The 118,497-nt window shown below is 43.5% G+C and overlaps 1 protein-coding gene, 1 long non-coding RNA gene and 2 pseudogenes across 4 annotated transcripts; 3 read left to right on the top strand and 1 right to left on the bottom strand.

Annotated features, from left to right (window-relative positions):
* Positions 1 to 11,566: 11,566 nt before the first annotated feature.
* On the top strand, positions 11,567 to 52,261 carry LOC129655437 (uncharacterized). Of its 2 annotated transcripts, none has more exons than XR_008716005.1 (4): positions 11,567 to 12,120; positions 44,007 to 44,159; positions 48,574 to 48,662; positions 49,294 to 52,261. It is a non-coding gene; the product is annotated as an uncharacterized LOC129655437 (long non-coding RNA). The 2 variants fall into 2 exon arrangements; XR_008716006.1 differs by lacking the exon at positions 11,567 to 12,120 and adding an exon at positions 42,151 to 42,309.
* On the bottom strand, positions 21,249 to 21,915 carry LOC129655436 (60S ribosomal protein L10a-like; annotated as a pseudogene).
* A 700-nt stretch (positions 52,262 to 52,961) lies between the features above and the next one.
* On the top strand, positions 52,962 to 80,703 carry LOC129656481 (sterol carrier protein 2-like; annotated as a pseudogene).
* Positions 80,704 to 93,372: 12,669 nt separating this feature from the next.
* On the top strand, positions 93,373 to 116,409 carry PODN (podocan). 2 transcript variants are annotated; one of them, XM_055585850.1, is made up of 12 exons: positions 93,373 to 93,465; positions 93,875 to 93,968; positions 100,876 to 101,186; positions 102,543 to 102,636; positions 104,160 to 104,224; positions 105,779 to 105,888; positions 106,862 to 107,018; positions 107,314 to 107,429; positions 107,978 to 108,635; positions 111,651 to 111,799; positions 112,886 to 113,093; positions 115,556 to 116,409. In XM_055585850.1, exons 3-11 carry the CDS (start codon positions 100,881 to 100,883, stop codon positions 113,064 to 113,066), a joined length of 1,836 nt encoding a protein of 611 aa, XP_055441825.1. In that variant the 5' UTR covers positions 93,373 to 93,465; positions 93,875 to 93,968; positions 100,876 to 100,880; the 3' UTR covers positions 113,067 to 113,093; positions 115,556 to 116,409. The 2 variants fall into 2 exon arrangements, with proteins under 2 accessions (XP_055441825.1, XP_055441824.1); XM_055585849.1 differs by lacking the exon at positions 93,875 to 93,968.
* Positions 116,410 to 118,497: the final 2,088 nt, after the last annotated feature.

The raw sequence follows: 118,497 nt of genomic DNA, 5'->3' as shown, positions 1-118,497 counted from the left end.
AGCATACATGTATCCCCTCCCTTGGGAGCCTCCCTCCCACTGCACCCCCACCGCTCTAGGTCATCGCTGAACATTGAGCTGAGCTCCCTGTGCATCTTCCCGGTGGCTGGCTGTTTACACGTGGTGCTGTATGTGTGCTAGTCCCACCCTCTCCTTTGCCCCTCTGTCCACATGTCTCTGTTCTGTATCTGTGTCTCTATTCCTGCCCTGCAAATAGGTTCATCTGTACTATTGTTCTATGGCCAGATATTGTAAAGTAATTAGCCTCCAATTAAAAAAAAAAAAAACACAAGAGCCACTCCAGAGATTTCTTTCAGAAAAATAGTCACCACTGGCAGCACATTTTAGTGACACAGAATGGGTTGCAAAACCTGCTTACTTGTGTGACATATTCAACCTTCTTAACACACTGTATCTGTCACTTCAGGGGAGAACAACAATTGTGTTCAAGTCAGCAAATACAATGGCTGCATTCAAAGCCAAACTGAAATTATAGGGGCAAGTGAATGAATATTGGGGTTTTTTGACATGTTTAAAACATTAGGAGAGATTTTGAAAGAGACTAAGCTAGGGCCATCTTTCTCCCAGCTGGTGCATGGTCACCTATCTTAGCTTTCAAGAGAGTTTGAGCATGACTTCAAAACCACAAAACACCCTCAAACTGGGAAGGAATGGATCTGTGGCCCATTTGTGAATAAGCCAGGTTAATTGACTTTGTCCGTGCTAAAAGAGGATCAACTGGTTGAGATCGAAAATAATGGTGGCCATAAAGTATGTTTGAGATAACTTCAGATCTCCACACTTTCTGGATTAAAGTCAAGGCACAATATCCTGAGATAGCCACAAAAGCACTGAAAAGCCTGCTCGCATTTCCATCTTGTCTTTGTGAAGCAGGGTTTTCTGCAGTGACAGCAGTTAAAATGATATTATGGAGTAGATTGTGTGTGGTAAGTCGCTTCAGTAGTGTCCGACTCTGTGCGACCCTATGGACTGTAGCCCGCCAGGCTCTTCTGTCCATGGGATTCTCCAGGCAAGAATACTGGAGTGGGTTCATGCCCTCCTTCAGGGTGTCTTCTTGACCCAGGGATAGAACCCAGGTCTCCCACGTTGCAGGCAGATTCTTTACCGTCTGAGCCACCAGGGAAGCCACAGAGTAGACTGGATGTAAGCAACACATTTCGGGTGTTACTGTCTCCCGTCACCCAGAGATGGGACCATCTAGTTGCAGGAAAGCAAGTTGAGGGGTCTCACAGATTCTGCATTATGGTGAGTTGACTAGATTTTTGTGTTGTTAGCTAACCAGACTCTGGAATGCTATATATATATATTTTTTTTTTTGAGTCACCCCATCCTGTCTGACTCTTTGTTACCCCATGGACTATATAGAATTCCCCTGGAATTCTCCAGGCCAGAATACTGGAGTGGGTAGCTGTTCCCTTCTCCAGGGGATCTTGGGTTGGCTAAAAGGTTTGTCTGGGTTTTTTAATTCTCCTCATTTAACAGATGAGGGTAAGAAGTTCAGCAAGGTGGTTACTGTCCTGAGTAGGCAGATAACTGCTTACTGTGGTTGGTACTGATTCCTAAGATTTGGGCTCTTCTGTGTTACTCTCCCAGGAAATGAGCAAAACTATGGGGCACATTTGTATTTAGCAGTGGGTTGACAATGTTACTGGTCTGTGTCCATGCCCATAGCTTAGTGACTCCTGAACCTGGCTGGGCATAGACTTAGGAAGCTCAGATCAGTTAGAGTGACCACATGGGGACTTCCATGATAGTCCTGTGGTTAAGAATCTGCCTTGCAATGCAGGGGACATGGATTCAATTTCTGGTCAGGGAACCAAGATCCCACATGCTGCAGAACAGCTGAGCCCTCACACCGAAACTACTTAAGCCTGCCCACTCCAGAACCTGTGTGCCACAACAGGACAGTCTGTGTGGAGCAACGAAAGATCCTGCATGACACAATGGAGATCCTGCGTGCCCCAACCGAGACCCGATGCAGCCAAAAAAAAGAGTGGCAGCATGGCTGTGTCTTGCCCTGCCTTGGTACAGGACGGGGGCTGCTGATGTGCATATCAGCCCCACTTTATTTCCAAGTGTTGTCATCTTGCTCACTTTTGCTCATGCTGTTCACTTCAGGCTTCCTCTTCTTTGCCTCCAATGCCTATTGATCCTTCAGCCTTCAACTCCAGTGTTACCTGTCCATTTCTTAACCCTCCATGTTATCCATCTGAGTTAATTGTTCCCTTCTCAGGGCTTCTGAAAGCTAGTTAATGCACCATCAAATATTTGCCTGCCAACCTACAGTTTACAAAAGGTTTTTCACAGCAGTGATTTCACCTGGTTCTTAACACTGTGCTTGAATAATAACTCATGTTTATGGAACATCAGGTATTTTATTATTATTTTTTTTAATCCTCACAACAGGTTCATTGTAGTTGAGGAGGCTGAGGCAAACAGTGAGTAACTGGCAGAGAGCTGGGTCTATTCAACCACAACCAGGGTTTCTTTATTATCTCTCTTGTACTGAGGAAGAAACGGCTATTGCAGGGTGGTTCTTACACCCTCTTGCCATCTCTGGTGAGCACCTAATAACCGAGACACAGTGATCAGACTTGAGTGCCAGCACTATAAAGGCCCAGAGGGGTCTGTTTTATCCTTAGTTTATTGTTCTATTAGAGAGAGACAGGTATGCTCCAAAGCAAACCCAACTCCAGTGATGAGCTCGCCTGGGTGAGGAGTAACGAGGGGAGCAGTAGGTGGCATAGTCAGCACCCTAGTACCAGGCACCGTGCCTGTCGTTTCCTATCCATCACTGTCCTTGTGAGGCAACTGGAACCCAGAGAGGTGAAATGATGAGGGCAGAGGTGAAATGATGAGGGCAGAGGTGCTGTACTTCCTTCTGGATCCTGCCCTGTAAGGTGTCCATCTCCCTTGCTTCAGGTTAAATGGAGGTCACTCGCCAACAAATCGGCAGGGAGGGTGGGGAGCGGTGCTTCTCTCTGAAGACAGTCATGCCTTCCAGCCCATCCCAGGTTGGGATGTTCTGAAACAACACACAGAGTATCAGTTTGCAGGGGCAGGACCAGCGGCCAGTAAAGACTCACTCAAGCTTGTTCATCCCATGATGAGTCTAGAACCCAAGTTTTTCACTGCCTCTGAACTCTGGGGTTGGGCCATGCAAATGTGTGGGCCGTGGTGGCACCTTGGTTTCCTCATGCCAGCCTCTATTTGTGCACAGTGTGCATGCCTCTGAGAGCTCACAGTCTCATGCAGCAGTCTGAAATGAGGCTACTCAGTAGAAAACAAAGACTACGCTTTGCAGTAAGAACTCTGGTGTGTAGTTGGTTCATATCAGGTCCTACAAGTCCCTAAACCCCTGTTTAGGAGGATTTTCATTATTTATTAACCAGGAGATTAGTATTTTTGACTCACCTGGGAGTAAAGAATAGGTCAGCTCCAGTTTATGGTGCCACCATTGAGCATATACAGTCTATAGGCAATAATCAAGGCCTTGTCATCCCACTCCAGCCTGGCCTCTACAGTAGCCCCTGGTACAGAGATCTCAGAAGTTGCTATTCTCTGTCTGTCTGGTTTCTCTGTGGTTCTCTGGAGACCAAAGTAGGGCAGGATCAGTTCAGTTCAGTTCAGTCATTCAGTCATGTCCAACTCTTTGTGACTCCATGGACTGCAGCACGCCAAGCCTGCCTGTCCATCACCAGTTTCCGAAGTTTACTCAAACTCATGTCCATTGAGTCAGTGATGCTATCCAACCATCTCATCCTCTGTCAGCCCCTTCTCCTCCTGCCTTCAATCTTTCCCAGCATCAGGGTCTTTTCAAATGAGTCAGTTCTTCGAATCAGGTGGCCAAAATATTGGAGTTTCAGCTTCAGCATCAGTCCTTCCAATGAATATTCAGGACTGGTTTTCTTTAGGATAGACTTGTTGAATCTCCTTGCTGTCCAAGGGACTCTCAAGAGTCTTCTCCAACACCACAGTTCAAAAGCTTCGATTCTTCAGTGTTGAGCTTTCTTTATGGTCCAACTCTCACATCCACACATGACTACTGGAAAAACCATAGCTTTGACTAGATGGGCCTTTGTCAGTAAAGTAATGTCTCTGCTTTTCTATATGCTGTCTAGGTTGGTCATAGCTTTTCTTTAAAGGAGCAACCATCTTTTAATATCATGGCTGCAGTCACCATCTGCAATGATTTTGAAGCCCAAGAAAATAAAGTCTGTCACTGTTTCCATTGTTTCCCCATCTATTTCCCATGAAGTGATGGGACTGGATGCCATGATCTTCGTTTTTTGAATGCTGAGTTTTAAGCCAACTTGTTCACTCTCCTCTTTCACTTTCATCAAGAGACTCTTTAGTTCTCCACTTTCTGCATAAGAGTGGTATCATCTTCGTATCTGAGGTTATTGATATTTCTCCCAGCGATCTTGGTTCCAGCTTGTGTTGCAACCAACCCAGCATTTCGCATGGTGTACTCTGCATATAAGTTAAATAAACAAAGTGACATTATACAGCCTTGACATATTCCTTTCCTGATTTGGAACCAGTCTGTTGTTCCATGTCCGGTTCTAACTTTTGCTTCTTGACCTGCATAGAGATTTCTCAGGAGGTGGGTAAGATGGTCTGATACTCTGACCTCTTGAAGAATTTCCCATAGTTTGTTGTGAACTACACAGTCAAAGGCTTTGGTGTAGTCAGTAAAGCAGAAGTAGATGTTTTACTGGAACTCTCTTGCTTTTTCTATGATCTAACGTATATAACAATTTGATCTCTGGTTCCTACCTTTTCTAAAACCAGCTTGAACATCTGGAAGTTCTCCGTTCACATACTGTTGAAGCCTGGCTTGGAGAATTTTGAGCGTTACTTTGCTAGGATGTGAGATGAGTGCAACTGTGCAGTAGTTTGAACATTCTTTAGTATTTCCTTTCTTTGGGATTGGAATGAAAACCGGTTCCATCATTTCATGGCAGATAGAAGGGGAAAAGGTGGAAGCAGTCACAGATTTCCTCTTGGGCTCTAAAATCACCACAGTGGTGACAGTAGCCATGAAATTAAAAGACATTTGCTTCTTGGCAGGAAAGCTATGACAAACGTAGACACTGAGTTAAAAAGCAAAAGCATCACTTTGCCAACAAAAGTCCATAAAGTCAAGGCTATGATCTTTTCAGTATTCTTGTATGAATGTGGGAGCAGGACAGTAAAGAAGGCAGAGCACCAAAGAACTGATGTTTTCAAACTGAGGTGCTAGAGAAGACTCTTGAGAGTCCCTTGGACAGCAAGGAGATCAGGCCAGTCAACCTTAAATCAACCCTGAATACTCTTTGGAAGGACTAATGCTGAAGCTGAAGCTCCAATACTTAGACCACCTGATATGAACAGCTGGCTCATTGGAAAAGATCCTGATGCTAGTAAAGGTTGAAGGCAGAAAGAGAAGAGGGTGACAGAGGTTGAGGTTGGATGGCATCACCAGTTAAATGTCCATGAACTTGGGCAAACTCCTGGAGATGGTGAGGGACAAGGAAGCCTGGTGTGCTGCAGTCCATGGGATTGCAAAGAATTGGACATGACTTGGCAACTGAACAACAATAGCAATAACCCAATAACTTAAATGGAAGGGAAAGATTTCTTTTTCCGGGTGCATCAGAATGTCCCAGCATTTGCATTAGTGATTCTAGTACTAGTTTTTGATATTCTGGTGTTTTGGTATAAAAAGCTACTTTCAAATACTGAAATACTAGTAACTACATTAGTAGACTACTATTATTTCAAGTATTGAAAAATCTAAAGCCTAAATCATCTTGAGATCAAGTTCAAAGACCCGGTATTTATTTTATGCAAAAAGCGAAGCCCTAGAGTCTACAAGTCTTGCTGGATAGGCCCCTCTGTGGAAGTGCAATCAACTACTACCTTGGATCCCTCAAATATTAGAGAAACATTAAAATTAACAGCATTAGGTTCTTCGTTTATGTGGAATGAAACTAAAAGGAAGAAATGAAAACAAAACAAATGCTTTCTTTTAAACCAAATTCACTATCAGTTTTTTACAGTCCTTGACCTCAAAGAAGGCCTCAAAGTTATAAAAAGAGTAGGATTATTTAAAGGAGATAGGATTTTTCTTTCCAAAGTAAAATACTTCTTTTTTACTTTACTTTTCATTATTAATTCAAATACTTTTATCTGTTAATGATATTAAAATGATAGCGTGTGGTTAACATTTTTATAGGCTTATATTTTAACTTAGTTTTGTAACATGTCTGTATTTTTTGTATTTGAAATTCATTAAATATTGTTTATATTTAAAAAAAAGGTCTTAATGACCCAGATAACCATGATGGTGTGGTCACTCACCTAGAGCCAGACATCCTGAAGTGTGAAGTAAAGTGGGCCTTAGGAAGCATACTACCAATAATGCTAGTGGAGTTGATGGAATTCCAGCTGAGCTGTTTCAAATCCTAAAAGATGATGCTGTTAAAGTGCAGTACTCATGTCAGCAAATTTGGAAAACTCACCAATGGCCACAGGGCTGGAAAAGGTTAGCTTTTACTCCAATCTCAAAGAAGGCCAATGCCAAAGAATGTTCAAACTACCGCACAGTTGTGCTCATTTCACATGCTAGCAAGGTAATGCTCAAAATCCTTCAAGCTAGACTTCAACAGTACATGAACTAAGAACTTCCAGATGTACAAGCTGGTTTTAGAAAAGGCAGAGGAACCAGAGATCAAATTGCCAACATCTGTTGAATCATCAAATAAGCAAGAGAGTTCCAGAAAAACATCTACTTCTGCTTTATTGACTAAGCCAAAGCCTTTGATTGTGTGAATCACAAAAAACTATGGAAAATTCTTCAAGAGATGGGAATACCAGACCACCTGACCTGCCTCTTGAGAAACCTGTATGCAGGTCAAGAAGCAACAGTTAGAACTGGACATAGAACAACAGGCAGGTTCCAAATTGGGAAAGGAGTACGTCAAGCCTCTATGTTGTCACCCTACTTATTTAACTTATATGCAGAATGCATTATGAGAAACGCTGGGCTGGATGAAGCACAATCTAGAATTAAGACTTCCGGGAGAACTATCAATAACCTTAGATATGCAGATGACACCACCCTTATGGCAAAAAGCAAAGATGAACTAAAGAGCCTTTTGATGAAAGTGAAAGAGGAGAGTGAAAAAGTTGGCTTAAAACTCAACATTCAGAAAATCAAGATCATGGCATCCGGTCCCATCAGTTCAGTTCAGTCGCTCAGTCGTGTCCAGTTCTTTGCGACCCCATGAATCGCAGCACGCCAAACCTCCCTGTCCATCACCAACTCCCGGAGTTCACTCAAACTCACGTCCATCGAGTCAGTGATGCCATCCAGCCATCTCATCCTCTGTCGTCCCCTTCTCCTCCTGCCCCCAATCCCTCCCAGCATCAGAGTCTTTTCCAAGGAGTCAACTCTTCGCATGAGGTGGCCAAAGTACTGGAGTTTCAACTTCAGCATCATTCCTTCCAAAGAAATCCCAGGGCTGATCTCCTTCAGAATGGACTGGTTGGATCTCCTTGCAGTCCGAGGGACTCTCAAGAGTCTTCTCCAACACCACAGTTCAAAAGCATCAATTCTTTGGTGCTCAACCTTCTTCACAGTCCAACTCTCACATCCATACATGACCACAGGAAAAACCATAGCCTTGACTAGATGGACCTTTGTTGGCAAAGTAACGTCTCTGCTTTTCAGTATGCTATCTAGGTTGGTCATAACTTTCCTTCCAAGGAGTGAGTGTCTTTTAATTTCATGGCTGCAGTCACCATCTGCAGTGATTTTGGAGCCCAAAAATATAAAGTCTGACACTGTTTCCACTGTTTCCCCATCTATTTCCCATGAAGTGATGGGACCAGATGCCATGATCTTCATTTTCTGAATGCTGAGCTTTAAGCCAATTTTTTCACTCTCCTCTTTCACCTTCATCAAGAGGCTTTTTCGTTCCTCTTCACTTTCTGCCATAAGGGTGGTGTCATCTGCATATCTAAGGTTATTGATATTTCTCCCGGCAATCTTGATTCCAGCTTGTGCTTCTTCCAGCCCAGCGTTTCTCATGATGTACTCTGCATAGAAGTTAAATAAGCAGGGGGGCAATATACAGCCTTGACGTACTCCTTTTCCTATTTGGAACCAGTCTGTTGTTCCATGTCCAGTTCTAACTGTTGCTTCCTGACCTGCATACAAATTTCTCAATAGGCGAGTCAGATGGTCTGGTATTCCCATCTCTTTAAGAATTTTCCACAGTTTATTGTGATCCACACAGTCAAAGGCTTTGGCATAGTCAATAAAGCAGAAATAAATGTTTTTCTGGGACTCTCTTGCTTTTTCGATGATCCAGCATGTTGGCAATTTGGTCTCTGGTTCCTCTGCCTTTTCTAAAACCAGCTTGAACAACTGGAAGTTCACAGTTCACATATTGCTGAACCCTGGCCCATCAGTTCATGGCAAATAGATGGGTAAACATTGGAAATAGTGATAGACTTTATTTTGGGGGGCTTCAAAATCACTGCAGATGGTGACTGCAACCATGAAATTTAAAGATTCTTGCTCCTGGGAAGAAAAGTTATGACCAACCTAGACAGCATATTAAAAGGCAGAGACATTACTTTCAACAAAGGTCCATCTAGTGAAAGCTATGGTTTTTCCATGTATGGATGGATGTGAGAGTTGGACTATAAAGAAAGCTGAATGCTGAAGAATTGATGCTTTTGAACTGTGGTGTTGGAGAAGACTCTTGAGAGTCCCTTGGATAGCAAGGAGATCCAACCAGTCTATCCTAAAGGAAATCAGTCCTGAATATTCATTGGAAAGACTGATGCTGAAGTGAAACTCCATCACTTTGGCGACCTGATGCGAAGAACTGACTCACTGGAAAAGACTGATGCTGGGAAAGATTGAAGGCAGGAAGAGAAGGAGACGACAGGGGATGAGATGGTTGGATGGTATCACTGACTCGATGGACACATGTGTTTGATTAATCTCGGGGAATTGGTGATGGAGAGGGAAGCCTGGCATGCTGCAGTGCATGGGGTCGCAAAGAGTTGCACACGACTGAGTGACTGAACTGAACTGAACTGAACTGCCTCCATTCTTGCTCCATTCATTCATTTCTCAACATTGCATTTAGAATGATCTAACCATCTAACCTGCAAGTCTTCTCAGCCCAGTCTCTATCTCTTCTTAAAGTGAAAGTGAAGTCTCTCAGTCATGTCCGACTCTTTGTGACCCCGTGGATTGTAGCCTACCAGGCTCCCTCCCTCCATGGGATTCTCACCAGGCAAGAATACTGGAGTGGGTTGCCATTTCCTTCTCCAGGGGATCTTCCCAACCTAGGGATCAAACCCAGGTCTCCTGAATTGTAGGGAGACGCTTTAACCTCTGAGCCACCAGGGAAGCCCATCTCTTCTTAAAGTAAGGTTTTAGTTTTCAAAGCAGTTTTACATTAATAGCAAAATTGAGTATAAAGTACAGAGAGTTTCTACATGCTCTGTCTTCCCTCCCTCCTTCCACCAACAGGCACAACCTTGTCCACTATCCACCTCAGAGTGGCACATATGTTACAGTCAATGAACTTGCACTGATAACATCATTATCACACAAAACCCATAGTTTACATTAGGGTTCACTCTTGATGTTGTATAGTCTATGGATTTGGACCAATATATGATAACACGTATACATTATATTTTCAAACAGAGTAGTTTCACTGACCAGAAAGTCCTCTGTACTCTGCCTCTTCATCCTTCCCTCCCCTCAGCCCCTGACAACTACAAAACAATTTTTTTTTAACTATCTCCATAGTTTTGCCTTTTCCAGAATGTCATGTAGTTGGAGTAATACAGTACATAGCCTTTTAAAGATTGGCTTATTCCTTTAGTAATAAACACTTAAAATTCCTCCATGTTTTTCTGTGGTTTTGAGAGAGTCAATTCCTAGGCAGGTTGATAAGAAGTCTGGGGTCTCCGAGAAGGAGAAAGGGGTCTGGGACTCTCAAGGAGAAAATAGGGGTCTGGAATTCTCAAAGAGGAGGAAAGGACAAATTTTTTTTTCCTTTGTATTCCTTAGTCTTAGTCACATAAAATGTTTTTTTTTTTTTTTTTTTTTTCTTTAAGCCTCAAACTGATGATTACACAACAAACAACTCAGTTTAAACTCTGTACTAGGAATTATATAATGACAGTGTATCCTGCTTGAGGACAGTTTCTCCTTCCTGAAAACCTTCTGACTAATCCTAATATTTTAGAATGTATATTATGGGAGTGGGTCTGGTAGGATCTTTCTATTGTTAAGTTCTAATCCTGTTACCCTAAAATGTAAATTGTGGGAGTGGGTCTGGTAAAATTTTTACAACCTTGAAACATTCTTTTGATTAATTGTAATAACCAATTTAAAAAAGTATATAACTCCCTTGCTGACACCAGCAAAGGAGGGTACTCTCAGTCCCCCTTCTGATATCTATGTCAGAAGCTTTCTCTGTCCCTTTTTTTTACTTTAATAAAACTCTGCTACACAAAAGCTCTTGAGTGATCAAGCCTGGTCCCTGGTCCTGAAGCTAAATCTTCTTCGGAGATCACGAATCTGACATCGTTCACTGTAAGCTATCAGCTTGGTAGTTCATATCTTTTTAGTGCTATATAATATACATTGTCGGAGAAGGCAATGGCACCCCACTCCAGTACTCTTGCCAGGAAAATCCCTTGGATGGAGGAGCCTGGTAGGCTGCAGTCCATGGGGTCGCGACGAGTCGGACACAACTGAGCAACTTCCCTTTAACTTTTCCCTTTCATGCATTGGAGAAGGAAATGGCAACCCACTCCAGTGTTCTTCCCTGGAGAATCCCAGGGATGGGGGAGCTTGGTGGGCTGCTGTCTATGGGGTCGCACAGAGTTGGACAGGACTGAAGCGACTTAGCAGCAGCATCAGCATCAATATTACATTGTATGGTTTTACTACATTTTTTATCCTTTTATCTACTAAACACACCTTAGCTGCTTCCAAATTTGGCAATTATAAATAAAGCTACTACAAACATCTGCGTGAGTTTTTTGTGTGAATGTAAGTTTTTAACTCATTTGATAAACACCAAGGAGCAGAACTGCTGAATCATTTGTTAAGAGGATGCCAAACTGTCTTCCACAATGGCTGTACTGTTTTGTTTTGCAAGAGCAAAGAGTGAGAGCTCCTGCTGCTCCATATCCTGTCAGCATTTGGTGTTGCAGTGTATCTCATTGTTTTATTTCAGTCTTTAAAAAAAAAATTTCATTGTGTTCGAGTTAAAGCCCAGGTGTCATCAGAGGGCATCTAAGGTCACTTGTGAGTTGGCTCTAGAACCAGATTGAAGTCAATTCTGCTAATTATTCACTGTGTGTCCTTGGGCAAGGACTTAATCTCTAGTTTACTTATCTCAAAATGGTGCTAAAAATAGTACCTACTTACTAGGATTGTTGTGAAGATTAAACATGTTTATATATGTGAGGTGCTTAGTACGATGGGCAACACAGTAAGTACCCAATAAATGTTAGAAATAATAATCATTTTGTCCTAAGTAACCTTTCTGTCCTTATCACTTGCCATTTCCAACCATGTGTTTCAGCCTCTGCAATATAAAATTGTTTGCATATTTAATTGTCATAGTCTATCATTTCTAGGCCTTTGCTCTAGATTTTTCCTTTTCATTCACTCGGCTAACTCCTACTCATTCTTAAAGACTTCATTTAAATGTCAGTGCCTCTGGAAAGCCTTTCTAGTCCCCGAAGCTGGGTAATTGTCACTCCCAAATCATTCTATACTTGAGACACTGTGGTGTAAATGCCTGTTTTCCAGTAGATCGTAAGCTCCTTGAGGATATGAACTGTTTATTATTTATTATCAGAGTCCAGAAACACTGATAAGTGCTCAGTATGTTTTTGTTTAAATGAATAGACAGATGAATTGTTATGGTTGTGAGGAAGTGTAACTCTCTGTTGTGAGAAAATCTAACTGTATTTGTTTCTATTTATTATCTCCTTCTATATTCTAATTCACAAAGCCTGGAGTTGAGAATGCACGAGACTACCCTGACTTGGCAAAGGAAGCAGGTAATATAGAACATTTAGATCTGTGACCATGGTGGTTTATTGTGTGTTCTGTCATGATTGTGGAGCAGCCTCGTAACTTTCGCAGGCAGCTTAATCAAAGGAGATGTTTTATTTTCAGGGCCAAGCAGTCTAAGCTTAAGTATGAGTTATTTAAGGGACATACAGACTTCCCACACGTGGAGACCTTGGGAGCTCTGTGGTCCCATGAAGTTGTTTAGGTACAGTCCTCCTCCTAGAAAGTCTCCCACTTCCTCCTATTTCTGCTGGCTTGATATTGGGCAACTCAAAAAGGGTCATTATGACTTTTTATTAGACCCTCCATGCCTCCACAAATACCTAGTGCAGTCAGTGTTCATAAATTAGATTTCATTTCAACTCCATCGTGCAGCTCAGTGTTTAGATATTAGTATTCAGGGAATTGGAGAAGGCAATGGCACCCCACTCCAGTCCTCTTGCCTGGCAAATCCCATGAATGGAGGAGCCTGGTGGGCTGCAGTCCATGGGTCGAGAAGAGTCGGACACGACTGAGCGACTTCACTTTCACTTTTCACTTTCATGCATTGGAGAAGGAAATGGCAACCTACTCCAGTGTTCTTGCCTGAAGTATCCCAGGGACGGGGGAGCCTGGTGGGCTGCCGTCTATGGGGTCACACAAAGTTGGACACGACTGAAGTGACTTAGCGGCAACATTCAGGGAATTAGAGCATCTTTGTCCCCCAGAAGGAATGTTCGTGAGATTTGATTCAGTTCAGTCCAGTTCAGTCGCTCAGTCATGTCCGACTCTTTGCAACCCCATGAATCGCAGCACGCCAGGCCTCCCTGTCCATCACCAACTCCCAGAGTTCACTCAAACTCATGTCCATCGAGTCAGTGATGCCATCCAGCCATCTCATCCTCTGTCGTTCCCTTCTCCTCCTGCCCCCAATCCCTCCCAGCATCAGAGTCTTTTCCAATGAGCCAACTCTTCGCATGAGGTTTGATTAGCTGATGTTGATTCTCTGGGTGGACAGTATTCATTCAATGTTTATCTTTTGGTTTTTAAATCTTCTCTTTTTTAAAAAAAGTAATTTATTTATTTTAATTGAAGTCTAATTACTTTACAATATTGTAGTGGCTTTTGCTATATATCGACATGAATCAGCCATGGGTGTACACGTGTCCCCCATGCTGAACCCCCTCCCTCCTCCCTTTCATCCCATCCCTCAGGATTGTCTCACTGCATCAAACTGTCTCTTACATCAAACCTGGTGTGGCAATCTATTTCACATATGGTAATATATATGTTTCAATACTATCCTCTCAAATCATCCCACCCTCATCTTCTCCCACAGAGTCCAAAGGTCTGTTCTTTACATCTGTCTCTTTTGCATCTCGCATATAGGGTGTTCGTTACCATCTTTCTAAATTCCATATATATGCGTTAATATATTGTATTGATGTTTTTCTTTCTGACCTACTTCACTCTGTATAATAGGCTCCAGTTTCATCCACCTCATTAGAACTGATTCAAATGCATTCTTTTTAATAGCTGAGTAATAGTCCATTGTGTATATGTACCACAGCTTTCTTATCCATTTGTCTGCTGATGGACATCTAAGTTACTTCCATGTCCTAGCTATTGTAAACAGTCCTGCGATGAACATTGGGGTACACATATCTCTTTCAATTCTGGTTTCCTCGGTGTGTATGCCCAGCAGTGGGATTGCTGGGTTATATGGCAGTTCTATTTCCAGTTTTTTAAGGAATCTCCACACTGTTCTCCATAGTGGCTGTACTAGTTTGCACTCCCACCAACAGTGTAAGAGGGTTCCCTTTTCTCCACACCCTCTCCAGCGTTCATTGTTTGTAGACTTTTGGATCGCAGCCATTCTGACTGGCGTGAAATGGTACCTCATTGTGGTTTTGATTTGCATTTCTCTGATAATGAGTGATGTTGAGCATCTCTTCATGTGTTTGTTAGCCATCTGTATGTCTTCTTTGGAGAAATGTCTGTTAAGTTCTTTGACCCATTTTTTGATTCGATCATTTATTTTTCTGGAATTGAGCTGCAGGAGTTGCTTGTATATTTTTAGATTAATTCTTTGTCAGTTGCTTCATTTGCTATTATTTTCTTCCATTCTGAAGGCTGTCTTTTCACCTTGTTTATAGTTTCCTTCGTTGTGCAAAAGCTTTTAAGTTTAATTAGGTCCCATTTGTTTATTTTTGCTTTTATTTCCATTACTCTGGGAGGTGGGTCATAGAGGATCCTGCTGTGATGTATGTCAGAGAGTGTTTTCCCCATGTTTTCCTCTAGGAGTTTTATAGTTTCTGGTCTTACATTTAGATCTTTAATCCATTTTGAGTTTATTTTTGTGTATGTTGTTAGAAAGTGTTCTAGTTTCATTCTTTTACAAGTGGTTGACCAGTTTTCCCAGCACCACTTGTTAAAGAGATTGTCTTTTCTCTATTGTAGATTCTTGATTCCTTTGTCAAAGATAAGGTGTCTGTAGGTGCGTGGATTTATCTCTGGGCTTTCTATTTTGTTCCATTGATCTATATTTCTGTTCTTGTGCCAGTACCATACTGTCTTGATGACTGCAGCTTTGTAGCATAGCCTGAAGTCAGGCAGGTTGATTCCTCCAGTTCCATTCTTCTTTCTCAAGCTTGCTTTGGGTATTCAAAACTTTTTTTGTATTTCCATACAAATTGTGAAATTATTTGTTCTAATTCTGTGAAAAATATCATTGGTAGCTTGATAGGGATTGCACTGAATCTAAAGATTGCTTTAGGTAGTATACTCATTTTCACTATACTGATTCTTCCAATTCATGAACATGGTATATTTCTCCATCTATTTGTGTCCTCTTTGATTTCTTTCATCAGTGTTTTATAGTTATCTATATATAAGTCTTTTGTTTCTTTATGTAGATTTATTCCTAAATAGTTTATTCTTTTTGTTGCAATGGTGAATGGAATTGTTTCCTTAATTTCTCATTCTGTTTTCTCATTGGTAGTGTATAGGGATGCAAGGGATTTCTGTGTGTTAATTTTATATCCTGCAACTTTACTATATTCACTGATTAGCTCTAGTAATTTTCTGGTGGAGTCTTTAGGGTTTTCTATGTAGAGGATCATGTCATCTGCAAAGAGTGAGAGTTTTACTTCTTCTTTTCCAATCTGGATTCCTTTTGCTTCTTTTTCTTCTCTGATTGCTGTGGCGAAAACTTCCAAAACTATGTGGAATAGTAGTGGTGAGAGTGGGCACCCTTGTCTTGTTCCTGACTTTAGGGGAAATGCTTTCAATTTTTCACAATTGAGGATAATGTGTGCTGTGGGCTTTTCTTATATAGCTTTTATTATGTTGATGTATGTTCCTTCTATTCCTGCTTTCTGGAGGGTTTTTATCATAAATGGATGTTGAACTTTGTCAAAGGCTTTCTCTGCATCTATTGAGATAATCATTTGGTTTTTATCTTTCAATTTGTTAATGTGGTGTATTACATTGATTAATTTGTGGATATTAAAGAATCCTTGCATCCCTGGGATAAAGCCCACTTGGTCATAATGTATGATTTTTTTAATGTTGTTGGATTTTGTTTGCTAGGATTTTGTTAAGGATATTTGCATCTATGTTCATAAGTGATATTGGCCTGTAGTTTTCTTTTTTTGTGTGGCATCTTTGTCTGGTTTTGGTATTAGGGTGATGGTGGCCTTATAGAATGGCAGTTTACCTTTGGCAGTTTACCTTCCTCTTCGATTTTCTGGAAAAGTTTGAGTAGAATGCTGCTGCTGCTGCTGCTAAGTTGCTTCAGTCGTGTCTGACTCTGTGCGACCCCATAGATGGCAGCCCACCAGGCTCCCCCATCCCTGGGATTCTCCAGGCAAGAACACTGGAGTGGGTTGCCATTTACTTCTCCAATGCATCAAAGTGAAAAGTGAAAGTGAAGTCACTCAGTCGTGTCCAACTCTTCGTGACCCCATGGACTGCAGCCTACCAGGCTCCTCCACCCATGGGATTTTCCAGGCAGGAGTACTGGAGTGGGGTGCCATCACCTTCTCTATTGAGTAGGATCAGATCAGATCAGATCAGTCACTCAGTCGTGTCCAACTCTTTGTGACCCCATGAATCACAGCACGCCAGGCCTCCCTGTCCATCACCAACTCCCGGAGTTCACTGAGACTCATGTCCATCGAGTCAGTGATGCCATCCAGCCATCTCATCGTCTGTTGTCCCCTTCTCCTCTTGCCCCCAATCCCTCCCAGCATCAGAGTCTTTTCCAATGAATCAACTCTTTGCATGAGGTGGCCAAAGTACTGGAGTTTCAACTTTAGCATCATTCCTTCCAAAGAAATCCCAGGGCTGATCTCCTTCAGAATGGACTGGTTGGATCTCCTTGCAGTCCAAGGGACTCTCAAGAGTCTTCTCCAACACCACAGTTCAAAAGCATCAATTCTTTGGCGCTCAGCCTTCTTCACAGTCCAACTCTCACATCCATACATGACCACAGGAAAAACCATAGCCTTGACTAGACGGACCTTTGTTGGCAAAGTAATGTCTCTGCTTTTGAATATGCTATCTAGGTTGGTCATAACTTTCCTTCCAAGGAGTAAGCGTCTTTTAATTTCATGGCTGCAGTCACCATCTGTAGTGATTTCGGAGCCCAGAAAAATAAAGTCTGACACTGTTTCCACCGTTTCCCCATCTATTTCCCATGAAGTGATGGGACTGGATGCCATGATCTTCATTTTCTGAATGCTGAGCTTTAAGCCAACTTTTTCACTCTCCTCTTTCACTGTCATCAAGAGGCTTTTTAGTTCCTCTTCACTTTCTGCCATAAGGGTGGTGTCATCTGCATATCTGAGGTTACTGATAATTCTCCCGGCAATCTTGATTCCAGCTTGTGTTTCTTCCAGTCCAGCGTTTCTCATGATGTACTCTGCATATAAGTTAAATAAGTAGGGTGACAATATACAGCCTTGACGAACTCCTTTTCCTATTTGGAACCAGTCTGTTGTTCCATGTCCAGTTCTAACTGTTGTTTCCTGACCTGCATACAGGTTTCTCAAGAGGAAGGTCAGGTGGTCTGGTATTCCCATCTGTTTCAGAATTTTCCACAGTTTATTGTGATCCACACAGTCAAAGGCTTTGGCATAGTCAATAAAGCAGAAATAGATGTTTTTCTGGAACTCTCTTGTTTTTTCCATGATCCAGTGGATGTTGGCAATTTGAGGTGTTAGCTATTCTGTAAATTTTTGGTAGAATTCAGCTGTGAAGCCATTTGGTCCTGGGCTGTTGTTTGCTGGAACATTTCTGATTACAGTTTTGATTTCTGTGTTTGTGATAGGCCTGTTAAGATTTTCTATTTCTTCCTGGTTCAGTTTTGGAAAGTTATACTTTTCTAAGAATTTGTCCATTTCTTCCACGTTGTTCATTTTATTGACATATAGTTGCTGATAGTAGTCTCTTAAGATCCTTTGTATTTCTGTGTGGTCTGTTGTGATTTCTCCATTTTCATTTCTAATTTTGTTGATTTGATTCTTCTCCCTTTGTTTCTTGATGATTCTGGCTAATGGTTTGTCAATTTTATTTACCTTCTCAAAGAACCAGCTTTTAGCTTTGTTGATTTTGTCTATGGTCTCTTTTGTTTCTTTTGCATTTATTTATGCCCTAATTTTTATGATTTCTTTCCTTCTACTAGCCCTGGTGTTCTTCATTTCTCCCTTTTCTAGTTGCTTTAGGTGTAGAGTTAGGTTATTCATTTGACTTTTTTCTTGTTTCTTGAGGTAAGCCTGTATTGCTATGAACCTTCCTCTTAGCACTGCTTTTACAGTGTCCCATAGGTTTTGGGTTGTTTTGTTTTCATTTTCATTCATTTCTATGCATTTTTTTATTTCTTCTGTGATTTGTTGGTTATTCAGAAGCATGTTGTTTAGCCTCCATATGTTGGAATTTTTAATAGTTTTTTTTTTCCTGTTATTGACATCTAATCTTATTGCATTGTGATCAGAAAAGATGTTTGGAATGATTTCAATTTTTTTGAATTTACCAAGGCTAGATCTGTGGCCTAGGATGTGATCTATCCTGGAAAAGGTTCTGTGTGCACTTGAGAAAAAGGTGAAATTCATTGTTTTGGGGTGAAATGTCCTATACATATCAATTGGGTCTAATGGTCCATTGTATCATTTAAAGTTTGTGTTTCCTTGCTAATTTTCTGTTCAGTTGATCTATCCATAGGTGTGAGTGGGGTATTAAAGTCTCCAACTATTATTGTGTTTTTGTTATTTTCCCCTTTCATACCTGTTAGCATTTACCTTACATATTGTGGTGCTCCTATGTTGGGTGCATATATAATTGTTATATCTTCCTCTTGGAGAGATCCTTTGATCATTATGTAGTGTCCTTCTTTGTCTCTTTTCACAGCCTTTATTTCAAAGTCTATTTTATCTGACAGAAAACGAAGATCATCGTATCCGATCCCATCACTTCATGGGAAATGGATGGGGAAACAGTGTCAGACTTTATTTTTCTGGGCTCCAAAATCACTGCAGATGGTGACTGCAGTCATGAAATTAAAAGACGCTTACTCCTTGGAAGAAAAGTTATGACCAACCTAGATAGCATATTGAAAAGCAGAGACATTACTTTGCCAACAAAGGTCCATCTAGTCAAGGCTATGGTTTTTCCCATGGTCATGTATGGATGTGAGAGTTGGACTGTGAAGAAGGCTGAGCGCCGAAGAATTGATGCTTTTGAACTGTGGTGTTGGAGAAGTCTCTTGACCCCTTGGACTGCAAGGAGATCCAACCAGTCCATTCTGAAGGAGATCAGCCCTGGGATTTCTTTGGAAGGAATGATGCTAAAGCTGAAACTGAAGTACTTTGGCCACCTCATGCGAAGAGTTGACTCATTGGAAAAGACTCTGATGCTGGGAGGGATTGGGGGCAAGAGGAGAAGGGGACGACAGAGGATGAGATGGCTGGATGGTATCACTGACTTGATGGACGTGAGTCTCAATGAACTCCAGGAGTTGGTGATGGACAGGGAGGCCTGGCGTGCTGTGATTCATGGGGTCGCAAAGAGTTGGACACGACTAAGCAACTGATCTGATCTGATCTGATTTGACTCCTGCTTTCTTTTGGTCTCCATTTGTGTGAAATATCTTTTTCCAGCCCTTCACTTTCAGTCTGTATGTGTCCCTTTTTTTGGGGTGGGTCTCTTGTAGACAGCATATATAGGAGTCTTTTTTTTGTGTCCATTCAGCCAGTCTTTGTCTTTTGGCTGGGCGTTCAACCCATTTACTTTTAAGGTAATTATTGAAAAGTATGATCCCGTTGCCATTTACTTTGTTGTTTTGGGTTCAAGTTTATACACCTTTTCTGTGTTTCCTGTCTAGAGAAGATCCTTTAGCATTTGTTGAAGAGCTGATTTGGTGGTGCTGAATTCTCTGAGCTTTTGCTTATCTGTAAAGCTTTTGATTTCTCCTTCATATTTGACTGAGATCCTTGCTGGGTACAGTAATCTGGGTTGTAGGTTTTTCTCTTTCATCACTTTAAGTATGTCCTGCCAATCCCTTCTGGGCTGAAGAGTTTCTATTGGAAGATCAGCTATTATCCTTATGGGAATTCCCTTGTGTACTATTTGTTGTTTTTCCCTTGCTGCTTTTAATATTTGTTCTTTGTGTTTGATCTTTGTTAATTTGATTAATATGTGTCTTGGGGTATTTCACCTTGGGTTTATCCTGTTTGGAACTCTCTGGGTTTCTTGGACTTGGGTGACTATTTCCTTCCCCCTTTTAGGGAAGTTTTCAACTATTATCTCCTCAAGTATTTTCTCATGGCCTTTTTTTTTTTGTCTTCTTCTTCTGGGACTCCTATGATTCAAATGTTGGGGCGTTTGACATTGTCCCAGAGGTCTCTGAGGTTGTCCTCATTTCTTGTATTTCTTTTTTCTTTTTTCCCCTCTGCTTCATTTATTTCCACCACTCTATCTTCTACCTCACTTATCCTATCTTCTGCCTCAGTTATTCTACTGTTGGTTCCCTCCAGAGTGTTTTTGATATCATTTATTGCATTATTCATTATTATAAATCATTTTTTTATTTCTTCTAGGTCCTTGTTAAACATTTCTTGCATCTTCTCAATCCTTGTCTCCAGGCTATTTATCTGTAACTCCATTTTGTTTTCAAGATTTTGGATCATTTTTGCTATCATTATTCTGAATTCTTTTTCAGGTAGACTCCCTATCTCTTCCTCTTTTGTTTGGTGTGGTGGGCATTTATCCTGTTCTTTTACCTGCTAAGTGTTTCTCTGCCTTTTCATCTTGTTTAGATTGCTGTGTTTGGGGTGGCCTTTCTGTACTCTGGCAGTTTGTTGTTCCTCTTTGTGTGGAGGTTCCTCCCTATGGGTGGGATTGGACGAGTAGCTTTTCAAGGTTTCCTGGTTAGGGAAGCTTGCGTTGGTGTTCTGGTGGGTGGAGCTGTATTTCTTCTCTCTGGAGTGCAATGAAGTGTCTGGTAGTGAGTTTCGAGATGTGTGGGTTTGGTGTACTTTTGGGCAGCTTGTATATTAAAGCTCAGGGCTATGTTCCTGTGTTGCTGGAGAATTTGCATGGTATGTCTTGCTCTGGAGCTTGTTGGATCTTGAGTGGAGCTTGGTGTCAGTGTAGGTATGGAAACTTTTGGATGAGCTCTTATAAATTAATGTTCCCTGGAGTCAGGAGTTCTCTGGCATTCTCAGGTTTTGGACTTAAGCCTCCTGCCTCTGGCTTTCAGTCTTATTCTTACAGTAGCCTCAAGACTTCTCCATCCATACAGCACCGATTATGAAACATCTCCTTTTGAAGACAATGGGCTGCCTTTCTGGATGCCTGGTGTCCTCTGCCAGCATTCAGAAGTTGTTTTGTGGAATTTTCTCAGTGTTCAAATGTTCTTTCAAAGAATTTGTGGGGGAGAAAGTGGTCTCCCCATCCTATTCCTCTGCCATCTTAGGACCGCCCCCTCCACTAACATTTCATACAGTGCTGGTCTGCTACTGCTAAATTCTCTCAGGTTTTGTATGTTCTAATAGGTCTTTACCTGATTTTTTGGAAGATATATTTGCTGAGCACAGAATTCCATTTTAGCTTCACTTTTTTTTTTTTTTTTTTTATGGTTTAGTATGGTTTATTAAGCTGTGCCTTAGTACAGACGCTGGGGCTTGCCCATGGTGCTCTTAATGTACAAGGCCCTGAAATTCTGACACTTTTTCTTGAGCAATGGCACCAGGAAGTTGACAGCTAAGTGGATGTTGTACACAAGCTCATCATCTGTCATCTTCACGTGGCCAACAGCCATTGCCAGACACAGCACCTTCTTCATCTGGAACTTGATCATGGACTTCACTTCATCAACTTTGGCCACCATGTTCTCATTGTGGGTCAGCAAGGAAGGGAACTTGCCAGCCTTGTTCAGGCCTGGGCCCAGGATTCGGGGGATCTGCTTGATCAGAGACTCTGAAGCCAAAAAGGCATCATATTTCTTGGCCAGCTTCTTGACCAGTTTCTTATTCTTGTTGAGTTTTTTTAGCGCCTCAATGTCCATGTGGGGGATATCCACAGCCTTGGCCTCATCACAATGCTGCTGGTCACCCAAGACACACACGGAGAACTTGGGGCGGGGAGTGGACTTAAGCCTGACGTTTGTCCTTCTGAGGGTCATAGTTCTTCAGGCTGATCTGAAGCTCCACCGTCTCCAAAAACTTTCTGCACTTGCGCTGGTTCCCGTCCAGGACTTCCTGCACCACCTCATAGAGGGTGTCACGGGAAACTTCGCTGCTCATAGTTCCCCATGCCGCGATAACTGGATAAGGGCTTTTTTTTTTTTTTGAAGTACTTTAAGGATGTCAGTTCACTGCATTTTTGGTTTTCATTGCTTTTGTTTTAAAGTCTGCTGTCATTCTTATTTTTTGTTCCTCTGTACTTAATGTGTATTTTCCCTTGGTTACTTTTAAGGTTTTCCTTTGTCACTGGTTTGAGACAATTTTATTATGATGTACCTTGGTGTAGTTTTATCATGTTTTGTATGCTTGAGGTTTGTTGAGGTTCTTGGATATATGCATTATATAGTTTTCATCATATTAAAATTTTTTTCATCTATTAAATCTTAAAATATTTTTTTCCTAAATTTTGTTTCTGTCTTCTCCTTTTATGGGACTCCAATTGCATATCCACTAAACTTTATTGTTGTTCCTCAGTTCACTAATTCTGTTTATTTTTTTATTTTGAGATTTTCCCCCCTTCTTATGTTTTAATTTACTGCTTCTTCAAGTTTATTAAACTATACTGCATTGTCTAATTTGATATTAATTTCACTGAGTTTACTTTTCATTTCAGACAATGTATATTTTATCTCTAAACTTTCATGTGGGTCAGTTTTTAAATACATTCATATTTTTCTTTGTTATGTTCATGCTTTCTTCTACCTTTTTGAACAAATGGAATATTCATAGTAACGGTTTTAAAGTTCTCATCTACTAATTCTGTTATATGTATCTTTTCTGTTCACTGATTAATCCACTCTTAGCAAGTTGTACTTTTCTGCGTCATTGCATGCTGTGTAACCCAGGTGGTGCTAGTGGTAAAAGACCTGCCTTCCAATGCAGGAGTCACAAGAGATGTGGGTTCGATCCCTGAGTCAGGAAGATCCCCTGGAGGAGGAAATGGCAACCCACTCCAGTATTCTTGCCTGGGAAATCCCATGGACAGAGGAGCCTGGTGGGCTACAGTCCATGGTGTTGCAAAGAGTGAGACACGACTGGGCACACACACGTGCACGTGTAATTTGTGATTGAATGCTAGACATTGTAAATTTTATTTTGTCGGTTGTTGAATTTTTATGTTCCATTAACTTTAGGAGTTTTTTTTAGGATAGTTGTTTTTTTAGAAGTGGTTTAATCCATTTCAGATTTGAATCCAAATCTTTAATCCATTTGAAGCTTTTTAGCTTCAATGGAATGGACTTTATTATTCCAAGGCTAAACTGACCCTGCTACTGATGCAGAAACCTCAGGATTTCACTGATGCCTTTTGTGTTAAAAGATCTTACCATTGTGGTTTTGAGAATAAAAATCATTCCTGGCACTATGGGAACATTGGGAATTATTCTGCCTGCTCCTTTCCAGTGACTCTTTCCCTGGTCTCAGTAGTTTCCTTATATTCATGTGTTGATTAGACTCATTGAAAACTCAAGGGGAACTCTCTTCAGATTATCAGAGAGCTCTCTTCTATCCATTACTTTTCTCTGAGTTCTTCCAGAGATCCCTGTACTAAGCTTTATATTGTACATTGTCTGAAAACATTTGCTTTCTATATTTTGTCCAGGTTTTTGGCTTTTTTAGATAGAAGGGTAGTCTAGTGGTTAAAGAATCTGCCTGCCAATGCAGGGGACAGGGGTTCAATCCCTGAGAAGATTGCACATGTGGTGGGACAACGAAGTCCATGTACCACAACTACTGAAACCCACACACTCTAGAGCATGTGCTCTGCAACGAGAGGCCACTGCAGTGAGAAGTCCACACACCACAACTAGAGAAAGCCCATGTGCAGCAATGAAGAACCAGCACAGCTAAAAATAAATAAAAAATTTTTTAAAAGTAAAAAAAAAAAAAAAAGTTAGAAGGGTAAATCTTTTTTCTGTAGTCCATCTTGACTAGAAGCATGCATTGTAAATCTTTGTTTTCATTCATACTTCTTTTCATCTTAGATATGAACATTTTCTGTATTTTAAGGTGGTTTTGTTTGGATTTCTTTTTCAAAAAAAATTTCTACCTATCAGAATCCAAATACATAATTCTATATACTTAAAGACTTCTGTGTTCACAGATTACACAGTACCCATTTATCAGCTCATTTTGTCTTTATTGTTTGGATTGTCAAATTGATTTTCGTATTTAACTAAATAATTTTCTTCTTGTAAGCCTGTTTTTTCTTATGTTGAGGTTTTTAAACATTTAAGTATGACTCATTTACAGTGTTGTGACAGTCTGCTGTGCAGCAAAGTGACTCAGTTGTATACATATACACATTTTTTTATATTCTTTTCCATTATGGTCTATCACAACATACTGAATATAGTTCCCTATGCTATACTTTAGGACTTTGTTATTTATCCATTCTAAATTTAATAGTTTGCATCTACCAATCCCAAACATCCAGCTCATCTCTCTCACTCTCTACTTTCCCCTTGGCAACAGCATGTGTGTTCTCTATGTCTGTGAGTCCATTTCTACTTTGTATATAGGTTTATTTGTGCCATATTTGAGGTTCAATGTGTAAGTGATATCATATGGTATTTGTCTTTCTGACTTATTTCACTTTGTATGATAATCTCTAGTTGAATCCATGTTGCTGCAAATGGCATTATTTCATTCATTTTTATGGCTGAGTAGTATCCCATTATATATACATACATATATATATATATATATATACACACACATACACACACACACATACACAACATCTTCCACATCTTCTTTATCCATTCGTCTGTTGATGAACATTTAGATTGTTTCTATGTTTTGGCTATTGTGAACAGTGCTTCTATGAACATAGGGGTGCATGTATCTTTGTGAATTATAGGTTTGCCTGAATATATTCTGAGGAGCGAGACTGCTGGCTCATATAGTAATTTTATTTTCCAGTTTTCTGAGGACTGTCCATACTGTTTTCCGTAATGGCTGTAGCAACTTACATTCCCACCAACAGTGTAGGAGGGTTTCCTTTTCTCCATAGTCTTTCCAGCATTTGTTATTTTTAGACATTTTAATGATGGCTGTTCTGTGAGGTGGTACCTCACTGTAGTTTTGATTTGCATTTCTTTACCAATTAGTGATGTTGGACATCACTAGTTCACATCATTAGTAATGTTCAACATCTTTTCATGTGCCTACTATTCCCTTTAGAACACATTTGTGGACCAGGAAAAAAACTCTATTTACCAATTACTTATGTAATGTTTACCATGTAGCAGGCTATATGCTAGATTTTGGATACATATTCAGAGGTAGATGAAGAAGAGTTCCTGTGCTCAAAGTGTTTGCAGTCTAGTAGGTAAAATAGCAAGAAACAGCCTCCCATTTGTAGAATATTTGCAGTAGGAACTGTGTTTCTCTATTCTAGAACCATGGAAACAGATGTGATTGCACTCTGAGTGTCACTTTATCCTAATCCTAATTCACTATTTTTTCTCAAATACCCAAGACTGCTCCTGCCTTGGGACTTTGCTCTTGCTTTTCTGTCTGCCTAGAATTCTCCTCTCCAAAAGTTATCCAAATGACTTACTCCTGCTCCTTCACATCCCTGCTGAAATGTCACTTTATTAATGTGATCTCCCTAGACTATTTTCTATAAAATAACACTTTCCACCTTCTGTCTTTTATCCCTTTATTTGAATTTATTTGTTGTATTGATAGCATTACTATTTACATTTTAATTTTTGTCCTCATTATGTTTTATCTCTTCCTCCCTCAAATATAAATACTAGATGAGCAGGGACTTATCTGTTTTGTTCACCATTTTATCCCCAATGTCTTGAGTAGTTATTGTCACATAACAGGATTCTTATACATGTTTCTTGAAAGAATTAACACCTCTTTGGGCACTTGATTATTTTTCCTTCTCATGTTTCCCTATTTTCTGACTGATTTTATTCACATTGTGTATTTTTAGCTTACTCCAGGCTTCAAATAAGCGTAAAAAAGATACCTATCATGTCAAGTACCTATTACAATTTGTTTCCCCCACTCTCTTAGTTTTCAGATAGGGCCAGTCCACTTGATAAACATCTTGACATCCTGAACAAAAAGCATGGACTTTCTACCCACCCACTTGCTTCTCAGATATTTGGGTGTGCTGGGAAAGAGCATATGGAAAAATTTGGTATGTTGAAAAACTTTAAGGCTTATTGATAGTTATATACATGTGTGAAAAGCAATATTTATTTATTAAGAAACTGTGGAGGATGCTAGATTGTATAAAAATGAAATGTTTTTCAATTAAGTTGAAGAAATAGTGTGGTAGAATTTAGTTGTATTCTTACACATGACATCATATGGGAAGCACCTAGAATGTTCCAAAATAAGACATTGATATAGAAAAAACAACATAAATCTTGTCTCCTTTAATCATGGACTATAAATTGCTGCTTATCAGTTCTGAATATGGTAATGAGACTTAAGGCTTGCTCTTGGTAATAGATTTGTATAGCCATATTTTATTCTCGTGCTTGAATCCTACAGGAGTCCATCATCATCTGTCAATCCATAGTGCTTTATGAGATTTAAATTTCATGGTTGATTTTTATTTTTTAGGTAAACATCCCAGGGTTTTGACCGATGATCAGTGATTGGCCTGCCTCAGCCAGCTAGTTAAAACATGGAGTGCAGCAGCTAGACTTTTTGTCTTTTATCTTTTGTTTTAATTGTATGACCCTGAACCAGTGCCTTGTTGTACACTGTGAGATAAGAAAGAAAATAGTCATACTCATTCCTATTCTTTGTAGGAAAAACATCCCAGGTTATATAACCAAGATCAAGTAATCAGAAAGCAAAGAAATCTTCAAGGGAGAATGGTAGAATGGCATAGGGGAGACTGACAGCTTGGAGCCATGGGAATTTTCTTCCTTGTAGCTATTTCTTAGCATTTTAGAACTCAGTCCATTCCAATCTGGCTTCCCGCCTTTCTCAAGGCTACCACTGATAACCACATTGCCATATCAGATAAATATTTCTCAATCCTGTTTTAATAGACCTCAGTACCATTAGTCCCCTTGATTACTTCTTTCTTAAAACATTCTCTTCTCTTGGCCTCTGTGATATCTCACACTTCTTGTTTTCCTTACCTCTTTGGCTATTCCTTATCCATTTCCTTTTGAATTAAATAATTTATTTAACAATTGAGCTGTTATTATATTGTAGGCACTATTCTAGGCACTGGAAAATAGAAGTATATAACTTAGTTATTGCTGTGTAATAAGCTACTCCCAAACTCAGTGATTTTAAGTAATGATGTTTTATTATTATAGTTTGCAAGTTTGTAGATTGACTGGGAATCAGTGGATCTAAGTCATGATCAGCTCTTTTTGTCTGGTTTGATATGACTGTAGGGTGATTAGAGGCTCCATTTTACTCCTGTTTGGCTGGGTGTGTCAGCCTCCTCTTGGGGCCAGAAGGCCAGCTCTGGGATGTCCTTTTTATGGTCACAGCACAAGCATAAGAGCAAATCTGCAACATGTAAGGCATTTTGAGACTTGACCAAAGCAAGTCATATGAAAAACTTGGAATCAAGGGAGAGGGAAATATACTTTACTTTTTTAAAGGTAGAAAACTGCAAAGTCAGACCATAAAGGGAAAAAGAATTAAGGGTATCAATGCAGTCATTCACAAGCAACAAATAAGCAGAAGAGATGTGTGGTTTTTGCTTAAGTTTCTAGTAGAGAGGGACAGTAGCATATGGGGAAAAAATTAAGATAATTTCAAATGATTATTTGTCCTGTGAAGAAGTAAAACAAGGTTATACACTGGTGGGGAGATGGGAACAAACTTAGGATAGTCAATGATGAGCTCTATACCTGCATATCCAGTCAGCATCTTCACATCTCTGCTTGTATGTGTAACAGATGTCTCAATTTTCACAAGTTCATGTGCAGACTCTTAATTCTGTTCCCCCATCAACTTAAACTTGCTCCTCCTCTACTTTTCCTCATCTTAGTAAGTGGAATTTCCACCCATTCAGTTGTTTAAAGCAAAAACAGGAATCATGTCAGACACTTCTCCCAACTCTTCCCCTGCTCTAGTCCTTCAGTATCCTTAGTTTTGCCTTCAAACTCCAAATTATGTTTTTTCCCTAGTTTCTTTTATTACCACAGCTCTTACTCCAGACCATAATTTTCAAGCTGTGATCTGTGACCTGAGAAAAATAGAATGCTAACACCTAAAGCTGACTTTATTTTGGGGGGCTCCAAAATCACTGCAGATGGTGATTGCAGCCATGAAATTAAAAGACACTTACTCCTTGGAAGGAAAGTTATAACCAACCTAGACAGCATATTAAAAAACAGACATTACTTTGCCAACAAAGGTCTGTCTAGTCAAGGCTATGGTTTTTCCAGTGGTCATGTATGGATGTGAGAGTTGGACTATAAAGAAAGCTGAGCACCGAAGAATTGATGCTTTTGAACTGTGGTGTTGGAGAAGACTCTTGAGAGTCCCTTGGACTGCAAGGGGATCCAACCAGTCCATCCTAAGGGAGATCAGTCCTGGGTGTTCATTGGAAGGACAGATGTTGAAGCTGAAACTCCAATACTTTGGCCATCTGATGTGAAGAGCTCACTCATTTGAAAAGACCCTGATGCTGGGAACAATTGAGGGCAGGAAGAGAAGGGGATGACAGAGGATGAGATGCTTGGATGGTATCACCGACTCAATGGACATGAGTTTGGGTGAACTCTGGGAATTGGGGATGGACAGGGAGGCCTGGTGTGCTGCAGTTCATGGGGTCACAAAGAGTTGCACATGACTGAGCGACTGATCTGACTAACACCTAAGGATCCCCTCTGGATAATTTTTATCTTAGGAATTTTGTGGATCTCCTGTGAATCTTGGTTTGTTGCTCCACTGGTCAACAAGCTACACCTGCAAATTTCTTTGGGTCCTTTCTGAGCAACATTGTTTTAAAATTTTTTTCATTTATTTGTTTACCTGTACTGGGTCTTAGTTGTGGCATGTGGGATCTTTAGATGCAGCATGGGAGATCTAGTTCCCTGATCAGGGACTGAACCCAGGCCCCCTGCCTTGGGGGCGCAGAGTCTTAGCCACTGGGCTACCAAGCAAGTCCCAAGGATCAACATTCTTAAGTTGCCTAGCAGCCCTTTGATTGAGAGGATTTGTAAGGCACAGCTTTTCTTCTGTCTGAACAGCATTCTGAGACATCTTTCTGAGTCTTTACAAAAGATTTGTTACAACTTGGGCTTCAGTTTTGGACCATGTTTTCCTGACAGTACCCTGGATTGCATTTTTGCTCAAAGATCATTTCTTAATTTTAGCATCTTTTACCACTTTGAGAGGCTGAGAATTTTCAAAACTATGACGTTCTGGATCCTTTTTGTTTAATAGTTCTCTCTGCAATATAGCACTGTAGAGTTTTACTATAAGCAGCAAGAAGAAACCATGTAGCAGTTTCAATATTTTGCTTATTGTCTGGTTTCTTCTAAACTGTGGTAATAGTATTACTATAATTTCTGCTTCTATTGTAACAAGGATCTCCTTTTCTCCAGTCTTCAGGAAGATTTTGTCCTTTTGCAAAGTCTCACTTGCAGTGTCAGAGGACCTTGAGGCTACTACTACTGTTTTCTTCAAGATATTCAGGCTTTCACTGGTAATTTTTCCAAACTTTGGAACTAGAATGATTCCAAAGTCATTCATATATTTTACATTTTTGTTCAATATAACTCCATTTCCACTGTATTAGTCTGCTTGGGCTGACATAGCCAATACCATAGACCCAGTGCCTCAAACCTCATAGGTCTAGAGGCTGGGAGGTCTAAAATTCAGACACAAGATAAGTTTTATACTAAGGCCTCTTCTCTTGGGTCATAGGTGGCTCCGTCTTACTGTGTATCATCACATGAGCTCCTCTTTTTTGTGAGTGCAGAGAGGGAGGGAGAGAGAAACATATTTGTCTTCGTCTTTTTATAAGAATTCAAAGGCTACAACAAACCTAGACACCGTATTAAAAAACAATGACATGACTTTGCTGACAAAGTTCTGTATAGTCAAAGCTATGGTTTTTCTAGTAGTCATGTATGGATGTGAGAGTTGGAACATAAAGAAGGCTGAGTGCCAAAGAATTGATGCTTTCAAATTGTGGTGCTGGAGAAGACTCTTGAGAGTCCCTTGGACTGCAAGGAGATCAAACCTGTCAATCCTAAAGGAAATCAGTCCTGAATATTCATTGGAAGGGCTGATGCTGAAGCTGAAACTCTAATACCTTGGCCATCTGATGTGACGAGCCAACTCACTGGAAAAGTGATGCTTTCCCTGATGCTGGGAAAGATTGAAGGCAAGAGGAGAAAAAGGTGGCAGAGGATGAGATGGTTAGATAGCATCACCGACCCAAAGGACAGAAATTTGAACAGACTGCAGGAGATAGTGAAGGACAGGGGAGGCTGGCATGCTGCAGTCCATGGGGTTGCAGAGTTGGACACAACTTAGTGATGGAATAACAACGAACAACAAGAGCACTAATCCTATCAAGAGGGACTTACCCTCTTGACCTCATTGACCATAATTATCCAAAGCCCATCTCCAGATACCATCACGTTGGGGGTTGGGACATCAACAAATGAATTTTGAGGGGACACGATTCAGACCATAGCATTCAGATACCAAAATGTATATTATCTAGTACTGTGTTATAGTGAGATTCTTTTTTTTAATCATTTATTTTTTTAATTCCTGCTGTCTAGTGTTCCCATGTGTAAGCTCATTGGCCTTCCAGTGTGTTCTGTAAGCCCAACTTAAACCCTGTACCACAGTCTCAAATGTCCTTTGGCTACAATGCTCTTTATTCCTTCAAGGTCAACTCTTTTCATGCTTTAGGTCTTCAAAAAAATCTTATCTCATATCTCTAACACTTTGCAAAAGTATTTTTGCTTTGATGTCCAATAGGCCTTTCAAATTGAACAGGTCTAAAACTGAAGTACTAATTCTCTCCTTGAACTTCTACCTTCCCTGTCTGTTCCTCCTGAAGTTTTTTATGTTCAGCAAGTGATAACTCCATCTTTCTAGGACCTTTGGCCAAAAATCTTAGAGCCAGTCTTGATTTTTCTTGTCCTTAACATTCAGTAGATCAGTAAGCCTTTTTACCCATTTCTTAAAATATCCAGAAATATAAGAAAGAGAAGTGTTTCTCCACATTTTCCCCACTTTTCCTGTAGAGCAAATTGTCATAATTTCTCACCTGGAGTATAAGAGTCTCCTACATGGTTTTTTGCTTCTGCTTGTGCACCTGTGCAGTCAATTCTTTATGTCCAGAGCAATGCTTTTCCAATATAAACTAGATCATTTCACTCCTCTGCTCAAAACTTTGCTGCATTCTTTCCACACTCATATTGGAACCTACAGGCCTTATTATGGCCTATAAGTTTCTATATAGTCTGACTCTCCACTCTCACCGGATTGTGATGTATTGATTTTTTTTAATGTGGAGTTAGATTTTGTCACTTCTCTTTAGTATTTTCAAATCCATATTCATAAGTGATATTGGTTTATAATTTTCTTTTTTCTTATGTCCTTAACAAGTTTAGGTGTTAATTTTATACTTACTTCCTAAAAGAAAATAGGAAGCCTTTCCTCATTTTTTATGCTTTGGGACAATTTATGGAGTATTGGGACTACTTGATCTTTGTAGGTTTGATTTAATACCCTGTAAAAATATCTGAGCCTGTTTTTTTTTTTCTTTCTTTTTTTTTTTGTTGTGTGGGTTTTTCTTTTTGTTGTTGTGGTGGCTTGGTAATTATTTCTTTTTGTTTAAACATTCCATCTCCCATGGGGTCCATTTTGGTAGTCTGTATTTCTCTTGGAAATTATCTATTTCATTTAGAATTTCAAATCTACTTGTATAGAAGTCCTGAAAAGTAGTCTTTTACAGTTTTCAATTTTCTGTTTCAATGGTTTTTCTCTCCTGTTATTTCTTATATTTGTGTATATAAACTTTCTCCTTTTTTTCCCCATTAAATTAGGGTAAGAGTTTGTTTCTTTCATTAAATTGTTCAAAACAATAGAGTTTTGATTAACCATGTCTATTCTTTATTTCTTTGGGCTGCACTGGGTCTTCGTTGTTGCGCATGGGCTTTCTCTAGCTGCCGCAAGTGGCGGCTACTCTCGAGTTGTCGTGCACGGGCTTCTCATCGCGGTGGCTTCTCTTGTTGCCGAGCATGAGCTCCAGGGCTTGCCTGGGCTTCAGGAGTTGTGGCTTGGGGGCTCAGTAGTTGCAGTCCCCAGGCTTTAGAGCACAGGCTCAGTAGTTGTGGCTCATGGGTTTAGTTGCTCTGCAGCATGTGGGATCTTCCCAGACTAGCGACTGAACCATTGTCTCAACATTGGAAGGCAGATTCTTAGCCACTGCACCATCAGGGAAGTCCATGTCCACTCTTTCTAATTCTTTATCCCTTTATTTTCTGCCTGTATCTTCCTTGTGCTTTCTGTTGGTTTACTTTGTAGTTGTTTTTCTAGTTTTTTAATTGGGAACTTAATTCATTTTTTATCTTTGTAGTAAATAACAGCTTTAATGAGGTAAAATTGACATACCATAAAATGGATTATTTTAAAGTGTACAACTCAGTGTACACTTTAATATATTCACAGAATTGTGAAATCATCACCACTATCTAATTTCAGGACATTTTCATCTCCAAAGGAAAACCCATACCCATTAATACTCCTTTCCTCTGAGGCACCTGGCAACCACTAATCTACTTTCTATTATTATGTATTTGCTTATTATGAACATTTTAAAAAAAGATAGCTAAGCATATGACCTTTTGTGACAGGCTTCTTTTAATCAACATAGAAAACATTCACAGTTCATTTGTCTTGTAGCATGGATCAGGACTTCATTCTTTTTAATTGATGAATATGTTCCATTTTAATCATCCTTAGTGTTTAGTTCTATATCCTTGTTATTGCTATAAGCATATATATATATATACACATTGGTTCTGAGGTGTAGTGTTTTAATTTTTCAGTATCATTTTCTCAGAAGCTTTGCAGTCATTTGTATTTCCCCCTTTTGCCCAAGAGTTGTTTTATGGAAATAGTTTAAAATTTTCCAGGTAGACTTAATTTTTATATTTCATTAATAATTTCTAATTTTATTACATTGTGATTTGAGAGTGTTGTTTTAGATTTTGGGGAATTTCTAGTTCTGAGATGCCCTCTCATGTCAATGTAGTAAAGTCCTCATTGTGTAGTGGGTTTTTGAAAGATGGATTGAGTATCCTCTGATTTTTTGTTTTGTGGGTTTTTGTTTGTTTGTTTTCATCTTGCAGAAACCTAAAAATTACTCTGTTAGTTTCTTTTCTCTTTCACCAGTTGCCAAAGGGACCTTTCCTTTTTTTTCCCACCTGATTTCTTCTCTTAGAAGCTATGACTTTCAAAGATTAGCAACATGGATCTCCTGTGCTTTTCTAGCCCTTCCCTGCAGTCACGTTTTAACCTATGGGAATATTTTTTCAATATTTCACTCTTGCGGGGAGTCTTTCTTTTCTGGATGGTAGTTTCAGAGCAGTTGTGGGCCTGCTGCTAGCTCCCCACGTCTCTCCTCTGCAATATTTGCAGACTATGCTTCTTCTCTAGGAGGCTTCCTGTGGGAGCATGAATAATTACTAACAGGGATTTGGTCACTTTTTCCTTTCCCCCTTTTTTTCACTTATAGATAACTTGAAGTTTTGTGGGGTTTTTCTTTGTCTACTTATACTGAGGGTATGGTTTTGTGCAGTTCTTCTTGTTATTCCATGTTGTTTTTGAGGATATGGAGATTTAGGCCGCCTCCATTGCCCTCAGCTAGCTGGAAACCCTCTGTTTGGTGTTTTCAATCTATCCTAAAGTTTTACATTACTCAGAGTAGTTAGATTTTTTTTTTTTGTAGTCTAAAATTTGAAGTATAAATGTACAGTATTTTTGTTGAAATGTTATTCTTCATCCAATAGACTTCTAGTGAATTGTAGAATTTCATGGAATTTTAAATTGTCCCTTGAAATTGCCATTTGTGAATGTGTCCTAGAAATAAAGTAAAAATGTTTGTAGTAGCTTACATTCTGTTATAGAAACAGGAGATTTTTGTGGCTTCAAAGTGTGATTCAAGGAGATTGAGATCTTTTTATATCATGCATATTCTTAGAACAACCAAAAGTCTGAACTGGCAGTTCAGAATCAGGAATCAGCAAACCCTGTATCTGTGCCGTGGCTTCATAAATACATGGTAAGGGACTGGCAGAATATTTTTCAAAGGGTGGCTATCTTCTGTAGATTAACTGGATCCCATAGTAAGGAAGTAAGAAGGAAAGACATAATATCTACTGAATATCTCCTATTTCAGACACTATGCCAAGTGCATTTATATAGTTTATCTGCCTTTCTTCCTATAAATCCATGTGTGAATTGCTTGTAAATCTTCTAATAAATAATAGTAAAGCATTTGTACTTCCTGTGATAAGAAACTTGCATAGAAGCTACTCATTCCATGGGTTTTTGTGTGTGTGTGTGTGGTGAGTCCAATAGTTACAGTGCTCTTTTCCACATTGAAGTCAAATCTTTCTCCCTATAGTGTCTGTCTTCTGAGACTCACAGAGCAAGACTCTTTTACCTTCTAGCCCTTCAAATATCTGAAGCCAACCTGACCTTGTTCCCTTTCAGTGTTTCTCATTAGATTTATTTCATGACCTATCACCACCAGGGTAATTTCTGTACTGTGATCGCAGGTAAGCTTTTCTGGTAATTGCATCACACTGTTGAATCATACTGAGCATATAGTAGAACAGAACCTGAAAGACTTTCTCATGGTGGCTGCTTCTTTTCTCATGTAGTTTTGTGTATTGAGCAATAGAACTGGGCATTCATTAATTAAATTCCAATCCATTTCATTGATAAACCTCCTTGAAGTTTATTTGGATACAACATTGTAGCAATCTCTCCCAGCTTCAAGTTTAAAAATCTTTAATTTTCTAATCCAATTTTTTGGTAGAAATATTACCCAGAGTATGGCTGAGGTTAGAGGTTAGCAGTAGAGACTTTTCTCTAGGTTAATACATTGATCAGGTATGAAATGTAATATTCACTTCGTCCAGGGGCATTGGGATCTTTTGGCATTGAGATTGAACTCCTTGAAGAATTATTGGCAGTGCTTTCCTGCCTTATAACCACTGAGGTCCTAAGCTATATTTTCTGGTTTTTGAAATTGGACCCTAGTTGTATTAGGTAGAATAGGCCAGCTTGAAGTATTTTCATATCATATGCTTATTAGTTGATTCAATTCATTAAATATATTCAAGTTTAATTATAAAGAAATGATTATCTGAAGGATCAGTATTGAAGTTTTCAATACTGTTATCTATGTATGGGAACATGTGGAAATATTTAGAAGGATACTGAGTACCTTTGCAACATTTGTTAATAAGCAGCAGGAAGACATTAACCTGCTAATAGAAGTTTACTTTCTCTACAGGAACAATACTTGAACACTTTGCAAAAATTGGATGGAAAAATCATAAACATTCAGTTAATAACCCATAAGTACTTCAGAGATAAGAAGTAGTGAAAATCTGTGTTATTCTCCTATGTAATATGCAACTTTATAGTTGAAAAGCAAATGTAAGACCTCAAAGATATTAACTAGAATGTTTTTATCTTCTTTTGAAAGGCTTGCACCCAAGTAAACTTTTGACTCTTTTACAGTTTACATTTTGGTCTGTTTATATTTAGAATACCATTTAAGCTTAGTGGCTCTTTTAAGAAAGAATGGTATTAAAATGTGAAATTGTCATCGATTGCAGCCCTAGTAAATAAACTTATCATATTAATTTTAATTGGAACTAACAAGTCCCCATTTTAAAAACTTTTCTAAACAAAAAACTTTTCTCAGTTAGTATTAAAACATGCATTAGTTGTTTTAATTATTTTGTTAAATTATTTGCATTTTAATTATGTTAGTCTCATTAACTCTTACTCTGATAGACTAATATGGTTATTTATATCCTTAGAAATAGCCTGAAGTGCATAGAGAACAAACTTGTGGTTGTCAAGGGGAGGTGGGTAGGGGAGGGAAGGACTGAGTGTGTGAGACTAACAGATGTAAACTACTATATATAAGACAGATAAAAAACCAAAGTCGTAGTGACTAGCACAGAGAACTATTTTCAATATTTTGTGATAAGCCATAATGAAAAAGAATATGAAAAAATAATGTCTATATGTGTATAACTGAGGCACTTTGCTGTACAGCAGAGATTGGTACAACACTGTAAATCAACTATACTTCAGAAAAGCTAATATACTATAAAAATAGCTTGAAGTAAAATTGCATCCTGTGTATTACTGATTAATTAATCTCTGAACCCTTAATGCCTAGTGCAGTGCGTGACTCATGGCATATACTTAAGGGCTGCTGAATAAAATTGGTTCACTGGGAATTGATTTAGTGCCACATAACTAGAATCTCTACGAAAGCAATACCACTAGGCAATAGAAGTAGTTAACTTTATTAAATGCCAACTCTCTGTCACTGTGCTGGGTACTTTTACACACATTTTCATTTAATCCTCTCAAGGACCCTAAAAGGTAGTTATTTTTATTCTCATTTTATAGATGAGGAAAATGAGGCTTACAGAAATTAAGCAACTTACTCAGAATCATTCTAAATAGTGGAAAAATAATATTTATATTTTTCCTCCTATAGATTATAAACTTATTGAGGAAAAGAGCCATCTCTTTATGTTCTTAATGCTTAGCATAGAGTCTGGAACATAATAGGTGCTCAGTAAACTGTTTCTAAACTATTAAATTTTTCCATGTTTAATAACATGAAACTGTGATAAGGAACATTTTATGCCACAAGTGGATCATTACCACATATTTATAATACTTCATGCTACTAATTCTCTTCATTCTTCTAATTTTAAATTGATGTTTGAATTCAGGGCATACTTAATTAACAAGTAATATCTAATCCAATTCCCTAGATCTAAGGGTATTTTGTGAAAGATCAAAGGGTATTATGGAAGCTTTGGTTAATTCCTTTGCTTATATAATAAAATAGAAATTTCTTCATTTGAGATAACAAGCCTGTTATAATTTGGCCCCATTGTACTTTACTGGTCTTGCTGCTGCTGCTGCTGCTAAGTCGCTTCAGTCGTGTCCAACTCTGTACGACCCCATAGATGGCAGCCCACCATCCCCCGTCTAGGCTCCCCCGTCCCTGGGATTCTCCAGGCAAGAACACTGGAGTGGGTTGCCAATTCCTACCATTTCCCTTGTTATTCTCAATCTCACCCCCTCACCAGGTTTTTTGGTATTTCCTAAGTGTACTATACAGTGCTTGTTTCTGTGTTTTTAATTATGCTGTTAGCTATCCCTGGAATGTTCTTTTTTTTTAAATTTTTTAAAATATAAATTTATTTAATTGGAGGCTAATTACTTTACAATATTGTATTGGTTTTGCCATACATCAACATGAATCTGCCACGGGTGTACACGTGTTCCCCATCCTGAACCCCCCTTCCACCTCCCTCCCCATACCATCCCTCTGGGTCATCCCAGTGCACCAGCCCCGAGCATCCTGTATTATGCATCAACCCTGGTCTGGCGATTCGTTTCACATATGATATTATACATGTTTCAATGCCATTCTCCCAAATCATCCACCCTTGCCATCTCCCATAGAGTCCAAAAGACTGTTCTATACATCTGTGTCTCTTTTGCTGTCTCACATACAGGGTTATCATTACCATCTTTCTAAATTCCATATATATGAGATTCTATCTTTTTTTGTTTGGTGAATATATACTTACTCATCAAGCCCCAAACCAAATATCACTGCTTCTGTTAATACTTTATTAAAGTTTCCTCCAATTAAAATAAATAAATTTATATTAAAAAATAAAAATAAATAATAAAATTAAAATTTCCTGGGCATAATTATTTTTTCCTATGAACTTCACTGTAGTGTCTGTATGCCTCAGTTATCATATAACACACTGTATCATACATATTTATAAATCTTTCTCCTCTGATTCCAATGATTCTTGAGCAGAGATTGTATCCCATCTTTGTATCTTCAGTACCTATTGAGGTATTGGAACATAGTATATGCTCAACAAAACTTTGCTATTACTGAATAGTATTTAGGATGAGTATACTATTTAGTCTTAAGCCCATAAATAGGATCTAGAGCTGACTTCTTTGTCCTTAGAACTTGGAGAACTATTAAAAATCCTTAAATAAGGTGAGAAATCTTTGTGATTTCTTGAAACTAGTCAGGAACTATACCAACATATTGAGGAATTGAGGGCACTGCAGTTTCCTGACTTTGAGGCTTCAGAGAGCAGCTCTTGACTTTCCCCAGAGAAACAAAGCTTCTGTTTCTTTGTTTTGCTTTACTTCCTGCCTAACCAGGCACTCATTTATCCACTAATTATTCTTCTAAAGGAATTTCATTCACTCAGCTAATATGTATTTGATAGCTTACTATTTGCAGTCAGTGCTTAAGCTGCTAATGATACAGCAATGAACAAGGTGATTAAGTTTCTTGTCCTCATTAATCCTCACTATTCTTGCCTTGGAAATAGGTTCATTTGTACCATTTTTTCTAGATTCCACATATATGCATTAAAATATGATTTTTTTTTCTTTTTCTGACTTACTTCACTCTGTATGACAGATTCTAGATCCATCCAAACCTCAACAAATGACCCAGTTTCATTCCTGGTGTACATGTGTCATTTTGACTTACGGTTTTCTCAGGATATGAGCCCAGTAGTAGAATTGCTGGATCATATGGTAGTTCTATTTTTAGTTTTTTAAGGAACCTACATACTGTTTTCCATAGTGGCTATATTACATTCTCACCAACAGTGTAAGAGGGTTCCCTTTTCTTCATACCATCTCCAGCATTTATTGTTTATATTTTTCCTTTTTTTTTAATTTATTTTTTATTGAAGGATAATTGCTTTACAGAATTTTGTTGCTTTCTGTCAAACCTCAGCATGAATCAGCCATAGGTATACATATACCCCCTCCCTTCTGAACCTCCCACCCACCTCCCTCCCCATCCCACCCCTCTAGGTTGATACAGAGCCCCTGTTTGAGTTTCCTGAGCCATACAGCAAATTCTTACTGGCTATCTATTTTACACATGGTAATGTAAGTTTCCATGTTACTCTTTTCATACATCTCACCCTCTCCTCCCCTCTCCCCATGTCCATATGTCTATTCTCTATGTCTGTTTCTCCATTGCTGCCCTGTAAATAAATTCTTCAGTACCATTTTTCTAGATTCCGTATATGTGAGTTAGAATACGATATTTATCTTTCTCTTTCTGACTCACTTCACCCTGTATAACAGGTTCTAGGTTCATCCACTTCATTAGAACTGACTCAAATGTGTTCCTTTTTATGGCTGAATAATCGTCATGACCTGTCTAGTCAAGGCTATGGTTTTTCCAGTGGTCATGTATGGATGTGAGAGTTGGACTGTGAAGAAACCTGAGCGCTGAAGAATTGATGCTTTTGAACTGTGGTGTTGGAGAAGACTCTTGAGAGTCCCTTGGACTGCAAGGAGATCCAACCAGTCCATTCTGAAGGAAATCAGCCCTGGGATTTCTTTGGAGGGAATGATGCTGAAGCTGAAACTCCAGTACTTTGGCCACCTCATGCAAAGGGTTGACTTATTGGAAAAGACTCTGATGCTGGGAGGGATTGGGTGCAGGAGGAGAAGGGGACGACAGAGGATGAGATGGCTGGATGGCATCACTGACTTGATGGATGTGAGTTTGAGTGAACTCCGGGAGTTGGTGATAGACAGGGAGGCCTGGCATGCTGCGATTCATGGGGTCGCAAAGAGTCAGACACGACTGAACAACTGAACTGAACTGAATCGTCATGACCCAGATAATCACAATGGTGTGATCACTCACACTCTCCCAGAACCAGACATCCTGGAATGTGAAGTCAAGTGAGCCTTAGGAAACATCACTACGAACAAAGCAAGTGAAGGTGATGGAATTCCAGTTGAGCTATTTCAAATCCTGAAAGATGATGCTGTGAAAGTGCTACACTCAACATGCCAGCACATTTGGAAAACTCAGCAGTGGCCACAGGACTGGAAAAGGCCAGTTTTCATTCCAATCCCAAAGAAAGGCAATGCCAAAGAATGCTCAAACTACTGCACAATTGCACTCATCTCACACGCTAGTAAAGTAATGCTCAAAATTCTCCAAGCCAGGCTTCAGCAATACGTGAACTGTGAACTTCCAAATGTTCAAGCTGGTTTTAGAAAAGGCAGAGAAACCAGAGATCAAATTGCCAACATCCGCTGGATCATGGAAAAAGCAAGAGAGTTCCAGAAAAACATCTATTTCTGCTTTATTGACTATGCCAAGCCTTTGACTGTGTGAATCACAATAAACTGGAAAATTCTGAAAGAGATGGGGATACCAGACCACCTGACCTGCCTCTTGAGAAACCTGTATGCAGGTCAAGAAGCAACAGTTAGAACTGGACATGGAACAACAGACTGGTTCCAGACAGGGAAAGGAGTACATCAAGGTTATATATCGTCACCCTGATTATTCAACATCATGCAAAATGCTGGGCTGGGTGACTCACAAGCTGGAATCAAGATTGTTGGGAGAAATATCAACAGCCTCAGATATGCAGATGACACCACTCTAAAGTCAGAAAACAAAAAGGAACTAAAGCGCCTCTTGATGAAAGTGAAAGAAGAGAGTGAAAAAGCTGGCTTAAAACTCAACATTCAGAAAACTAAGATCATGGCATCCAGTCCCATCACTTCATGGGGAAGATGTGGGGAAAAATGGAAACGGTGACAGATTTTATTTTCTTGGACTCCAAATATATGGGAAAAAACTGGAAACAGTGGCAGATTTTATTTTCTTGGGCTCCAAAATCACTCTGGACTGTGACTGCAGCTAGGAAATTAAAAGTCACTTGCTCCTTGGAAGAAAAGCTATGACAAACCTAGACAGTGTATTAAAAAGCAGAGACATTACTTTGCCAAAAAGGTCTGTATAGTCAGAGCTATGGTTTTTCCAGTAGTCATGTACAGATGTGAGAGTTGGACCATGAAGAAGGCTGAGCATCGAAGAATTGATGCTTTCAAATTGTGGTGCTGGGGAAGACTCTTGAGAGGAGAGCAAGGAGATTGAACCAGTCAAACCTAGAGGAAATCATCCCTGAATATTCATTGGAAGGAATGATGCTGAAGCTGAAGCTCTGATATTTTGGCCACCTGATGCAAAGAGCTGACTCATTGGAAAAGACCTTGATGCTGGGAAGGAATGAGGGCAAGAGGGGAAGGGGCTGACAGAGGATGAGATGATTGGATGGCATCACTGACTCAATGGATATGAGTTTGAGCAAACTCCAGGAGATAGTGAAGGATAAGGAGACCTGGCATGTTGCAGTTCATGGGTTTGCAGAGTCGGACATGACTTAGAGACTGAACAACAAGAAAGGAAGTGGGCGCCAAATCTCTGATCCATCTTGGTCTTTGAGTTAGGGATGTCTTGAAGGGGAAGAACAGAGAAATTGGAGGTAATTATTGTCTTGTGACATTTCTTAATCATGGTTTTGGGAATAAGAATGTGTCTGGTTTATGATTCTCGGGACTGGTGGTCCATGGCTTGGGGGTCTGTGAGCTCATCTTGCCTGGAAAATCAGCCTGAGTTTGTATGTTAATGATGGTATCTACAATAGCAATTTTAGCAGTGAAGATGTTATCAACAATAGCATAGATTGAGGGGACAAGAAAGGGATTGAGGTCAGAGGAAACAAGTAAAGGAATAAAGTTTTAGATAGAGAAATTAATCTTAAACTCAGTAAGGGAACGCTGTTTTAGGGGGTTTGGTTTCAATATTATTAAGTTCTTTCCAGCTCTAAAAATGTCTGATTTTATTATCCAGAGGACAAAATGCTATTTTTGTGAATCTAGTGCTATTGTTGTAAATAGCTGTGAATAGGTCTGGAAAATAATTCATTCTTTCTAGGAACTTTTTGAGGAGAATAATAGGAAAAGTCCCCATAGGAGCTGAATATTTTTTAAGGAAAGTCAACCCCAAATCTTAGATTATATTCTTTTGATATGTTAAAAATGCTAAAATTAAACTATTTTCATGCCATTTTGCCTCAGCCAGAGAACTGTATATTCAGTGTTTTCTCTTTCAATATTGCCAAAACAGGTTGGATAAATTTAAAGAGTACAGGGAATTCCCAGAAATGGTATGGACCTAACAGAAGCAGAAGATATTAATAAGAGGTGGCAAGAATACACAGAAGAACTATACAAAACGATCTTAATGACTTAGATTACCATGATGGTGTGATCACTCACCTAGAGCCAGAAGTCAATTGGGCCTTAGCATCACTACAAACAAAGCTAGTGGAGGTAAGGAAATTCCAGCTGAGCTATTTCAAATCCTAAAAGATGATGCTGTGAAAGTGCTGCACTCAATATGCCAGCAAATTTGAAAAACTCAGCAGCAGCCACAGGACAGGAAAAGGCCAATTTTCACTCTAATCCCAAAGAAAGGCAATGCCAAAGATTGTTCAAACTACCACACAATTACACTCATCTCACATGCTAGCAAAATAATGCTCAAAATTCTCCAAGCTAGACTTCAACAGTACATGAAACAAGAACTTCCAGATGTTCAAGCTGGATTAAAATTAGAAAAGACAGAGGAACCAGAGATCAATTTGCAAACATCCATTGGATCATAGAAAAAGAAGAGAATTCCAGAAAAACATCTACTTCTGCTTCATTGAAGGTGCTGAAGCCTTTGTGTAGATCACAACAAACTGTGGAAAATTCTTAAAGAGATGGGAATACCAGATCACCTTACCCACATCCTGAGAAATGTGTATGCAGGTCAAGAAGCAACAGTTAGAACCAGATGTGGAACAATGGACTGGTTCCAAACTGGGAAAGGAGTATGTCAAGGCTGTATATTGTCACCCTGCTTATTTAACTTATATGCAGAGTACATCATGCAAAATGCCTGGCTAGATGAAAGAGAAGCTGGAATCAAGATTACTGGGAGAAATATCAATAACCTCAGATGTGCAGATGACACTACCATTATGGCAGAAAGCTAAGAGGAACTAAAGAGCCTCTTGATGAGAGAGAAAGAGGGGAGTGTAAACTCTGGCTTAAAACTCAACATTCAAAAAACAAAGATCATGGCATTCGGTCCTATCATTTCATGGCAAATACGTGGGGAAACAATGGAAACAGTGACAGACTTTATTTTGGGGGGCTCCAAAATCACTGCAGATGGTGACTATAGCCATGAAATTAAAAGACGCTTGCTCCTTGGAAGAAAAGTTATGACCAACTTGGAAAGCTTATTAAAAAAAAGAGACATTACTTTGCTGACAAAGGTCTGTATAGGCAAAGCTATGGCTTTTCCATTAGTCATGTGTCAATGTGAGAGTTGGACTATAAAGAAGGCTGAATACCAAAGAATTGATGCTTTTGAACCATGGTGTTGGAGAAGACTCTTGAGAGTCCTTTGGACTGCAAGGAGATCAAACCAGTCAATCCTAAAGGAAATCAGTCCTGAATATTCACTCGAAGGACTGATGCTGAAGCTGAAGCTTCAATACTTTGGCCACCTGATGTGAAGAACTGACTCATCTGAAAAGACCCTGATGCTGGGAAAGATTGAAAACGGGAGAGAAGGGGCTGACAGAGAATGAGATGGTTGGGTGTCATCACCGGCTCAGTGGACATAAGTTTGAGCAAGCTCTGGGAAATGGGCAAGGACAGGGAAGCCTGGCGTGCTGCAGTCCATGGGATCGCTAAGAGTCGGACATGACTGAGCAACCGAATAACAACAACACATGGGATTTCTTAAGCCTGAATATTGTCTAAATAAAGAGATTACTCAGGGAGAAAAATTAGCTAGCTGCAAAAATCTTCCAGGGTTTTAAGAGACGTTATTAGGCAATCATAGTCTTGAGCGAATAAACTGGGCTAGTTAAAAGTCACAACTGAATGTCAGCCCTTGTCTTGCTTGAGAAAGCTGGTAGGGGTAGTTTCTAAACCAAGGGAATCTGACTGTTCTGTGTTCGATTTGTTAGGTCTGGCTCAGTGTGCTGAACTCTGCTGGCAGCTGAAAGGGGAAGTCGGAGAAAGGCAAGTTCCCGGTGCAGAGGTGCTCTGCAGCACAAAACTGGCATTGGAGGAGCTGCCGTTGTCATGCTGTACCAGATGGGCTTTCCTGAAGCTGCCAGGTAAGTGGCATTCTAGGTTTTGTCTGGCAATGAACCCTTCTGGTTTTTCACAACCAATGATGTTGTACATGTTAAAAAAAAAAAAAAAAAAAAGTCCTAATTTTGTTGTCTTAGTTTTCAAAAGAACAAGTATCTCATTACCTTGCTTTAAAAGCATGACTTTAAAACTTTAAAGATGACAATTAACTTACAAACTTAACCAGCCTTAGGAAAATTTTATTCAAAAAGGAGGCAGCATAGTCAAAAGAGAATGTTGAACCAGAAGCCAGAGCTGGCCGGACCCTTGACTCAGCCTTGCCAACCTGAGTAATTGTAATTTAGGCAAGTCATTTTTGGTTTCCTTTCCCACAACTTATTTTCTCCCCATAGTGTCCCAGGCTTCTGAGGTTGTTTGGAGCAAGTCCTCAAATATGCTGAGTGTATCTCTGCAGATTTATGTTTATGAATCCAGCTAAGCCCTCACTGCTGCTAGACTCCTGCTAGACTCCTTTCTGTTCATCTCTTGCTGATTTACTTCCTGCCCTTGTCAAATGCCTGAGCTCCTCAAATCTCCACTTACTTTTCCAGGCCTTTTCAGGATCCCTCAACTTCCTTACTCTTCTCTCAGAGAAGTGCTCATCATTTTACAGAAGGAAAAAGCCCCTTTTCCTTTCCAAGGCACAGTTTTTCTTTGCTTCCTTTTGTTTCCAATCATTTTCTGTAACTTTGTTCCAAATAATAAGTACACCCTCCTTCTTTTGACTCTTTTCCTTGTTGCCTTTCTATTAACTCCTTTCCCTCTGTCAGCAAGCATGTTCAGATCTTCAAATCTTCCCTATTCTAAAGCTCTGTTTTTCTTCCTACCTTAATTATTTTTTTTTTCTTTTTTCATGGTGAGCCTTTTATACTGAGCCACTTTTGTTTCTACTCTGAAATGTCTTTAGTTTCTTATCTCACTACTGAGATCAGGTAAGACCACCAATGGTCTGATTATATGTTCTTGTTTTTATTTTCCATCTTCATTCTCTTTAACCTTGTTGTAACTTTCAACACTAATTGGGAAATTCCTTAGCCAAGGCTCTAAGTTCTGCCCAAGTCCAGAGACAGAGTGCTAGCAGCCTTTTATAATTTATAAACTTCCAGATTCCAATCAAAATAAGCATTCCTTTTCAGTCTGTTTGATCTTACCACCGGGTTTTTCTAACAGTGTACACAAAAATAGTAGTTTTGAAATATCAGAAGAACCCCAATTTGGCCATTTTAGATTGATATCTCCTTTAGTATAATTTTCCTAATTAAGTACTTGAAAACATGAGCTCTGTACATACTGTACATGAGTCTGGCTGGGGTGTTAGTGGGAGGGTTAGCTAGCACGAAACCTGATAGCACTCTGTCTCTGACTCTGTCTCCTGCCTCTGCTCTGCCAGTATCCTCTTCTATCCAAATTGCCTGGCCAAGAGGCTATCTCTTTTTCTCTTCCAACTCTTTTGCTCCCTGCTGCTCCCTCCTCCCCAGTAAAGAAAATTAAAAATGAATCAGAAGTGTTTGTGATTCCCTTTAAGGAGAAACCTATTATAGTTCAGTTCAGTTCAGTTGCTCAGTCGTGTCCGACTCTGCGACCCCATGAATCGCAGCACGCCAGGCCTCCCTGTCCATCACAAACTAACAGAGTTCACCCAGACCCACGTCCATCGAGTCAGTGATGCCATCCAGCCATTTCATCCTCTGTCGTCCCCTTCTCCTCCTGCCCCCAATCCCTCCAGCATCAGAGTCTTTTCCCATGAGTCAACTCTTCGCATGAGGGAGAGGTGAATTGTCCTTGGTGTTTACATACACACCCTGGACCCAAGTAGCATATAGAGCCTTGGCTAAGGAATTTCCCAATTCACATCAGGGTCCATTGGGATTTGCTAAGGAGTTTGAGTTCAATATCCAGACCTATGAGCCCAGGTTTTCAGATCTATATCAATTAATACAGCTATTAGTTTCTAAGGCAAAGCAAGGAGTGGATAAAGAAAGAAGAATGAGAACACCCCCTTAATGGATTTTGAACCAAAGGCTCACACTGAATGCAAGGAATTAGCTCAGAAATTATGCGAACTTATTCCAGAACTTTCCCCCAAACCCATTGATTGGACAAAGACTCAACAGTTCAAGTAAAGATTGGATGAATTAATTCTGGACTGTTATGAAAGGTTTGAAAAAAACTTAAGCAGTATTCTGGCTTGACACCTGAATAATTCTCTAACCAACAAAATTATCTTTTGCTTAACTCCACCTTTTTAGAAGGCTTTAATTAGGATTTAGCTAGTCTCGTCAAAAGACACAATCTAGATTGGTCCGAGTTACATACAAACACCTTTGTTACTGGCTAACCAAATTTTCAAGACCATGAAAAAGAAATAAAAGGGGGTATCTATGAAAATAGAAGCCCTTCTATGAAAATTAAGAGTGTTCAGTTGTGCCAATTAAATACACAATGCCAATTGAAGGTTAACTGATCTCTTTAATTCCCAACCCCTAAAGAAAGCTAGTTTGAAGGAAAAAAATATAATCTCTTCAGAATTCTGGCCCTGAGGGAATAAGTCCTAATAGGAGAAACTTGATTTTCTCTCCCTGTGTCTTTAGACCAGAGCTCTCAGGATCTGATTGAAGGGGAAAAAAGGACAGAAAAAAAATTCTTTTTAAAATTCAGCTTATTCTATCTGCTACTTGTAGCTAGTGAGTTTTATATTGGGTATATTTACATTGTGAGATCTGATTCATAACTGAGTTCAGAAAATGAAGCTAGCCATGAGATCTCTTGTTGTGTCTGTCTGTATGTTTATGTCCACATTATCTTTGCTTTTACCTTTGGATGATATTATCAAATTCATTGTCAATGAGCTCTACTTAACTGGATTAAAGGAAATTAAGTCCTTGGATAAATTCTGAAAAGTATAGGAGGTAATTGGCCAGAATTAATTTCAGGTTCCCATGAACTGGGAAATAGTACTGTTAATAAATTAATATCTGGTATTAATGTTTAAGTTTGTTGATCTAATTAATATAGACATGACTTTAGAATCATCAACATTAAGCATAATACTTTGATTGTGCCTAGGTTTGATAAAAGTTAAATAGCAAAAGTTAAATTCATAGCAAATTTGTCAGCAAAGGAAGTAACTTGATGTAAAGAAACTTTTAAGGAAAGTAAATGTAAATGAGATAAGAGCTTTTAGATAAACTCTATTAAAAATAATTATGCTTTTGGAATGTCTATCTAAAATAGTCTCTCCAGATTCTGGTAACTTGAAATTCTAGGTGCTAAATTAAGTGATGGAAATTTATTGAATAGCTAGGTCATTCCCACATAAAATAAGGTACTGAAATATTAATTACTAAACATTGGCTTCCTTTTACAGAGAAACTAAAGGCATGTAGGACTATTATTAATGAAAATTCTTGGTGTTATGCTCTTTATAAGAAAGCAAATGTTTTTAGAAACTATTAGTGGAATTTATGTTCACCAATCTAAATAATACTAATGTAAAGGACAATTTATAGTTGCTTACACCTTCAGTTTCGTAAGAAATCAAGGTTTTAAGAGCTGAGACCTCTAATTTAAACATGTAATTAAAGCTGACAAAAATAATAAAGGTAACATTTCAGTATACAGTAGGAAAGTAGAATGTTTTTAGTAAAGAAGGTATGAGGAATGCAATTACATTTTATTAAGGGAAAAGGAGGTAACCAACCCTGGTGGCTCAGTGGGTGAAGAATCTGCCTTCATTGCAGGAGACACAGGAGATGGGGGTTTGATCCCTGGGTTGGGAAGATTCTCCTAGAGGAGGTAATGGCAACCCATTCCAGTTTTCTTGCTTGAAAAATCCCATAGACAGAGTAGCCTGGCAGGGTACCATCCAAAAAGATCAGAAAGAGTCAGACAGAACTGAGCGACTAAGCATATATCAGCATGTGTGCACTGTAGCATAAGGGAAGAGGAGGTAGGTCTGACTTGGAGCTGGCTATAGAGAAAGTGATACGGTGATACACTGATGGATACAGAAAGTGGTAAAAGGTTTGTGGAAAGTAGACCCTGAGAAGAGTTTTGTGTATGATCAGGATTGACTAAGTTTAAAATAAATTTAATTGAGTAAATGAATTTTAAAAGTAAGTTGGTGAAAAACTTGAATCCAGCATTTTCTCTCTGCTAAGAAAACAAGTTTTCTTAAGATGTTGAACTGTCTTTGATAACAGATTTTAAGTTTCCCTACCTTTTAAGTGATCTGTTCTGTAGTTGCCTTTGAAATCTTTTATTGTTACTTTGATGAAGTGAGTAGCTATTGTTTCACAGTGACCTGTGATCCTGTCTATTTGAGTGTTCTAAATCCTCTTGATATTTATTGACGAAACTTCCTATGTCAAATTCTAATGAAGTCCTTTTGATGTCTAGTCAACTTTAGGATGCTTCAGAGGCTCCCTGAAACATCCCAGAGAGAGATATTCAACTAATTAGGTTCATTTGATATATTCAGTTACATGGTAAGTATTATCAAATGAGTAATAAATCATCTTAGGTTATTTTGTATGGTGGCTGTTACTAATATAGATATTCTATAAATTTTATGAAATTCCTAAAGCTTGAATATGTCCTAGTAAAATGTTGTCAGTCATAAATCTAGTCATTTTCTTAAAGTGTTACATGTCACAGCAGTAACCAAGTTTCTTTGTCAACTGCATCATAATCAGATTTTAAACATGCCTTCTTAAGTCTTTTATCATTATAGACAATTATGGTTTTATTCTAATACCTTTGCAAAAACGCTCCCTTTATAAGAAGATGTATAAAATGGACTTCTGGATAATTAGAGTGTTCTGATTTTCAGACCATAGTGCTGAACTGGGTAAGAAATTAAAGAATTCTAAAGGAAAACCTGATGACTGCATAAAATTGTTAGCAAAAAGGATTAGTTACATAGGACTTAGTGAACTGGTGAATATGGTTATAATTTTTATGGTTTGTATCTGAAAAATTACTGGCTTGAATATATATTTTCCAGGTAAAAGGAAAACATTTCCCTCAAAATAATTATGACTTACAGCAATTTGGTAAATTATACCTTTGTAAGTAGAATTTAAACATTTATCTTTTCTCTCTATCTGCTCTCTCCAGAGACTGGAAACTCTTGGTTTCCCAGCAGCCTCATCAGATAAATTAGAAAGGCTACCTCAGTAGCAGGTATAGAAACCTCCAGGTATTTTGGGAACCATGGAAAGGAAGGAATTCACCTAGATCTGTCGGACAAAATCTGTGGCAAGCTGTTGTCATGACTTTCCTAGCCCTGAGAAGCTTTTTAAAAAATTCAGTCTGGGACTCCTTATAAAAATTTCGGCAAAGCACCTCTTTGAGGAAAACTTGGTTGCCACTGAAGCAGAGCCCCATGCCACCTGCTCCTGTTCCTGCCTCACCGCTGTTCACTCTCCCCGAAGAACAAGTCGATCAGGAAGCCATGCTGCAGCCATGGCCTTTAAAGACACCAGCAAGACTCTCATGGAGCCAGAGGTGGCCATTCACCAGATTAGGATCACCTTCACCAGCCACAATGTGAGGTCTCTGGAGAAGCCATGTGCTGGTCAGCGGTGCAAAGGAAAAGAATCTCAAAGTGAAAGGACCTGTTCGGATGCCTAGCAAGACTCTGAGAATAACTATAAGGAAAACTCCTTGTGGTCAAGTTTATTGAGACCAGATTTATTTTGCAAACAAATTAGTCTTAATTTGGTTATATTTGGTAGAAATGAAGGTAATTTTAGAGAGAAAAAGATTATGTTTCAATGAATGTTAAATCCCAATTTTATTAACGGAGGTCTGTATTTACTAAGACTCTCTTCCTGGATAGTTCCTTGTTGTTATGTTATATTAATATAAAGGTTAATTTAATTACTAAAAGGATACTCTATAATTTTTTTCTGAGCTTATCTCAGTGATTTATCTTTGAATGAAGGTCAGATGCCTCTTGACCTATGACCAGGGATTGTGCATACTGGAAAAGAGAATGTAAAAGACTATCTCCAACCTAGATGGAAGGACACTTTATCAGGTCCTCTTAACTAGCTCATGCACAGTGAAACTGAAGGGAATTAACTTTTGGATTAATTCCCACTTGCAAAGACCCTTACACTGGACTAGCCTATAGAGAAGATGGCCACCCGCAATATCACCTTAGAACAGCACTCAAATGGAGAGAGACTACACTCACATTAGGAGGAGAAGAAGACATCAGAAGTAGACAGCTAGCCCGAGATCCTGGACCTGACTCACATGATCATTTATAATGTTTTCTTGACTTCTTGGTACTTTGTATATGAATCAAATGTTTTCCTATCATGAGCATGATCATAGTGAATAGCCCTTAGGAAATTATTTTAGAAGAAAGAAAGTTCAGTCCTATTCAGGCTACTCTTGATATTACTAGATGGGATCCCCTCACCTGGTCAATTAATAATACTTGCTCTGATCCTGGCCATAAAAATGAATTTTCTGGACTTCTCTGATGTTCCATTGGTTAAGACTCCACAATTCCAATGCTGGTATCATGAGTTCTATCCCTAGTCAGGGAACTAAGATCCCACAGATGAGCACAGGTGAAAAAGAAATAAAAAAGTTTTTTTTTCCTTTAAAGTTACTCAAGTTTAATCAGAGTAACAAGCAAAATTTCAGCCAAGGAATAAAACCTGCCACAATTATGGAATGGATTTATGAGGTTAACACCAGGCTATGCTTATTTAAGTTTTAAGGTCCCTATTTTCTTGGGAACAATTAAATTTTACTAAGGATAACCAGCCTAATAACACTAGGAAGTTGGGCTGGGAACCTTATGGACAGTGCCAATATATCATTTCCCTGAAAGATAAGGCTTGGAACAGAGCAGAATAAGTCAGATGACCTGGAGATATACTGCTGCTACTGCTGCTAAGTCGCTTCAGTCGTGTCCGACTCCGTGCGACCCCATAGATGGTAGCCCACCGGGCTCCCCCGTCCCTGGGATTCTCCAGGCAAGAACACTGGAGTGGGTTGCCATTCCCTTCTCCAGGGGATCTTCCTGACCCAAGGATTGAACCTGGGTCTCCTGCATTGCAGGCGGACTCTTTATTGTCTGAACTACCAACCCAATAGTACTGCTGTCTGTGTTATGCTATGTTATTTGTATTTGCTTGTTTTACAAGATTATTGTTTCTTGCATTACCAGATGTGTGACTGAGCCTCTGACAAAATATATAGTTCTATATGTGACCAATGATTGTAATAGTATAACTCTACATGTGGGAAGATACAATAAGAGGGTTTTGTTTTTTTTTCCTGGATCATAATAGATTAGTAAGACAGGTGGTCTGGAGACCTTTGACTATTGTTAAATAAGACCTAGCCCAATAGTAGCACATTGAGTAGACTATTAGCAAAATCTTCACCAGACCTAGGAATGAGCCTTTCTAGCACCATGGTCATGAAATGCCTCCCAAAACATGATCAAATTTATAACCATGAGGGGGCCCTGTAACCTACAAATTGGCCTTTGTCATGGGCACTTGCCATCTACCTACAAGGATTAAATCATGTGCTATTGCAGCAGCTGATTTTCAACACCCGCTGAAAGGAATTCAGGGTAGAGAGTAGAGATGAAGCATTGTGTGCTCTGGGAAAAATTGGCAGAACAGGTCTTCAGATAGTTAGGTATTTTCAGAAGTCAATTTTATGAGCCCAATTCTTGTATCTCCTCATGTCTAGAAAAGCACAAATATTCTTAATGGTGATGACTGCTCCTTCGTTAGTAGCAGAAACCTTCTGCAAAAAAATAAGTGTTAGATTGCATGTACTTCCCCTTCACGAAAATCACATATATACTGACCTTCCCCCCTTTGGAGCAGTTTCTCAAAGCTATCTGAAATGCTGTCTCAGGCTACAGTCCTCATTTTGCTGCAAATAAACTTAATCACAGCTTTCACATCGTGCATTTTTAAGCTGGCAAATCTTTGAGATCTAAGACTTTAATTCTCCCCTTGTGTTTGAAGATCTCCCTCATACTGAGTAAATGTTTATTGAGTTGAATCAAATAAAAAGATGTTGAATTTTGTTTCCACTTTAATCTGATTCATTTGTTCTGTATCATCTTCTGGAATTCCATCTAGTTCATATTTGGAATTGAAAACCCTCAGTAAAAGCCAAACAATAAAGAGCTACCAGAGTCAGCACATTAGGATAGCCATCTAATTAGCTCAGAATAGAAGATTATGTATTTAGGGCAATAAATTCTGTTTTAAACATGGAATTCTCATAGTTCTTTTATTTTCAGGAGACTAAATAATTGGGAGACAGAATTGTTCACAAAACTCCAGTTGATGTTTCTGAGAAGGCAGAGGGTGAAAAAATCCAGATGATATATCAATGACTGAAAGAAATTGGCTGGAAGTACTGAAGATAGTTTTGATAGTTTTAGTGATAGAACATAACCCAGTTCAAAGGCCAAAGTTGGGAAAATAATTCTAACTCTGATGGTACAAATAAAATTTCAAGTGAGGATTTAAGTACTCATTGTACATAATCTGATTTCCTTAGTTTCTTGTTTGGCTAACTGTGATGGAGCAGATGCTTCATGTCTAGGCCCCTAAGTATGATCCTCTGAGTATATAAGGAAAGGCAGACATACCTTTTTCAAAATGCTACAGAAGCCCAGAGGAAGAAATTAGTATGAAGAACCTAACTTTGAACTGGGAGGACTAGGACTGTCCAGCAGAAGGGTAGAGGAAGGGCATCCCAGGCCTGTACACAGGTGTGGAGATTCGCAAATGCAAGATGTGGTGAGTGGTGGTCCTGTGTGGGTAGAGGGTAGATTATTCTGTTGTGCCTGGGTAGAGGGGCAGAGTCAGCACACGGGTGACAGTAGATTGGATCAAAGTTTTGAAATGCTCCCAATGCTGTGCTCAGGAGTTTGAAATATATCCTGCAGAATAGGAGTTTTAGCAAAAAATTATGTGATTATACTGCACTTTAGGTAGATCACTCTGGTATTACTTTGGGTTGAGTGATGGAGGGACCAGAGGCCAGGAATCCTTAGCAAACAATTGTAGTAGTGTGGGTAAGAGATGTTTAGTGCTGCAACAGAGACCATGAAAATGAACAGAGAGGTCATATTTAAGAGCTGTGACCAATTTAATTTACAGTTTTAATTAATCGTGCATTTAATTTACAGTTAAACTTCTCTTTCCTTTAGACCACTTCTGAACGTATTAACTTTGTATTATAACATCATATTCATTTTATGCAAGACACAGGCTGAGAATAGATTTGCCGCCTTCTTGTCTCACAAGCATCACATGCTGACTGTACCTGAGATGGAACTTTGATTTTTCTTCACTCCCACTGCATTCTTCCTTTTGGCACTACCATCCCCTCAGTTATTCAGGCCAAACACCTACATCATCCTTGGTCTTTCCCCTCCCCCTTAGATCTCCCTCATTCCCAGCAGCAAGGCGTATGGATCCCACGTCCAAAATATATTTTGAATCCACTTCCTTCTCTTCATCTCCACTGGCAGACTGCCTCCACTCTAGTCCAGACCACCACCACTTCCTATCTGGACCACTTCAGCAGCCTCATAACTCTCTCCCCACCTAAGTTCTTGCATCCCAGCCTGGCCACTGCACACTGTTGTAAGAATAATCACAACGATTTCACTTTCCTGTTGAATCATTTCAGCGGGTTCCTGAATTCCTTACTTTGGCCTGCATGGTCTTGTCCCTGCCCAGTTCTCCAATTTCATTTCATGCCATTCTCCCCCCATTAACTCTACTCTAGTAACTGGTACTGTTTTACTTTCTTTTAACATAACAAACTGTTTTCTCCCTTAGGATCTTTGCAGTTTCCTCTTTGAATGGCTAGCTCTTTTTCTTCCGTTAATTGAGTCTTAGCTTAAATTCACTTGCTCAGAGACATCATTCCTTGACTGCTTTACCTAGAGTAGGTTTCTCTTTTTGTTTGTTTTCTAATACTTGCAATTATTTTTGTGTGTTTACTTCTTTTTCTCCTGGAAAAATATAAACTCAGTGAGGGACTGGGTCTCACTTGTTCACTGTTAAGACTTCCAGTACCTCGAACAAGGCTTGGCATGTGGCAAGCAGTCATTAAACATGTATGAAATGATAGAAGGGAAGCGAAAAGAAGGGAGAAATGGATGGAATGTGTGGGGAGAGAGAAAGAGAAAAGTAAGGAGAGGGGTTAGGGAAAGAGGAAAGAAAGGCTTTGCTTACTGAGCAGCTGCTAGGCTCTTGACTCCATCAAGAGTATATCCATTTGGTGTTTGTTGCTCCAATCCTAGGCCAACCAATACCAGCAAGCTTGTATTATTTCAGAGGAATTACAAATCCTAAGGTGCCTTCATCTTTCACAAATCTTTGTGTCATCTAACACCTGATCCTCTGCAGCTTGTGATAGTCATGGTTGTTATTTTTTACCATGGTCTAGGGTCTCTGCTTGGAGAAGGCAATGGCACCCCACTCCAGTACTCTTGCCTGGAAAATCCCATGGATGGAGGAGCCTGGTAGGCTCCAGTCCATGGGGTCGCTAAGAGTTGGACGCGACTTAGCGACTTCACTTTGACTTTTCACTTTCATGCATTGGAGAAGGAAATGGCAACCCACTCCAGTGTTCTTGCCTGGAGAATCCCAGGGACAGAGGAGCCTGGTGGGCTGCTGTCTATGGGGTCACACAGAGTCGGACATGACTGAAGTGACTTAGCAGCAGCAGCAGCAGGGTCTCTGCTAGGTACCTTCTCCAGGGGATCTTCCCAACCCAGGGATCGAGCCCAAGTATCCTGCATTGCAGGCGGATTTTTTTTACCAGCTGAGCCACAAGGGAAGCCCATCTGACTGACTAGGCTATCTAAAATAAACCACCCAACACACAAATATGCTTTCTTTATATTCCTTAACCTGCTTTATTTTCTTTATAGTAACTATATTCTTCATTTTTTTGCATATTCATTGTCTCCCCCATTGGCACAGAGGCTTCATGAGGGTGAGTTTGTTGGTTTTTCATATTTTTTAAGACAATACCTACTGCCTAGTAAGCACCCAGTATTTGTTGAAAAAATAGGAAGAAAATCTTGTGGGTTTTTTGGGGTTTTTTTTAAGCTTTTTTTGACAATACCAGTTTCCTTTGGGTAAGAGTCCCAACATCTCTCTTAGGGTTTTTGAAAGTTACTACATTTAAACAACATTTACTGTATAAATGTTAAAAAACCTAGTACCTGTGTGAGTCCATGGATTGAAATCGATTATTTTCCACAGTTCTTTTAGAACTCATCAAATTGAGGCTGCTCCAAACGTTCTGCAGTTGATTAATTTACGGTAGATCTTGTCTTTACGGAGATTGAGAAGAAGCTTGAAGATATGATTATGTAAAATACTACCAGGAGGGCCCTGGGCTAGAGGAAGCAGATATAGATTTCAGGTGTTGCCATGAAGTGATAGAAATTGAAAATTTATATCATATTGTCAGAAGATGTAAATAAAATTTATGTAAAATACTACCAGGAGGACCCTGGGTTAGAAGAAGCAGATATAGATTTTGGGTATATCCATGAAGTGGTAAAAGTTGAAAATTTATATCATATTGTCAAGTATTGAGTGTATTTTACATTTCTCAGTGTGTCTTATAGCTTCCTTGTAATTCTGGTAAGAGTGTATTTCAGAAATTTATAAATCTCCAAGCTTCAGTTATGTAAAGTGATTCTAATTTATTTTGGTGTAATTTCTTTCTGAATAAAAAGATCTTACCTAGAACCATTCAAAAGAATAATAATTAAAGGAGCCTTAAAAGTGCCTAATGGGACTTCCCATGTGACTCAGTGGTAACGAATCCACCTGCCAATGGCAAAGAATCCACTTGCATCTCCTGTTTGGCAGGAGATGCAAGTTTGATCCCTGGGTTGGGAAGACCCCCTGGAGGAGGAAATGGCAACCCACTCCAATATTCTTAGCTGGATAATCCCATGAACAGAGGAGCCTGGTGGGCTACAGTCCACAAGGTCACAGAGAGTCAGGCAGGACTGAGCACATGTATATGCAAAGGTACCTAATATCAAAAGTCCCTTTAAAAAGAAATTTTTTGTGCTTGAGTCTCAAAGTTTTAAAATCTGTTTTTCTTGTTTTAAAAATGAGCTGATTAAAAGAATCATACAGAAACATACAAAGAAAAAAATTTTTAAATCTCCTGAAATGCCATTACTAAGAGCTCACTAAAGTGTTAACAGTGATTGATATTCTTTCAGACAGCTCTCTGTGTATATGAACATACAATTTCCCCATAACTAGGATCATACAATACATGAGTTTTTAAATTTATATTACATATGTGGACCTGTGTTTATGTACAGTAATTAGTTCTTGGTAGATAATAATCATACTACAGCAATCTAACAGTAACACTTTCTCCAAAAAGAGAGTTGTTCTCTTCAGGCAAAATTAGAGATCTACTTCATTGTTTCAAACTTAAAGGCATCTTGGAATTTCATAATTGGTTTTAATTTTGAGACCAACAAGGCAGTTACAGAAAGAGTCATGTAATGCCAATTACCCATCTCTGAAGCTAACTAGTGGGCTGAAATAAAGAAAATGATTCAAAACATTTAAGGTGTGCATTTCACTTATGTTAGGGGAGCATTGTGAAGACAACCTGTGTGCATATCTCGAAATTCCCTTACTATAGCACAAAGGATTTCTTAACATCTTAAGGTGATTGTGCTGTGGGTGTGATTGTACTGAATAGCTAATGTGACTGACGTGTCTTGACAAAGTACCCTGCATTTCTAGAATTTTCATAATGATCACCAGTCTTCTTCAGGTAGAGAGGGCCAGGGCTGATTGTTCCCAGCAGGCAGGCACTGGGTCAGCAGCTTGCAGACCTATTTTGCCACCATCTTGCACGGATACACCTGCATTGGTCTACCTGTTGTTTTATAACCAGCTTTTATTTCTTCATAGTATATTCCCTGCCCATAAATGTAAAACCTTACCATTGGTTTTAATGACCCCATAGTCCCAAAGAAAGGCAATGCCAAAGAATGCTCAAACTACCGCACATTTGCACTCATCTCACACGCTAGTAAAGTAATGCTTAAAATTCTCCAAGCCAGACTTCAGCAAGACGTGAACTGTGAACTTCCAGATGTTCAAGCTGGTTTTAGAAAAGGCAGAGGAACCAGAGATCAAATTGCCAACATCCGCTGGATCATGGAAAAAGCAAGAGAGTTCCAGAAAAACATCTATTTCTGCTTTATTACCTATGCCAAAGCCTTTGACTGTGTGGATCACAACAAACTGTGGAAAATTCTGAAAGAGATGGGAATACCAGACCACCTGACCTGCCTCTTGAGAAACCTGTATGCAGGTCAGGAAGCAACAGTTAGAACTGGACATGGGACAGCAGACTGGTTCCAAATAGGAAAAGGAGTATGTCAAGGCTGTATATTGTCACCCTGCTTATTTAGCTTGTATGCAGAATACATCATGAGAAACGCTGGGCTAGAGGAAGCACAAGCTGGAATCAAGATTGCCGGGAGAAATATCAATAACCTCAGACCCTTATGGCAGAAAGTGAAGAAGAACTAAAGAGTCTCTTGATGAAAGTGAAAGAGGAGAGTGAAAAAGTTGGCTTAAAGCTCAACATTCAGAAAACTAAGATCATGGCATCTGGTCCCATCACTTCATGGCAGATAGATGGGGAAACAGTGGAAACAGTGGCTGTTTTTCTGGGCTCCAAAATCACTGCAGATGGTGATTGCAGCCATGAAATTAAAAGACACTTACTCCTTGGAAGGAAAGTTATGACCAGCCTAGACAGTATATTAAAAAGCAGAGACATTACTTTGCCAACAAAGGTCTGTCTAGTCAAGGCTATGGTTTTTCCAGTGGTCATGTATGGATGTGAGAGTTGGACTGTGAAGAAGGCTGAGTGCTGAAGAATTGATGCTTTTGAACTGTGGTGTTGGAGAAGACTCTTGAGAGTCCCTTGGACTGCAAGGAGATCCAACCAGTCCATCAGTCCTGGGTGTTCATTGGACTGATGTTGAAGCTGAAACTCCAATGTTTTGGCCACCTGATGCGAACAGCTGACTCATTTGAAAAGACCCTGATGCTGGGAAAGATTGAGGGCAGGAGGAGAAGGGGACGACAGAGGATGAGATGGTTGGATGGCATCACCGACTCTATGGACATGGGTTTGGGTAGACTCTGGGAGTTGGTGATGGACAGGGAGGCCTGGCGTGCTTCCGTTCATTGGGTTGCAAAGAGTCGGACATGACTGAGCGACTGAACTGAACTGAAGTACACATTTGAATATAGGTATCATAATCTGTTTAACTAGCCTCCTCTGATGAACATTGGGTTGTATCTAAATCTTGCAAAAAATAAAGGTATAATAAATTTCCTTTTGTACTCATCTTTGAGTACTTAATGCCCTGATCAGGTTAGCAGAAATAATTAGAAGGGGGAATTGTTAGGTTGTGAGATATGTATGTCTAGCTTTCTGATACAAATTGCCAGTATATCCGCCCCAAAAAAGGGGTACTAATTTACAAACTCAATGACAACTCATGAGCATTAGTAGGAAATTATATCTCCGTATTGTTTTTTAAATTTCTTTCATTACAAGTGTCCATTAAAATGCAGTTGGACTCTCTAAGGCCTGAAAAAAGTTTTTTCATGCCACCAATATTTGCCTGCAGAGTAACCCATAGAACAGTTACTTCTGCCAGGTTGTCCCATTTTTTCAACATTATTCTGTCCAAAAAAAAAAGTTTAGAGAGTATCTGGTATGGCTGTATATCAATGATTGGGTACTTCATTACTAGAATTAACAAAACAGTGTTGTTTTTATTTCACAGTCTTTTTTAGATTTGCAAATGTATGCCTCTTGCTCCCATTTTAATTCTTCTCCCTCTATAACCTCTCTTGTGTGGACCTTGTCCCTTTATTTTTTCTCTCCTTCCCACGATTGTCAGTTTCCTAAATGTTTGCAGCACTAGAAAGTGAAAGTATTGGAATCTTTTGTCAATTCATACATTTTCTGCTGTAGCAAAAGAAGCCTGGCAAGAGATTTTATTTCCACTTTAGTCTCCATTAGCAGTACTCCATTGCCCTTCTTTGAATTCTGTCTTAATTTTTTGTTCCCATTAAGTTTTAGTACAGGACCTACTCCTTGACCTTTTGCTACTCAGAAAGAAGTGCTTTTCTTCAAGCAAGGAGGCACTTAGAACTTTCTTGGTATTTGTGATCTCCAGTTTCGCAAGAGATGTGTAGTTTCTTTACGCTTTTAACTCTGTCCTCCTTGTCCTTTTCCTTACCCTCTCTCATTTCCTCTTCAAATGAAAATGTTTTATTGACCAAAGGATATGATTTTTTGAGAGGATCTGTTGCTTTTCAAAAGTAACAGCAACTGCAAAATTAATCTACATCCATCTTAAGGAAGTGGGAGGAATTTCCAAGTATTCAGGTGGAATTCCTAAATGTTTGCTGTGGTCTCCTGCTCTAATTTGTTGCTGTCTGCCATAACTATTCCTGAGGCATTGTGCCAACAGATGGCATAGATGCAGCTGAAAGTTCATGGGTCATTGGCTTCCAGAGGAGGTGTGGCTCTTTGGGTGGTCCAGCACACCAGTAATACTAATCTACTTTTCTAGATTACCTCCACAGAACCTTGAAGGATAAAGGATTTCAATGAATGTGGAAAAGACTTTGAACTTTCTTTTAATTTATGTATGCTGACAGAAACGACTTTTATAGGCTAAAGTTTGGAAGTATTGATGTAACCTCATTTGCCTTTGGTATGAAAAAATAGAAAGAGCATTAGATTTGAAGTTAAACCAACTCGAGATTGAGTTCTGGTTGTATTGCTTTACTTGTCATATGTCCCTGTCTCTCAGGGAACGTAGAGTTAAATGGGAAACAGACAAGAAAAAATTTTCCTGGGTGGGGGTGGGAACTGTTTTAACAAGAAACTTGCACATGGGTGTATGTGCAAAGAGCTCTTAAAGTGTCCAGTAGAGACAGAAAAGCCTTTCCAGAGGACTTAGCACGTGAACTGAGACTTGAGTTTATGAAGCTGGGTGGGAATGGAGAATATTAATACCTCTCCAACTACTTACAGGGTTTCATGAAAAGTAAAGAAATAATGTTTATAAATAAGTGCTTGTAAACTTTACAGCCCCCCAAAGATTATTATTGTTATTATTTTTTCTTAATGTTAACTTAAAATAATTTGAGTGAGATCTTTTAAGGGAAGCCAAAATAAGAGAATTTCTCTTCTTCACTTTAAAAATCTGACAGTCATTTTGGTTTCTTGATTTAACTAGGAAATGTTGGTAGTTGATTTCAGAACACTCACTTGTAAGATTTGCCTCAATGGCTGTTGAGATAAGTAGGCCTACACTAAATATTTTTATAATAGCTTCTTTGAACTCCTAAGACTCAGGGTTGATTCTAGATAGTTCAGGAGTGCTATCTATGTAGAATAAAAAGATTTACACACCCACTAAGATGATTAAAATAAAAAAGACACACATAAATAGTGGTAAGGATGTGGAGCAGTTGGAACCTTCTTTGATTGCTGGTAGGATTGTAATGTGGTGCAACCACTTTAGAAAACAGTTTGATAGCTCCTCAAAAAGTTAAACATCACCTTATGATCCAAATTTCACTTCTAAATATATGCCCTAGAGGAATTAGAGCTTATGTCCATGTCAAAACTTACACACAAAAGTCCATAGCAGTATTATTTATAATAGCTAAAAAGGGGAAACAGCCATCAAAGATGAAAGGCTAAGCAAAATGTACTGTGTCCTTACAATGGAATATTCTTTGGTCATGAAAAGTAATTAATTACTGATACATGCTTCAGTGTGGATGAACTCCTTCAAAGCATTATGCTAAGTGAAAGAAGCCAGTCGCAAAAGAACATATATGTTTGCATTTGTGTGAAATATCCAGAATAAGCAAATCAATGAAGACAGAAAGTAGATTAGTGGTTGCCAGGGGCTAGAAGGAGGAGAGAATGGCAATGATAGAGGGTGGCCGCTAATGGATATGGGTTTTTTGGGGGGCTGATAAGTATGTTCTAAAATTAGATAGTGATGTTGGAAGGAGAAGGAAGGAAAAAGGAAACCACCCTACAGAGATATGGATCTGAGGTTATTTTTCCAGCCTCATTTCCCAAGATCCAAAAGTAGTTGATGGATCGGATATTACTTGTATAATTCTTCATACAAACCCAGGAAATAAGTTAAAACACTTATCTTTAAATTCTGATTGTGAAACACCAAAAATATATGTGAAATTTACTTGCACACACACACAAAAAATAGAAGAGTGAGGGTTGCTACATTTTGAGAGGCTGAGTGAATTTTTCAGACATTATTGAGACAAATGAAGCCTATTTCAATAGAAAGTGCTGCTGTGCCACCCACTCCCCCATCCCCCCGTCCTTCCACCGGTTGTATCCAGAAAGCCATTTTCATCAGAAGATCTGGCAGATGAGGGAGTTGCTGCCTAGTTGCCTTTTGGATTTTTCTGGGTGAAAGATCCCAAGGGACCCTGGGGACTGCATGCTGATCCAGCCGCTCACGTCATGTATCTATTTAAACATTTAATTTGGGGAGAAAGCCAGAGGAATGAACTTAATATAACTCTGTGTTGTTTTTCTTTCCAGGAAGGAGAGCAGTTTGTGAAGAAAATTGGTGGTATTTTTGCCTTCAAGGTGAAAGATGGCCCTAAGGGTGAAGAAGCCCCCTGGGTGGTGGACGTGACGACCAGAAAGATCAGTGCTCCCTAACTCAGGTCAGTGCAGTGATGACTTCGTTGATAGGAACACTGACAAGTTCACAGAGGAAAATGGGGGCCTGCCTTGGTGTCCCCAAAGGGCTGGCTTTCGAGTTATAGAACCTTGTCAAAGAACTGGGGAATCTTTGGGACTAGGACTAGGTCCCAGCTGCTGCTTCCCAAAGATTGAGAGGCTCCATCACTGTGGCTAGCCTTATGCTTTGGAATTACACAAACTTGGGTTTAGAGTCCTGGTCCTGCCACTCACAGATTTTGGCCTTAAAAATTATTTCACTTCTCTGAGCTTTGTTTTTTACATTTGTAAATGGAAGTAATAAACGGTACCTATTTCATAGGATTCATCTGCAGATTAAGAGAAATAATGATCTCCTAATTAACGTGTGAAGTGCATGGTTCAGTGTATGGCTATATGTCCTCAGAAGACCTAACTGTACCTGCTGTCTCCACTTCATCTCATCCCAGGCTTTCTTGAACCTGCTCCAGTCAGCTTTTGTCAGCTCATCATTATCCCATAACGGTTCTCGTCAAGGTCACAAGTATTCACTGTGCTGCTAGCTTCAGTGGTTAATTCCCAGCCCTTATAATATTACTCTTCTAGGCTTTCTTCCTCCTATTGGCTGTTCCTTCTTGGCCTCTCTTCCCATTTTTTTTTTCTCATCTCTAAGTATGTAAATATTGGTGTGCTCTAAGGCTCAGTTCTGTCTGTATTCACTCCTTGGGGCTCTCATCTAATTTCATGCTTTTCAAACCATGTCTACACTGGTGACTCCCAGGTATCTTCAGTGTGAACTCAAACACTGAACTCCAGGTATATATTCAGCTGCTTAACTAATGAGTTTACCTGTATACTTAATAGGTTTCTCAAAGCGAATATGTCTGAATCCAAACTGTTCATCTTCCTTCCACTCCCCTTTAATTGTGTTCTCCTTCCACTGTCTTCTCCATCTTGGTAAACTGCTCTTCTGTCTTACCAGTTCCTCAGCCTAAAATCCTTGAGGCCATGCTTGGCTCTTCTTCTTTTTGTTTTTTGAAATTGAAGTATAGTTGATTTACAATGTAGTGCCAATTTCTGCTCTATAGCAAAGTGACTCATTGTACACATCTATACCTTCTTTAAATGTTCTTTTCCATTACAGTTTATCCCAGAGATTGGATATAGTTCTCTGTGCTATACAATAGGACCTTGTTGTTTATCTATTCTAAATGTAATAGTTTGCATCTATGTTGACTCTTCTTTTGCTCACACTCCACAGTCTAATCCACCAGCAAATTATTTCCTCTACTACTGCCACCTTGGTCCTCCATCATTTTTGCCTGATCTCCATTTCTAACCTTGCCCCCTATAGGTTCTTCTTCACACACACCAGCTGGAGTGATCATTTTAAAACTCAGATTCTCACCCTTCTCGGCTTAAAACCATTCAGTGACTTTCAACTCACAGAGTAAAAGTTAGAGTTCTTACCATCACACCACATAAATGGCCCTAGTCTTCTCTTTCTTACTACCTCTTCCTCACTTTGCTCCAGTCACACTGGCCACCTTGCTATTGCTTGAACATGGGGTGTTCCCAGTTCAGGAGCTTTCTACTGCCTGGGATTATCATCCCTCAGATATCCTCATGGCTGGTCCTTTTATTTCCTTTGGATTTTTGCCCAAATGTCACCTTCTCAGTGAGACTTTCCCCGGCCACACTTCTAAATCACACCTCATTACCATGCCCTATTGTCCTTTTCTGATATATTTTTCTTTTTAGCACTTACCTCCATCTGATATACCAAATCTTATTTATTTGCTTATTGTCTATCCCCCACTAGAGTGTAAACTGCGTGAAGGCAGAACATTTGCCTCTTAGGCTCACTGCTGTATTCACAGTACCTAGGATAATACCTGATACCTGGTAGGCCTTCAATAAAATAGATAATAAAAATGAGCAGCAGAATGAATGAGTGATGCTTAGTAAGCATTCAGTAAATGGTAGCTATATTATATGCTATGTTTCTGTCCTTGGAGAGAGCCTGTTACAGTTAAGAGATGTGAGGGATAAGAACTAGCTTCTTAGAGGGCTATACTATGAACTTGGAAAGTGATTTAATATATAATCTATCCATTAAAACTTTTTGAGTAGAAAAGAAAAGTCAGAACTGCATTTTAGAGGATGAAGTTGCTGCATTAGACCTGATGAATTAGAAAGGAAGAAATCAGAGGCAGAGAGCACAATTAGGAGGATGGATGATACCACCATCTAAGTTAAGCAAAAAGGATAGCGCAAGTGTTGGCAGTAAGAAAAAAGGATATTGTTACATGGCAGTTGCCAGGAGTGTTTGGAGTGAAATTGATGGTACCTGGAGGCTGTAAAGTAGGAGGTCTGTCAAAGATGGTAGAGTTCATTGGTGGTGGCGGTTTAGACCCTGTGAACCGTATCCCACCAGGCTCCTCTGTACATAGGATCTCCCAGGCAAGAATACTGGAGTGGGTTGCCATTTCCTTCTCCAGGGGATATTCCTGACCCAGGGATTGAACCCGGGTCTCCCACATTGCAGGTAGTCTCCTGCATTTCAGGCAGATTACTTACCGACTGAGCCACCGGGGAAGCTCAGAGTTCATTAGTTAGTTAGTTAGTTCAGTCGCTCAGTCGTGTCCGACTCTTTGTGACCCCATGAATCGCAGCACGCCAGGCCTCCCTGTCCATCACCAACTCCAGGAGTTCACCCAGACTTACATCCATCGAGTCAGTGATGCCATCCAGCCATCTCATCCTCTGTCGTCCCCTTCTCCTCCTGCCCCTAATCCCTCCCAGCATCAGAGTCTTTTCCAATGAGTCAACTCTTCACATGAGGTGGCCAAAGTACTGGAGTTTCAGCTTTAGCATCATTCCTTCCAAAGAAATCCCAGGGCTGATCTCCTTCAGAATGGACTGGTTGGATCTCCTTGCAGTCCAAGGGACTCTCAAGAGTCTTCTCCAACACCACAGTTCAGAAGCATCAATTCTTTGGCGCTCAGCTTTCCTCACAGTCCAACTCTCACATGCATACATGACCACTGGAAAAACCATAGCCTTGTTCATTACCACAACATAATTGAAGAAGGTCCCGGAGGAGAGGATGACATCATGAACACAGGTGGAAGGAGGGTTAGCCTTAGCAAGGAGGGAGGGATACTTCTTTCTTTGAGAGGGTAGAGAAATACTCAGGGGCATTTTGAGGTACGGAGGAGGTTGACAGAGTTCTTAGAATAGAGTTCAGAGCTTGGAGAAAATATTAAGAGCAGTGTTATGTGCACTGTTGAATAAGGAATTAACTAGAGATTAATGAAGGAAAAGCTGAGCGGCAGTGAGGGCACCAGGTGTGGGCAGCATTTTTTTTCTCAAAATGAGTGGGCAGAAAAATAATTACGCTTGCCTTCTATGACCTCCCATCTAACATAATGTAGGAAGGAAAACTAATGTTTCATCTAGATTCTGGCTTCAAGAAATAACAAGAACTTTTGGGAAATAATGCCGAGTTTTTAAATGACTGACGTTTAATGGTTACTTCAGGATTATAAATTGATATGCCTAGACAGATTTAGTTTTTAGAGAAAATTTTTCTTATTTTGTTATTAGTGTTTGTTTTGAAAGGTTATATGCTTATGGAAACGTACTAAAAATTTCAGAAAAACCATGTTCTCTGTATATGGACTCTGGTAGTGAGCTCTCCCCACATTAGGTGCCCCAACCCAAACCTGCAGGAATTTTACTCTGAATTTCTGCTGAAACTGATACTTGTTGGCAGCTGGGAGTGGTGTTGAAATATGGACTTACCAGTAAAAGCTGCCACGGGAAATTGCCAGCTCTTTTTACATCATCCAACAAATGACCATTTGTTAGAGATCAGCTATGTTAAAGCATTAATAACCTGTCCTAGTTTGAACCGACATCTGAAAGAGAATTGTTAATTCTTTTGACATGTACATACTGTTGAGAGGTTTACTTTCTGCAAACATAGTAAGATTTGCTTAAATGTATTTCACTTGCCTATATTCTAAGAGCTTGGTAATGATACAGATGGTTGTATCAAGGACTTTTAGATTTTGTACATTTTCCATACTCCTTTCTTGCTGCCTGGGTGCTTCTCTATCAGTTATGCCCTTCCCTCCTCTCCTTTGAAACAACTCACATAGCATGTCTCCAGGAAGCCAACACTGATTAATTTAATATGACATATTATTCTTTCATTCCTATAGTCTGCCCCCTCAGCACCTACCTGAGTTCTCAACCCTGCCCCTTTGTGGGGAACATGATATAGAGAGCCTCAGAGTCTCCCATCCCCAGTGTACAGGAGAAAGAGCACAGTCTTTGGAGATACCCAAACCTGGGTTCAGACCTTGGCTTTGTCATTCATTAGATATAAACTTTTCCTGAGTCCAATTGTCTCACCTAGAAAATGGTGAGAATACTGTCTGTCTGTGGAGCAATTGTGGGGATTAAATGAGATAAGGTATGTAAAGCCCCTAACATGGTAAGTGCTCAGTAAGTCATTACTTCCTTCCTAACCTATAAATTAAACATTAATTTTGCTTAAATGCATTGGAATTGCCTGTGATTCTTTAAAAGGACATAGGGAGCCGAGGAAGCATCTGGGATGCATCAGATGCTGATGAATTGGTGAAGGCCCAGTGAAAACTGAGCTGTTGAATGTTTGTATTTTTCCTGTAACAAGAGGAGCCATATAACTTAGGAGCTGGGAGTGTAGGCTTTGGCAGCAGGAATCTGCTTCCCTACCTAGCTCAGTCACTTACTAGCTGTGTGACCTTGAGCAAGCTGTTTGACCTCTCACCCTTATAGGGTTTTTATTAAGATCCAATGAGTCCAAGTATGTGAAGTTCTCAGCATAGTAAGAGCTCAGTAAGTGCTGATATAATAACAGCAGCAGCAGCAGCATTTTATTTCCTAAAGTCACTAGGAGTTCTTTCTTGGAATATTAAAATCTAATCCAACTGTAAATCAAGTCCAGCTATCTCAATTTGCTAGCTTTTCTTTTTTTTTCTCCCTGCTCTTTGATGTTATATATCTACAAGGGAACTGGTTTTTCCAGACTGGAGATACTTGAATTTTTAAGACTACAGACCTTTTTTTCAAGTAATAAGAGAAAATTTAGATAGAGGCAGAGATGGAATGGCCATTGAGACACAGTCTTTTTAGGGGTTATTTCTGCATCCTAAGATGTAAAAGAAAAATGTTTAGTTTTGAATATTGTTTTAGTTCCTTAATAAAAGGACATGCTATGCTTTAATAGTTTGCCCCCATCCCAGTCTGTTTGTACTGCTGTTTGAACATACCACACCTGGGTGACTCAAAAAAACAGGAATTTATTTGTCATAGTTCTGGTGACTGGAAGTCCAAGATCAAGGCATCAGCATGGTCACCTTTTTTGAGTATCCTCTGCTTGGTTCATAGCCAGTGCTTTCTTGCTGTGGGCCCACATCGTGGAAGGGCTCAGGGTCTCTCTGGAGCCTCTTTATAAGGCATAAATCCCCTTCATAAAGGCTCTAACCTTATGACACCCAAAGGCCCTCCCTGCTAATACTATCGCACTGTTGTTCAGTTGCTAAGTTGTGTCTGGCTCTTTGTTACCCCATGCACTGCAGCATGCCAGGCCTCCCTGTCTCCTGGAGTTTGCCCAAGTTCATGTCCATTGAATCCATGATGCTATCTAACCATCTCATCTTCTGCCGCTCTCTTCTACTTTTGCTTTCAATCTTTCCAGCATCAGAGTCTTTTCCAGTAAGTCGGCTCTTTGCATCACACGGCCAAAAGTATTGTAGCTTCAAATTCAGCTTGAGTCCTTCCTGTGAATATTCAGAGTTGATTTCCTTCAAGATTGACTGGTTTGATCTCTTTGCTGTCCAGGGGACTCTCAAGAGTCTTCTCCAGCATCACAGTTTGAAAGCATCCATTCTTGGCTCTCAGCCTCTTTATGGTTCAACACTTACATCTGTACATGACTACTGGAAAGACCATAGCTTTGACTATATGGACATTTGTTGGCAAAGTGATATGTTTTAACATGCTGTCTAGGTTTGTCATAGTTTTCCTTCTGTGAAGCAAGTGTCTTCTAATTTCAGGACTGCAGTCACCATCCACAGTGATTTTGGAGCCCAAGAAGAAAAAATTTGTCACAGCTTCCACTTTTTCCCATTCTATTTGCCATAAAGTGATGGGACTGGATACCATGAACTTCATTTTTTGAATGTTGAGTTTTAAGCCAGCTTTTTCACTTTCCTCTTTCACCCTCATCAGGTGACTCTTTAGTTCCTCTTTACTTTCTGCCATTAGAGTGGTATCATCCGCATATCTGAGGTTGTTGCTATTTCTCCCAACAATTTTAATTCCAGTTTGTGATTCATCCAGTCCAGTATTTTGCATGAAGTACTCTGCATATAAGTTAAATAAACAGGGTGACAATATACAGCCTTGTTGTACTCCTTTCCCAGTTTTGATGCAGTCAGTTGTTACAGATAAGGTTCTAACTGTTATTTTTGGCCCACATACAGGTTTCTCAGGAGACAGGTAAGATGGCCTGGTATTCCCTTCTCTTTAAGAAATTTCCACCGTTTGTTGTGATCCACAGTCAAAGGCTTTCACGTAGTCAATGAAACAGAAGTAGATGTTTTTTGTGAAATTCCCTTGCTATCTCTATGATCCAAGAAATGTTGGCAATATGGTCTCGGGTTCTTCTGCCTTTTCTAAACTCAGCTTATACATCTGGAAGTTCTCGATTCAAATACTGGTGAAGGTTACCTTGAAGGATTTTGAGCGTAACCTTCTAGCATGGGAAGTTAGTGCAATTGTCCAGTAGTTTGAACATTCCTTATTTAGCACTGCCCTTCTTTGGAATTGGGATATAAACTAATCTTTTCCAGTCCTTTGGCCACTGCTGGGTTTTCCAAATTTGCTGACATCTTGAGTACAGCACTTTAACATCATGCTTTAGGATTTGAAATACCTCAGCTGGAATTCCATCCTCCACTAGATTTGTTGGTAGTAGTGCTTCTTAAGGCCCACTTGACTTCACACTCCAGGATGTCAGGCTCTAGGTGAGTGACCACACCATTGTGGTTATATGCATCATTAAGACCTTTTTTGTATAGTTCTTCTGTGTTTTCTTTCCACATCTTCTTAATTTCTTTTGCATCTTTTGTGTCCTTACTGTTTCTGTCCTTTATCATGCCCATCCTTGCATGACATGTTCCTTTGATATCTCCAATTTTCTTGAAGAGAGCCCTAGTCTTAGCCATTCTATGGTTTTCCTTTATTTCTTTGCATTGTTTATTGAAGAAGGCCTTCTTATCTCTTCTTACTTTTCTCTGGATCTCTCCATTCACTTGGTTATATCTTTCCCTTCCTCCTTTGCCTTTTGCTTCTCTTCTTTCCTCAGCTATTTGTAAAGCCTCCTCAGACAACCACTTTACTTTCTTGCATTTCTTTTTCTTAGGGATGGTTTTGGTCACCACCTCCTGTACAATGTTATGAACCTCTTTCCATAGTTCTTCAGACACTTTGTCTCCCAGATCTAATCCCTTGGATCTTTTTATCACCTCCACTGTATGACCATAAGGGATTTGATTTAGGTCATACCTGAGTGGCTTAGTGGTTTTTCCCACTTTCTTTAGTTTAAGCCTGAATTTTGCTGTAAGGAGCTGATGATCTCAGCCACAGTCATCTCCAGGTCTTCTTTTTGCTGACTGTATAGAGCTTCTCCATCTTTAGCTGCAAAGAATGCAATCAGTCTGATTTTGGTTAGGGCATAGGTTTGGGTTACTGTGATGTTGAGTGGCTTTCCTTGGAAATAAACCGAGATCATTCTGCTGTTTTTGAGATTGCACCCGTGTGTTGCATTTCAGACTCTTTTGTTGGTTGTGAGGGCTACTCAATTTCTTCTAAGGGATCCTTGCCCACAGTGAAAGAAAAGAAAGAAAGAAAGTGTTAGTTATGTCCGGCTCTTTGTGACCCCATGGACTGTAGCCTGCCAGGCTTCTCTGTCCATGGAATTCTCCAGGCAGGAAAACTGGAGTGGGTTGCCATTTCCTTCTCCAGGGGATCTTCCTGACCCAGGGATCAAACCCAGGTCTCTTGCATTGCAGGCAGTTTCTTTACCATCTGAGCTGCCAGGAGTAGATATAATGGTCATCTAAATTAAATTGGCATAAAAATGTACTCCAGTCCATTTTAGTTCACTGATTCCTCAGACATCAATGTTTGCTCTTTCCATCTCCTGTTTGACTACTTCCAATTTACCTTGATTCATGGACCTAACATTCCAGGTTCCTATGCAGTATTTTTCTTTACAGCATCGGATTTTACTTTCACCACTAGACATATCCACAACCGAGCATCTTTTCCACTTTGGCCTAGCTGCTTCATTCTTTCTGGAGCTGTTAGTAATTGCTTTTCCACAGTAGCATATTGGACACCTATCCTTGGGGGGGCTCATCTTCCGATGTAATATCTTTTTGCCTTTTTTTATTGTTCATGGGGTTCTCCTGGCAAGAACACTGGAGTGGTTTGCCATTCCCTCCTCCAGTGGACCACGTTTTAGCAGATCTATGACCCGTCTGTCTTGGGTGGCCCTGCACGTCATGGCTCATAGCTTCATTGAGTTATGCAAGCACCTTCACCTCAACAAGGCAGTGATCCATGAAGGGGACTATCACATTAGGTATTAGGATTTCAAAATAAGAGTTTGGGGGTATACAAGCATTCAGACCATATATGGCAAGTCCTGTCTTTTTTTTTTTTTTTTTAATTAAGGGACAGATTAACTATTGTGCCATGATTTGATATTATTACAATTATTAGTAGTAATACTATTAGAGTACTATTTTTATACAGATTACCCAAAGAACTGACTTCTGGAAATTCTGATTTCTTGGTGAAATTTTCCTTTTGCATTTGAAACTTCTCTTTTGTCCAAGGAAGAAATGGCTGGTTTAGCAATGAGGTTAGAGTCTTTGTGGTATGGCCTTTTTTCTTTGATTATACTATTAAAATTGGTATTTTTAAAACTTTGTTTTTATATAAGTAATATATACTCAAGTGCAAACAAAATGAAAAATTACTCTCCTATAATCCCACCCATCTATATCATGAGTTCACAAATGATGGCCTATGCGCCAGATTCATCCCACCACCTGTTTTTTTTTTTAATTTTGTTTTGTGTAAAAGTTTTCTGAAGTTTAGCCCATAAGGAAGGGTATAAATTTGAGTGTTTACCTGATGCTGCTAAGTTGCTTCAGTCATGTCCGACTCTGTGTGACCCCATAGACGGCAGCCCACCGGGCTCCCCCGCCCCTGGGATTCTCCAGGCAAGAACACTGGAGTGGGTTGCCATTTCTTTCTCCAATGCATGAAAGTGAAAAGTGAAAGTGAAGTCACTCAGTTGTGTCCGACTCTTAGCAACCCCATGGACTGCAGCCTACCAGGCTCCTCCGTCCATGGGATTTTCCAGGCAAGAGTACTGGACTGGGGTGCCATTGCCTTCTCCGTTTAGCCTGATAAACGGTAACAAATAAATATATCTCCCAGCTCAAGATGCAAAATGTTGCCAGCACTCTAGAAACCTCCTCACACCACTTCCCATTACTTTTCACTCCCAAAAGGAACCACTATTTTGAATTCTACCACCATAGGTTGATTTTATTTATTTTAGAAATTCATATAGATGGAGCCATACAATATTTACTGTTTGAGGTGTGGCTTCTTTCGCTCATCATTGTAAGATTCATTATATTTTTGCATGTAGCATTAGTTCATTTTTACTATGTGAATGCACCAGAATTTATTTATTCAGTTAATGGTTGATATATCTTTGCAGTGTTTCCATTATGGGGCCTTATAAATAAAGCTGCTGTGAACATTCTCATATGTGTCTGTTAGTGGACATACATACTTATCTCCATTTGTTATATAACCTGGAGTAGAAATACTAAGGGCTTCCCTCATAGCTCAGTTGGTAAAGAATCTGCCTGCAATACAGCAGACCCAGGTTCGATTCCTGGGTCAGGAAGATCCCCTGGAGAAGGAACTGGCAACCCATTCCAGTTTTCTTGCCTAGGAGAATCCCCATGGATAGAGGAGGCTGGCAGGCTACAGTCCATGGGGTTGCAAGAGTTGGACATGACTTAGCGACTAAACCACCACCACCACCACCAGAAATACTAAGTCATGAGCTACCATATAGCCAGGTTTTTGATATGGATATACTATTTACATTCTCCTCCATATTATATGAGAGTTTCATTTGCTCTATATTTTTGACAATACTTGGTAATGTCATTTTTTTGGTTTGTTTTTAACTCGGGTACACTGAAGTATTATTTTCATACAATAGACTCTACCTTTTTAAGATGTATAATTATATGAATTCAGACAAATGCATACAGTATTATAGTCACTACCAAAAATCAAGATACAGAAGATTTCCAAAAAATATCCTTGTGTCCTTTTGTCCTCAATCCCCTACTCTCACCCTTAGGTGCTGGCAACCACTGAGCTGATTTCTGTCCCTATAGTTTCACTTTTCCCAGAATGTCATAAACTTCCAATAGAATCATACTGTTTGCACCTTTTTGAGCCTGCTTCTTTCATGTATTATCAATAGTTTCTTCCTTTTTGTTGCTAATTAGTTTATCCATTTGCCAGCTGGAGTATATTTAGTTTTTTTCCCAGGTTTTGGCAATTTGCGTAAAGCCCCTAATGAACATTCACGACAGGTGTGGATTTACACCTATGAGTGAGATTTCTAGGTCATATGGCATGTGTGTGTTTAGCTTTCTAAGAAACTTCCAGGCTGTTTTCTAAGGTGACTGTATCTTTTTAAAGTCCCTCCAGCGTTGTGTTGACTTTTCAACTGCTCATCCTCACCAGTACCGGGTATTATTTTTTTGAAGCCATTCATGCTAGTAGGTATGTTGTATCTCATCTATGCTTTCAACTTGCATTTTCCTGATGACTAATGGAATTGAAGACCATTTCATTTGATTTTTTTGGCTATTTGGAGATCTTTTGTATGTGCCTGTTTGCTTGCCCATTTTTGTAGTGGACTATCCAGCCTTTTCTAATTGAGTGGTAGGAGTTTTTTTATATTTTCTGGCTACAAGTTCTTTGTTAGATATATAAGTTGCAAATATCTTCTCCCTCTTGGTCTGCTACTGTTTTGAAAATAGTTTTATTGGAATACAGCTGCATGCATTTGTCTATGTATTTTCTGGAGCTGTTCTTGTGTTACAAGTACAGGGTTGAGTCATTGCATTAGAGGTCTAGTAGTTCACAACACCTAAAATATTTAGTGTCTGATCATTTACAAAAAGTCTGCTAAGCCCTGCTATAGATAGCTATTCATCTTCTATTACCACAAATTTAATGTTTTAAAACAACACACATTTATTACCTCACAGCTTCCATAGATAAATTGGCTGAGGACAGCTTAGCTGAGTTCTCTGCATAAGGTCTTGCAGGTTGCAGTCAGGGTGTTATCCAGGGCTGGATTGTCATCTGGAGACTTGGCTAGGAAAGGGGTTTATGTCCAAGCTCAATCATGTTGCTGCAAAAGTAACTTCCTTGCCTCTGTGAGAATGATAGCTTAGTTTCTACTGGTTACAGGCCAGAGTCTGCCCTCAGCTCCTAAAGGCCAGTACCCTGCCATGTAGTCCTCTCCATATGCAGTGTGCAACTCACAGGATGAAGGCCAGCAGGAGAGTGAGGCAAATGACAAACCCTCAACTTTCTCACATTCTGCAGGCTAGAAGCAAGTCACAGGTCCTGACCACACTCGAGGGTAGGGGGTTATCAGTTCAGCACAGTCATACAGTCATGTCTGACTATTTGCAATCCCATGGATTATAGCATGCCAGGCTTCCCTGTCCATCACCAACTCTCAGAGCTTGCTCAAACTCATTTCCATAGAGTTGGTGATGCCATCCAACCATCTCATCCTCTGTTGTCCGCTTCTCCTCCTGCCTTCAACCTTTCCCAGCATCAGGGTCTTTTCTAAGGAGTCAGTTCTTTGCATCAGGTGGCCAAAGTATTGGAGTTTCAGCTTCAGCATCAGCCCTTCCAATGAATATTCAGGACTGATTTCCTTTAGGATTGACTGGCTGGATCTCCTTGCTGTCCAACGGACTCTCAGGAGTCTTCTCCAACATCACAGTTCAAAAGCATCAGTTCTTCAGTGCTCAGCTTTCTTTATAGTCCAACTCTCACATCCATACATGACCACTGGAAAAACCATAGCATTGACTAGACACACAAACCTTTGTCAGCAAAGTAATGTCTCTGCTTTTTAATATGCTGTCTAGGTTTGTCATAGCTTTTCTTCCAAGAGCAAGTGTCTTTTAATTTCATGGCTGCAGTCACCATCTGTAGTGATTTTGGAGCCCAAGAAAATAAAGTCAGTCACTGTTTCCATTGTTTCCCCATCTATTTGCCACGAAGTGATGAGACCAGATGCCATGATCTTTGTTATTTGAATGTTGAATTTTAAGCCAGCTTTTTCACTGTCCTTCCTAGGGGAATATACAAAGGCATGCATGAACACCGGGGCAGCAGTCACAGGGGCCACCTTGGAGCCTGTGTGCCACAGTACCTATTATTAATATATTGGTCTCCAAGTTTGCAAGTTGGAATCTACAAGTTTATAAGCTTCTTCCTATATGTCTATCAGGGCTTCCCTGATAGCTCAGTTGGTAAAGAATCCACCTGCAATGCAGGAGACCCCAGTTCGATTCTTGGGTTGGGAAGATCCACTGGAGAAGGGATATGCTACCCACTCTAGTATTCTTGGGCTTCCCTTGTGGCTTCCCTGGTAAAGAATCCTCCTGCTATGTGGGAGACATAGGTTCGATCCCTGGGTTGGGAAGATCTCCTGGAGAAGGGAAAGGCTACCCACTCCAGTATTCTGGCCTAGAGAATTCCAGGAACTGCATAGTCCATGGGTTGCAAAGAGTCAGACATGACTGAGCGACTTTCACTTTCACTTTATACATATATAATTGAATATGTTTTTAAATAAAACATGGGTTCATGCCTACAGTTTGTTTTGAAACTGGTTTATATAACAATCTCTTCAAGAATTTCCCATCTCTTTAAGAATTCTTAAAGAGATGGGAATACCAGACCACCTTACCTGCCTGCTGAGAAATCTGTATGCAGGTCAAGAAGCAATAGTTAGAACTGGACATGGAACAACAGACTGGTTCCAAATAGGGAAAGGAGTACGTCGAGGCAGTATATTGTCACCCTGCTTACTTAACTTATATGCAGAGTACATGATGAGAAATGCTGGCCTGGATGAAGCACAAGCTGGAATCAAGATTGGCGGGAGAAATATCAATAACCTGAGATATGCAGACCCACCCTTATGGCAAAAAGTGAAGAAGAACTAAAGAGCCTCTTGATGAAGTAAAAGAAGAGAGTGAAAAAGTTGGCTTAAAATTCAGCATTCAGAAAACTAAGATTGTGGCATCCAGTCCCATCATTTCATGGCAAATAGATGGGGAAACAATGGAAACAGTGACAGACTTTATTTTCTTGGGCTCCAAAACCACTGCAGATGGTGACTGCAGCCAGGAAATTAAAAGATGCTTGCTCCTTGGAAGAAAAACTATGACCAACCTAGACAGCATATTAAAAAGCAAGGACATTACTTTGCTGACAAAGGTCTGTCTAGTGAAAGCTATGGTTTTTCCTGTAGTCATGTATGGATGTGAGAGTTGGACTATAAAGAAGGCTGAGCACCAAAGAACTGATGCTTTTGAACTGTGGTGTTGGAGAAGACTCTTGAGAGTCCCTTGGACTGCAAGGAGATCCAACTAGTCCATCCTAAAGGAAACCAGTCCTGAATATTCATTGGAAGGACTGATGCTGAAGCTGAAACTCCAGTACTTTGGCTACCTGATAGAAGGAACTGACTGGAAAAGACCCTGATGCTGGGAAAGATTGAAATCAGGAGAATAAGGGGACAACAGAAGATGAGATGATTGGATGGCATCACTGATTCGATGGACATGAGTTTGAGCAAGCTCCTGGAGTTGGTGATAGACAGGGAAGCCCGGCATGCTATAGTCCATGGGATTGCAAATAGTCAGACATGACTGAGCAACTGAACTGAACTGAACTATATAACAATATCACGAACTGTATAATGTGAATGTGTCTTTTCAGGCCGTGAAATGTAGATCCTTATCATCGAATGGCTGCATTGTATGAATATACAATGAATTATATATATGAATATACCATGATTATTTAATGAATTCCCTCTTCTTAAATATTGCAGTTGCTTGTGATTTATGCCATATTTTACCAGGCTGCTGTAGAGTGTATGTGAGTGCCCATGTGCTCACACTAACACTAGGTGTGATTCTGTTACAGTCAGTGACTTTTGACTAAAATGTACACATGAAACTGAACAGTCCCTTTTCCTCCATCCTTCTGCATGTCTCTTCTTTAGATAAGAAGGCTGACTGCACAATCACAATGACTGACTCGGACTTACTGGCTCTGACGACTGGTAAAATGAATCCTCAGATGGTAAGTATGACGATACTTATGTCCTTGTAATAGGTGGATTTTAGCCTGTTTCACTTCATCACCTATTTCAGCCTTATCCCATAAGGTGTAAAATGGTCAAACCCACAAAACTCAGTGTTCCCCAAATATTCACTTAATGGATGACAAATAGTTGTGGAGCTAGCCATGTGTCAGCCATTGCCCTGTGTGCTGAAAATGTCCAGATGAATAAGAAATAGTTCACATGCTCTGGGCATCCACAGTTTGGTATGAGACAGGTCTGCAGAAGAATAAGTGCAACGAAATATCTGTGGTGCCCTGTCTGGCTTGTGGTTGGGGAGGGTGCAAGAAGGGGAAGCCATATCTTCCTAGGATATCAGAGAAGGCTTCACAGAGGAAATAATGCTTGGCTTTGTCCTGGGGGTGATCAGGAGACATCAGTGTACAGGTGGAGAGTAGAGGCCATCCAAGTAGAAGAAAGGACTAGTTGTCACAGAGGCAAGACGTTTTACCTTTTGTATCTTTGCCTGTGCTCCTTTTTTGTCTGAGCTGTGATCTCCTTGACAAACTTCTTATCTTTTAAAATGATCTTAGGGACTTCCCTGGTGGTCCAGTGGCTAAGACTGTACTCCCAATTAATGGGGCTTGTGTTCGATCCTTGGTCAGGGAACTAGATCTCACATGCTACAACTAAGAGTTTGCATTCTGCAATTAAAGATCCCTTATGCTGCAGGTAAGACTCAGCACAGCCAAATAAAATAAATGAATATTAATCTAACAAAACAAAATGAACTTAGTTGCTATGTTTAAAGACCTCCTACCACACGGTTGGGGAGCTATAGTCAGTACCTCTTCTGGGCCACTTACTGGACTGCTAGCCTAGCATTTGTCTCATCACACCAGTCGTGATATGCCTGTCTCATCTCCCAGTAGAATGTGCATGTCTCAAGGGAACAAACCACATCTTGTTCATCTTTGTGTCTCCAGAACTTAGCATGATGCCTGGCAGTTTTAAATTTTCACAATCACTGGATTAATTTGTATTTCTCTAAAATGTATTCATGGCTTGTATAGATTTTTCAGGCCCCCAGATTGTCAAGGGTCTTCTTGTATTCTTTACTGGCACAATGTTGAGCAGACTTGATATACGTTATCCATAGATAACACAAAGGAAGCTAAGATGCTGCTTTCCATTGTAACCTTATTTTTTGTTGTTGTTGCCTCAACCTTATTTGGGCTTCCCTGATGGCTCAGATGGTAAAGAATCTGCCCATTATTTGGGAGACCTGGATTCAATCCCTGGGTCAGAAAGATCCCCGGAGAAGGGAACGGCTACCCACTTCAGTATTCTTTCCTGGAGAATCCCATGGACAGAGGAGCCTGGCAGGCTACAGTCCATGAGATCGCAGTCAGACAGGACTGAAGCGACTAACACTGTCAGCCTTATTTGTTTTAGATCTTGTTCCTGTGGTGAAGCCACTCAGTCGTGTCCGACTCTTGGCGACCCCATGGACACCAGGCTCCTCTGTCCGTGGGATTTTCTAGGCAAGAGTACTGGAGTGGGTTGCCATTTCCTTCTCCAGGGAATCTTCCCGACCCAGGGATAGAACCAGGTCTCCTGCATTGTAGACAGACGCTTTACTGTCTGAGCCACCAGGGTACCCTCATAATTTGAAAGATTGGATAAAACAACTAAATCTGACTCCTACTTGTATTCCTTTTAAAAATGCTTATTCTAAGCAACTAAGCACATTTCAACTGATGCATTGACAGGTAAGAGACTTGCATCTATGATGTTTCAGTTGAATACGTACCATTGACACTGACATTTGCACCCGCTGAGCCGTTTCAAAATCTGGACAGAACAGAGGCCATCAGTCTTGGAGCTGGCACGTTCCCCTTCCCACCCACCACCGCTCATGCCACTGTGCACGCCATACATTTCCTTGGTAGCGTGGTCAAGCTTCGCTCTCAGCTGCCCTCGTTCTCTCAGTTTATCTGTTTACCACCCATCTGGAGAGTAAAGTGTCAGCTTACTTTTTCTGAACACCTGTTAGCACCCAGAGGAATTAAAGATAAAAATGGGAGACCTTTGTGTTAATGTGCTAATGGTCTTCCCTTATGCTCAGAAGAGGATTTGACTGGAAACCGTTAAATACAGTGGAAATTATAATTTATATGTTTGGCTACAGTTGAAGCAAAGCAATATGCTCTCTAGCAGAAAGCACATATGAAGAGCACCTTAGGGCCCAGATTTAAATGATTCTTTTGTTTGGAGTCTGTAAAAGGCGAAGACTCATTTTTTCTCTGTAATCATTATTAAATAAAATGTAATTTCTTCTTTTAATTAAGAAAAGGGAAATATGGTGAGTTTCTCTGGTAGGAACTACTGGTCCATATTTTTAAAAGACATATGTTAAATATATTGCATTCTGAGACACTTGACCTTTAAGTCATCAGACAGAAGGCTGTGTGCCATATAGAAAGGAAATATTTAGTTTGTCCAGACAGAGGAGAGGGGGAAAAAAAGGAATTAGTCACCCTCACCAGAAGGTGTAGAGAAAGCAGAGCTCTGCGCTTTCCGACTAGTGAGGCAGAAGAGCTCCTCACTTAATGTACTTGTTAGGAAGTGAAGACTCCCAGCAACTTTTCCTCTATTTTAAGAATTGAGTAAGAAGACTGAGATCATAGCAGAGAAATCATGCTATGTTCCCAATTTTGCTATTTCTTTAAAGTTTTCCTGGGATTTTGTTACATGATAAATTTAGCAAACATCATGTGATCTAATCCCAGGCTGTTGTTAAGTGGAACAAATTGTGGCTCTGCACTGGGGACTGGTTTGAGTCTCCTTATTGAGCCAAAGGTCCACACAGGCACCTCAGCAGGCTGCCTGGCCTCCCCCTGTAGGGAATACATCTCTATCATGTAGACCAAAAAAGGGAGAAAAATGGTGATATTTCATTGCATAGATGCGTCTGTGATCGAATCCCAAGTTTCTGAGTGTGTTACACATGTGCTTTTCCTCCCTGCTGGCAGACCCACTGAATGTGTAATGTTTTTAAACAAAATCAGTCTAGTATGAACCCACTCTGCCTAATATTTGAGGAAGACAGGTAATGGCAGACTCAATTTCTAAGAGAACAGATTTGGGAAAGCTGTGTCTTTTGACTGCTCTGTGTAAAGCGTGACTTTTACAAATTTACCCTTGTGAGGAATCTGGTGCTAACTCTATTCCCGAAAGCCAAGTTTCATATTTTGAAGAAAGTTTAAGAGACTTGGATAAATAAATCATCTTGGGGCTGGACAGTCTAGAAATATTAGCAATCTCAAAACAACAAATAATAAATTTTCTTTCTTCTTCCTCACAGGCCTTCTTTCAAGGCAGATTGAAAATCACTGGCAGCGTGAATCTGGCTATGAAGTGACAAAATCTCCAGCTTCAGCCGCAGGCAAAGCTAAGCTGTAAAGAACTCCCTGTGCCTACCTTTGAAAATCAAGTTGAGATATATAGATATACATATATTTCATTGTCAGAACTTAGATTGAAACTACACATTGGGAAATAGCATGAAATTTGTTTTTAAATGGGTGTGACCAATCTTGTTTTTCCTAAGCCCCGGGTGAACAGAACCTGAGGGTTTACTACTGCTTTGCTGAATTGCATTCAACTGTGCATTGCGAAGTTAATATGGTAATTATGGTTTGGGGTGAAATTGAATTTTAGAATAAAATTAGGAATAGCAAAATCCAAAAACTATGTAAACAAAAGCTCTCATTTTGGTTATAAAGTACATTTGAGGATTATTGTGCTGAAGATTCAATTTAAGTTTTCTTTGGGAGAACTAGGGAGGAAACAGAAGGCCAGTAGCTGGCCAGTGTTTAGTGTCATGCACTTAATGACCTCAGCCTGTTTCCCAGGGACAGTTCTTTAAATTCTGTATTAGGATTAAAAAAAAAAAAACTTTAAAATTTTGCATTTCATGCCATCAAAGCAGTATTTTCTTCCCACATTAAAGAAATATGATCCAAGTTTGGGAGTAAATATCTATTTTTAAATGAGTTTCTTTCTTGAAAAAAATTCAGTGTATTAGAACCATAAAATGCTGTTGTGAAAAATAATTGAACAAATAAAGTTTGCTTTAAGATGCACAATTTTCAAATTATACTCTTGTATTACTTTAATTAAATTTGTAAACCTCTCTTTTCTTTGTTATAATTTTCCTTTTCCATATGTTTAGTTTACTAGCCACATTTATCTTCCTAGATTTTCTCATGCTAATGCTGTTTCTAATAATTCAGCAAGATATGGAGTAAAATAATGCTTTCAGAAGAATGTTTAATAGAAAACTGTTCTTCCTCACCTCCTTTTTTTTTTTTTATTGTGTATCTTGTTTTGGTTCAGAGTTCTCTAAATGATAGAGAGTAAGAGAAACATTGGAGATTTACAATCTGTGTTATCTAGACCACTATTTCCTGCTACTTTCCTATAATCAGTCACTAGTTCTTGGTTAGGGACGTGCTGTGTTGTGGTGGAAAGGGCACTTGACTAGGAGTCAGGAGTCTTGTTTCTCTTAGGCAAATAAGTAATGCCTGACAGTTTCTAACCTGTTAAAATAGGGCATTTAAGATGGTCCCTAAGGCTCCTTCTGCTCTGATAATCCTGTGAGTCTACTCAGAGCCCAGCAGAACTGTTTGGGAGTTATTCAGGGCACACCTTTCTGCTGTAACACAATTACTTTACTCAAAGATGGGTCAGAGGCAAAAAGCTGGGTGGTTTCAGTTGTTTGTTTAGATGTTCGGCATCTCTACTAATCAAATCAGGCCTGTGGATCCCATAGCCCTTGGCCATTCAACTTTGCATGTCTGCAACAAGCAGCACAGTGTCTGGGAATGGGGCAATATGGTAAATTAAGCCAGTATAAGTTGATTTCAGGTTTCCCAGGAGGCTCGGCAGTAAAGAATTCACCTGCCAATGCCAGAGCTGCAGGAGATGCAGGTTCAATCCCTGGGCCAGGAAGATCCACTGGAAGAGGAAATGGCAACCTACTCCAGTATTCTTGCCTGAAGAATCCCATGGACAGAGGAGCCTGGCGGGCTACAGTCCATGAGGTCGCAAAGACTCATACATGACTGAACAACTGAACAGGAGCACAAGTTGATCTCAAGTCCCGAAAATGAATTCAGAACGCAGACTTACTTCCTAATCATGTTGGCTTTTTATTCTGTGAAGAAAAAAACACTTCAAGAAAAAAGTTCCAACAAAATGTCTGATTTACTTGTAGTTTGGATTTGCTGCATTATTCTGCTTCCTGTTGTTCAGGATAACAGGAGATATTTGTTACAGGCTTTAGGATGAACCTGAAAAAAAAAAAAAGAAAAGAAAGCCAAAAACTGGTTCTTGGAGTAGAGATGTATCCATATATAAGTGCAATTTATATTATTCAAAAAACTAAGATCATGGCATCCAGTCCCATCACTTCACAGCAAATAGATGGGGAAACAGTGGAAATAGTGACAGACTTTATTTTCTTGGGCTCCAAAATCACTGCAGATGGTGACTGCAGCCATGAAATTAAAAGACGTTTGCTCCTTGGAAGAAAAGCTATGACAAACCTAGACAGCATATTAAAAAGCAGAGACATTACTTTGCCTACAAAGGTCTGTCTAGTCAAAGCTATGGTTTTTCCAGTATTCATGTATGGATATGAGAATTGGACCATAAAGAAAGCTGAGTGCCAAAGAATTGATGTTTTTGAATTTTGGTGTTGGAGAAGACTCTTGAGAGTCCTTTGGATTGTAAGGATATTCAACCATCTTCTTCAGTCCATCCTAAAGGAAGCCAGTCCTGAATATTCACAGGAAGGACTGATGCTGAAGCTGAAGATCCAATAATTTGGCCACCTGATGCAAAGAACTGATTCATTGGAAAAGACCCTGATGCTGGGAAAGATAGAGGGCAGGAGGAGAAGGGGACGACAGAGGATGAGATGGTTGGATGGCATCACCAACTTGATGGACATGAGTTTGAGCAAGCTCTGGGAGTTGGTGATGGACAGGGAGGCCTGGTGTGCTGCAGTCCATGGGGTCACAAAGAGTCGGACACGACTGAGCGACTGAAAGCCTGCATGCCCTAGAGCCCATGCTCTGCAACAAGAGAAGTCACAGCAATGAGAAGCCTGTGTACTGCTACTAGAAAGTAGCCCCTGCTGGCCACCACTCGAGAAAAAGCCCAGGCAGCAGCAAAGACCCAGCACAGCCAAAAACTGAACTGAACTGATATTATAATAGAAAAGTACTCGATAAAAATGTAATAACAGTTTAATTTCTAGAGAAGCATCATTGCTTGGAGGAAAAAGATTAACTGGCCTGAGTTAAAACTAATGCCATTACTGGTTTTGTTACTTGAGCAAGTTGAGCTTCAGTTACCTGACTTAGAAAGTGGAGATACTAATATTGACCTCCTAGGATTATTGAGAATCTAGAGAGATAACATGTAAAGTACCTAAATGGATGTTAGCTATACATCCTAGCCATTCTTAATTTCCTTACTGTAAATGCAAGTTCCCTTTTTCTCCCCACCTTTTGCCTCTGTGATGTGCAATATGATGTCTATAGTTTTTTAAAAAAATAATTTTATTTATTTATTTTTGGCTGTGCTGGGTCTTCGCTACTGCCTGGGTTTTTCTCTAGTAGTGGTGAGTGGGGCTACTTTCTAGTTGCAGTACATGGGTTTCTCATTGCCATGGCTTCTCTTATTGCAGAGCATGGGCTCTAGGGCACACAGGTTTCAGTAGTTATGGTGTGTGGGCTCAGTAGCTGTTGTTCACAAGTTCTAGGGCACAGACTCAGTAGCTGTGGTGCATGGGCTTAGTTGCTCTGAGGCATGTGGGATCTTCCTGAACCAGGGATCGAACCATGTCTCCTGTATAGGCAGGTGGATTCTTTAGCACTGAGTCACCAGGGAAGTCACTGTAGTTTTTTTTAATCTTTTCTCATTTGTTCATTCACTGAACAAATTATCTTGAGTGCTTACTGTCTATAGGGTACCATATTAAGGGTAATGCTAGGCACTGGAGATAGCAGTAAGTTCCTCCCCTAATAGTGCTTACAGCCTAGTGGGAGAGACAGTCAGTCAAAGAATCATTATTACAGACTGATCTATTTTTCAGGAGATGATCAGGGTGCTGTGATGGAGAGTCACAGTGAGGGGCCACCTTTGAGACAGTGGTTGAGGGACACATCTCTGAAGAGGTAATATTTAAGCTGAGATCTACAGGGTGAGGAATGAACCATGCAAAGAACCATTCAGGAAAGGATGAAAGATGAAAGATGCTTGGCTTGTTCTAGACATTGCGAGAGGGCCAATGTGAATGGAATATCGTGATCTGGAAGGACAGCTCCAAGATGATGTTAGATATCTAACATCACAGGAGCCAGCTATATTGGCATTTGTTCGTTAAGGTAAGCCATTTGTGTTTCATTCTTTGTGCATTTGGAAGCTTTTGAAGGTGTAGTAGTACATATATTTATTTCTCACTCATGCTATATATCTGCTTTGCCATCATATCTTGTCTAGAACCCAGTCCAATGGAGCAGCAGCTTCCGTCTGGAGCACTGGGATTGTCAGGACCAAGGAAGTAAAAAGCTGAAGTATGTGTTGATTCTTAAAATTACCTTTAAGTGATGCTTATCACTTTTGCTCCCATTTCATTGTCCAAATAATGTCACATGCTCCTAACTTCACAATCTTACCATGTACCAGAAGAAGGGAATGTAGTTAAACTATTTCTGAAGGAACTGATGACCATAACCCAAGGGCTCTCAGCAGGGGAATGAAATGATTTAAACTGTCACTGTACCTGCTGGGAGGAGAATGTACTGGGCTCCCAGGTTGGAGAATGGAAGGTGGAAGAAGATAGTGTCCTGGACTGGAGTGTCAGTAATGGAGGTGTTGGTAGATGGGTAAAAGTAGGCAGAGGTAGAGCTGATGGAACTTGGTGACCAGATAGGGGACGAATGATTTCCAGTGACTGGCCAGGTGAATGGTGGGTCATGACTGGAATGATGAAGGGACAGCCGATTTTAGGGAGAGTGGTTGAAATAATAAGCTCCAGCTTTGAACTTGTTGTTAACTTTGAGGTACCTGAAAATATTTCCTGGTAGAGACACCGAGGAGGCAGCTGGATTTATGAGACTGGAGCTCAGAGGCGAGGTCAGCTTGTAGATGCACATTTGGAGGGCTTGAACACTGGGTGGTGTGTAAAGCCACAGGAATGGATGGTATTGCTTGGGAAGGGGAGAAGTAGGGTTAGATGAAGCCTCGAGGAACTTCAGCTTTTAGAGATCAGGTCGAGGAGGAGGATCTGTCAAGGGGGACGAGAACGAGGGACTAAAGAGGTGGAGGAAAATTTCGCAGGAAGAGAGTATAGCCTAAAAGTGGCAATTGTCAACTGTATCCTATGCAGGTCGATCAGGATGCTATCTAAAAAGTGTCTACTGGATTAAACTTGGCAACATGGAAGTCATTGGTGATTACTGCAAAATCAGTTTCAGTGCTAGATTAGAACTAGTTTCATAAAGAGCTATGAATAATAAAAACAAAAAAGTTCCATTGGGTAGTGATATGTTCAGTTTCCAAGTCATTAATAAAGAGCAAGGACATTAGCTAACACTCTTAGTTCTAGATTAGGTCATCTTGCACATGCTGCTTTCTGTGCCTACCCCCACCATTCTCTCCCTCTTGTCCCCCACCTGATCCACTTGGCAAATTCCTTTTCTTTCTTTTCGTGTCTTAGCTTTCATGAAGTTGTCCCTCTTTGCCACACACACACAAACCCACAAAGCAAGCAAGCAAACAGAAAAACCCCCAGGGCTGTAATCATTCCTTTGTAGTAATTTGTTTCCCACTGAACAGAGTTCCTTAAGGGCAGAGACTGCATTTCATATATCCATTTGACACTCCCAGCACAAAGTCTTGGCTTGCTGTCATAAAGCAAATGAATGAGATAAGCTGAATAACAATTTTATATTCACAGGGGACATTTTTGAAAATAGGAACCTCATCATAGAAGTGCATTCTCAAAAAAAAAAAAAAAAAGTGCCTTCTCTATGACAATGACCTTCCGCTGCCCCGATGATGACAGAGAACATTAAAAATTCTTCAGCCGGACTTATCTGGCTCTTTCTTTGAAAATACTTGTAGCTTCTCAGGATAGCCTTTCAATTTAATATTGAAGCAGCCTGAAGTAATCAGAAAAGTCCGTTTATTTGTAGTTTTAGTACATGTTTATAAAACAAAGTGGCTCAGTGGGTTCTGTGTACATTAAAATCTTTAGTCTTGTTGCCATACCTGTTCAGATGAATTCAAGATCTCAGATTTCTGTAATCCTTGCAGCGTATGTAGAAGAACAATAATGGAGAGCATGGTTAGGAAGTTGAGTGTGGAGGTGAGGGTGGAGGAGCCACAGAGGTGTGATCAAAAGAATCTCAGATCAGATTCTGTCTGCCTCCTGGAAGCTAAGTTGGTGGTGGTAGTGGTTTAGCTGCTAAACCATGTCTGACTCTTGTGACCCCAGGGACTGTAGCCCACCAGGCTCCTCTGTCTATGGGATTTTCCAAGCAAGAATACTGGAGTGGGTTGCCATTTCCTTCTCTAGGAAGCTAAGTTAGCACAAGGCTTTAAGCCTTGCCAGACTCAAGTTTCCTCTTCTGCACAAGGTGGGCAATGTTCATATTTTTTAAAAATAGTCTCATTAGACTGTGAATACCTTGAAGGTAGAAACTCTGTTATTCATCTCTGTCTCTAGTATTAATACTATGTCTACCAAAGTAAGCATCAGTAAAGGTTGCTCAAACAAATGAAGAGTAGACAACAATCCATTAAAGTTCTTTTAAAATTGTAACATACCTTGTAAAAGGTTCAGTCACATATAAGCATAAAATCCTTCTATTTTCTTCATGTGTTACTGTAGAAAAAAGAAATATGAAATTAAATCCTGTAATTAACTTTAGCAATTAAACTTCAGAAATTATTTCAATTATTTCAAAAAATAATACATCTAGAGCAGCCTGGTATGGTGGTAAAACTAGAGGCCTATCAGATGAGTGTTTTGGTCCTAACTCTGGCATTTAGGTCTTCCATGGTGGCTCAGCGGTAAAGAATCTGCCTGCAATACAGGAGACAGGAGACATGGCTTTGATCCCTGGGTCAGGAAGATCCCCTGGAGGAAGGCATGGCAAACCACTCCAGTATTCTTGCCGAGAGAATCCCATAGACGGCAGAACCTAGCGGGCTCTATAGCATCACAGAGTCTGGCGTGTCTGTGGCTGAGCACGCACGAACTGGCACTTAAACTCTGGGACCTTCCCTGAGGTGATAATGATTCTGAGCTTGCGTCTCACTCTGTAAAACAGGAATATTAATGCCTGCCTTCCTGATTGTGAGGATTAGCAATTGTAGCTGTAAAATGTCAGGTAACTCCGTGGATGGTGCCTAATGTTATTTGAGAAATTTTTTTAACATGAAGGAATTTATTCATTGGAACCTTTTATGATAATCCTCTGAGTTCAGATAATCAGCTGACTTCAAGATTGGGGAAAGTTTTCATTTCTCATCTTTACATTCTCAAACTTAATGAAAATTTAATAGTCTTTGTAACTCAGTGAATGAATATAGGATTATTTAGACTTTCAGAAGGTTTTCATTTCAGCCAAAGATTATGGTTCTAGCTGTCCATGGCATGGTTGCTTTTTGAACACAAAGAAATTGCTTGATCTTATTGACTAGGGAAAAGAAGGTAATCAGCCAGATTGTACCTTTGTGTAACTTACTCTGTGGGATTGAGTCTGTTTAGAGACCACACTGATATGAATTAGGAATTTGGGGTATACTACTACATAGCTAATAAGGGTCTTCAAAGATTTATGTGCTATCAGGAACCACAGCCATGTCTGGCCAAATTTTAGAGTTTTTCTCAATAGAGAGTTACAAAATCTATTGGAAAGGTCCAGTATTAATATCTATCTGGAGACTGCTGCAAACAAATGGCTCTTTAGTTCTTGGTAAGAACAGAGAATATTGGGCCAGATTTCTGGCCCTTAAGAAATGTGGCGTCTGATTCCATTTGGCAGGAAGTTTAATCTGGTATGGAACTTTAGCCAGACTTCTTGGAGAAATATTTTTTTAAATGCAACACATCCAAAACTTATTGCAAGAAGTGGTATCCATTTAGTCTATCTATTCTATTAATAGTCATTTAAATACTTTGTAAATATTCACAGTGCTGTTTTCAGCAGCATGTAATAAATGCTTGACCTTTTGGTTCCTGGATTTGTGGCCATAAACTTTTATGTAGAATGGGGGAGATTCATTGTAGTCTGCTGTTCATTTAAATTGCAAACAGAGAAGCAGTAAGTGCTACAGTTTCCTAACCAACTACCAAACAGTAAGTTTTCTTTTTCCTTACAAGTTATTGTATAATTCGCCTTTAAGAATATGGCACCCTCTGTAGTATATAGAACACTTGGTTCAAGATTAAACACCTCATTTAGAACAGGAATATATGGAAAAGAATTTCAGACAGGAAGGCAGAGCCGTATAAGAGAAAGGTTGACTTAGGCAGACTGAAAGGAGCCTTCCACTTGGCAAAATGATACCCTAAGGCAGGGCGTGATAACAGTTCACAAATATTTGAAAGATGGAAAGACCAAAGGGGAGGAGATTATTTTGCTTGCTTATTAGAAATAATGGGAAGAAATATAGAAGGGAAATTTCAGACAGAATCAGTTGAATTTCCTGACAGTAAAAACTGGTCATGAAAGGAGTGAGAGCTCCAACCACAGAGAAGTTCCTAAACAAATCTGGCAAATCAGAGCATTTCATTAGAAGATGTACCTTAACAGTGGCAGAAAAAGCATCTGAATGGGAGATAATATTTTGTTGACAGTCACTCTTTTGAGGATTTCTCCTCTTCCCATTTATCAAAATATTTCTTCTATGTATCAGAAAGAAGACTTTGACATGTTTTTATATTTACTTGCGTATACCCTGACTTAGAGTACATAAAGGCTGTATATTGTCACCCTGCTTATTTAACTTCTATGCAGAGTACATCATGAGAAATGCTGGGGTGGAAGAAGCACAGCTGGAATCAAGATTGCCGGGAGAAATATCAATAACCTCAGATATGCAGATGATACCACCCTTATGGCAGAAAGTGAAGAGGAACTAAAAAGCCTCTTGATGAAAGTGAAAGAGGAGAGTGAAAAAGTTGGTTTAAAGCTCAACATTCAGAAAACTAAGATCATGACATCTGGTCCCATCACTTCATGGCAAATAGATAGGGAAACAGTGGAAACAGTGTCAGACTTTATTTTCCTGGGCTCCAAAATCACTGCAGATGGTAATTGCAGCCATGAAATTAAAAGACGCTTACTCCATGGAAGGAAAGTTATGACCAACATAGATAGCATATTGAAAAGCAGAGACATTACTTTGCCAACAAAGGTCCGTTTAGTCAAGGCTATGGTTTTCCCAGTGGTCATGTATGGATGTGAGAGTTGGACTGTGAAGAAAGCTGAGCACCGAAGAATTTATGCTTTTGAACGGTGGTGTTGGAGAAGACTCTTGAGAGAGAGTCTTCTCAAGAGAGAAGAGAGGCTTCTCAAGACTCTTGAGAAGACTCTTAAGAGACTCTTGAAGTCCCTTGGACTGCAAGGAGATCCAACCAGTCCATTCTAAAGATCAGTCCCGGGTGTTTTTTGGAAGGACTGATGCTAAAGCTGAAATTCCAATACTTTGGCCACCTGATGCAAAGAGTTGACTTATTGGAAAAGACTCTGATGCTGGGAGGGATTGGGGGCAGGAGGAGAAGGGGATGACAGAGGATGAGATGGCTGGATGGCATCACTGACTTGATGGACATGAGTTTGGGTAGACTCCGGGAGTTGGTGATGGACAGAGAGGCCTGGTGTGCTGCAATTCATGGGGTTGCAAAGAGTTGGACATGACTGAGTGACTGAACTGAACTGAACTTAACCCTGACTTATTAGATATCTTCAGAAGAAACAGAAATAAATGAGTATTCAGAGGCTTTTAAGTTTCCACAGTGTAAAAGTAGCCTCACTTATTGTTTGTTCTTTTTTGTTTGTTTGTTTTTAGTTTGCATTTTATTTAGCTTAAGTTAGTAGAATCTGAAAGCCACCAAATGGTAGCTGCAATATAAGAGACAACTCTCACTGGAGTTGGGACCTGAAGGCCTAAGTTTGAATTCTGGCTCAAGTACATACTCATTAGCTGGTCACCTGAGCAAGTTAGTTATCCCTGCTGAGCATCAATTTCCTAGAAATTGGGAAATTTTAGGAATAAAGGGGGACAATAATCCCATCATGCTTGGGAAGATTAAGTGAAATGATGTGTGGGAGAATGCTGTTGTAGTATGAACCAGTTTTAGTTTTCTGTTTGTGTTAGTTTTTTATTGCTTCTGTGACACATTACCACTAATTTAGTGGCTTAACTTGACACATATTTATTATCCCACAATTTTGTAGCTCAGAAGTCTGGATGGGTTCAGCCGGTTTCTCTGCTGCAGGTCTCATCAGGCAGAAGCCAAGGTATTGGCTCCCCTGAGCTCTCATCTGGAAGTTCTGGGACAGGATCTGCTTCCATGCTCATTCAGGATGTTGGCAGAATTTGGCTGCATGTTGCTGTGGAACTGAAGTACCCGTATCTGTGCTGGCAGCCTGGGATTGTTCTCAGCTTCTAGAGGCTGCCTACATTCCCTTCATCTCTAAAGCTAGTCAAGTCCTTGCATTTCAGGTCTCTCTGATCTCCCCTTCTGCCTCACCGCCTACCTCCAGCCAGGAAAAGTTCTCTGCTTTTAAGAGCTCATGTGATTAGGTTAGAATCATCTGGCTAATCCAGGATAATCTCCTTATTTTAAGGTCTATAACTTTAAAACACATCTGCAAAGTCCTTTTTGTCATATAATGTAACTAGGGATTAGTGTATGGACATCCTTGGTGGTTCATTCTGCCTACTACAATGATGCTATTTTAGGGCTAGAAAGGGACCTTACAGAACATGAGATGAGGTTCTTTCCCTGGAGGGTTTACAGTCCAGGGGGAAAGAGATGAGAAACATAATATTCAGCAAGAAAAGTCCAATAATAAAGAGTTTGCATGGAATGTTATAGGAGCCCAGAAGACTTTTTCTGTACCTGAGTTGGCCTGTGGTTTTTCCATCATTCCCTGCTTGTCCTTTGATGTTTTTTATCAAGATTCTTCAGATGGAATCCATATATACAGAAACCACCATGCAATTTGATTTCTAAATGTCCAGAAAATTAAGCTGCTGCCATAGATCAGTATTTACTCAGCTACTTAATAAGGAAAGATCTTGAGGTTTTGAGTAAGAGGAGTTATTTTCTTCTCTGATGATGAAGTAATATAACACCACTTTATCTCCCCTTACCTTGGTCCTGATTGCCTCTTTGTCCTCATCAGCTCCATCTTGAGAGCCTTCTAGTCCTTCATTCCCAGCTCTCTCTGCCCCTGTGTACATCTTACTCCTCCCGTCTTTCGAGTTTTTTTGTTTTGCATTGTTTTGAATTAGAAGACGCTTACCCAGGGCCATGTGGAGGTTTCTGTTTAATTCTTGCTACTTGTCCTTCCTGCTTTAACAATATTTCTTGGATGTTTAGTCAGATCTCAGTGATAGTTTTGTAATAATATCAGCGGCCATTTATGGAATGCTGACCATGTGCCAAAGCCTGTGCAGAATCCTGTACTTCCATCTTCTCATTTACTTTAGACATTCTGTGAGGTATAGGTAATATCTTTATTTGAACCCAGCTGGGATTTGAACCCAGATCTAAATCCAAAGCCTGTACTTGACACCAGGCACTATAGGAATAGCAGGAGCTGAAAAGGAGGGGCAGCATGAAGGCACCAAAGCAGCACAAGCAGATTCAGAAAATTCAAGTCTCAAATTCCACTCTGTCTTTACAGCCCTTGTGCAGGTTAGAGGATCTGCTTCTAGAACACTAGGATTGTCTCCATTTTCCACTGGAAACACTCAGAATGGTTCAGACAGATGATCTGAGCTTGTGCCTACGCACTGGGCCACCACAGAGCCTGCGTGAGCCTTAGCTTGGCATCCCACTGAACAGCATACTTCTCTGAGGGGAGGGGATGGGGTAGGCGGGGCATGTGGTGTGCCCTGTGGCTGGAGAATACCTTCCCTACAAGGCTGCAATGATTAAAGTCTTCATGAATTTAACACACTAGGCACTCAGCATATGTGCTGATTCTCAAGTCCTTCAAGAAGGCAGTCTTTAGTTGATGTGTATTCAAACAGCAGAATCTTGCTGTTCTAGCTCCACTTGAATCTAGGCTTAATGTTGAGAAGACATGAGATGCAGCTCTGTGTTGGCTCCTGTCCAATCCTGTGAATCATACCAACTCTCATAAGTTTAAGCTCTGAGAGAACTGGAATTTGAGGCCAAAGAAGGCAAAAATATTTCCCTTTCCCATTCTTGGGTTCTTGGTGTAATGGAAACAGACAGTCCTGGGTTCAAATCCAGGCTCTGGACTTGCCTGCTTAAGTTACCTGCTGATCTCCATCATGGAAAGAACTCCAGTTGTGGGGGAAAGTACACCTGGCCATTTTACGCAATCATTTATTCTTTCTAAGGATGTCTCTGTATCTGTAAACAGAGGCAGTAGCAGTTCTTGTCTTAGCAGGGTTGTAAAGGTTAGAGAGTAATGCATGCGGTACAATCAGGATCCAGTAGCAGCTGCAGTGAAAGGTCTGGAGCCTTAACATGAGCTGTCCATTCATTCAGGGCTCTGGCAATTGAAGTTGAACAAGTAGTCCCAAGTTTGAATTACTTATCCTTTCCCCTCTGCAGCAGGAGGGCAGCCAGGTAAGGTAGCTGTGGGTGCTCTGCCACAGGCCAGGGCAGGTATGAGGGAGAGCCTAGTTAGGCAGTGGAAGTGCCAAGTACCACCTAACCTAGCCCCATCGTGTTCTACCGCCAAAGACCCTGGCGCCAAACGGTGTTGTTTCAGCTGCTAGTAGTTAATACTCCTTGACTTGGAAACGTCTTCAGCTCCTGGGAGCAGTATGGTGCCACGAGGGCTCACGGCTCACCCCCTTAGTCTCTCTGCGACTGGGATTTCCATGCACCCTAGTCTCAGCCCAATTTATCGTCCTTCAAGGCTCACCAGGCTGTGGGCGCAGGGCCAAGGTGTAGGGGTGGAGGGTTGTTGGGGGGAACTTTTCCAGGAAGGGGCACAGCAGTGTCTTGGCTCGCTGCTCAGTTAGCCACGGCCCAGGACCCCAAGGTAGGAGAGTGAACGGAAAGGTACTCTTGTCTGGAGCTGTTGCAAAATCCTCTCCCCGGAGGGAGGTAGAACTCAGACGCACTTGGTGGAAGGGGCCCGCTCTCCCGCCCGTCCTTCAGGTGCTGGGGCCCGGAGGGGGTCCGGTTCCACTTGGGAAAGCTGGGAACTAGGAAGCGTCGCGGGCTAGGCACCCCGCCTTCCCAGTCTCTTAGAGAGGGGTGGGGGCGTGGTACGGCGGCCCCGTCAGGGCGGAGAGGGGTGAGGGGTCTGTGCGGCGCCTCTTCCTCCGGGGGAAGTGGGGCTCAGTCCGGTCCAACGCCGGGAGGGGCAGGCCCTCCCCTGCCCGCGCCTGCCGGGACCCTGTGCCTGTGTCCGGAGGAGGCCGGCGTCCAGCAGATGCACGCGGGGGGGGGGGGGGGGTTGGGGGCGGGGGAGAGGCGGGGAGGAGAGAACCCACAACAAAACTTGCGTCGGTCGCCGAGCGCACGGCTGGACTTGAATGGAAGGAGCTCACGCCCGCGGAGCGCAGCCGAGACTCGGGAGAGCGCGGTGGGCCGGCGGGCGCAGCAGGTACCGGGCGCAGGCGGCCGGGTGGGCCGAGGGCCGGGACCTGGCTGGGCAGCGGACTCGGACTTCCCGCCCTGGTACGATGGCCCCAGCAGCTGGCCCGGCGGGGCCACGCATCTCGCCCCCTCAGTCGAGCCCTACCCGGAGGGCGCAGCCAAAGAGATCTGCCTCAGGGGGCGCGACCCTCCGCGGTCCCGACACGGCAGGGGCCTGTTCTCATCTCCGGCCGGAGACTGGTTCCAGCCCCGGCCCCTCCCGCTGCGCACATCTGGAAAGAATCTGCGGGCGGATGGGAGGGGGGAGTGGAAGGGGGCAGGCGACAGGGAACGTAGGGGCAGGTGGAACGGGGAGGGTAGAGGAGCCCTGTACTTGGACCCTGGTCGCTGAGTATGCCCGTGTCTTTCCACGTCAGATCATCCCAGATAGCCCACTCTTCGACCCCTTTACAGACAGAGAAACTGAGGCCTGTAGTGGGGCAGAGATCTGCTCCCAGGACGCGCGGACAGGTGAGGCGGAGCCCGCGCGTCCCTGTCCCAACCCGCTCTGGGCTTGGCTTCTCAGCCCCGCGCCGCGCAGTCGCTGAGCCAGAACTCTCAGCTGGTGTCTGGTGTCTGTCTGTCTATCCGGCTGCCTCCCCGCTGGGACAGCGGGACTGAGAAGGGGGTTGGGGGGTGGCGGCGTAGTGCAGGGTTCGGGGCGAGGCGCGCGCGCCCCGGCGAAGGCGCTCAAAGCTCCTAGGCTGCAGGTCCTTAAACCTCCAGGCGGGCCTGGGCGGGGGATGCGATCCGGCATTAAAATACCTGATGCGCCGTCAGGTGGAACAGGGGGCGGCGAGCTGCTGGTGGCCTCGGGGCTGGGGCTGAGGCTGGGGGTGGGCGGTAGCGGCGGCCTGAAGTTCAGGAGAGGAGCAGACACAAGCGTGCTTGCGGCAATGATCGTCCGGATCCGAGTCTGGGATGCACGGAAGGATGCGCACCCTGCACCTTGCAGAGCATCATGGAAAGATGGAGGGACACACAAACTGGAGCGTCTACCCTTGGACTTCAAGCTGGTCCGGGAAAGTGATGCTGTGGTCAACCCAGCTACAGAAGGCCCCACTGGGAGCCCCTGGGAGGTCATGTCCCCTTTTAGGGTCCAGGGCCAGCCTTTTCAAGTTAAGAAATGTCAGATTCACATGAATGCTTTCATGAAATCTTGAGGGAGCATCTTTGTCCCTTCTATCTGAGTCTTGGGACAGGGGTGACTTAATGGTTGCACCTTTAGGCCTGGTAGAGTCCTACATAAGAGCTCTGACCATGATCTCCTTAGAACCCTTGATAGCTCCCTATCAGCAACCCCTTAGCAGAGTGCCTGATGCCCTTGGAAACTTGACTTTCCCTTCCCTGTTTACCCTTCCTTAAACACACCTTCCTCTTTACCCTCCCCACATTGTGCCTTTGCTTATGGCTTGCCCTCTGCCTTGAGTGCCTTTTCCTTCCCTTTGTCCACCAGAAGAATCCCTACTCAGTCTTCAGGACCGGCCCAAGGCTCTGAGCAGGAGTCAGAAGACACAAAATCTAATCCTGGCCTTGCCTTTAAAATACTAATGAGTAAACTGAGGAAATCAGACCAGATAATAATATTGTAGATCTTTCCAAGTCTGCCTTTCACAAATACATTCCTTCATTCAGCAAACATTTCCTGAGCACCTGCTCCTTGCCTAGGGAGTCAGGGAAAGCTCAGCTGAGCCCTGAAGGGTGCTGCGGGAGCATCACAGAACTCCCTAACCCAGCAGGAGTGGCTTCCCAAGGCAAAAGCATTAGAGTAGCAGCTTGCTGGGAATGGGCAACAGTGGGAGCCTCTTTGTGCTTTAGTTTTCTCCTCTGCAAAGTAGGAAGACTCATTCTTAGTCTTGGGATTTCTGTTGTAGTCAGTAAGATACAGCGTTTGGGGCCCAGCACAGAGCAGATGCTCAGCAAATCTTTACTGAATTTGAGTGGAGGAGGGAGGTGGTGCTGGGGGCTGAGGATTGACCTCCTGATTTGGATCTCCCTTCACCCTCCTTCTTCTAGTCCTGCCTTAACCCCTCATTTAAGCAGTTCTGGGCCTTAAGGTTTGGTTCCCGGGGGGTAGGGGTGGGTGCGTGACAGTGGGTTCCAGCTATTTCCACAGTAACAGTAACCCCAAGTATGTTGCACTTGCTGGGTTCCAGCATCAGCTGGGCATGTCTTTTCATTGACTCCTCACGAGGAGCTCTTATCTCATTGCTTAGACTAGTAAACAGAGGCTCAGAGCATGGAAGCGACTCATCCAGGTGCACACAGCAATTCAGATTGGAACAACTCCAACAGACTGAACTGTCCCTCTCGCCCAACAGTGTGAGCTCTGCTCATCAGGACTGCTCACTCTGGGGACTTCCAAAGCCTTGAAAGGCTGTTCTTCCACACACAGCTCCAACATGGCTCAGCACAAAGAAGGGACTTGGGGGCTTATCTTGCTCCACCTTCTTAGAGAAACAAAACAAAAAAATTGAGACTCAGATGGGTCAGTGATGTCACCAAAGTCACAAGCAAATGAGGTGGTGGAACTGGAGCTACCCAGGATCCCAAGGCCCTCAGGGTGGCTGGCCAAGCTGGAAGAAGGGGGACATAGAACTGGGGTCATCACTCTCCAAGCCCTGTTACTCCTCCCACTCCCTTGAAACCACCTCTTCCTCTCCATCCTGCAGCTCAGCAGCTCCCTCCGCCTAGACCAGTCTTGTTATCCCTTGCCTGCAGCACTGCACAGCCTCTATGAGCTCCTCGCTGGTCCCTCCATAAGCCTACCTATGCCACACTCCACTTCTTCAATAACCTCTCATCTCTCCAAAGATAAGGGATACTCTTCCTAATCTGGCTTTCTACTTTTTTCTTGGCTTGGACCATGGCCACTGCCCAGTCCCCCAACCCCCACCAGATACTCTAGTGAGCTTTGTAGAGGTCACGTGAGTGCTCTTGCCCCAGGGCCTTTGCACACACTGACCCCCTTGCTTGTATCACCCATTTCCTTTTGCCTGATAGTCATCCTTTATGGCTAGATAAAGCATTGCTTTTTCTTGAAGTCTTCTTGGCCTCGGACATACTTAGGCCTCCTCTGGGCCCCTGTGGACTCTAGGTTCCCTCTATCACACCTCTGATGACACTGGTATTATAATACTCAATTTACAAAAAATGTCTAGACCAGCACTGACCAACAGAAATATGAGAACCACCAATGTAAGCCTTGTGTGTGACATAAAATTTTCTAGAAGTCATGTTAAAAAGGGTAAAATGAAACAGGCAAAGCATTTTAAAAAAAATTAATTTATTTTTAACTGGAGGATAATTGCTTTACAATATTGTATTAGTTTCTGCCATATAGCAACACGAATCAGCCATAGTTATAAATACGTGCCCTCCCTCTTGCACTTCCTTCCCACCTCCCACCCTGTCCCACCCCTCTAGGTAGTCACAGAGCACTGGGTTTGAGCTCCCTGCGTCATACAGCAAATTCCCACCCTGCTATCTGTTTTACGTATGATATTGTATATGTTTCAATGCTACTCTCTCTATTCATCCCATCCTCTCCTTCCCCCACAGTGTCCACAAGTTTGCTCTCTATGTCTGCATCTCCATTCAATTCAGTTCAGTTCAGTCACTCAGTCATGTCCAACTTTTTGTGACCCCATGAACCGCAGTGTGCCAGGCCTTCCTGTCCATCACCAACTTCCAGAGTCCGCCCAAACCCATGTCCATCGAGTCGGTGATGCCATCCAACCAACTCATCCTCTGTCGTCCCCTTCTCCCCCTGCCCTCAATCTTTCCCAGCATCAGGGTCTTTTCCAATGAGTCAGCTCTTTGCATCAGGGTGCCAAAGTATTGGAGTTTCAGCTTCAACATCAGTCCTTCCAATGAACACCCAGGACTGATCTCCTTTAGGATGGACTGGTTGGATTTCCTTGCAGTCCAAGGTACTCTCCACTACTATCCTGCAAATAGGTTCATCAGTACCATCTTTCTAGATTCCATATTTATGCTAATATATGATAGAAACAGGCAAAATTTTACTAATTTAGCTCAAAATGTGCAAATATTGTCATATAATACTATAAAAATAAATGAGATATTTATGTTATTAATATTAAGGATATATTTTACATTTTTGGTACTGTCTGAAATCCATATATATTACATTTTATACTTATAGCACCTCTCAATTTAGTGTAGCCACATTTCAAGTGCTGATAGCCACATGCAGCCACCATATTGAGCAGTAGCTATGTGAGGTTTTTAAGGGCAGCAGCCATACCTGAGTCACTTGTTTGGGTCCTCAGTGCCCAGCTGTGCTTGGCCCAGGGAAAGGCTCCATGGCTTTGTGGTTAAGACCCAGGCTGGGAACTTGGCCTTGCCACTTAACAGCTGTGTTATATTGGCCAACCCCATTGGGCCTCAGCTGCTTATCTATAGTGTAGTGGTGATAACATTTTCAATCTGGTTCATATGTTAATATAAATTAAATATTTGTGTAGATACAGTGTGGAAAAGGCAATGGCACCCCACTCCAGCACTCTTGCCTGGAAAATCCCATGGATGGAGGAGCCTGGTAGGCTGCAGTCCATGGGGTCGCGAAGAGTCGGACACAACTGAGCGACTTCCCTTTCACTTTTCATTTTCATGCATTGGAGAAGGAAATGGCAACCCACTCCAATGTTCTTGCCTGGAGAATCCCAGGGATGGGGGAGCCTGATGGGCTGCCGTCTATGGGGTCGCACAGAGTCGGACACGACTGAAGCGACTTAGCAGCAGCAGCATAGATACAGTGTACAGATCCTTATAGATGCAAAACTGAAGGTGAAGGATGAGAACTAGCTGGTCTAGTGAGTGTATAAGATTTGTGGGGAGGATCCTTCTTCTTGGCCTCCTGCCCTGATTGAATCTGGGGCCTGGGCCTGTGCCCATACTTCGTCTCCCAGAGTTTGGATCTGCAGTGGGGTTAGACAGGTAGTCAGGCAGGCTAGGGAGACTCAGGTCTAATGCAGGTGCTCCAGGGGCTGGAAGCTGTTGAGATAGCTGGGGGGTTATAACGAGCCCTGGGAATAGACGGTCAGTAGACTGGCCAAGGATTTATTGCCCATTTGGTCAGGGCGTGAGGCAGAGGGGTGTGGTAGGGCAGGCAGGGCCAGGCTGTAGCATGCATCCATCACTGCTGCTGATGGAGCCTGGGAGCCGTGTGTGCTTGGGCCCCCTGGTTCTCTGCTGCCTCAGGGGCCTGAGTCTGCCGAGGCCTTGTGGACCTACCTATGGGTCAAGCTAGTCTGGCTGCCGGCCGTCTTCTCTCTCCTCACAGCTTTCTTTCTGGGGCCTCATGCCCCTTTTACAGGTCTTACGTAGGCTGGTGGGCAGTGGTTATTTTACTGGGGTCTGCTGCCTCTTGGAGACTAAGGGCAGGGACCTTATCTACTTTACCTGTATCCCCTAGGCCTAGCACAGGGCTAGATGAGGCCTCACCTTCAAGAGCTGGCTGAGCCAACAAGTGAGGCTAAGCAGTATCTGAAATACCGCAGCAGCCATGGGGCAGCAGAATTCGCTGAAGAATAGAATGTGCAAATCTTCAGTGAGGAGGTGGGCCTAGCACTGGGCCAGAAAGGCACAATCAGGAGCTATGTGCTGGAAGGGGAAGAAGCAGGGGCTTCTGAAACCGACAGTGTTGTTGTTGGGACATCAACAGTGCCCATGGATTGGATATTAGTGGTGGAGCTAACTAGCAGGGAGCTAACATTTATTGAGCACTTACTGTGTGCAGTACATGCATCCCGCTGACTCTCACAGTCCCCCCAACAGGAGAGCTCTGGGGCCACCCAGTTGGATGGGGAGGAATGTGAGATTTAGAGGGTGGCAAAGCTTGCCCAGAGTCACAGGACTGATGAGGACCAGAGCAGAGGTCACAGCCCCGGCTGGCTCAGAGCATGCCTGCTTAACCAGACATCAGTATCACCATCAAGCTCCCTGTTTGCTCAACCCTCCCAGACCCAGCATCTCATCAGAGTTTTCTAACCACTGGGCTGTGATCCCTGGGCTCATGGTGGGAAGAGATCCTCAGGCTGCAGAGTGGGTGCGTCTAGGCTTGGACGCCTGTCGTGTACCTGCACCGTAAGCATCACAATAGTGAGAGCAGCTTCACCCACCTAACCTGGGTGTGTATGACTCCAGAGTCCGTGTACCAGAGCTTCCGCTTGTCCCAACTTACCACACCCCAGAGATGTTTGCTAAGTGAGTCTCTTAAAGGGAACTCCAGGGACCAGCCCAGAGCTAAGCCATGCCCATGGCTGCCTGGATGATGGAACCCCAGCATCTTCCCCAGTGGCCTAAGGCCATCCCTCTACCTGCTCCTTGCTGCCTTAAGGGACCATGCTGGGGAGAGGTCTCTTGCAGGTGGCAGTTGACCACAAGAGCACCACAGGTTGCTGGTGAGGGAGGGTGCAAACACCAGAGAGAGGACTTGAGTGTTTTTCAGGCAGTAGCAGCTCCATTCACTAATGACTACTCCGTGTGCAGCACGCAGGGACAGAGAATGGCTCACAGCCCTGTGTGGGAGAAACACAAAACATCACATTTTCAACTCATGCCAAGCCCTGGGGGAACAAAGTGATACAGAGCCCCGGGGCATCTCCTATGCCAGGGGACCTAACACTGGCGTTAGTTCTTGGAGAAACTGCTGATTGCACAAGAGGCGGGGCGGGGAGAGGGGGGTGGGTGGTGGCGGTTCTAGGCAGAAGGAACAGCACATCCCAAGGCCTGGGGGGAGGAACACGAAACAGACAATAAGCAGGGCAGGTGAGTGTGGGAGCTGGAGGAGAGGCAGGGCCATGTCCTGAAGATCCTGGAATGGCAATCTGAGGTGCTGGGACACCTCAGACCTGTGGTGTCCCAGACCTGTTGCTGGCCCACCATGACCTGTGGCTGCTCAACGGACAGGCCCCTTCCAGCCCTGCCTATGCCAGGACAGCGAGAGCTCAGCCAAGTCCAAGCCAAGCCCTGCAAGTCCAAGCTCTTCCCAGGCCTCAGCTTTCCTTTCTGTGAAATGAGGGTACAGATCCCTTGAGGCCAGGCCCAGAGAGGGTTCTGGGAGGTTTTGCAGATCTGTTTAAGGACAGGGATTCAGCTCACCTGCCCCCCACTCCCACCCCTGCATCCCCCCTCCCCAGCCGCCAGAGGGCAGCGCTGATAAGGGGGTGTGGATGGGAGGGCGGCAGCCAGCAGAGCTCGTGTGTGCAGAGGACAGGGTCTAGAGGGGCTCTGCCCTGTGGCGTGGAAGGCCCCAGCATGACTTCCATGGGCCCTAGTCCTTTGGCTGCGCTACCTGATAGGTTAAGTCAGCCCCCGCCTCTGGGTGAGTCTGAATTGACCCCTCCTGCAGGCACCATGGCCCAGGGCTGGGCGCTGCTGCTCCTGCTGCTATTGCCGCGGCAGCTGGGAGTGGTGCTCGCCGTGAGGGCCCCAGGATTTGGCCGAAGCGGCGCCCGCAGCCTGAGCCCCGAAGAGAATGAATTCTCGGAGGAGGAGCCGGTGCTAGTCCTGAGCCCTGAGGAGCCGGGGCGCGGCCCAGCCACCATCGGCTGCCCTCGAGACTGCGCCTGCTCCCAGGAGGGGGTCGTGGACTGCGGCGGCATCGACCTGCGCGAGTTCCCGGGGGACCTGCCCGAGCACACCAACCACCTGTCCTTGCAGGTGAGGTTGGGACGCTGTGCCAGTGGTCACGGTCACCGGGGGCTGCCCCACACATGTGGCTCCCATCCTGGAACCACCGCACCCCCACCACAGTCCTTGCCCATGGCCTCCCACCCTCCAGACGCAGGGCGCTAGGGCAGGTCAGACAAAAGGATGGCTCCACCAGGGGCATCCCGGCTCTGACATCCCGGGCACAGAGCCCTGTGATGTTATGACCTGCTTTGTCTCGTGGCAGGAGTCTGGGCTGAGGCTGTCTGTAGAGTCAGGACCTGTCTGAGCTCCGACACAGACTTGCCCTCAGCTGACCCTCTGGGAAGACAGGGTACCTCAGACACCATTACGGACCAGGAAAGTGAACACACAGCAGACCCCCGAGGAGCACCCTGGGGGCTCGGGGGGTCTAGTGCTGTCCCCAGCTGAGGCCCAGTCTAGATTTTAGAACCTCCCGAAGTGGGACACAGCATCCCAAATGAGAACTCTGGGGGCATTGATGCGACCATAATCACCTTCATCTGCTGCACCTGTTTCCAAAGGAGACCAGGCCCAGAGAAGGACAGTGACCGGCCCATGGTCACACAGCCCCCATGGGTCTGCACTGGCGGTGGTGGGAGCCCAAGACCAAGGGACCCTGAGGGAAAGAGACAAGCCAAGGACAGGACTTATTTTTGGTTCATTCACCAAGTAGTTCCTGTGAACCAGCTCTATGCTTCTGGTCCTGTGTGGGCTGCTAGGCAAGTAGGAAGGTCTTGGACATATATTGCCTGTGAGGTGCTCACTGTCTATCTGGGAGGCAGAGACCTAAACAGGTAGAAGGAATAGACAGAGATTGAAGGACTGGTGCTGTGAGGCCAGAGCAGCTCCTAGTCCAGCCCCCAATCCAACCCAGGAAGGCTTCTGGAGGAGGTGCTACGCGACCCAGGTTTTAAAGCATCTCAAGGGGGAAGCGGGGTCCCCTGGGCCAGGAACCAAAGGTGGGTTTCTGGCTTGGGGAAGGGGGGCATGGGCTGGGGACACCTGTCACTAAGTGGGAACAGTTCTGGAGGGAAGACAGCATTCTAAGTTTGAACTGCCTGTGGATATCTGTGTGTGTGTGTGTGTGTGCGCACCTGCACTCTTAGAAGGGGGGCCTGCACCTCTGCTGTGGATACTGCTGTGCCTGCAACAGCCACATGTGGGCCTGGCTCAGAGCCAGTCCCCAGGGTCTGTCCACCATGGGGCAGAATCCCACCAAAGGGGCCCAACGGAGGGACTGGCTCCTGGGAATGGACTGAGCTGGGTGCAGGCCTCTAATGGGGCAGGAACCCTGGGCACCCCCCTTGTGTTGCCTCCTCACCATCCCCACCTCTCCCCACCTAGAACAACCAGCTGGAGAAGATCTACCCCAGGGAGCTTTCCCGGCTGCATCGACTGGAGACGCTGAACCTCCAGAACAACCGCCTGACTTCCCGAGGTGAGGGATCGCCCAGGGCTGGGGGCTGGGACCCCAGACAGGAAACTAGGTGCCTATGGGGAAAGCCCCGCCCTGCAGACCCTGGCATGTGGGAAAGAGCAGGCCTGGGCTGGGCTGGCCTCCAGATCCACGGCACGTGCTCCTGTGGTTGCCTAACAGCCACTGCTGGGTGTTTCTGAGACCGGGGAGTCTGATCAAGGGAGAGGCTTCAGAGCAGCTCAGACTCCAGCGTCCGAGGAATCACAGAGGCCTTTAGAATCAAAGAGTGTAGAATCCTCAAATTTTAAAAGTTTTTTTTTTCTGATGATGAAAATAGTTTCTAATTATAGTAGAAAATTTGGAAATATAGAAATTAGAATACAAAAAAACCCCACTCATTATCCTGCCACTGCCACCTAAAAAGTGAAAGTGAAAGTCACTCAGTCGTGTCCGACTCTGCAACTCCATGGACTGTATAATTCTCCAGACCAGAATACTGCAGTGGGTAGCCTTTCCCTTCTCCAGAGGATCTTCCCTACCCAGGGATCGAACCCAGGTCTCCTGTATTTCAGGCAGATTCTTTATCAGCTGAGCCACATGAAGTTCATCACTATTAACATTTTGGTATATTTCTTTCCATTAAAAAAAAAAAGCATAATTTATACACCATAATGTTTAGCCAACTCAAAGATATAATCTGATGAGTTTTTATAAGTTTATATGTTGTACAGCCATCACCACAATCCAATCCAGTCTTTTTTCTTTGTGTTTTTAATTCATAGCTGTACCGATAGTATTGATACTATAACTGTTATAATTGCTTTGTTTCACTTAGCACTTAGCTCAGCAGCATTTCTCATGTTGCTGAAAACTCTCCACGGCCATCATTTGACACAGGGTATTCCACAGAGGGATGCAGCACAGTTTATGTAACTGTTCCCTCTTGTTAGATACTTGGGTGAGTCCCAGCATCTGAGGGTCTGGGAGCTCAGAACTGAGTGTCAGAGGCCGACCTCAGGACTGGAGAAGGGCCAGCCTGGCTGGGCTCCCGGTGACAGCTGGGTTCTGACAGCGCATCTGCCAGATGGGGCAGGAGAGGGTCAGGTGCCGGGCGGGGGTGGGAAGGGGCTCAGAAGCCATTGTCCTGCCCTACCCTGCCTGGGGCTGGGTGTGAAGATTCTCTCTGACCCTCTGGAGCTGTCCCCAGGGGCACACTCCTTCTTGGCAGGTCCTCTGCCCTGTGGCCTGATCTTTTGGGTGCCCATTCCCACCCAGGCTGCCCTGAGAAGGTGAAGGATCAGCCATCTCTCAGCGGACACTTGCCATCTGCTCTTCTGAGCCTGGGCCTCAGAGAGTGGGGTTGGGGGTGGGGTGGCACTGGGCAGGCCTGTTGGGACTGGCTGGGTAGGGGTCAGAGCCGCATCTGCCCCAGGCAGTGCCTCCCTGTCCTGGCAGGCGGGGTGGGTGTGGGGTGGTCAGTGCTCACGTGCTCCCCTGTAGCGTCTCCTTCATCCAGGGCTCTGACCGATGCCTGTCCTTTGAAGGGCTCCCGGAGGAGGCATTTGAGCATCTGACCAACCTCAATTACCTGTACCTGGCCAATAACAAGGTGAGGGGCCCGCAGCAGGGCAGGGTGTCTCAGGGAACTTTCACCAGGGCCTCTTTTGGGCCAGCTGCTGGGTTCCTACTGGTGCTCAGACACAGTCCAGACCCCGCACTTTAACACAGGGCTTCAGAGTGGTCAGATGATGACTGAGGCCAAGGCCTACATCGGTGTAGTGGGGTCAGAGCGCATCCCCACGGGGAGGGGGCATTGGAGGGCTTCCTGGAGGGATAGCATTTGAAGGGCCACGAAGGGTAATGGGATTTCAACCAGAGGCCTCAAGGGGGAGGGCACTGCAGTAAAAGGGACAGCAGGAGTGAAGGGACAGAGGCACTCAGCCTCGCAATATTTGGCCTGCCCCAGGGCTCTGTCCTGGCCCTTCTCTCTAAGCTCCTAAGGTGGCTATCTCCTCCTTGGTCTATAACACCCATCTACATCAAGGCCACGTCCAGAGGCAGTCTCCAGGCTTTCCCCTACTCCCACGTGAGAATCAAAGATCCACCTGCCTCCTCAACATCTCCCCTGGATGTTTGATAGAAATAGAACTAGCCACTCCCCATCTCTGGAAGGGGCATCTCCAACCACCTGCAACACCACTGGTCAGAGCCATGAATCCAGGAGTGCTTGGCTCACCCACGTCTGCTCTCTCCACAGCTCCCCAACCCCCTGCCCTGCCCACCAGCACAGGACAACATAGCTTCTCATCTGTGGCCCTTCTCCTCAGAGCAGCCAGAGGGGTTTTTCAAAATCTTGCCCCACTCTAGCTCTATATTGTCCCTTCCCCACTTAAAACCCTCCCAACAGCTTCACCCTCTGCCCAGGAAGAAACCCACACGTCTCCTTGAGGCCTGCAGACCTGTGTCCCCGGCCCTCCTGGCTTTCTTAACTCATCTCCCCACTGGCTCCCACCCCCCAAACCTGGCAGATCCCCCCCATGGGCCTCTACTCACTGTTCTTGCTGTGTGGGTGCTCTCCCCCACAGATGGCATTTAGAGTGCCGTCATCTCTTCTCCAAGCACCCCACAAAGTCGTTCATTGTCTTCAGTCTGTTTGAATTCCTGGCACAGCAGTGATCACTCTTGATGCTTTTATTCCTTGTTTATCATCTTCTCCACTAGGATGTAAGCTTCTGGTGTGGGTGGTGTGGGCAGGGATCTGTGTCTTGTTCCCTAGGACATGTTCAGGGCCTGGAACTCTGCCTGCATATTGCAGATTTCAGGGAGTACTGTGAATAAGTGAAGGGTGGATACCGTGGACTGAGGCTGGAGAAACGTGGGTGCTCACTGTGCCTGTACAGACGGCCAGTGTCAGGGGGCTGTGAGGGGAGAGGCCAGGAGAATGGGCAGGGCAGGGGACAAGATGGAGAGATTTGAGTGTCAAGCTCAGGACTATGGGGAGCCATAGACGTTCTGGTTTTGTGTTATTGGGAACTTTAGAAAGATGGCTCTAGTTGCAGAGAGGAGACAAACTGCAGGGGCTCAGATGAGCAGCAGGTAGTGTGACTCCATGCCGGCCTCTCACCCTCCACTGGTCTTTCTACCCCAACTCTTCCCTTTCCAGCTGACCTTGGCACCCCGCTTCCTGCCAAATGCCCTGATCAGTGTGGACTTCGCTGCCAACTATCTCACCAAGATCTATGGGCTCACCTTTGGTCAGAAGCCAAACTTGAGGTCAGAGGTCAGAGGGGGACCCTGGGCTTAGGTTGGGGAAAAGGGGAAAGCTGAGGCAAAGGTTGCAGGCCCTGAGTGGGGTACAAGCAACCCAGAGAGGAGGGATGGGCAGCGCAGTGCAGCCCTGATGCCCCATGCTCAGGGCTGAGGTGACAGACACCCGGGGCTGCAGGGGCACCGGGTCTGGAAGGCTGACCCCTAAAAGAGGAGAAGCAGTCAGTCCAGAGGTGAGGACAGAGGGTGGTGTCTGGGGAATTGTGGGGAGCGGGTGAGGGTATCTCCCTCCTTGCCCAGCCCCTGGGAAGAGAAGCCTCTTCCAATAGGCAGAGCTGCCCTTGCTGAGAGCTGCTCTGGGTGAGGCCCCACAGCGCAGGTATGTGAATGGGGGTGGGGTGGGGGTGCTGGGGAGGAGAAGGTGCTGACATCCTCAAGTGCCACTCTGTTGTCTTCTCTCCTTGTAGTATGTTAGCTCCATGAGGGCAGGGACTTGTTGGTTCTGTCCACTGCTGTATCCTTAGGATCTGGAACAGTCCTGGCACATAGGGGCACTTACTGTATGCTTGCTGAATGAATGAGGGGTCACCTCCTCTGAATCCAGATCCTGTGCTGGGCACTGGGGACAAAGAGGTGACAGGGACAGGCTCCATTCTCAGGAGGTCCCACAGAGCTCAGAGCCAGCTGTGTGGACAGGCAGGGACTCCAGGGCTGCAACACTTGGGGAACAAGTGAGAACCTTGAAGGTTATGGAGAAGCAGGGACTGGGGATCAGGAAGTCTTGTTTCTTCCACTAACTTGTGGGGTGGTTCCTTCATCCCCTCGACTATGTAGAGGGAACTGGATTTGGTGGAGTCTGAGGTTGTTGAGATGGGAAGAGGGTGCCCTGGGCCACAGGCTCAACCTGAGCAAGGTCTGGAGGCTCACCAGGTGAGCTGGTGTGGGGATGGTTGAGGGAGAACCTGAGCCTCGCCCCCAGGTCCGTGTATCTGCACAACAACAAGCTGGCGGACGCCGGGCTGCCAGACAACATGTTCAATGGCTCCAGCAATGTTGAGATCCTCATCCTGTCCAGCAACTTCCTGCGCCATGTACCCAAGCACCTGCCACCTGCCCTCTACAAGCTGCACCTCAAGGTGGGAGGGAGAGGGCAGGGAGGAGCACTGCCTGAGCAGGGGGAGAGCCCAGGCCCACACGGGCACAGCCGTGAGGCTGCAGGGCCTCGGCACGAGCTGGGGGGCACAGAATCCACTGCAGAGAAGCAGACAGAGACCCAGACACCTGGCCGTCAGTCCCACACTAAGTCATTTAGGCCTGGGCCCTCTCCCCATGGCTCCCCCAGACCCCTCTCCATATCTCATCTCAAGGCTGTGTCCTTGCCCCTTGGCTGTCCCTCATGCTCCCTTTCCCACCCTCCCACCCATCTCTCAGAACAACAAGCTGGAGAAGATCCCACCAGGTGCCTTCAGCGAGCTGAGCAACCTGCGTGAGCTGTACCTGCAGAACAACCACCTGACTGATGAGGGCCTGGACAATGAGACCTTCTGGTGAGCTGCTGCCTGGCCTCCGTGTGAGCTCTGCGCTCAGGAGGCCCCTCCCAGGGCTCACCTGGCCGGGTCCTTGCCCACCCGCCCCTGGCCAGTTTTCTTGGAGAAGGAACTTTAAGGCTTGTGCCTTTACTGACACTTCTGTCCCGAAGAATAGCACTATGTAAGTCCTGCCCAAATTCTAGTAAGGCAAGGAAATGTTTGCAGAGGCTGGATTCTTGGTACAACGTAAAAACTCAAGCATTCTTGTTGAAGGCAGATCTATTTTCAGCTTTTTAGGCCCAGGGTAGCCTAAAAGGACAAAAAGCTTTAAACAGTTAGTCTTCAAACAAATCCTGTGTCAGAAACCATGCTAGATCCTTCTTACACCAATGTATCATTGAGTCAAACCACTGAGAGGCTGGGAGAGGACTGAGTTCCCCAGTCAGCTAGTGGCAGAGCTGGGATGAGTTAGAGGGAAGTTTCCTGCCACCTCCCTTGGGAGTAATGTTGGAAACAAGTGCCACGTGGGCTCCTGCCCACCGACCTAATCCCCCGCTTCCCTCCAGGAAGCTCTCCAGCCTGGAGTACCTGGATCTGTCCAGCAACAACCTGTCGCGGGTCCCGGCGGGGCTGCCGCGCAGCCTGGTGCTGCTGCACCTGGAGAAGAACGCCATCCGGAGTGTGGACGCGGACGTGCTGACCCCCATCCGCAGCCTCGAGTACCTGCTGCTGCACAGCAACCAGCTGCGCGCGCAGGGCATCCACCCTCGGGCCTTCCAGGGCCTCAAGCGGCTGCACACAGTGCACCTGTACAACAACGCGCTGGAGCGCGTGCCCAGCGGCCTGCCGCGCCGCGTGCGCACCCTCATGATCCTGCACAACCAGATCACCGGCATCGGCCGCGACGACTTTGCCACCACTTACTACCTGGAGGAGCTCAACCTCAGCTACAACCGCATCACCAGCCCGCAGGTGCACCGCGACGCCTTCCGCAAGCTGCGTCTGCTGCGCTCACTGGACCTCTCCGGCAACCGGCTGCACACCCTGCCACCTGGGCTGCCACGTAACGTGCACGTGCTGAAGATCAAGCGCAACGAGCTGGTCGCCCTGGCGCGTGGGGCGCTGGCCGGCATGGCCCAGCTGCGAGAGCTCTACCTCACCGGCAACCGGCTGCGCAACCGGGCCCTGGGACCCCGTGCCTGGACCGACCTCTCTGGTCTGCAGGTAAGGGGCCAGGGCCGTGCCCATATAAGATACTACTGGTCAGGCTGCCCTGAGCCCACGCATTTGCTGGGCCCGGGTGAGGGGGGAGCAGAAGGGCAGGGCCTCTAGAGAAGGGCCTGCTGGGCAGCCTGAGCATTAGGGTACGGAGCCTGGGCCATGCCAAGGGTCTGGGCTCATGGTACAGCAGTACAGGGCAGAGTTCAGCTGGCAGGCAAGGCAGAGCTTTCCACCTGCAGGGACAGGCTTGAGGAACTCTGTAGGGACAAGGGGAGGTCATGGCTGCAGGTGGGGGGCATTGTCCCAGAGGACTGAAGGACAGGGACAGTTCAGGTGGCATGAGAAAGCGGAGCTCACCCACGTGTGGGCACAGGATAGGTGCCTGGAGAAGGCTGGGCTTGGGGGAGGGGAGGATGGCAGGTGCCTGAGGTGGGTTAACCTCACCAGGCTGCAGAGTCTAGAGGAGTGAACTTGAGGCTTCTGGGACTGACCAGTGGCTGTGGCTCCTGTAGCCACAGCCCGAGACAGGAGGGCTGTCTGGCCATGTGAACTGAGCCTCCTTGGTTATAAGTGAAGCCTCCCGACCCAGTGAAGGGCTGAAAGAGAACTTCATTAAGGAACCTGGGAGGCTCTGCTGTTTTACCAGGTCCGCCTCTCCCAAATGTCCTCAGGCCTAGCTCTGCCCTTTTTCGCAGGGCTCTGCTCATTGGGAGGTCTTCCTTCACCGCCTGCCACCTTCCTCTGCTTTGTTTCCTTCATAACCTCTTCTGTCTGACAGTAGGTCATCTGTTTACTTGTTTGTTCCTGCTCTTCCTGCTAGAACACGGTGCAGGCGTTTTAGTCTGTTGTGTTCACTGCTGGACCAGGGCCCTGGTTGTGGGAGGCACACAGTACATGCTTGTCAGGGGAGCTGTCAGGGTGGGGATGTCTGAGGCAAGTGCAGGGGAGAGGCCCTGAGAGTTGGAGGCAGGGAGGTGGGGCTGAGCCCCGAGGATGAGTAGTGGGAGGCGGCTGGTCCTCCAGGAGCAGCCAGGGTCTCCCCCACCCAGAGAGTGCTGCTGCGTGTCAGACACCAGGGTCCAGACACCTGTGCCGGTCTCTCTTGTGCCAGTTCTTAAGGGGTCCCAACCCCATTGCCCTCTCCTCCACACCTGCTCCTCCTGCTGCATTGGCTAACTTCCTGAAGGGGGTGACACCCACCTGGGTGTCCACCGGAAATGTGGATGCTGCCTTGACATCCCCTTTTCCACACCGTCTAACCCCCACTGACCACTGTTACCAAAGCTGCCCACTCTATCATGACATCTCCCCATCTCTCCACTTCTCTCCATCCTACTGGTCATATCAGAAAGTCAAGTCACCCCCATTTCTTCCTGGACCTCAGCTTCCTAGGAACATTCCATTCCTATATTCCACATGCAATCAGCAGGTATCTTGAAAAAATAAAACAAACAAACATGCTCACTGTACACCCACCCAGAACCCTTCTGTGGCTCCGCTTTAGAACCCAGACCAGAATCCTGGCCATGACCTTCAGCGCCTGGTCTGCCTCTGCTCCCAGCTGAGCTTCTTGGTTTCCCAGATGCCCTGGACTTTGTTTATACTGTCCCCTCGGCCGGAAGGCCAGTGATACCTACTCATTCATTCATTCTACAAGCTGATACCGAACCCTGACCACATGCAGACCCAGTTCTAGAACTGAGGACCTAGAGGGGAATAAGACAGATCCAGGGTCACTGCCCTCCTAGAGCTTATCATATACCTAGGACTCAGCTCAATTATCACCTCCTCCAGGAAGCCACCAACGATGGGCAGGTTAAATGGCTGTCTGGGTGAGTCCAGTCAGGAGTGGGGTATTTGGTGAAGATCTTCCTCAGCCTGTTGGATCTTTGCACAAGCAGCTGCTCTCGCTGCTCCAGAGCTCCCACCCGTGTTGGCTGCCGTCTGCTCCCCCAACCCTGATTGGGCTGAGTCGGTCCCCTCCCCGGCCCCCGTATCACAGCCCGGTTCCACTGCTGCCATTGTCAGATTGTGGTGTCCCTCTCTCCTGCCAGCCTGGCTTCCCGAGCACAGAGGAAGTGTCTCGGTGGATTCCATGTCCCCAGTGTCCACGGGCACTGAGGAGGTCTGGAATGAATGAGGAAGTACTGGATTCGTGGGGAGCAGGGAGCCCTGCTGGTCGAGAAGGTGACAGGGAGGCTCCCTAGGGTGCCTGAATTGTGTGCTCCCCTGAATCTGGAATCTGGATTTATGGCCCCCAGTTCCCTGGCCCTGAGCCCCAGCCTGTCAGGGTGAGGAGGGAGCCTGAGATGATGGAAGCCCACCCGTGGATACACAGGTGTGTATCAGGGCGAGGGTGCTGACAGCCTGAGGTGCAGGCAGTGAGCCAGGCCCGGGCATGTCCAGGGCTCCTTCCTGCTGCAGCTGTGCTCTGCTCCCTGGGAAAACCACCCCATTTCCCTGGCCACCTGCTTCCTGGATTCTAAGCCTGTGGTGAGTCTGACACTGACCAGTCTGGGGCCTGGTTGCCATGCCAGGGTCACTGTGGGCCTTGAATCCTGGCCCTTGGCCCCATCCACATGGCCCTGAGATCCACAAAGGAGCAGCCCCACCCCCATCCTCATCCGACAAAACTGGGTTGTGATTTAAAGACTGGAGGACACCTAGTCCCTGCCCTTCTGGGGTCTTTAGTCTGAGGGAGGTGACAGGTGTGTTAAGGAGGACGGACTTTAGCACCCAGACACTGTGGCCATGAATTCATGTGGCCGGATGGAAGGAGCGGGGTAGGATATAGGCCAATTAGAACAAGGATTCGGAGTCACAAGCCCCAGCTTCCAGGCTCTATGGGCCCTATGGCCTGCAATGGATCTCTGAACCTCTCCAAGCCTCTGTTTTCCCATCTGGAAATGAGGATAGTTATAGAGCCCGCCTCACGGGGTTATGAGATTTAGAATGCTCCGGGTCAGTGGGAGCTTGGCAAGCTGTCAAGTGCTGTATCTGCCCTGCTCACCCCTGCAGCTGCTCGACATTGCCGGGAATCAGCTCACGGAGATCCCTGGGGGGCTCCCAGAGTCGCTGGAGTACCTGTACCTGCAGAATAACAAGATTAGTGCCGTGCCCGCCAATGCCTTTGACTCCACACCCAATCTCAAAGGGATTTTTCTCAGGTAGGAGGCCCTGCCCCTGCCCCTCAGGGGGCTGCCCAGCTCCAGCAGAATGGTTAGGGCCCATGGGAACCACTCACAGGTAGAGGCCAGTGCTTGACGCAGGTCAGTGCCTGAAGCAGTGCTTCCATTGAGCAGAGCCCTGGTTACATCAGAGAGCCTCAGTGAGCTCCTGTTCCCTTAACTCTCAAGGGTGGAGACAGTCCTGGCCAGGCCTGGTGAGGTTCACTGGTTTGTGAAAGGGCTTTGGAAACTTTAAAAAGCAGAACTTGTGGGCGTTCTTGATGTTCCTATGGCAGGAAGGGACCACAGAGAGCATCTCCCCAATTTACAGCTGGGAAAGCTGAGGCTCAGAAAGCACAGTTGACTGCTGTGTCCACAGCCAGACAGGCTGGGCCTGGGCCTCAGACCCAGGATAGCAGATGTTCAGGTGGGTTCTGGGAGTTTAGGATGATTCAGGGGACCTGGCTCCCCAAGGAGAGCAGAACCAGAGTGGTTCTTCCCACCATCCCCCTCCAAGTCAGACAGATCAGAGAAAGGCAGCATGTGCACTCCCAGGGGCTTTGTGGCCCAGAAGGCTCAGGCTGGGTGACATCAGGGTGCAGTGTGACCTGTGCCTCGGCTCCTGCAGGAGACTGAGGTACAGAGAATTGAGGGGGCCTGAGATCAGAGCCCAGCCTTCCCCTTCCCAAACGTGTGTCCCCAGGCCACTGTGGCCCTGGCCTTTCCTGTGCCCCTCTACACCCAGCACCAAGGTGACTTCAGGCTGGTCATAGAGCATTCTCAGACCTCCAGGTTAATGCCAATGGGCAGGCAGGGAGGACTTGCCTGTGTCTGCCACCCTCAGATCATTGTAAGACATATACGGTGGAGGCCTTCTCTCCTCCTTACGAGGTCACCCTTCCCTGCTGCAGTAACCACACAATACCTTGAGTTCCCTGTGATGGCCTGGACTCCTAAGCCCCCTTCTTTTGTGCTTGCTGCATGTCTTCCTGGAGGACCCGTCCCTTCCACCCCACTTCTGGGCTGGGTCACTGTGGAGACACTGTTTGGCTCATAGCACAGACCTCACGTGGGTGCCCTGCACAGGTTTAACAAGCTGGCCGTGGGCTCCGTGGTGGAGAGTGCCTTTCGGAAGCTGAAGCACCTGCAGGTCTTGGACATAGAGGGCAACTTTGAGTTTGGTGACGTTTCCAAGGACCGGGGCCGGTTGGAGAAGGAAGAGGAGGAGGAGGACGATGACGACGAGGAGGAAGAAGAAAGGCGATAGGGACTGGGTGAACGGGATCTGACATAGGTGGGTGGTCTGTGTGGGGTGCCCCAGCCTGTTTCACCACATTCCTGCCCCTGACCTCAGTCTAGGGTCTTTCTGCCCATTCTCCACCCTCTGTACCCTGCTTCATTGTTCATTTTGCAAATCTGTTAGAGCTCTCAGTGTGCTCAAGGCCCTGGGTGTGATGTTGGGGATAACAGCATGCCAGCGGGAGGCTGGCCTGTGCCAGGGCCTCCATCCACAGCGATGCGTCCCTGATGGGACACAACCAGGGACTGGGAAGGAGGAAGCAGGGAATGGATATGGGGGCCCACAAGGAGGCTACTGCTGCAACCCAAGCCAGAGATGCTGGAGGTGGGCAGTGAGGATGCAGACAAGCAGATGGGCCTGAAAGAGGTCTGGAGGTGCAGACTTGAGGGCCCAGCTAGTCCTGCTGGACGTGGGGTGAGGGAGAAGACAAGATCCCAGTTCTAGCCTGGAATTCCAGGTGAACGATAGTACTATGGAGGAGCAGGTCTGGTAAGGGGAACTGTGAGTTTGGAGGGCACTGGGGAGCTGCCCAGGGTGGACTGGCTATTTGCATCTGGGTCTCCAGAGTGAGATCTGGCTGGAGAGGGAGGTCCAAGAATCGTAGGCCTTGAAACAGTCCCCGAGGCCACGAGAGGCTGGGGGAGCTCTCCAGGGAGAGAAGAGGGAGGGGGATTGCTAGCTGGAGGGGAGCGGCGGGAGGAAGGGGACAGAGCACCAGGGGAGGGAGGCAGAGCTGCAGACAGCCCAGGACAGAGAGTCATCACACGCGCACACAGTGCACCAACGTGCACACACTCACACTCATAAGATGCACAAAGCAGACACTCAAACACACACCGCACATGTGCACACACAGATACACTCGCATGTACTTTACTGTGTATTCACAGATACAGGACAAGTACACCATTGCATATACTCATGTGTGCATGCATGTGAGTACATACACGCATGCTGCCCCAGGCACATATGCCCTTGTGTGCACATGTGCACACACACATATACACGTGCATGCCTGTTATGCATCCATGCACAGGAAGTGGAAGGAATCAGCTGTGTGAGCACAACAGAGAGACTGATGGAGCTGAGCATGGCCACGGACCCACTGGACTTATCTACAGGGAGGTCAGTTGTGGGGAGCAGTTTCAGGTCCTTGTGGGGAGCAGTTTCAGGGGCAAAGAGGGTGGAGAAAGTGGTTGGAAAGGATAGGGTTCAGGGATTATAGACAAGTCTGTCGAGAAGTTTGATTGTGAAGAGATGAGTGAGGCTGGTGGTGGGAAGGATGCATGAAGCTCAGCAGGATTCTGTTCACGCTGGGCCTTTTTTAAGCAACGGAGCTGGTTTGAATGCCGATGGGGAGAGGCCCATGTTGAGGGAAGAGTTAAAGGCATAAGAGAGGAGAGCTGGGTGTAGCCCCACCTGTGCAAGCAGGAGGAAGGACTGGCTTGGGCAGGAGGGTCAGTTCTCCAGAGGCTACAGTCACATGCAGGTCAGCGGCTTTGTGGCTGGGTGTGAACTCACACCTGCTCGATGCCTTCTGGTTTCTCTGTGCAACAGGTACTCAGCAGACCAGGGTGGGTGTGGAGACGATGGCCAGTTGGATCCTTCCATGGCTGAGGTTTTGGCCAGGAGTGTGAGACAGGAAGGCAAGGAACAAGGAAACTGAGGGTGCTGGCAAGAGAGAGGCTGCCTTGCAGATGCTGGGGCTCAGGCTGGAAAGGGAAGGGGTGTAGATGGGAGGGGTTGGTCTCCTGGGGGAGGAGGTTGGAGGGTGGGCATGGTGGTGGGGAGTAGCCATGAGGGGAGGTGTGGTCAGGAGAGATATCAGAGTAAGCTGAGCTGGGGGTCCAGGGGCCACTGGGTCACTATTAGGATGTTGAATTGAAGTAGGGTCTGAGACAGAGAGAAGTCTGAGCGGGGTTGAGGATCCTGTGGAGGACATAGGGAGGAGGGAGCAGGGGTCCAGCTGATGGCAGAGAGAGGGGTGAGTGTGCTGGGCTTGCTACCTGACTGTGGAGGGCAAGCCCAGAGGCAGTGCTTGGGAGTCACCTTTCTTGACTCCTGGACCCAGGGGTGTGAAGGCAGAGCCCCTTATCTCCATGCATTGTCCTCGGGCAGAGCCAGGGGTCAGTGACTGGGGTGACTAGCCATTCAGTGGGGGTGCTGGGGCCCTCAGGAAGGCACTGTGGGTCCCGGGGTAGACAGAATCTGCCCCTCTGGAGACATTGGCCACAGTCAGCAGCCCCGGGAGAGGCCAAAGGGGTCCAGAGGTTTCCAGTCCACACCAGGCCTCCCAGTGGGTGCCCCCCACTGGCTCTGGACTCCCAGGGCAACTTCCCCTTGGGCCTGCAGTTGCTTGACCCTGCCAGGGCCCCAGCTCTAATCCCCTTGGCCCTGGCTGGGTTTGGTGGGCAGGTCTGCCTTGGCCTCCCCTGACTTGCCCGTGTGTTCTGCAGGACGACGGACCGCTGGAGCCTTTCTGCAGCACGTGCCTGAGCCCTGCGTGCCCCTACTCTGGCTTGCTCACAGACACTCCCAGCGCAGCGCCCACCAGGCCCCACTCCACACATAGGCTGGACCCAGTCTCCCCTCCCCACCCCTTCCTGCAGTCCATCCACAGCCAGACACCCACACACAGCCAGCTGCACAGCATCCTCCAAACTTCCCCCTGTCGGCCCCACACTCAATGCTGCCCTCAGTCCCTGAGTCCTACAGACGAGGCAAAGGGTCTGACCAGCCCCAGCACTCATGGGTACCTGCTCCCTGCCCCATGGACATATGTACGCACACACACACACACACACACACATACACAAGTCACATGCAAATAGCTCTTCTAAGCCTCTGCCACCAACAGCTCTTGCCCCAGCCAGAAATGGCCAGCTCGCTGTCTGTCTGTCTGCCCTCTCCGTCTGTCCCTCAGAGAAGACGCAGAGTTATCTCCATGCTGTCTGCAGCCAGGTGCCTGCACCCTCTGGAACTCACAGACTGGGTCTTCCTTTCTCTCCATTTGGGGAAAGGAACCTTCAGGACTGCTGCCTTGGCCCACCGGTCATGCTCCCCAAGGCCGGGGCAGTCATTCCCCTCCAGGCCCTGGCCGGGCCCAGACACAGCTTTGCTGGATGAGCCCCACTGATGCCAGAGGGAAGGTCTGAGGCTGCTGAGGTCTTGGACTGGAGCTCGGCGGAGGTGGCGGGGCTGGGTGGAGCAAGAGCGAAGGGCCCAGCTGCACCGATGAGAGAACTTTTTTATTCTTTGAGCCTGAGGGGAGTTCTGGGTGCCTTTTTTTTTTTTTTTTTTTAATTCTTTTTTAAGGAAAAAAAATGATAAAAACTTCAAAGCTGATTTTTCTTGTTACAGAAAAACTAATATAAAAGCATTACCCCTGTCTGGCAGCCTGTGGCCGTGTCTGTGTGTGCTTCCTGCCAGGTGCTGGGCTGAGGCCTGGCCGGCAGGGCAGGACCCAAGCACTTCAGCACCTTCTGACCAGCAGGAGTCAGCGCAGAGTGCAGTTCTGGGGGCCCACAGAGTCATCCCACGGAAGGAAGTCCAGGGACGCAGGGTTTAGTGAAGGTGAGGTGGCCTGGGGGCACGTGCAGCCCCTCAACTCGGTGGGGGTCAACAGGTTGGGCCAGGACCACCACACAAAGCCTGTGAGCCCACTCTGTGCTCCCGGGGGGCTGAGCATCCAGGCAGAGGACCTTCAGGCTTTGGGCTGCTCAGAGTTCCTGGGCACTGAGTGGGCGTGACTGATGGGGTCCATCCCATGGCAGACGCTGGGATGCGAAGGGGGCTGGAGGCAGGCCTGGGAGCTGGAGCAGAACCCTCCTCAGGGCCTTGGTCCCTGCAGGCTTGCCCAGAGGTGGCAGACTAGCCCCGCGTGTCACCGTCACCAGCGGGGCCAGAGCTGGGCCAGAAGAAAGCAGCCCCCAGCTCAGAGCAAAGAAGAACGTCTGCCAGGCAGAGCCGCCCCACAGAGGATCACGTGTCCCGGAAGTGGTGGCCCCCCACCACTAGAGGTGTGTAAGCATGCTGCTGTTGAGCCCAGTAAAGAGCAGCTTCCTGATCCGTATGGAGCAGAGATGTGCCACAGGAAGGGGGCCAGTAAGGCAGGCCACACCATGGGAAGAGTTATGATAGCTGGACATTTGATCTGTCATAGGTGATTAGGCCTTAAGGAAGGAAGGATGCTCCCAAGGTGGATTCTATAGCCTCTAGCCCTATAGTGGGAGGGGGAGCCTAGGGCCCTTCCCGGACTCTTCAGACTATGACCCTGGGAGGAAGATGGAGGTAGTTCAGGAGTGGGGCCTGGGAGGCAGGTGATTGTTGTCGTTCAGCTGACTCTTGGCGACCCCATGGACTGCAACACGCCAGGCTTCCCCATCCTTCACTGTCTCCTGGAGTTTGCTCAAACTCATGTCTATTGAGTCAATGATGCCGTCCTACCATCTCATTCTCTGCCACCTCCTTCTCCTCCTGCCTTCAGTCTTTCCCAGCATCAGGGTCTTTTCCAATGAGTCGGCTCTTCGCACCAGGTGGCCAAAGTATTTGGAGCTTCAGCTTCAGCATCAGTCCTTCCACTGAATATTCAAGACTTGATTACCCTCCTGATTCTCTCATCCCCTCCCCCAGCTTCATGGGCTCCATGGTGCAAAACCCTGGGGCTGTATCTTCTCCCCAAAGTGCATCCAGAGCAGGCTGTGTGGCCAGGGTCTTCTGTGTTCCCTGTGAGCCTCCTGGAGACACTGTGAGGCTGAGGAGAGTGAGGGAGAGTCTGAAAACTTCTTGGGCACATCCCCTGCTTAAAGCAAAGCATTCACGGATGGGAGCCAGGCTGGCTGAAGAAATGTGTTTCTTTTGTGAGGACTGACCTGAGGGTCCTGCCTGTAGAACCCAGGCTATGAGCAGAGTGGTCTGTCCACATCATGGTTCCCAGACAGGCCCCTGGGCAGCCCAGTGCGTGCTCTGCTTCCTGCATGTAATGGCTCAAGCAGGCCTGTCCTCACTCTGGCCACCAGGACAGTCTCATCCGCACTCTGGCTGCCCAGGCAGGCCCGTCCACACACTGACAGCCCAGACAGACCTGTCTACACTCCAGCTATGCAGACAAGGCTGTTTACATTCCGGCTTCCTGGACAGCCCCGTCTGTACTCGGACTGCCCAGACAAGCAAGTCTGCATTTTGCCTGTATTAACCCAATAAAGAAATGCTGGTTTGGGTACGGTCACTAAGCCCACAAGACTTGAAAAACAAAATACCTTTATTTAGTTATCACTGAACTTGAAAACACAGAAAGGAATAGAAAATCTAACTCCTCTTCATCACATGGGCTTTGGGGTGGGGGGTGGGGAGTGCTGACCTCAGGGCCATCTGGGCAGCTTGACTGAAACATCCCAGG

This window comes from Bubalus kerabau, chromosome 6 (genome assembly GCF_029407905.1).
Source record: "Bubalus kerabau isolate K-KA32 ecotype Philippines breed swamp buffalo chromosome 6, PCC_UOA_SB_1v2, whole genome shotgun sequence".
Classification (NCBI taxonomy): Eukaryota; Metazoa; Chordata; class Mammalia; order Artiodactyla; family Bovidae; genus Bubalus; species Bubalus kerabau.
The sequence above is the reverse complement of the archived record's forward strand: the minus strand, read 5'-3'. Positions and strand labels throughout refer to the sequence as shown.

Bases quoted from the DNA above. Each gene is read 5' to 3' on its own strand.
- PODN (XM_055585849.1), top strand. From the start codon at position 100,881: ATGGCCCAGGGCTGGGCGCTGCTGCTCCTGCTGCTATTGCCGCGGCAG. The intron at 102,637-104,159 runs GTGAGGGATCGC...TGTCCTTTGAAG, and splicing joins CAACCGCCTGACTTCCCGAG to GGCTCCCGGAGGAGGCATTT. The intron at 107,019-107,313 runs GTGGGAGGGAGA...CCCATCTCTCAG, and splicing joins TCTACAAGCTGCACCTCAAG to AACAACAAGCTGGAGAAGAT.